Source organism: Delphinus delphis, chromosome 20 (genome assembly GCF_949987515.2).
Source record: "Delphinus delphis chromosome 20, mDelDel1.2, whole genome shotgun sequence".
NCBI lineage: Eukaryota > Metazoa > Chordata > Mammalia > Artiodactyla > Delphinidae > Delphinus > Delphinus delphis.
The window spans coordinates 23,970,000-24,114,178 of record NC_082702.1 but is presented as its reverse complement, the minus strand read 5'-3'; the positions used below and the strand labels follow the sequence as shown (position 1 = coordinate 24,114,178).

General features: G+C 46.9%; 1 protein-coding gene across 1 annotated transcript; it reads left to right on the top strand.

Annotated features, from left to right (window-relative positions):
• The first annotated feature begins 61,834 nt into the window (after window positions 1-61,834).
• On the top strand, window positions 61,835-120,709 carry LOC132415813 (ATP-binding cassette sub-family C member 12-like). Its single transcript, XM_059998920.1, is given in 31 exon segments — window positions 61,835-61,953; window positions 64,945-65,100; window positions 67,665-67,812; window positions 68,884-69,057; window positions 69,442-69,589; window positions 73,190-73,338; window positions 75,922-76,029; window positions 80,802-81,098; window positions 84,607-84,678; window positions 87,033-87,049; window positions 87,051-87,146; window positions 89,444-89,516; window positions 91,110-91,272; window positions 91,275-91,312; window positions 94,716-94,777; window positions 94,779-94,842; window positions 94,952-95,027; window positions 95,125-95,181; window positions 97,975-98,085; window positions 98,778-98,873; window positions 100,801-101,000; window positions 101,680-101,906; window positions 104,539-104,676; window positions 108,084-108,270; window positions 114,036-114,125; window positions 115,822-116,011; window positions 116,454-116,613; window positions 117,677-117,755; window positions 118,719-118,832; window positions 120,356-120,520; window positions 120,623-120,709. Coding segments are annotated over 31 exon segments (3,861 nt in total).
• Window positions 120,710-144,179: the final 23,470 nt, after the last annotated feature.

The window sequence follows — 144,179 nt, the reverse complement described above, 5'->3', positions numbered from 1 at the left end:
GCCTCTGAGCTCCTCTTGAGACTTGTTTGTCTGAGGGGCCTTGGGGGTGCATGTGGGTATTTTGTTTTCTGTCTGTCATTTTGTGTTCAGACAATAGACCCGCCCTGGGTGAGTCACCTGTCCTAATGCTGGTCTGTCCTCCTTGGCTTTGCAAGGGACCATGCTAGGGGTCTGTGGCAACACAGGCAGTGGCAAGAGCAGCCTGTTGTCAGCCATCCTGGGGGAGGTAAGTGTCTTGTGGCCCATGCGTGTCCACCCGCAGCAGGGCCAGGGGCTCCCAGGCTCCAGTTCCCCCAGTAAGTTGCACCACCACTTTCTTCCACGAAGGGGGTCTAAGCCAACAGAGTTTTTATAAATTGAAAACAGTTGAGCATGCCCCGAGGGGGAGGTGAGTTATGAATGGTGCTTCCCTTTCACCCTCCAGCTGGGGGTACTGCCTCTTAGGACACCTAGAGATCCACCCTCATCTGTTCTCCATGCTTTCCCGGCCCTGTGTTGTAATCAACCAGCTACCAAGGTGATGATACAGGGCATCTCAACATTTAATATGATAACAAAAATCATCTCACGAAGCCAGATTCGGAGTGGGACACATGTCCCTTGGGAGACAGCATGGGGAGTGAACTGTGGAGGGAGAGAGAAGGGGAAGAAGGGAGGGAGAAGGGGAAGGAGGGAGGGAGGGGATGAGGAGAGGAGGCCCGTCTCAGTCCCACTCCAGCAGCAGAATTCACATGCCTGCCGGGTGCCCTGCCATTGAGATCTGAACCGTCTAACTGCATTGCCTCTGGACATTCTGAAGGGCTGCTTCGTCTGCAGTTGTGCAGGCATGTGGTTCAGCCCACCCCAGTTTCCAAGAAAACCAACCCATTTCCCCAAAACACTTGAGGTCACGTTGCACACCTCCTAGTGAACAGCACCATAAAACGGCCACGACCCCTGGTATATGTGTATGGCTCCCTCCCCACCGGGGTCTCACCAGCACTTCCATATTCAGCCTCAGTCTCACCCCGCCCTGGGGCTTCTCTCGCTCCCCCTCCCTACTTTGCCCATCGTCCCTCCTTCCCAGTGCTTGGGAAAACTAGCTGGTGTCCTTCGTTTACTGTGCTTCTCACTCACCTCCTCCTTCTGCATGTCCATAGCCAAACTCATCACCTCCTAGGAAAGTGGCCATGTTGTCAATAGTTCTCTCCTAATACCTCATTCTGATGGGTCATTTGTTTGGCTCCACATGTGATGGCCTTTCCCCAACTTCTTTGCAGCTGGGGAGAAGAAAGACTCCACTTTTTTTTTTTTTTTTTTTTTGCGGCACACGGGCCTCTCACTGTTGTGGCCTCTCCCGTTGCGGAGCACAGGCTCCGGACGTGCAGGCTCAGTGGCCATGGCTCACGGGCCCAGCTGCTCCTTGGCATGTGGGATCTTCCCGGACCAGGGCACGAACCCATATCCCCTGCATCGGCAGGCGGACTCTCAACCACTGCACCACCAGGGAAGCCCCACTTTTTTTTTAACAGTAAAAATAGTTTGAATAGTACTTGCATGCGAGGCCCTGTGCTCAGAGCTTCCCATTGTTTTCCTTTGACCTGAAAGCAACCCCATGAGGAAGGCATGGACATTAAGGTCAGTTTATATGTGTGTAAATGAGGTTGAGAGAGGTGACTTGCCCAAGATCGTCAGCAGGTGAGAGGGGGAGCCGGGGCTGACACCCAGTCTAGCTGATGTCAGAGTTCTGCTTCTCATCATAGCTATGTTTCCTGGCAGCTTCCGTTCAGGGTCACCTTTCTACATGGCCAGGGGCATATCAGTTTCCTCTTCAAATGAACCAATTGCTTTCCTTCCAATAAAGGAAAACAAAAAGATGTCATTTTAAAGTTTTGTTCTTATTAAATTAAAGCCTGTCTTCAAATCAGAAGTAGGGAGCACAGGATAATAAAGAGAAAGAAGTACACGATGATGAGGTCCTCTGCTGGGGTCCTGGGCATGAGGGTTATGGCCTTGATTTATTTTAATGTGTGCTTTTAAATTTATTATACAGAAAAGCAGGAAGAACACTGCAGTAAAGACCCGTACGCCCACCACCGAGATTCAAGAGTTGATACAGCGTTTGCATATTTGCCACATCTATGTAGAAACATACTTTGTAGAAGTATTTTAAATTACAGAGATTATGACACTTTTCCCACTAAATACTTCATCATGATGTCCAAAAAGTAAGGGCATTTTCCCATCTAGCCAAGATGACATTATCACACCTAACAAACTAGTAATAATTCTGTGATATCCAAGGATAGACAGAGATGGCCTGGAACTTTCCATCTCACGGTGAACATCAGGGAGGCACTCCTTGCTAGGGATTGGGGCTGGGGAAATAAGAGAAAGAAAGTATGGGGTGACTTCAATGCAAACCTTGGATTCAGGCACAGCAGAAATAGGTCTGGCTTCACTCCAAATACTGCCCCACGTCCTCAGGCCTTCCCTCAGCCTCACCAGTGGGCCTGGCAGGACCATGTTAAGATCCCGTTTACGTGGGAAAGCCCCCAGGCTCCTGGAGCACAGTGGGGCCCTGGGCACTGTGGCTGCTGAGCCAGGCGGGGTCTGTGCCCTGGTTGACCCAGTCCTGAGGCTAGACTCACTCCGCCGCAGACGCACTTGCTGGAGGGCTCGGTGAGGGTGCACGGAAGCCTGGTCTATGTCCCCCCGCAGGCCTGGATCATCGGGGGAGCATTTGGGAAAGAATTCTCATAGGAAGCCAGTACGACAAGGCCCGGTAAGCTTCTCGAGGGGTAGGGCGGGACGTCGGGGTGTGTGGCTGGTTTGCGGAGGGACCCCTGGCAACTGCTAACTCTTGCTGTGTGCTCACTTATATGCATCCCTGTGTTCCCTTCTCGTCGGCAAAGAAATATTCTTACCATATCCATTTTCTAGGCAAGTCAGGTGAGCCCCCAAGAGGTGAAATAATTTGTCCAAAATCATTCAGCTGCTAGGATATGACAGAGCCAGAATTTGAACCCGGTTGCTTTCAGAAACTTCAGGCTTAACTATTATGCTATTCTGGCTCAAAATAACCCTCCCCTTCCAAAAATGTTACTTTAAAACTGCGTTAATTAATTCCTAACCCCTAAGTCAAAAGGGAAAACACATGGGGTGATGAGGTTGTGCAACATAGAGGGAAGGAGTTTGGATTCACAGCCCAGTGAGCCACCCGCCTCCCACCCACACCCCTCCTTGCCCTTTGCGACCTCTCCCTGCCAGGGTCCCGGGGTGGACCTGCTTGAGACATGCACTTGGAAATCGTGAGTGAAGTCTAGTCAGTGGAGGATCCAGGAAAAGTGCCCTGATTGCTGCAGCCGTGCTTCCAGCTCTGCTGGACTCTGGCCTCCTTCGACTGTTTGCTTGATTTTGCAATCTGCCCCTTGTAACAGTGCTGAGGGGCATAGATATGTGGGTGTATAAATCGGTCATCTCCAGCCAGTTGTTCTGTGGGCACCTCAACATCAGGTCCAATGCCGACTTGTGAGCACCCTGCTAACCCAGCCCCCACCCCGCCTGCTTCTCTTCTCAAATTCCCAGATAGGCTTAATGGCATCACTGAACTGTGCATCCCAAGGAGGCTGACGCCTCCACCTCTGATACCTTCCATATCTAATTGGTCAGCAACCCTGCATGACTCAACCTCCTAAAAAGCTCTTGTATTTCCCTTCTCTTCTCCATCTCCACTGCCAGTTCTGGGCTGTGACCTCCTGCTTAAACTGTGCCCACTGCCCCTGCCTTTGGGTCCCTGTCTCTAACTTTCGCCCTCTCTGTTCCTTTCTGTGCACTGCCGCCAGGTCAGTTGTCCTAAAAGACAGCTCTCATCTTGTCGCTGCTCGGCTTTCAGACTGACATGACTCATAGAGCAGTTTTGAAATATCTGTCAAAAATAAAAATGGGGCTTCCCTGGTGGCACATTGGTTGAGAGTCCGCCTGCCAATGCAGGGGACATGGGTTTGTGCCCCGGTCCGGGAAGATCCCACATGCCACGGAGCAGCTGGGCCCGTGAGCCATGGCCGCTGAGCCTGCGCGTCCGGAGCCTGTGCTCCGCAAAGGGAGAGGTCACAACAGTGAGAGGCCTGCTTACCGCAAATAAATAAATAAAAATAAAAATGCACCAACTTTTGACTCAGAAAATCCACAGCTAGATATTTAATGCATAGATTATGTCCCCCATGAACACCAAGACCCATGTACAAGAATGTTCACATCGAATTATTCAGGGTAGCAAAAGATTAGAAGCAACCCAAATGTCCAGCATTAGGGCACTGGTTAAACAATTTATGGCACATCCGTATAATGGAACACTGTAGTGTCATTAAAACAGTGTAAACGTATATCTGCTGCACGTGTACATGTATCAGTAGATTATTTCTGAATATGTGCATAGGAAACTCTATTAGTGACTGATTCCGAGGAAAGCAACTAAGGGTCAAAGATGCGAGGGAGACTTGCTTTTCACCTTTTCTTCCTTTTGTTCTGTTCAAATATTTACCAAGCGCATGTGCTGGATTAAAAGAAATGAAGGTTCTCAAGATTGCTTTGGCCTTAAAAAACTACAAATAGAGCTACCATACGACCCAGCAATCCCACTACTGGGCATATACCCTGAGAAAACCATAATTCAAAAAGAGTCATGTACCAAAATGTTCATTGCAGCTCTATTTACAATAGCCCGGAGATGGAAACAACCTAAGTGTCCATCATCGGATGAATGGATAAAGAAGATGTGGCACATATATACAATGGAATATTACTCAGCCATAAAAAGAAACGAAATTGAGTTATTTGTAGTGAGGTGGATGGACCTAGAGTCTGTCATACAGAGTGAAGTAAGTCAGAAAGAGAAAAACAAATACCGTATGCTAACACATATATATGGAATCTAAGAAAAAAAAGGATCATGAAGAACATAGGGGTAAGACGGGAATAAAGACACAGACCTACTAGAGAATGGACTTGAGGATATGGGGAGGGGGAAGGGTAAGCTGTGACAAAGTGAGAGAGTGGCATGGACATATATACACTACCAAACGTAAAATAGATAGCTTGTGGGAAGTAGCTGCATAGCACAGGGAGATCAGCTTGGTGCTTTGTGACCACCTAGAGGGGTGGGATAGGGAGGGTGGGAGGGAGGGAGATGCAAGAGGGAAGAGATATGGGGACATATGTATATGTATAACTGATTCACTCTGTTATAAAGCAGAAACTAACACACCATTGTAAAGCAATTATACTCCAATAAAGATGTTAAAAAATAAAAGAAATGAAGGGAGGAAGGAAATGAAAAAAGCCTTCTGTGGTTTACCATTAAATGGAGGATCGAGGCCAAATTTCTCAGCATGGAATGCAAGCCCTTCCCTTCCAAACTTGGGAAGGCTGGAGGGTGTGCGCCTGGCCACTTGTCTCTTTAGCTCCCTGTCCTTCGCAGGTACCTCCAGGTGCTCCACTGCTGCTCCCTGAACCACGACCTGGAAATTCTGCCCTTCGGAGACATGACGGAGGTGAGCTGGAGGCGAGCGTCCCCCAGCCCTGTTGTGACAGAGCCCCTGTCATGGTGTTCTGGGGTCCCCAGCCTGCCTCTCTGGGTAGGTAGAGGAAGGACCCCGGCTCTTCCTTCCCAAAGCAGCCCGAGCTGGCTCTGCAGCCTCAGAGCCTCCCACACCGAGGGAGGGAAGTTGGGGCTCATCTGACCTTGGGAGCTGACAAAGAGGCTATCTTGCCCCACAAGGGTGGGAGCTGACCTCCGACTTCTCCTTCTGAAGCAAGAGAGGAGACCCTGTGAAGATAAGAAGCTTCCGGATGTTCACCTTTGCCCCACCCACTGCCCTGCTCCTCTCTGGCAGCACTTCCTTTGACAGTGGGAATGACAACCGTGGCCCCACCACGGCAGTGTCAGTTCTGACTGCTGTGTTGTCCTGATAACTCTCCATCTTGCACATCTGTAGCCACCTTTATTCCATATAAGACCTACGTAAGATAAAAGCAACATTGTTGTCTTGATTTTGTTATCTAATAATAGATAGATTATCTTACTGCATTCAAGGTACTATTCTAGCAACTCTAATGTATTGTCTTAGTTAAGCCTCAGATAACCCTAGGAGGTCAGTTCTTTTATTATCCTTCCTTTAAGGATGGGCATGTGGAGGGCAGAGAGCTCAACTGTCTTGTTCAGGGTCATGTTTTCAGTAGGAAGAACCAGGTCTGGTCTGTAAAATGCGTCAGTAATAGTACTGAGCTCATCAGGATGATGTGAGGTTTAAGTAAGTTGATACATACATGCTTTGAATTGTGCCTGGCATAGTGTAGGTGTTACGCCCTCATTAGAGGAACACAGTAGGCATTTATTCAGTTTTGCTGAGTGAGTAGGGAAACTGAGCTTTGCCCAGGTCAAGCAGCTTATCTATGGTCACATGGTGAACTGGAGGCGGAGCAGTGACAACAGGTCACCCTGCTGTTCTTTAAACTCTACTTCTTCTCTACAGAGTCTCCAGAGTTCATGGTAGAGCAGGGATAGGACTTAGACCTTGGCTGCCTCGTCCTCAGAGCCTGGCTGAGGGATGCGCCAGCCGGTAGCTGTCTGGGGTGCCAGTCTGCTAGAGGACCCCAGGCATTCTGCCCAGTGATTCTGGTTTGCACCCTCGACTCCTGACATGATGGGTGTCATGGAAGGTGGCCCTTCCCAGGGCAGCCACAGCAGAGCCTTCCCACCACTGCAGCTATGGTGCAAACAGTCTTGGGCAATATCCCAAACCCAGGCCAGTGGTCCTCCCAGTTGGTGGTTGCAGTCAACGGAGATTTAAAACATGGATAAGATGTAAGAAGGTGCTGTTTCTTGGGAATAAATGATTTACTTTACAAACTAAATTGTCAAAAGTTTAATACACCTTCTGAGAAGCTGACTGATTTAGAAAAATTGTATCTAATTATGAATTACAAATTTTAGTTAACTGAAAATCAGTTTTTTCATCCCCTACTAAGCAGATTTTGAAAAATATTTTTTAAATGCCAGGGGTGCCAAATCATTAGGTGTCCAGGAGTGTGCATCGAGGGGGCTCAGTCTGTCCACCTGCCCACCTGGCTGGTGGGAGCACACCTGGCTGGGTCACACTCTAGACACAATGCCTTTGGCTGCCTGTCCGCAGATCAGGGAGTGGGGCCTCAACCTCTCGAGGGGGCAGAAGCAGAGGATCAGCCTGGCCTGAGCTGTCTACTCTGACCGCGAGCTTTACCTGCTGGACGACCCCCTGTCGGCCGTGGACACCCAAGTGGGGAAGCACATCTTTGAGGAGTGCATTAACAAGGCACTCTGGGGGAAGACCGTCACCCTGGTGACCCACCAGCAGCCGGTGACCACCCTCCCAGGGCTCTGGCCATGACTGGCAGATAATGTAGCTCCGCAAGCCCCTACCGTCTCAGTGTGATCAATAGCCTCCCAGAAGCTACCCCCTCATCTCAGACAGACGCCGAAGTCAGGGAGAACTTGATTTCCTCTGCTTTCCACGTGGAGAAGATAGGCTGGTAGGAATTGAAACCAAATTTTAAAGTCTCCTTCATTTTCAAAATTGTGTGGGTGGCCACTGCTTTTGAAGTTACAGAAAAAAAGAAAAAACTCCCTGAGAGAAGAATTCCCCAAGTCTCACATTCTTCCATCAAGCACAGTGGCTGTGCTGGGTGCTGCCTCTCACAGGTCCTTTTCCCTAGATATGTTCATACCTGGTTTTGGCCTTAAGACCCTATTATTATTTCTCCCTCGTCTTCTATTTTGGCTTTACTATTTTTTTAAATTAATTAATTTATTTATTTTTGACTGTGTTGCGTCTTCATTTCTGTGCGAGGGCTTTCTCCAGTTGCGGCGAGCGGGGGCCACTCTTCATCGCGGTGCACGGGCCTCTCACTATCGCGGCCTCTCTTGTTGCGGAGCACAGGCTCTAGAGCTCAGGCTCAGTAGTTGTGGCTCACAGGCCTAGTTGCTCCACGGCATGTGGGATCCTCCCAGACCAGGGCTCGAACCCGTGTCCCCTGCATCGGCAGGCAGACTCTCAACCACTGCACCACCAGGGAAGCCCTGGCTTTACTATTTTTTTGGTATAAAATATTTAAGACATAAAAACAGGTTAGAAAATAATCTAATGAAAGCCCATGTATCTACCACCCAGATGACACAGTCCGACGTTGATGGCCCTCAATTACACTCTCTTCCCTCCTTCCTGCCCCACTCACTCGGCTATTCATTGTTCCCATGTATGTCTTCACACTTTTACAACATACGTATGAATCTCCAGATGTGAGCAAGTGTCCTTTTGCATATTTAAAAACTTTACATAATTGACATTTTCCTTTCTGTGTCCTTCGGTAATTTGCTTTTCTACTCAACTTTATATTTTTAAGAACTTCCATGTGAATACATGGAATTTTATTTCATTCTCACTTGCATTGTATTCCAATATCTGAATATTCCAGAATTTATTTCTCCAGGATGGACATTTAGGTTGTTTCCCATTTTTCACGTTTACAAGAAATGCTTCAACATACGTGCTTCTACATGTGCTTTTATGCACGTGTTTGAGAGGGCTTTTTTTAGGGTTGTGTTTTAGGAGTAGAATTATTGGTTCATAATTCTTCAAAAATCTTTAACTTTACTAGATATTGTCAAATTGTTTTTCAAAGTAGATGTACCAGTCTACAGCCCTTCCCCCACCCCGAACTTTATAAGAGTTCCACTTACCCCAGCCATTACCAACACCCGGGGTTGTCCAGTGTTTAAGTTTTTGCCAAACTGGTGGCATAAAATACCTTGTCATGATTTAAATTTATATTTTCCTGTTGAATAGTGAAGTTGAATAGCTTTTTTGTATGCTTACTGAAGACCTTAGTTCTTCTGACTCTTCAGTATTTAGAGTTTTGTGACCAGACCATTTTGTTAGAAGATGGGAAAATCTGTGAAAAAGGAATTCACAGTGAGTTAATACAGAAGAAGGGGCGATATGCCCAGCTCATCCAGAAGATGCATGGGGAAGCCATACAGGTGATTTCCAACCCACCCCACGCTCACTCCTGACCCAACGGGGAGGACCACGCCCTGCATCCACAGCTTGTGTTTTCTCCCCAGGGAGTGTTTCAGGGCATAGCAAAGGCAGCAGAAGAGCTACAGGTGGAAGGTCGGGCCCAGACCACTTGTCCAGAAGAGCGTCTCAATGAAAACGCTGGTAAAAGTGCTGGGGAACAGAGTGAGAACCTCTGCCTGCCTGCATCTTCCAGAGGCCCTGGCATTTCCTCCTGGATGAGAGACCAGGCCATGTCACTCATTGAATGGGGTCCCAGACATCACACATACAGGCTACAGATCCAAGTATCTGAGAGCTGTGGGGAGTGAACTGTGCTGGTCAGGAGGCCTGAAGCGTCCAGGAAGTGAGTGTTGGTGGGGAAACAGCTGAGCGTGTGCAGAGGCAGAGGCAGGATGGGGGTAGCTTTGACCTCGAGTGGCTCAAACTTAAAACTTTGCAAGGCATCTGGGCCATTAATTCATTACACTTTTTTTTTGAGAGCAAAGGTATTGAAAGTTAGAAATGATTTGGGCTCAGTCCTAGGCATCCAGAAGCTCATGGCCTTGCTCTTTTCTGAGACAAGGTAGCAGAAGAGAAAGTCTTTCTTTTTTTTTTTTGCTGTACGCGGGCCTCTCACTGTTGTGGCCTCTCCCGTTGTGGAGCACAGGCTCCGGACGCGCAGGCTCAGTGGCCATGGCTCACGGGCCCAGCCGCCCCGGGGCATGTGGGATCTTCCCGGACCAGGGCACGAACCCGTGTCCCCTGCATTAGCAGGCGGACTCTCAACCACTGCGCCACCAGGGGAGCCCTCTTTCATTTTTAAAATAAGACAAGTTCTGGATTTGAATTCCAGCTCCGCTGCTCACAAAGCTGTGTGACCTTAGCCAAGCAAGTTAAACTCTCTGAACCCTCACTGGCAAAAGTAGAAGTAATAATGCTTACATTACAGGTCATAGTGGAGGTTAGAAGAGGACAGGTATAGGGAAGGTCTCAGGACAGTGCCTGGCACATTGTAGGTTTCTGTCACCAATAGAGTCTTCAGCTGCAAAGATCAGAAACCAATTTGGGCAGAAAAAGAATTTATTGGCAGAAAAGGGTGTAGATCACAGAATGAAAGGAAAAGTTGAAGAACCAGGCCTCAGCAACTTTGGGTTCTAAAGTAGCAGGAACACGTACAGAATCCTTTTGAAGAAAACCTTCTCCAAACGTTTTTCATCTAGTTTAATTTCCCTCAAAATTAAAATTCCACAAAGAGAGCCCTCTTCTCCAGGGAGAACTGTGGTGCTGCTATTAGAAGGGAGAGCGTTGGGCAGAAACAACAGATGTCCCCCCCACAGGGCTGTCTCCTGTTATTGTTGTAGTTGTCATTGGCAACATCTACTGATATCTCCAGGCACCTGGTCTCTCTGCCCTGCTGTAGGCCAAGAGTCTGCTTGGGCTGGTGTCACAACTGTTTTTTGAGGAGTTGTCTCAGAAGTGTATTGCTACAAAGCATCTTAGCAATCATCTATAAGCCCGCCAGTTGTCAGATGAGGAAACAGAGAGGTTAAGTGATTTGCTTGAAGTTGTACAGTATCATGATGATAATTCTGGAACCCAGGTTTTCTAGTCCTAGGTCACTGCTTTCTTCATTCTCTCCTGCTGTCTCTCTCAAGCCACCAAGCCCTTGGGAACCGCAGGCCCTCCAGGGTTTATTGAATGGCTGGCGATGGACCCCCTTTTCAGACTTTGGAGCCGGAGCAAACCTGGAAATCCTGCTGGTTAGAGTCAGACTTGGGTGGGGCACTGGGTGGCAGCCAGAGCAGAAGGCTTTGCAAGGACTCCTCTTGACCCGGGAAGGAGATGCAGGAGATTGGGAGGCATACTGTTTCCTTCTTTTCGCTGATCCAGTGCTAGAAAATCAGCTCACACAGAAGGAGAAGATGGAAAAAGAGACCCTGAAGTGGAGCATCTACCACCAGTACATCCAGGCAGCCGGAGGTACGGGCTGTCAGATGCTCCAGGCCAGGTCTATCCCTGAAGCTGGGTCAGACCGGAACGTGCAAGGTCATGTGAGGTAGAGAGACCCAAAGGGTCATGCCATTCATGAGTTTAACTTACATAATTCCAACCATACTCAACTATAATAACTCTACCACCATATTCAATGCCGGAAGTTATGTTTTCATGTGTACTCGGCATTTCAAAATCAAATATGGTAAGACATAGACATGTAAATTATTGTCGCTAAGGGAAAAGTATTACTATGGATTCCTAGAAATAGGCATGGTATGCTATGAAGGGGAAGCACCAGGGCTGGTCAGGAGGCAGAGGGGCGGTAAGAGAAAGCATGGCCCAGAGCCTTTATTAGGTTTTTTGTGGGAAGGAGAGGGTGAGGCAGCGTAGGTACACTGAGTAAGCTTAGGATTGGATGGTTCAAACAATTCTGGCAGGCTCTGGGCTATAGGGTTGGTCCTAGTTGTCTGGTACCTGGTTCTGGGGTGATTTAGGGCAGGGGGAATATTGGTTTGGTGTGTGAGAGTCTGCTAAAAGAGGTGATTGGGAGTGTGGGCTGTAGATTGGTTGGTTTGTATATCAAAGATGTGCTCACAAGGAGTCATTTGCTCTCTCTAGGAATTAGCTAACCTTGGGAGGAGCAGTCTTCAGGATTAAGACCCCAAATAACACAGCATTAGGAATATGGAAAATAAGAAAGTATTGTTAAAATATTTCCTTGAAATAAAGAGTGCTAACCATACTCTTTATTTCAGTGTTTTACAAACTGCAGGTCCTGGCCCACTAGTGGGTTGTGAAATCAATTGAGTGGATTATAAGTAGCAATGAGAATAGAAATGAGAATAGAGTAGAAAATATCTGCATGTATCACAAAAGTAACATTGGTGAAGCTTGCATTTTCGTATGTATTAAAATGCATTTCTGAAGGTGGACGGCAATAAAAAGTTTCAAAGCTACTGCTCTATTAAATGTTGTATGTTACCAAATTCACACACATAACTAAACAAATTCATGCCATTCATGGGTTTAACTTACATAATCCCAACCATACTCAACTATAGTAACTCTACCACCATAGTCAATGCCGGAAGTTATGTTTTCATGTGTACTTGGCATTTCAAAATCAAATATGGTAAGACATAGACATGTAAATTATTGTCACGAAGGGAAAAGTATTACTATGGGTCCCTAACTAAACTATACAGTGTTGTAAACACAAAACCAAGTATATGATACTGTGCTTTTTGAGTAATTTAATTTTTGACAGTATTTTGACTCCATGCCAACTTTTTATGCTTCATTGACTTTGGAACCTAACCCTGGGTAAGGTGTATCTTCTCTCTACCTGTCTAGGGGAGGAAGAGGTAGGCTGCACATAGGACATCACCATCCTCACCCCTTCCACCGTGGGCATCCCTGCAGGACGTAACACAGAGGCTGACCAAAGCAGGGGAGCAGCAAATACTTGTGAAATGCATGAATGAATCAAGAAACCAATTGATCTGTATTCAGGAAGTACCTATTATGGACTAGGCTCTGTGCTGAGCTCTGGAGGCAAGGGGGTATAAAGTCACCTAAGAAACTACCCTGTAATCTAGTTGGAGAATTAGGACGTTGCATCCACCAGTAGCAAGAGAGATCTCTGGGACCAGGAATAATCTCAGATGTCTCAGATCAAAGAGAGGTGGCCCTTGAGTGGAGCTTAAGGAAGGGTAGAATTCAGTAAAAAGAATATGGGCATGGGACACAGACTGGAGAGGTGGATAGAGTGCCAGGGCAAGAGGCAGGTGCTAAAGGATGGCATGTACCCTTTGTTTTCTCATCCTTGGCTTCAGCACTCACCAGCTCTGTGACTTTGGGCAAGTTACTTCCTCTCTTGGAGACTCAGTAAATGGGGCTAGGAATTTCCAATTCAAAAATAATGCATATATTTAGTACTCTGCCTGGTGCATGGTACATAATAGTACCTATCAAGTGAAAGGAAGCTGTTGTTTTTATTTTGAACGTTGAACCCACAGGACCTGAATAAGGGGAACTAACTTCTCTAGAACACTGCTTATGCACCAGGCACTGGGCTGGGTGCCTGACACATGTTACCTCATACCATCTTCAGAGCAACCCCTCATATGAGGCTGGCAGGACTGCCATCACCATCTTATATGTAGGGGAGTGGAATGTCACTGACATTTGGTCCCTCTCCCAGGCTCTCATAGCTTGTAAGTAGTAGAGCCAGGATTTGAACCCAGGGCTTTCTAACCTTGTAGCCCAGCTCTTTCCAGTCCTCTAAGGTGTCTGAGGGAGATCCAAGTGCCTGGGATGGCTGTGCACCTTCTTCTGGCACCTGTGTGTCACCTTTCTCTCCCTCCCCAGGTTACCTGGTCTCTGCCATGGTTTTCTTCCTCCTGGTGGTGACGGCCTTCTTCAACAATGTTCAACTTGTGGTGGCTGAGCTATTGGCTGGAGCAGGGCTCAGGGGTGAGTGCCATGGTGGGGGTGGGGTGCATTTCTGTGGGCTTGGTTGGAGTGGGGGGCTTCTTATTCCTTGGGGCCCTGTGGGCACGGGTTAGGGAAGCCCATGGCAAGCCCAGTGCCTGCCCTTGTGGTGTTGATGAAAGGAGCTCTAGAGGGAAACTCTGGGAGCCAGAACTCTGGGGCTCCCTCCCGGTCTGGCCTCCTGTGTTCACAGAACACGTGGTCACCTATGCAGTCTCATAGGGACAAAACCAAGAGGTTTCTGTCCCCAAACAGCTCCCAAGATTGCTTTACAGTCTGCCTGGGTGACTTTCCTTTGGCAGCTCTCTTGCCTTCTTGCTCTGCGTTATTTAAAATAAGCTTCTGTACTCCCCTTTGGGGGGCTGGGAGGCCACGCCCAAGATGGACATGGCCAGACATTAGTTAGAGAAGGGAAAATAGGTTTTATCTGTCACTCCTGATGGCGGGGAAAGAGCTGAGCTCCAGTCTGGTTTGCACAGAGGTGATTTGGGCATTTTAAAGGGAGAATGATGGAGAAGGGAAAGCGGGGGCTCAGTTGCGTCAGAGAAGTGAAAAAGTACAAAAGGCTGGTGAGTGTCAGTGTGATTAGGCCAGCTGTGTCTGTAGCCAGCAAGCTGTCTATCCTCCCACAGAGACTGGGAGACAGAGGCTCTGTCCTTTCTGATGATTACATTTCAAAGGAATGGTTCTCAGGTCCTTAAGAGAGATGCTTCTGAGTTGCAGGAGATACATAGTCACAGCTGTGAGCCTTTCTTAGTAAGTGCTCTGAGGAAGGGAGATCAGGGGCCTGTCATCAGGTCTGGGCTGGAAGAAACAGTAAATTTTCCTGGCAGAGGCATTTTAATGAAGGTGGGGGGAGCTGGGATCCTCTGAGCGACACGCCTTTTCCTCTAGAAGCCATGCTAGAATCTGGTCAAGTCTTTTAGTGCAGGAGTTCGCACAGAGTTGTTCCGTGTTGAGGGTTCTGCGGCTCTCAGCCATTATGTGCCACGTTAACTCATTAACCTTCCCAGCTCATTCTGAGGTCGGTGTCACTGTTCGCATTTTATATTTGCAGAAACAGTGCTTAGAGAGGCTAAGGAGGCTGCCCTGAGATGTGAAGGTGCCTTGAACTCTGTGCTTCGAATCCAGGCCATGTTTTTCAAATGCTCTATTTGGTTAACTTTTGAGTCATTTGTCAGACACAGTTTGATCAGGAAAGCAGGAGCCACTTGAAATATTTAGAGCTTCCAAAGATTTAATACACAAATTAGAGGCTACACAGCCATTGGAAGGGCTGGAGGGGAGAGGGGAAGCAGGTTCCAGTGGTCTCAGAAGCAGGCAGCACTGAGGGAGCTGATCCTTGGAAGGGTGCCTGCAAACCACTGGCCGAACTCCATGTCCCACGCACCTGTCCACAGTTGCCACTAGCATGTGATGGCTTCTCCTCTTTGAACCTTTAGATTTCCTGTGAGTGTCTCTCCTTGGCAGAATCTAACCTCAGACCTCGCTCGCACGGAGTCTGGCAAACCGAGTTCCCGAGCTCTCCCCCGAATTGCAGTGGAGGGTGTGGAAGGGGGCAGAGGCGATGCTAGATGATCCTTTAGCACAGATTTCTAACACCACAGAGTGAAGGAATTTATCAACCATTTTCTACCCTGACAGAAGAAAAGAGGCCACATTAGACAGCAGGCTGCCTTGGGACAAAGAGGCATTGAGAGAGGGATGAATAGAAGTCCTAAAGGTTGTGGGGTTGAGTTTAGAGCAGTCAGGGTGGAGTGGGAGATAGAGTGGAGGCAAGAGCTAGAGGCAGGGAGACTGCTGTTGTAGTGGTCCAGGGGACAGAAAATGAGGGCTTAGTCCAGGGCGGGGCAGTGGGGAAGGAGAAGGGAAAAGCAACAGCGCTGAGCAGGGAGGTTGTAATGTATAGTTTCATCTTCTACCAGCTACTGAGTCTTAGGTAGCCCCAGGAAGAAGGATTTTTCTCCCTGTTGAATTTCACCCTGGACTCAGATGGTCTGACCCTCTAAAAAAGAAAACTCAGTTTTCCTCTATTCACACACAATGTTTCTGATATCCACTGTGCAGGTTTTTCCCAACATCAACCAGTTCTCCAACTCTCTGGACACTAGCTGGGTGTACTACAATTCAATTCAATTCTGACTCTACTTACCTGGAGTTAGCACAGACCCCACAGGTTAAGGGCTCAGTTCCACAAGACTGCTCCCATTTCAGGTGCCAATCACAAGTCTGACTTTCTGTACTTCTGATGAATCAGCTGTAAATTGGGGATTCCCATGACTGCCTCTTTGGGTGTGCTAATTTGCTAGAATGGCTCACAGAACTTAGGGAAATATTTTAACCAGTTTTTAAACTAAGGGATATAATAAAGGATACAGATGCACAGCCAGATGGAAGTGTACATAGGGTGGGGTCCAGAAGTGTCCAAAGTGTGGGAACTTCTGCCACATGGATGTGTTCACCAACCTGGAAGCTCTCCGAGCCCCGTGCCTTAGGGATTTTTATGGTGGCTTCAACAGGTAGGCATGATCGATTATTAACTCAATTTCCAGGCTCTCCCCACTTCCCAGAGGATGGGGGCGGAGCTGAAAGTTCCAAGCTTGGAGTCATGGCTTGGTCTTTCTGGTGACCAGCCCCAATCCTGAAGCTATTTAGGGGCCCCCAGCCACTAGTCATCCGATTAGCTACAAAAGACTCTCTTATTGCTCCAGAGACCCCAAAGGTCTTAGAAGCGCTTGTGTCAGGAACCAGAGTCAAAGGCCAAATACTACCACAAATGATGCTCTGAGCACCCCCATCACTTAGGAAATTGCAAGTGTTTTAGGAGCTCTGTGACAGGAATTGGGGACAAAGCCTAAGCATATTCCTTATCATACCACACCCCCTGTCCTTTCTTGAAGACCGATAGCAGTCAAGAGAGCAATAGGACCACTGCAGACCCAGGCGACGTATTGGACAATCCTCAGCTGCCCTTTTGCCAACTGGTGTACGGCCTCAGCGCCCTGTTTGCAGTCTGCATGGGCTTCTGCACCTCGGCGGCTTTCACCAAGGTCGTGAGGAAGGCACCCACAGCGTTGCACAACAAGCTCTTCAACAAGGTATGGACCTGGGCACTGGGCGTGGCCAAAGGCTGAGCCCTGACCTTGCTCAACTTTTTTTTTTTTAATTACTAGACTTTCTTTTTTTTTGGTCTACAGAAAAATTGAGCAGAAAGTACAGAGTTCTCTTTTATCCCTCACCACATCCTCAGTTTCTCCTATTATTAATATCTTGCTTTAATGGGGGACATCTGTTACAACTGATGAGTCAATATTGATATATTATCAACTAAAGTCCAGAGTTTACATTAAGGTTCACTCTTTGTGTTGTACATTCTATGGGTTTTGACAAATGTATACTGGCATGTGTCTACCATTACGTATCATACAGAATAGTTTCACTGCCCTAAAAATCCCCTTTGCGCCACCTATTCATCCCTCCCCCTCCCTTCCCCCAGACGCCTGACAACCACTGATCTTTTCTGCTGTCTCCATGGTTTGGAGAATGTAATGTCATATAGTTGTAAGTGTATACTGGGTCACTAGCTGGGTGGGAGCAGGCCAGAGAATGAGATAGGTGCATTGAAACTCTCCTACCAGTGGAGGCATGATTGTAAAAGTTTAGTGTCCCTTGCTGGAGGGTCACCTCTCAGCTACCAATGCTGGCCTCTGTTGGCTGAGCACTGTCACATAAAGGGTTATTTATAATTTCCTTAAGTTCCCTTTGAAGTGGGTATTTTAGCCTCATCTTACATATGAGAAAACTGAAATCCCACAAGTGTTATGGTTAGAATGTGTGTTGTGGTTAGAATACCAAATTGTCTATGGTATTTCACTACCTCTTGGAAATATTCTTTTTCTCTCTCACTTATCAAATATTACTATGTGCCAGACTCTGGGGTGGGCACTGGGTTTACAATGGTAAATGAACAATGCAAGTATGGTTTGGGTCATCATGGCCTTATAGTATAAGGAGGGAGAGGGACAAGAAAATAGGCTGTTGTAATATGGTGTGCAGAGTTACCCATGGGGTGGGGCACACAGGGCCATAAAGACATGATGCACCTAACCCCAGCTTGGTGGTGGTGGAAGGAAGGTGGGAGTCCAAGAAGGCTTCTTGGAGGAAGTGACCCCTATGCTAAGGCCTGAGGATGAATGGGATTTCGCCAGTTCAAGATTAAGAGGTGAGAAGAAGCAGAGCATTTCCAGGGAGCTGCGTGGAGTTCAGGAAGGCTGGAGCTCAGAGCTGTAGAGAGGGGGCTTCTCAGAGGGATCTCGGGAGGCAAGGAGGCTACCCATCAGTCCTTGTAGATTGAATGCAAATTGTGTTTTCATTTTAGGAGGGTGAGGCCAGGGCATTTCCCCACAACTCATATAAAACAACTGTCTTGGTGGAGCCAGAAGGCAGGAGAGGGGAAATTCTACCCAAGGCCCGGCACTCTTCACCACCTGGCCTGTGGTGGTGACACCAGCTAGCTGGTCTCTAAGTTTCTGACTCTGCATTCCCAGATTCTAGAAATATCTAATGCCCAGGCCTCAAAGAGATATTCTGTATTTTAATTTTAAGAAATGTTCAAGTTTTTTTCATTAGAAAATGCATTTCATATTTAAAACATTTTCCTTTTTCTCATCCTTTTATGGCTTTATTGATTTTAAATTTGCCTTTGTAGTTTTAAATAATCACAAGTAAAGGACAAATCTCTGAAAAAATTGGCTCAACTGCAAAATCAACAAACTGCAAAAACAAAAACAGAACCAGATTATTTTGATACTTAAGGAGGCAACCAGAGCCCCTGTGGCTGTGTCCCCACCATTTTCTTCTAATCCCTCGTGAGAGTGGGCTCTCACAGACCCCTTTCATGCCACAGCTGAGCTGAGTCCTGCTCCCAAGCCCTTCTCCCTGCACCCCGCTCCCCATGAGCGCTCAGCATCCTAGAGAGGGTGATTGTTTTAGTCTTTGATTTGTCACAGTGATTGTGACAATTCTTTTTGCTTTAGTTAGCTCATGTATTTAACAAAAGATTCTGGAGATAAAATTAAAGACAATTTAGAGGCAGGAAAAGAAAACAAGGAAGCTCACAGCCGGCCCCTCTGAAGTTTGCTGCTTCCCACTTTAGACAGCAAATGAACTATACTTGGTCAGCAGGATCCAGGTGTTTGCCATGAGGGCTGCTGTAAGTAAGGGACACTTCATGACTCAAATAATTATAATTTATTAATAGGCAAAATGTATTTTCTTCCTTTCTCCCTTCACCTTTCATTGCTTCCTTTAGTTTTGGCTTTATTAGATACTAATAACTTCTATTCATTTCTTTGTTTTGTGTTATGTCTTGAGAAATACATGGGGAAATGAAAGTGGTCAGTGGTCAGCAGGTCCGTGCCTTGACCTTTTAAGAAATGCCTCCAGTGAAGAGCGTGGCTGTGCTGGGGGTGAGGGAAGCCTTGGGAGGCCTTGTCCTGTCATGGTTTTGTCGTTAACTACTTGGGTGACCTTGAGCAAGTCACTAAGCTGCTCTCCCTTCTCTGGGCTTCAGTTTCCTCATGTGTAAAATGAGGAGGGTGAACTAGATGGTTTTCTTAGAACTTTTCTAATATGAAATGCTCTTTGATCTCCAAAGGAGCTCACATCCAGTGCTTTTAGAGGTCAGGTTGGGATGCCACCTTCAACAATGGGAAGTCATAGTTAAAATCTACCCAAGATTCCATCTTATGCAATTGTGGTGGAATGACTGCTACTAATTTTTGGTGATACTGAGTGGAATGGTCCCGTCTTTTCTATTGAGAAAAAAGTAAGAGTAAGAGTTGAAAAGAAATGTAAAAGTTAGTATTAATAGCAATACCAGGAGACAGGTATTGTTCTGAGGACTTTTAATGTATTATCGTTTCCTTCCTTTTTATTTATTTATTTTTTTGAACATCTTTATTGGAGTATAATTGTTTTACAGTGGTGGGTTAGTTTCTGCTTTATAACAAAGTGAATCAGCTATACATATACATATATCCCCATATCTCTTCCCTCTTGCGTCTCCCTCCCTCCCACCCTTTCCTTCCTTTTTACTGTTTGTTTTTTGTTTGTTTTTTTGTTTTTTCTTTTGCGGCACGCGGGCCTCTCACTGCCACGGCCCCTCCCACCACGGAGCACAGGCTCCAGACGCGCAGGCCCAGCGGCCATGGCCCACGGGCCCAGCCGCTGCACGGCTCGCGGGATCCTCACAGACTGGGGCACGAACCCGTGTCCCCTGCATCGGCAGGCGGACTCCCAACCACTGCACCACCAGGGAAGCCCTCCTTTTTAAAATAATAGTTTTATCAGGATATAATTCACATACCATGAAATTTACACTTTTAACTTGTATATTTTTAATATACAATAATATAATATATAATATACAATAATATACCCTTTTATTATTTTTTAAAATTTATTTTATTTTTGGCTGAGTTGGGTCTTCATTGCTTTCCCTAGTCATGGCGAGTGGGGGCCACTCTTTGTTGCGGTGTGTGGGCTTCTCGTTGCAGTGTCTTCTCTTGTTGCAGAGCATGGGCTCTAGGCACATGGGCTTCAGTAGTTGTGGCACGCAGGCTCAGTAGTTGTGGCTCACAGGCTCTAGAGTGAAGGCTCAGTAGTTGTGGTTCACAGGCTTAGTTGCCCCTCAGCATGTGAGATCTTCCCGGACCAGGGCTCGAACCCTAGCCCCCTGCATTGGCGGGCAGATTATTAACCACTGCACCACCAGGGAAGCCTGATAATATACCCTTTTAAATTGTATATTTTCGTATATTTGCAGAGTTGTGCAACCGTCATCACAGCTCTGAAGCACTGTTATCATCCCATTTTACAGATGAGGACACGGAAACTCAGAGGGGTTAAGTAACTTGCCCACAGTCCCATAGTAGTAGGTGGAAGAGCAGGGCAGCCCTGGAGTCCAGGCAAATTGACTCTGGAGCCCCTGCTTTTAACCACTGCTCTATGTTGCCTTCCCTGAATACCCTTCAGGCTGCATCCTGTACCTCTTCAGAGCCTGAGGGTAGCTGGCGTCTTCATCAAGCCCCAAGCAAGGCCTGCAGCCAGCCTCATGACCTGGGTTGCTTTTGTCCTTGCAGGTGTCCCGCTGCCCCATGTGTTTCTTTGACACCACCCCAGCAGGCCGACTCCTGAACTGCTTTGCAGGGGACTTGCATGAGCTGGACCAATTCTTGCCCACTGTGGCTGAACAGTCCCTGCTCCTGATCTTGGTGGTGACCACCCTCCTGATGATTGTCAGTGTGGTGTCTCCCTCTGTCCTGCTGATGGGAGTCGTAACACTCATTGTTTGCCTCGTTTATTTTATGTGAGTGGGTTCTTTTCGCTCGTGAATGAGGTTTGTGACTTGGGGTATGAGTCTAGGACCAACCTAGAATTGGAGGGTCCCAGAGGCAGATGGCCCAGGTCACTCACTCCCATTCTCGATGCAGAATGTTCAAGAGGGCCATCAATGCATTCAAGAGCCTGGAGAACTACAGTTCCCCTTTATTTTCCTACATCCTCACCACTCTGCACAGCCTGAGCTCCATCCATGTCTATGGAGAAACTGAAGATTCCATCAGCAAGTGAGTCCCTCTGCTGTCTGAGGGTGATGGGCACTCTGGGGGTGGTGGGGCACAGGAAGCCAGGAAACAGAGCATCTGGAAATAGGATCATCTTCAGAAGAATCAGAGAGAGCTCTGTTTTATCCCATTTGTTTCTCCGAGCCTCCAGAACCTCATCTGGAAGATGGTGCTTATAAGAATAAAAAATGTAAGTGATATGAAAAATGCTTGTCAACCTTAAAGATCTGTGGCTATGGGTTTCCGTGGTGGCGCAGTGGTTGAGAGTCCGCCTGCCGATGCAGGGGACATGGGTTCGTGCCCCGGTCCGGGAAGATCCCACATGCCGCGGAGTGGCTGGGCCCGTGAGCCATGGCCGCTGAGCCTGCACGTCCGGAGCCTGTGCTCTGCAACGGGAGAGGCCAAAACAGTGAGAGGCCCGAAAAGATCTGTGGCTATTATATACATATATCAATATAATTAATGGTAAGATGTGTTACTGTGTTAGCACTTACTACATTGGTTTTCTTTTTTCTTTCGCTTCCAAACAGGTATCTAAATATAATAAAATAATAAAGAACAAGGGCTCTCTAAATAACACAATTTTCTTCACTATTCACAGCCACAGATTTGCCTTCTAATGTTTGTTGCAACAAACAAACAAATCCTACGATTGTTGCTGAAGTTTAATTGTGTAACATAAACTTATCTACTTGTAAAGATCAGTCAAACACGGTCTGCGCTGAACTACAAGAAGCTTACCGTCTAATGGGAGACAGGAGACACAGACGTATGTTTTTGTAATAAGACAGTGTTGAATATGATAAGACAGCATAGGAGAGGAGCAGGTAAAATGCCCTGGGGGTTCAGAGGAGAAAACGACGACCCACATCTGGGGATCAGGGAAGGCTTTGGGGAAGAGGCAGCATCTGAGGTGGCCTTGAAGCCCGGGAAAATTGGGGCACGTGAGATGGTGTGTGCTCTGTTGGCTGAAATATTGGATAAGCCATGGTGCCAGCTCTCCCAGTGGCACTGGAGAGACCCAAGGACTGCGCAGACACTAGGACTAAGGGGATCCTGGAGTGACACATTCATTCAGTCAACACTGAGAACCTACCGGGATACAGCAGTAAACAAGGTGGAAAAGTACAAGGAAGGGATCACTCCCCTTCACTCACTCACAAATCTGGGCATGTATTCACTCTCATTGGCCCAGTTGTGGTAACTTGCCCACCCTGGGCCAATCATCAAGACCAGGGGGAGAGAACTGCTGATAGGCCTAAATCGGTCAGAGACCACTCCTAGATCTGGGATCAGGTGAACTCCATGGCTGAGAAAGGGGTAGGAAGGAATCCCCCCAATTTTCTTTGTTGGCTCTTTGATGAGAGTGGGGAGCTGGATGCTGGAGGAAGCAACCAGTGCCCGCCTCGGGAAACCCTGGGTTAGACAAACACATGTGGCTTTCAGGTTGTCCTTTCCTTCTCAGGTTTAAGAGGCTGACAGATACACAGAATAACTACTTGCTGATGTTTCTGTCTTCCATGCGATGGGTGGCACTGAAGCTGGAGCTCATGACCAACATGGTGACCTTGATGGTGGCCTTGCTCATGTTTTTTGGAGTTTCCTCTGCCCCCTACTCTACAAAGCCATGGCTATCAGCCTTGTCCTGCAGGTGAGAGAGGGACTCTCAGATGGCAGGTGGTGGCCAGTGGTCTGTGGTCAGACTCAGGGGTCCATGGGACTTTGATCACACCTTGGGTTTTGGCCATTTTGTGATCTTACGAACGAGGTGCTTGGCTTTCTGAATCCGCAGCTTTGTTCTGGTTCCTTTTCACCTTTGAACTGAGAAGTCTGTATTTAAAGGTGTTTAACGGAATCATAGAATATTGAGATTGAAGGGGAGCCCACAGACAACAGAGTCCAACCTTCCTATTGTGTAGATGGGGAAATTGAGGCTCAGAGAGGGGAAGGAGTTGTCTGAACGGACATAGCGTTAGAAGCAGAGCCAGGGCAAGACCTCTGACCTTTTGGTTTCCTGTCTGGTGTGTTTTCACTTTACTATCAATACCATGATTCAGTTGTCAAACTTTTCTGAGGTATCTGGGTGAGGGAGCTGCGGAAAATGTAGGTTTCCCAGTCCTCCCCTGGAGCAGGCCTCTCAGACTTCAAAGTGTATAGGCTTGAAACTGAGCACTCGGCCCAGCCTGCCAGGCTGATTCAGCCAGGCCCGTGGGGCTGACAAGAGGGAGCATAGCTGGAGGGATTCGGAGTCAAGTCCTTGCCGGGCGGGGTCTTGGAATCTAATTTTAAAAATGGGCTCTCAGGGGGACTCTGGTGTAGCAGTTGGCAGGCCTCATGGTCTGACTTCCTCCATGCCAGGCAGTGGGGCCAAGGTTCATGTCCAGAGTCCTGGGGAAGGGCTCTCCATGAAGGCCAGATGCTGGCTCAGGGAACCCTGGCCGTCCCCTCCCCCAGGGGTACTCATTAACTATCCTCTCTGGATGCTTTCTCTCTCACTGGGCTTAGGTCTCGTGTGCCCCACGCTGAGGCATCCTTTTGGGTGCCGAGGGGCTCCCGTGTGCTCCTTGTTGAGCCCTGTGGCAGACACATGTTTGCACACACATACGGTGCTGTGCCCACATGCCCATGCCTGTGTGCACACCCTTCCGAGGGCGCACGGGCCACGCAGGAGGCTGTGCAGTGTTCATGCCCACAGACAGCTGCCCCGTGCCATAACCAGGGTACTGGGGAGCTTGCACTGAGCCCGCGCCCTGCTGGGTACTTGCTGTGCTTTTTTCCATTGAACTCTCACCACCTTCCGTGAGATGCGGCCAAGCAGTTAAGAATGTGTGGTTTGGAACGTGCAGGTTCACACCAGGCTCTGTCCATTATCAGCTGTGTGACTTTGGGGAAGTGTGTTACCCTCCTTATGCCTGGGATTCCTCTTCTATAAAAGGGAGATAATAAAAGTTCTGAAATCATGGACTTGTGAAGAATGTATGTAAACTTGAGGGTTCATGCATGTTAAAAACCTTGGCCCAGAATAAGTGCTGGATAAATGTTTGCTGTTATTGTTCCCAGCTTACAGATAGGAAACTAGAGTTTCTGGAGTTAATTTGCCCATATTCCCACAGCTGCTGAGAGACAGATTTGTCCATGGTGGGGCACACTCTTCTCTCTCTCTCTCTCTCTCCCTCTCTCTGACACACGCATACATAAGCACACACTCGGCCACGCACAAACACATGCACACATGCCCCAGTGCAGAGTTGGCCCTGAGCCTTCCAGAACTCTGGGGAGAGGCCCCACACTGGAGTCCTGGGGGACGCAGAGTCACTAAGACCAGAGATGCCCCTGCCTGCTGCACCCTGTGCCCAGGTTGTCCAGTGCTGGTGCAGGAAGCGGGTGGAGGCTTAGCTCTCCCAGGAGCACCATGCATACAGGTGTCCACTCAAGGTCGACCAGTTGTCCCACCACAGGCCACCAAGGAGGAGCTCTGCCTGGGGGTGTGATGACATCAGAATGACCCCAGGTTCATCCTTTCTTCTTAACATCTGCTGCCCTGTTTGAGTGTCTCATCTCTATCCTGGGTAACAACCTCCTAGCCTCCCTGCCTCGCCCACCCCCGAGCCCCTTCCCATCCACCTTCTACACTCTCTCCAGAGTGATCTTTAATTCTAGTTTTCCTCATGTTACTGCCTTGGTTAGAACCTCTAGAGACTCCCTGTCTCCTTATGCACCAAACCTAAGCCACAGACCTACATTCCAGGCCCTCAAATCGGGTCTCAGACCCCACGTGCACTCTCTCCTCTGGTCAAACTGGTACTTTGACTTCTGCGCGCACTCTTGAGGAAATTCGGGCTTTGGGAGGCAGGTATCACACACCATGTTGCTTTGTAGCCCTAAGAGTTTCTTAGTAAATATTAGAGATGTTTCTGGTTGCAAGCCAAAGTAAGCCAAAGAACCAGTTCAAAATGGCCTTGACAATCTGGCAACTTATTATCCCATGTGACCGGAAGGCTGGGGTAGGGCTGTTCTCTGTTGGCTAATTTACTGGCCTAGCATGAACCCATGATCATTTGATCTTTCTGCTCTGGCATTCACGCCTGATTTTTGTCCTCAGGATTGTCTACTCAAGTTCACAAAATGGTTGCTGAAGCCCCAAGCAGCACATCCTCACCCAGAAACTGCCAAAGACTGGAGAGTAGATAATTTTTCCATGTGTCCCCTTGTAAGAACAAGGAGTAGCTTCCTGGAATGCTGGCATCTGAGTCTTCCTTGTGCTTTGTTGGCCAGAGCTGTGTCATGGCTCACTCCTAAACCAGTCATTGGCAAGAGGAGAGAGATTAACATGAGTGGTTTGGAGTAACCAAGCCTTCCTGGAATTCCAAGCTGTAGACACCTGAACGTAACAGAGGATGTGTTAGCAAGGAAGGAAGAGGGGAGCAGCTGTGGATAGGCAATCAACTGTGTCTGATATCCCTTCCCAGCTCAGTGTCATTTCAGGATAGTGACCCCTTCTCTGACTTATATAGGCTTTCCCTCCCTGGCCTCCCTGGTGCGTACGTGCCCTTTGCTTTAGCCGCAGTCAAATGGCCTGCAGGGTCCTGAATGTATGCTGCCACTGTACTACTGTCAAGACTTTGTCCCTCTGTTAGGAACACCTCTCTCCACCTGTGTTTACCTGGCTAAATCCCACCTCTCCTTAAAAATGTAGCTCCAGTGCCAACTCCTCCAGGAAGCCTTCCCTGTGGCCCTTGTCTGGTGACTGTCCCCTGGCCACGACGGTGCTGTGGGCTGACTCTGTCGTGCTGCCTTCTCTGCTGACCTATCTCCCCATCCAACTGGGCACTCCTCGAGGGCAGAAACTGTGTCTGTTGCACTTTAAGCATGGAGTCTGGCCCAACACCTCCATGAGAGTTTGTTGACTGACTGTATAACGGAGTTGTTGCCCAGCACCTTCTGCATGGCCGGGGGGGTACAGAGCATAAAGACTGGGCCCCCATCCCAGCTCTGCCTTCGGCTTCCAGGTGATTCTCTGTGTACCATTTCTTCTATTTGGACCTCCATTTCCTCATCTATAGTGCCTCCAATTCCCAAGAATCCCTGAGATACCTCTTAACCTGGGTTTCCCTGAAGGCAGAGCCTGAGACAAGGACTCAGATTCAGGTAGACTATTTGTGAGAGGTTCCTTGGAAAGACGACCAAGGGAACAGGAGCACGAGACAGGGAAGGAGGAACTGCACCATGAGAGTGTGTCATTGAGGTCACTGTCTAGGTCTTCAGCACTCAACTCCCAGGATTGTCCCCCAAAGGCTGAGAGACAGGAGACTTCATCTGCTGGTTCTTTTCCCTGTTAGTTGAGGGTTGCTCCCAAGGGCCATAACTCCTGTGTTTCTGGGCTGCACATGGGCTGAGTGGGCTCCTGTGGTGTGGATGAACGTTTTGAATGGAAAGCAGAGGGTTCCTGAGGTGGAACGGGGTTGGTAGGGTTGCTCGCCTACAACTGCCCACCACAGCTTCAGTGAAACTTAGGAGTAGCCTCGGGGGGGCGCCAGAGGTACCTGCTCCATCCCTACAAGGGAAGTTGCCTTGGTTTGAAGAGTTGCTCGGGAGGAATGGCAACTCCCAGTCTTCAGGAATGGAGAGAGCCTGAGCTCACCCCCACAGCCTGCTAGCCTGATGCTTCTCCTTCGTTCCAGCTGGTGTCCAACTTCCAGGCCTGTATCCGGATTAGTTCAGAGACAGAGGCGTACTTTACAGCTGTGGAGAGGATGCTGCAGTACATGAAGGTGGGACACAGGTCTGGGCTTTATGCAGGGAGATCTAGAAGGCTCACATCCAGCCTGGGGCTCAGCTCCTGTGGCCTCTGCAAGCCCCAACACCTCAGGGGCCCTGAGATTTTCCCAGGAGGCAGCTGGGTTCCTGGTCCTTCCTCCCCATCTCCCCTGGAACTGTCCATATCATCTCTCAGAAGCTCTTCCACACCCCTTGGCTCATTTTGACCACATCCCTCATGGCATTCTTAGATGTAGAGGGAATGATCTGCCCTTTTTAGAAGTGAGGGGTTTGCACAAATATAATGATACTAATGATGACAATAATGATTGTTATTAATATTGCTTCTATTTATGTCCTAGTATTTAAGAGCCCAGATTTTGGAGCCAGATCACCTGGGCTCAGGTCTAAGCTTTGCCGCGTGAGTCAGCTGTGTACCCTTGTGAATTACTCAGCCTTTCTGCTCCCCGTCTCTGAAATGGGACAGATCACAGTATCTACTTCATTGGGTTATTACAAAGATTAAATAACATCACATGCAAATCACTTAGCATAGTGCCTGACCCATAGTAAAGGTTCACTATAATGATATGTAGATTATTTCATGGAATCACAAAACAACTTAAGGAGGTTGACTGAATTATTACCCCCAACATCCAGAGGAGGAGACTTTCCTCCCAATACACCCACCGTGCTCGATGCAGAGCTGTGGGCTTGGAGCCAGGCAGCCCTGGGTTTGAGTCTGCGGTCGTCCACTCACCAGCTGTGGGGTGTTAGCATGTCATCTGACCTGTTTGAGCCTCTATTTCCTCACCTGTGGAATCATCCAAAATTGCCTACCCCCTAGGATAGGGATCGAGAGAGATTAAGTCTGCATGAGGGCTCTGAGCTATAAGACATGCCCCACAGGGGTGAGTTAGCTCTGCTGTCCTTATCATCGTTATTCTGGATTCTGTTTCTTTAGAGTCTCATACAATAAATTAGAGAGAGTTTTCTATGTTAATAACAGGGGGACTAGCTATATGGTTTCTCACTCTTTAGGGATAAAATCATGTGCATTTCAGGTGATTGGGGGTGGGATGTTCCTCTTGGGGTGTCCTCTGATCACATGGTGGTGGCTTGACCCTGGTTCAGGGCAGGCTGGGGTGCATCACACACCCCACAGCTAGAGACCAGTGGGTCAGCAGGGGATGGGCAGAGATGGAGGATAACTACTGATTTCTTTTTCTTTCTTTAAAAATGAGATGTGTGTCTCTGAAGCTCCTTTACACATAGAAGGCACAAACTGTCCCCATGGGTGGCTGCAGCATGGGGAAATCACATTCCAGGATTATCAGATGAAATACAGAGACAACACGCCTATTGTCCTCTACAGCCTCAACCTGACGATTCATGGCCAGGAAGTGGTGGGCATCGTGGGAAGGATGGGCTCTGGTGAGCTGAGTGCCTGGGGTACCCCCGTCTTCATTGTTGGCCTTTGGGTGTCAGACCTGTTTTCGGACTTGTGCTTACTCAGTGACCCCAAAGATATTTATTGGGCCCTCACTTTGTGTTGGGAGAACAAAACCCAAAGTCTCTGCTGTCATGGGATTCCAGTGGAGGGGACAGACGTTAATGGTCATCAAATAAGGAAATGAGGGAGGTGACTGACTTGGTGGTGAAGGCCGTGGGGATGGAGAGGGGTGTGTTACGGAATAACGGGGTTGGTGGGCCCTTGAGCTACAGTGGTCTGAGCTCTGAGGCCAACGTCTGCGGGGAGACAGGAAGGGTGAACAGGGTGCAGGAACGAGCGCTTCCAGCAGGGGGCGTGCAGGGCTCCGGCTCCTCTAGTCCTCCTCCCCTCCCCCTCTAGACCTCTCTAGTCAGCCTCCTCCTTCGCCACCTGTCTCTCCCCACTTCCTTTCTTCTGGTTGACTTCTTTCCTCTCTTCCTCTCCTATCACTTTTGGGAGGTCTGACCCTAGGGTCATCCCGTCCCACATTCTGCGTTGTTCAAAGACAGCGCTCAGACCCCAACCTTGTGTTCCCGGGGCTGCCTCTCCAGGTAAGCCCCCAGGATGACTGGAGCCTTGTGGGTCTCTGCCTCCTCAGGCCCCTGCAGGCCTTGCACTACTGCAAGGTGAAGAGTTCCCAGCTATATTCTTTCGTGTGTTCTTCCCTTTCTACTTCTTGCCCACAGTTGGGCTGAGAGGACTGGATCTGACATAGAGAAGCTCTCAGTAGAGATGGTCCAATTGACTGTATTCATCCAGTAGGTATTTACTGAGCACCTACTATATGCCACGCATGGAAACACAAAGGTGAACAAGACACATGGCTGCCCCTCACACTGACCTTATCTTTGAGAGCAGAGGTTGAAAACTCAAATGCTTTTAGGGCCCAGCAAGTAACAAAGATGCATGCAGTGGGCCTGGGGTGTGATGAAAGGAGGGTGGGGAGGGCAGCGCACTGAACTTGAAGGCTGTTCTCTCTCAAGGAAGCAGCTACACTTGGCTCCAGCTGCCTATTGCCCCGGGAGATATGGGACCAGTGTTGCCAGTTCTACTGACTTTCAAGAGAAGCATGCAGTTTGAATTTTTGTATATTGGGCCTTTGGATTTTTTTTAAATGCTGGCAAGGAATTTGAAAAACAACAATAACGTTGTGTGTGTGAAACAAAACATATGTGTGGGCTGGATTTATCCAGGGGCTCCATTTGTGCCTTCTGGTTGAGGCAGTAACAAGCTGCTCGTGGTTTTGGGCACCCCTTGGAGCGGAGACTCCAGGCCTCTTCTGCCCTCTCAGCGCTTATGATGACGAGGAACAGGCCACGGTGGGGGTGGGTCAGGGCTGGATGCCAGGTCAGACCTGTGCTACCCCTCCTGCAGACTCAGGAGACGGAACCCCACAGGCTCCATCTCCTTGTTCTTGCCCCACAGGGAAGTCCTCCCTGGGGGTGGCTCTCTTCCGCCTGGGGGTGGCTCTCTTCCGCCTGGGGGTGGCTCTCTTCCACGGGCCGCATCCTCATCGATGGCGTGGACATCTGCAGCCTCAGCCTGGAGCACCTGCTGTCCAAGTTCTCGGTTATCCCTCAAGATCCTGTCCTGCTGTCGGGGACCATCAGGTGAGTGCTGGGCCGAGGCCAGCCTCTCCGGGGCTGGGCTGCCTCTGGTCAGCTGTGGCCAGAGCCTCAATTTCTGGGCCTCCGCTCTCTCCTTGCACACAGGGCCTCTCCTGCCCACCTGACCCCCCTCTCCGAGATGTTCCTGAGGATTGAATGCGGCCCAGATATACACAAGAGCACTTTGTGAATCATGATGTCCTAAACAAAAGCCAGGCATTTTTTATTTTTAAAAAATCTGATGGGATTGGTCAGATTTCAGGTCACTATTAGCATTTGCCCTGTGGCTCACCACATCCTTCCACGTATGGATGTGGTTCATCCTCTTCTCTCATCCACTGGGTAAGGCCGACCGGGGCGTTCAGGCTGGATGTTACGATGCACTTTGCAATCCAGGCAGTCCCGTCAGTGAAGCAGGCAGAACTGGGTCCCTTAGCCTCCCCTCCATACTTTCTATTTCCTTGGAAGTCAACTCGGGGAATAAGCTTCATCCAGATTAGTGCTGCTGCTTGGTGCTCGCTAACTTGTTCCAACCCAAGGCATGGAGACTGAGGAAGAATGAGGCATTAAAAATGAAGCTGAGGGCTTCCCTGGTGGCACAGTGGTTGAGAGTCCGCCTGCCGATGCAGGGGACACGGGTTCGTGCCCCGGTCCAGGAAGATCCCACATGCCGCGGAACGGCTGGGCCTGTGAGCCATGGCCGCAGAGCCTGCGCGTCCGGAGCCTGTGCCCCACAACGGGAGAGGCCACAGCAGTGAGAGGCCCGCGTACCGCAAAAAAAAAAAAAAAAAAGAGAAGCTGGACCCCACGTTCCAGGGATATTTAAGTGGCATTCTTAGAGGCAAGAGGATAACTTACCCCAGAGCTCTGATCATCTGTTTATTTATTTTCTCGTTGTTCATTGATTCCTTCATCCTTTTACCCACTTAATTTGCCTTTTCTGAGCCTCTGCCAGGTCCAGATATTGTGCTAGGGACTGGGGACACTTTGATGAATGATTACTGCCCGTGCTCCCCCCAGAAGTTCACAGTATAGTTGGGGGTGGGGACGTTGTAGAGATGTAAGACCCGTCAAATTATAATACAAGGAGGTAATTGCTAGATCAGAGATATGAACTAAGTGCTAAGGGAGCCCACAAGTAGGACAAATAACTCTGCCTGGGGGAATCCAGAAAGTCTTCTTAGAGGAGGGGGGTGGGCATTTGAGTAGGGTCCTGAAGGATAAGTAGGAGCTTGCCTGGCAGTAAAAGGGGAGAAAGTCTTTCCAGGGAGAGTGCATAATATGTGCACAGACAGAGAATTTTGTAATGATTGTGTTGTTTTAGAGGAGTGAGATAACATTTAATGATAGATTACTGTGTTAAGGTGGAACTTGGCCAAATCTATGGTGCCAACGTATAGGAGAAGTAAAAGTAGGAATTAACATTTATTGAGCATCTATTTGTGCCAGCCCCATGCTTTAATATTCTGTGTCATTTAACTGTCACAGCAATCCTATGAAGTAGGCGCTGTTATTAACCCCTGTTTATAAGGGAAGAAACTGAACTTAGAGAGGAAAAGTGAAGGAGACACACACATAAATGGTAAAGATGAGATATAACCACAGGTAGTCCAACCCCTTAACCAGCGATGGCCTCCCCCTTGCATCAGGAAGAGTGGACTGGAGTACAGGAGACCTGGGTTCTCTGCCCTTTAAGGTTCCATTTATCTCTGAGTATCTTTGATCCCAGCCTGTCTCTCAGACTGACTTGTGGTGTGACCTTGAACAAGTCACTTAACACTGATAAGCCATAATTTTCTCATCAATACAAGGGGTATATCCGTCTCATGGGGAAGAGTATGTCAATGAGCCCGTCTGTGAAAATGCTTTGGAAACTATCAAATATCACGCAAATAGGGCATTTTACCTTCTGCTTCTTTAATGCAATCTAGCTCTACACGCAAAATGTATGTGGCTGCCAGAACTGGGGAAAGATAAAGCAGAGGTTAAGAGCGGGTTTCAATCGGGACTCAGTGGTTGCGTAACAGGGAAGGGTTTGTAATGTTTCCTATGCCAAATGCCAGTGCAAACCTTAATAGGTATAAAGTCCAGTTAAATCCCAATCTGATGTCAGTCGCCTGGATGATCAGTTAGGATTCTTTCACTGCAAGAGACAGAAAAAATGACCTTATACTTACTAGAATGGCTATAATAAGAAAAGAAAAAGGAACATAACAAGTGTTGGTGTGAATGTTGAGAAATTGGAACCCTCATGAACTATTGGTGGGAATGTAAAATGGCATGGGCACTGTGGAAAACAATTTGGCAGTTCTTCAAAAAGTTAAATATAGAATTATCATATGATCCACCAACTCTTGTTCTAGGTATATACCTAACAGCGTTGAACACAGGGCTTGTACAGATATTCGTATACCCGTGTTTATGGCATTATGCACAATAGTCAAAAGGTAGAAACAACCCAAATGTCCATCAGCAGATGAATGGATAAACAAAATGTGATATATACACACAATGGAATATCATTCAGCCATAAACAGGAGTGAAAATTTCATATATGCTACAACATGGATAGACCTTGAAAACATTATGCTAGGTGAAATAAGCCGGACATAGAAGGACAAATATTGTATATTTCCATTTAAATGAGGTACCAGGAATAGGCAAATTCATAGAAACAGAAAGTAGAAAAGAGGTGACCAGGGGCTGAGGGAGCGGGGAAGAAGGAGACTGATTAATGGGCAGAGTTTTTATTGGTGATGATGGGTTTTAGTGGATTGTTCCACGACATTGTGAATGTACTGAACACCACTGAAGTGTACACTTACAAATGGTTAAAATGATAAGTATTATGTTATGTATATGCTGACACACACACACACACACACACACACACACACACACACACTCCAGGTGGCTTAAGCTAAAAGGGCCTCTTTTGGCTCACGATACTGGGAAGGCCAAGGCTGATTCAAGGGCCCAGGGTCCCGCTCACTCTGCCTTGGCTTCATTCTTGGGCTCCCATGAGGGCCCTGGGGGGGCGCCATGTGTCCCACTCCCAAGACAAGATGGTTGCAGCCTCTCTTGCTCAGTTAGTGAGAAAGAACAAGCCCCCTTCCTGGTGATTGTTGTCAAAATCCTGAGATACACTCTGATTGGTTCCCTTCCCACCCCTAGCCAATCACTGTGGCCAGGGAGTACCGTGTGCTTGTTTGCTTTTAACTGAGTCCTTGCTCCACCCTGGTGCTGGTGGTGAAGCTCCAACTGGACCACATGGGCTTGATGGCTGGGGAAGAGGTGGCCCCCAAACAAGACTTGGGGGCTGCTGTCTGAAGAAGGAAGGGGTACTGGGAAGGCACAAGAAAGACCATTCTTCGGAGTTCAATGTGCTTCTCTGGACCCGGTAATCCAGCTCTAACCATCCTTGGTCACTTGCTGTGTGGGGGGCAGACCACTCAATGGTCAAGGGTGCTTCTTGAACACTTCTCTCCCTCTCCTGAGGCAGGTTCAACCTGGACCCTTTTGACCACCGCACAGATGAGCAGATCTGGGATGCCTTGGAGAGGACGTCCTTGAGCGAGATGGTGAGTAGCGGCAAGTCTGAATTCTTGGTGTTAGCCTGATGGTCCTCTGGGCTCCGCTCATTCTGCGTGGATTAAATCATCTCACGGGAGGAGATGGTTTGGGATCCCTAGATAAAGCATAGAGGTTGATGACACCAGCAGTAAGCCAGGTATGTTCCAGCTCAGAGGGCATAGCAAGGGCAAGGTGGGTACGGCTTTGTCCTTCCGATGCTTACATTCAGGAGAGACGCTTTCAGACAGAGGCAAGTGCTGTGTAGGTTGTGTTGAGACCTGCAGACTGCAGCGAGTGGCCAGGCAGGGCCTCTGTAAAGATGCACATTTAACTGAGACCAAATACTGAGGGGGCAGCTGGGCACCAATCTTTGAGGGAACATTCCAGGCACAGGAACTAGCAGATGCAAAGACCCTGAGAGGGGAGGGAGACAGGCACAGTTGAGGAAGAGAAAGGCCAGTGGCTGGAGTGTAGAGACAGACAGACGGGGGTTTGGGGGAGTGTCAGAATGTGACAGGAAAGGTACGAGGAGATTGCTCAGGGCTCAGCCCACAGTGGTGCATGGGAATCTTCCCCAATATCACAGATCTCAAAGTTGCCGCAAGGCCTGCAGGCAGAAGTTGTGGAAAATGGCTCGAACTTCTCGGTGGGGTAGTGGCAGCTACTCTGCATCACCCGGGCCCTCCTCCGCAGCTCCAAGGTGAGAGCTGGCAAGGCGTGAGGGGTCCAGGGGATGCCTGGCATGGGAAACACACTGGCTCTTTCTCCCTCGGGCACATGGGACTCTGGGTGCCATGCTGGGTTCCGTCCACAAATCTGAGAAGGGTTTGCTGTGTCACTTTCTGCCATTCCATGCACACCTGCCTGGGGAGGGGGGAGCTTCCCCACCTGGGCCTCTGGATCCTGGCATCCCGACTGCCACAGCCAAGCCCCAACGCGCTTCTCCTACACGAAGCCACAAGGCTAGAAACGTATTCACTCAAAACTGCCCACTGTACTTTCCTTTTAAAACTTGGATGCAGGATACTCCCTCATCTTTATTAGAATTGAGAATCAGATGACAGCTGTTCTGGGGCAAAATGATATATATATTTAAAGTTTCATCTGACAGTGTTTCTTAAGGTTTCCCAAATATTTCACCTGTAATTTCAGGTACTACAGGGGCTAGTTAGGAGCCAACTTTCCCTGACAAGTGGGGTGATACGCACACACATACATACACACACTTCACACGCACACGTATGTACATACTTGCACACGTATACACATGCACATGCAACACACACATGGTCAATTAATGAGCAATGCAAAAAATGTTGTTGCGGACTCTCAGAGCTGTGGGGAAGAGCAGGCAAAGCTCAACAGGGCCAGAAGCAGGGAGAAAGTTTCAGAGGAGGGAGGACTTGCCCCCTCTTGCTAAGACAGAGGGGTGACAGGACTTGCGGTATGTATGTAGCACTTTCTTCACCTCTCGGTTCCGTATTTCACAGTTACTTAGCCACTTGGCTTGAAAACTGCTTTCTCTATATAGTTTCCCAAATTTGAGTCATCACTTAATGGTTTTTGTCATATCTGCGTACCACCTACCCTATGATTTACTCGTGATGACTTCTTTTAAAAAACGGCCTCATCTCATACGGGAGCATTTGTAAAATCACACTTTCTGTGCCAGTTAGATTTTTCTAATGCATATTGTTAACGAAAGAAATACAAAAATGTTAAAGTAAAAAGTACCTTTATCCATATACTGGCTACACCATTTCCTGTGCCACCCAGAGTGTGTGCCTGGCCGCCCCCCACTTTGGGGAACATTGCTCTACGTTAATTCAGACAGACAGGAAGCTGGTTCATAAAACAAGAAGTTGCCACTGGCACATTTTCATTTTTAAGAACTTAATTTTCTGGTCACTAAAAAATAGTTAGCTCTTGGTTGAAACAACATTCTCTTCATAATGTGATGATAACTTAGAACTCAAAGTCCGTTCTTTTTTTTTTTTTTTTTTTTTGTGGTATGCGGGCCTCTCACTGTTGTGGCCTCTCCCGTTGCGGAGCACAGGCTCCGGACGTGCAGGCCCAACCGCTCCGCGGCATGTGGGATCTTCCCGGACCAGGGCACGCACCCGTGTCCCCTGCATGGGCAGGCGGACTCTCAACCACTGCGCCACCAGGGAAGCCCTCAAAGTGGGTTTTGAACCTAGTCCAAAGATCTCATTTTCCAGCTAAGGTACTTGGTGAACTAGTGGTAGACCCAGGACTAGACCCAGGTCTCGGCCAGAGGAGGCTGCCTTCACCCCCGTTTCGTACCATCACATCATCCTTATTGATGAGGCCCCAGCCTCCACTGACTTGGAGACGGACACCCTGATCCAGCGCACAACCCGTGAAGGCATCCGGGGCTGCACAGCGCTGACTATCGCACACCGCGTCACCACCATCCTCAACTGTGACCGCATCCTCGTCATGAGCAACGGGAAGGTGAGGGGACACCCCTGGGGCCACTGGGAGGATGGCGCCCAGGCCGGTGCCACAAGAGGCCTTCAGGTCCCTCAGGACCAAGCTCAGCTGTGCCCCCGCCCCCTCCCCTCCTCTCTCCGCCTCCCAGGTGGTGGAGTTTGACAGGCCTGAGGTCCTGCAGAAGAAGCCCGGGTCCATGTCCGCAGCCCTGCTGGCAACAGCCAGTTCTTCGCTGAGCTCAGGAGAAGGGAGACCGCAGTGAAGGCTGGTAGCCGAACCCATCACGGTGCACGGGAGTTGCCTGGGAGGCTGCAGCCTGCGACCTCCTTGGCAGAGACAGCTGCTTCTCTGGAAAGCAGGGCTGGAACATGCTTGGGGTGCTGGTGATGGGAGGGAAAAGGACACTGAGGAAGCAAAGCCTAGAATAGGGTACCTTGTGGCTCCCCAAACCTGAGAACCCCTGCACCACTGAAGACCGTGGGGTCAAATGACCATGTGTCTCTTTTTAAGTGATACATTGAGGAATCTCGTAATAATGGTAAAGCTTATTAATAATAGTTTCCTGATCGGTGTTAAAAGTTTTGCAAATGATATACTGACGTTGTAAAAAAAATGAAAGAAAAAGTCACATTCTCAGTTCTGCTTTCTCTGTTAGCTGGTACTCATTCAGCTACAGGGAACAGAAACGCTCTTAAGTTTTCTGGTAAAAGGGACTTTATTAGCTCATGTAATGGAAAGTTCCAGAAAAAGTTCTGGGTTGAGTGCCAGTATCAAAATGATGTCTGCCTTGCAGACTCTGCCTTTCTTCTCTCAGCTCTACTTTTCTTTGCTTGGCTTCACTCTCTAGGCTTCTCTCCTCATGGTGACAGTATGGCTGCCAGCAGGTCTAGGCTCACGTCCCACCAGCTCAGTACTCCCGATCTTCTTTCTCCGGGGATTCCAGCAGAAGGTCCAGGGCTAAATCTCACTGGGCCAACTTGGGTCATGTACTAATCCCTGAACCAGTCACGTGCTAGGCTGCTGGAATACAGTGATGGGCCAGGTCTGAGTCACACGCTCACACCTGGGCCTGGGGATGGAGTCAGCTGCCCTGAATGAATCACATAGACAGAGAATGGAGGAGGTTGTTTCCCCAAAATAAAATTGGGGTGTTCTTACTACGGTAAGGGAGAATGGAAATGGATGCTGGACAGGCCCAAAACAGTAGCTGTCTACCATATGTTTGTTTACTAACTGGAGCATAGATGGGTGAAATAAAGAGTTAATTTATAACATGTGCCAACTGGAAATAAGATTATTTGTCGCCCCTCCTGGTTATAGATATATATAAATAGAAAAGGTAATTATTTTCAATTTACTTCTAGAGAGGCCTCATTGTTCGGGGGGAGTATATTTCAAAGCACTTTCCTTTTGTCTTCAGATTAGTGTCCGATTTCGCCATAAGAAAAATCAATTCCATAAACAAGTATTTCTGTTGCACTGGGGTGGGTGCTGGGGATCTAACGCCATGAGGTTCCTGCCCTCATATAATTTGCCCTCCAGAGAGTAAGTAGTAAACAAGTAAACAGGAGGTTCCAGAACCAAGTGACAGGAGGCAAGGACAGGGTGCAGGAGATGGTGGCAGTCAGAGCAGGCTTCCTGGTGGAAGCGAGGTTGTGGTTTACTGAGACCTGAAAAATGAACAAACATTTGCTCAGATGAACGGGTTTAGGGCAAGGAGGACTGTCCCAGGCAGAGAGGACAGCAAACAAACCCCTGTGGGAATGAACTACCACAGGGCTGATGCAATCACTGGACCTGGAGCTAGTGACACGTGTGCATCACCTCTGTGCCCTTCCTGGTTCTTAGGCAGCACCCGCTTCTCTTCCCAGGGTGTTTCCCGGCTAAATGTCTTCCTTCTCTCTTAGGAATCCTTTTGTTTGGTTGATCCCCTCCCCCTTTGTCCTCGCATTTTCCTTCTTGGGCCATGAAGAGGGGCCCCTCCTGCTCCCAGCCTGGCTCAACTCTGCAGGCTTGCAGAGCCGCTCATCGGCAAGTTGAAGGTCACGCTACACTCCCTGCCCTGCCCCCTCCCAGAGCTGCCTTAGCGGCAGATGCCTGAGTCCTGTGTGAGAAAGTGGTCTGCACGCTCGGTGACCGATCCTTGACTCCAGTGTCTTTCCTTAGGCCTAAGTTAGCTGCCTGTTTTCCTTCAGTGGACCAGCAGATGGCAGGCTCTTCCCAAAAATGTGGGGATGGCCTGCCGGCTCCAGATCTATTGGGTTGGCCAGAAAGTTCGTCCGGGGTTTTCAGTAAGTTAGTTGGCGTTTTTCCAGTAAGGTGTGATGGAACGACCGAACGAACTTTTTGGCCAACCCAGGAGATCCACTGAGAATCCCTTAGAGCAGGGGGTCCCCGCCCCCCGGGGCCGGGGACCGGTACCGGCCCATGGCCTGTAAGGCACTGGGCCGCACGGCAGGAGGTGAGCAGGGGAACCAGCAAGAAGCTTCATCTGCCGCCCCCCATCGCTGGCATTAACGCCTGAACCGTCTCCCTGCCCCCCGCACCCCCCCTGCCCCGTCCAGGGAAAAATTGTCTTCCACGAAACTGGTCCCTGGTGCCAAAAAGGTCGGAAACCACTGCCTTAGAGGACAAGAACTAGAGCCCATTTCCACTCGGGCTTCAGGGCCTCATCCCACCTTCCCCCCCAGCAGCCTCCCTTGGGGTGGGGGGAGGGAGTTCTCAGTCTTGGCAGCATGCTGGAGTCTCCCACAGTGTTTAAAACACCCTGATTGATGTCCACTCCTAGGTGCTTTGATTTCGTTGGTTTGGGGTAGAGACCATTGGGATTTTTAAAGCTGTAGGTGGATCTATTGTGCAGCAAAACTTGAGAACCATTGGCTCCAAGCAGCAATAAGGTAGAATTATTTGAAAAATCGTATATCGGGTTTTTTCAACAGTATTGGAAATATTTTATTCCTTAAGTTGAGTGATGACTATATGAGTTTGGTTTCTTTAATTCTTTTTTTTTTTTTTTTTGCGGTACGCGGGCCTCTCACTGCTGTGGCCTCTCCCGTTGCGGAGCACAGGCTCCGGATGCGCAGGCTCAGCGGCCATGGCTCACGGGACCAGCCGCTCCGCGGCATGTGGGATCCTCCCGGACCGGGGCACAAACCCGTGTCCCCTGCATCGGCAGGCGGACTCTCAACCACTGCGCCACCAGGGAAGCCCTTCTTTAATTCTTTATATATTTGTGGGCATCTGAACTATGTTATAATAAAATTTTTAAAAATTGATATTTGATATTTCAAAAATAACATAAAAATAATTGTAATGAGAGAATGTAGCTCTACTTCCGTATACTTACTTAATGATTTGCTATTACTCGTATTTTCAATTACATCCCTGTGGGGCTGGGGGAGTATTTTTAGTGTCCAGGGGTTCTAAAGGCTCCATCTGTCCTCAGGGCCTAGCCCCCCTCCTGGTTGAGTGCTGTGGGCAGACTTCAACACAAGCTATGTGATGCCGTGCAGTGACATCAGGCAGACGCAGACGTACAGATCAAAGGAGACAGTCGTCCTGCTGGCCCTGGCCCTGGCCTGCCCTCTGTCTCCAGCTCTGGACGCTGTTTTAAGAGAAACACTATTAAATGGAGGCTCTTCAAAGGATGACCACTAGGGGTCCTGAGCCATAGTGTGAGAGGGACCAGGAAGGAAGAGGCAGTCTTCACTTTCCTGCAGGGCTTCTTCTAGAAGCAGCTCCAGAGGGCAGCCCCAGGCCAAGGGGCATGAACATTGTTGCATCAGAAATGTCTGGCTAGGGAGCTCCCCCTGGTCGGAAGCCTTTTCTGACTTGGACAGCTCTCCCCGTGTAGGGCGAGGGGCACTGTTGATATCCCCAGGCTAGGAGAGGGTTTCCGCAAGACTGAGTGCCGGCAGGGATTCTTTATGCCTGGGAAATCGGACTAGATAACTTCTAGGGGGTATATGACTCTGGGATGCCATGGTGAACGTAATAATGCCAATGGCAGGGGTTCTTAAGCTTGAATGAGCATCAGAATTGCCTGCAGGGCTAAACACAGCTTGCCAGGTCCCCTACCCCCCAATACCTTCTGATTCAGGAGGTCTGGGGTGGGCCTTGAGAATTTGCCTTTCTAACAAGTTCCCAGATGTTGCTGACGCTGGACCCAGCACCACACTCTTAGAACCCAGGGTTCAGCAAGATCACTCTGTCCCATATGCTCTAGACTGCAAAGGTTCAAACCCTCATTCTAATGTGTTCCCCAGAGTTTCTGTGCATTTCCAGAGCACTTTTATTTTTATGACCTTTTTTGGTTCAGACCTCTGGAGCAACTCACTGGGCCATACAGACTCTCCTTTTCTACATCACATTGACTCAGAAGGAGAACTCAGCACTTTCCCTTATTTCCTTTGTACGTGTAGATGACTTCAATGAAGGTTGGGCCAAAGGGGAGTTTCAATCCCAGTCTCCTCCGTGCTGCTCACCAGCACCCTCGGAGTTCTTTCTGCTTCCACCTCCCAGTCCCTGGCACGTGCTACACAGAGCAGTTTAGTTCTTGCTGTTGATGCCTTTTCCTCCCAAGCAAGTCCTCAGGGTCTCATAGCTTACCTCAAGAGACAGGTCAAGGCAGTTCTCTAATCAAAAATCAGTTTCCACCTTACAACAGGTGCCAGCTGTTAGGATAGTAACATTTCACCCCCATTATCTTAAACGTCCTATTCTATCCAAGTCTGTGGAATCCAGCTATTTCAGAGTCAGAAGCAACTTCAGAGATTGTCAGTTCAGATGTTCTTCGCCTGTGGTCCATGGAGTCCTTAGCTAGATTCAGGGGAGCCATGAATTTGGATGGGAGAAAAATGATGTCTTTATTTTTAATAACTGAAATTTTACTAACAGAAATTTCCGCTGATTATGAAGGAGGCAACAAACTATAACAGTGTCAGCACTACCTGTGACTCTTCGTCCTCAACAGAAATCACCAGTATTCTCAAGTCTCATTTCCATTGTTTCAGATGCCTCAAAATATCATTCGTATGCATCACGGCTTTGAAGTTATAGTAGTTATTCGACCTACTGCTAGATCTTGTTATTTAATGCATCAGTATAGAAGCATATATGTGACAATATCTGATTTTGACTTTTTACACGTAGTTTGATGACCATGTTTCAGTATAATTGCTTTTCACTGCACTCCTATGTATTTTAGTTTATACATTAGAAACACTATCCTGAGGGCACTAGAATGCCAAAGAGATCCATGGCACAAAAAGGGTTAAGAACCCTCATCCAGCTCCATGCTTGATTTTACAGAGGGAAACTGAGTCCAAGACAGAGAAGGTTTCTTGCCCACAAGTATGCCATTGGCTTTTAGCAGGCTGGCTTGGGACTCGAATCTAAAGTGGGGAGGAAAAGAAGGGACAGGAGAGCAGCAGGGGCTGGAGAGAAGGGTCTCACCCAATACCATGGCTGGGCACAGTCTGCTCAGAGCAGAGGGTGACCCATTCACACAAACTCCTGTGCTGCTGCCTAGCTGACCCTTCTCCAGTTCCTGCCATCACTGCAGCAGCTCTGAGCGGTATCAGGGCAAAACCATTTCTCATTACAGCAAAGAGGAGTATAATTTTCTGACTTAATAACAATGTTCCCTGGCCAGTCTTTGGGTCCTGGATGCTGTGCCATCTGTGCTGTGCTCTAGCAACAACTGACTGATCCAGAAGCTTCTCTTCCAATAGGAGAGTCCCAGTCTCACTTGGCATTCACTGGGATGTTCCCCACCCCTTCTGCCTACACCCATCAACATACTTCATGGTTCTGGGCTTTTGCCTGATTCATGATTTAGAGCTTACAGAGCACGTCCACACATGCTCTGTACACACAAAATGCACACCATAAGATTGTGCACCATTGCTAGAGTGGGCTAAGAGTTTTCACTTTGAATTCCTTAACAGTTAGCACGAAGAAGGAAGTACGATGTGTTACCAGATCTTCATGACCCAACCTTTTAAAGAAAAAATGTGGTTGTTCACAATAAGCAGAGGTTTCCTGGTCTTGAGAATGGAGGGTCATCTTTTCTACATGTGGGGCAACTTGGTATTCTCAGGTTCATCTCTCTAAAGATGTGCTCAGATCTTTAAGCTCTGAGTGGTAGAGCTGAGCCAGAACACAGGTTTTCTGTCCAAGAACTTGTTTTGTGCTTTCCTAGAGGTTTGCTCTCTAATTGCTATATGCATGCATTTCTGGTTCACTCATTTATGTTTCTTCAACTTCCTGTTTTAAAAGCCCATCCAAATTCCAGAGTAGTTTCCAAAATCATTTGACATCAACTTTGTTTGCTCTTCCCCCTGTATCTCTCTCCATAGTTCACAGGCAAAAAAACAAAAATGAGAACCCCAAACCCCTTCCTTTAGCAGATACTTTGTGTCCTTCCAACAGCAGCCCAGGAGGTGGAATTCTTATTTCCTGTAAGATCCTGCTAATTAAAAAATTATTGTTCACAAATAATAGCTACTGTTTATTGAGTGTTTGCCATGTGTAAGACACTGTGTTAAGCACCTACATTATCTAATCCCCAATTAATTTACAATGTTTGGAAGTTAGTATTCTCATTTTGTAGCTGGAGAAATTGAAATTTAGAGACTTTGAGCTCAGATCTGATTCCAGAGTTCCTATTCTTAACTGCTACATGCTGTTGATTCTGTGCAACTCCACTCGCTGATCTCTGTGTGCTTCCTGGGGCATTCGAGCCAGGTCTCTCTGTCTGTCTGCCTCTGTTTCTGTGTCTCTCTCTGTCTCTATCTCTTTCTCCCTCTATTATATCTCCCCCCTCCCTTCTTTCTTTCCTTCCTTCTTTCCTTCCTCTCTCTCTCCTCAAACACACATACATGTTTTTAAAAAATTATTAAACAATTTTTTGAGGTTGATTGAGTTCATGCCTTTTATGCTTTACTGCTGAAGGGCAGGAATAGGGAGGATTTCAGAGACTGACTTTGGAATAAAGGCCTCACACAACCTCAGAACTGGAAGATCCTCCAGAGGAGTGGTCCTGAAACTTTGCACCAAGCACAGCATCACAGACTCCTAATACAGGCATGTACATTTATTTACAATGATGTACGGCATATATGTGTATTTCGCTGGACTAACATATCTGTACACACAAAAAGTAGAATTTTTTAAGGATGAGGACAAATTTAGAAAGGATTTCTAATATTTTTATTAGAAATAATAAAATTATTATTAATTTTATATAAATAATATTTATATATTATTAATCCCCCACCTTCCATGAGTGTACGCACCGCCTGGACAGGAGCTTGTCTACCCTTCTCCTAAGGTGGAGTTTCCCTTGGGTGGAGACTGCACAAGCCCTCTCCATCATCCCATGCCACAGTCTTCTGCTCAATAGGCCAAATGATCTTCTTGATGTAGTACGCAAAACTGTCTTGGTAGAAATCCACCGCTGCCAGACCTTCCGCGGACATGGAAGAAAGCTGCCCATTGATCTTCCATAAACCCGACAGCTTTTGAATCCTTTTGGAACTTGTGAACGCGAGTCTGTGCTGTGTTTCTGAGACCTCCTGGGGTTGTTGTGAAGATCAAGTGATAAAAGGATGCAGAAGTTCCTGATACACAAAGGACCCTGCAAATGTCAAGTAATATTATTAGCTGTGATTTGCATTTATGGAGGAAGGAATGGAGCAAGTAAAACGAGACCCCCTAGACTCGCATAGCGAAAGCCTCTGGGGGCCCAGCCCACCCTGAGGCCAGGGAAGCTTCCTCGCAGGAAGGTTTTCCTATACGGCACCGTCTACAGACCCTCCCCATTTCCCACCTCCCTTTCAGGCATGAAGAGTGAGGGCAGCCTCCTCTGTGAATTTTTTAAAATTTATTTTATTGAAGTGTAATTGATTTACAATGTTGTGTTAATTTCTGCTGTATAGCAAAATGATTCAGTTATACATATATACCTACATTCTTTTTCATATTCTTTTCCATTATGGTTTATGACAGGATATCAAATATAGTTCTCTGCACTCTGCAGTAGGACCTTGCTGTTTGTCCAACCTACATACAACTGTTTGCATCTGCTAATCCCACACTCCCAATCCATCCCTCCCACCCCCCACCCTCCTTGGCAACCTCAAGTCTTTTCTCTCTGTCTGTGCCTCCTCTGTGAATTACACCCCCAGGACATGGAGAAGTCAGCCAGCAGGGGGGAGAAATTGACCAGGACAAGACTAGGAAGAGGCCTTGGCAGGCTTGAAATACTACAGCGAAATTTGTCATAAAATCCATGTGAGTCAGATGAAGAAGGTCTTCTAAGGTGTGTAAATAATTCTTAAAAATGAATCAAGATTTGCTATTTATGGATTTAGAGATGTGGCTCCCTCCCAACCATTCACTGGCCACTGTGGAATCCTTGAGCCACCTGTGGGCTTGGCACGTGTTCTGAGCAAGGCACTGAGGCCAGTCATGAGGACTCAGGAAATTGGAAAAGACCTGTGTCACAGAGTTTGCAAGCATGAAGTGAGATAAACAGGAACATTTTATATGCAAGAGTGCCAGTCCCAGACTCACCTTTCATTTAATTCAGGAAGAAAAATTAAGCTCAAATTGCATTTTATTTTTGGTTAAATAAATGGGGAATGAATGAATGAAATTTTCTCTGTTTTGAAGATTGGATTCCCTCCATCCCTTGCCCTCAGAGTTGCTTCACCCTTGTAGGAACATAGAGGGAGAAATGCTTGCCTCTGAGAGTCAGGAGACTTGTCTACTGGTCTGAGCCTTGCCCAAGCCAGTCATGGAAAGCCCTCTGTGCTATGGCCTCCTCGTCTGTAGAATGGGACCTGGGGGAGGATTTTCTCATCTTATATCAAGCAGTGATGTGATGGGCTGGGGAGGGGGTGGCTGTGTAAGCACATCCCATGAGCTTGGACTGTCACCGAAGGAGTGGGACCGTGTCAAAGGCCCGTCCTGGGAGGGGGCAGTGCCCTTTAATGTGGGCAGAGGGAATGTTAGTCCCCCAGGGTTCCCTCCACAAGTGTAGTGGGAGCAGCAGTTGAATGGGGCAGTCGGAGAGGGGGGCTCCAGGCAGGAGGGACAGGAAGCCCAACCTGAGGCCCGAGGACAGAAGGAGACCCAGGCAACAGCAGGGCCACCCTCTGAGCCCCATGACTTCTGACCCCGCCTCCTCTCCTTCCTGTCCTCAGGACGACAGTGTTGCCTGCCCAGGTAAAGCTCCTCTCTAGAGCGATCAGCCGCCAGTTAGTGTTGGGAGCCCTTGTCTCCACCCTGGAGACAGGCTGTGATGGGAAACACTGCGTCAAACGTGGCTGCCCACGTGGGAGGGAGCAGAGACCTGGGGCCCCCAGAGCACAAGGGCAGCCTGGGGTAGTGCCATTTGGCAGTCCCCTGGTGTTGCTGAAAAAAAAGAGTAGAAATGCCGAGACAGGATCTCCAAATCTGATACACAAAAGCCTACAAGAATAAATGAAGCCCTTTAACACACACACACACACACACACACACACACACACACACACACACACACACACACAGAGTACTGTTCGCAATTTAGTCACAGGGTTTAGTTTTTAAAAGACCTCGAATTCATGGTACCCTTTGTGTGGTTCACACAGGTGTATGGGAGTTCTCATCTCTCTTCAATCTCATCAGAGCATCTCTGTAACTGAGCAGACGCCCTCACCTGGAGCCCCATCACAGGTGACCTTTTAGGGCCATCTGGGAATGAGAGGACGTGAGCAAAGCCCCTCCCCTTCCTGCACCCCAGGCTATGTGTTCTCTCACCTGCCCGTGCTTCCTTTTGCCCTCTCTTCCCCTCCATCCTCCCTCTCCAACACCAGCCCTAGGTCTGGCTAACCCCATGGATACTAGGGACACCTGGACTGGACAGACAGGAGAGCGGAGGGGAAGGGGCTGAGGAAAGCTTCCCAGATCTTCTCCTCTGAGCTGAAAGATAGTTAGGGGCTGGAGGAAGGGGCTGTGGGATTTGCAGGGGAGGGCATGAGACCATCAGATGTTGGTAATTTTGATGGCTTTAAGTTAAGAATGGAGTTGTTAAGAGAGGGACAGGGGCCGTAATCTCATATCTGGGAAGGATTTTATGATTAAAAGTGTATCTGCATTTGACTGATGCAGGGGAGTCCTGAGGAAGGATTTCCAATATGGGCACCAAGGGAAACTGAGAATCCAGTTCTCAATCAAGATATCGTTAATTGTTAATTTTCTGGGTTAGAGAGGCAGAAATGGATCATAATGGAGTAAAATGGGTAGGTGTGGAAAATGTTTCTTCTTGAAATGCAGGTATCTTTTGGCTTCCGTCTTTGGAGAGAGACAAGGATAGAGAAAAATGAATCCACTGTAAGGAGAATGGCAGTGCAAATGTGATGATAAATGATAAGTCACCCAGACCCCAGAGTCAGGGAGACATTAAGGAGTGGTGGAGACTATGGCAAACTAAAGCACGTGTGCCCTGCCAAAAAAGGATTGACGCTGCTCTGCGTGAGTTGACTATAGCTCATGAGTATACAGAGCTCCTCATTTTTTGACAAAAGACAGAGGTCTTTTTTCTCTTAATGAGATTATCTTTTAATTTTTAAATGTTTTCCACAAGTTCAAAAAATTAAAAAACCTGTGCAGGCCAAATAAAACAGACTTGCAAGTTGTATGCAGTCCACGATCTATGAGTTTGTGTCCTCTGCTCTAAAATGAGAACTTCCTGCTTCTGCCTTTTCTGGTCTATTGAAGTCAGGTTAGGAATACCCCACCAGCAAGCAAAGGGATACACCAGGAACACTCTTCCATCTCCTGCCATCTCGCAGATGCTCTGAGTGGAAAATGGCAAGCCAGGGACAGAGTCACGATGGCTGCAGGCGCCCCGGCTTGTGGGTGAGGCTCATCAGCGCCCCCCACCCACCCCACCCCCACCCCATGACTACCAGCAAGCAGATTTCTTGCTCCAGGCAGCTCCTCACTCCTGGCAGAGGATGGCACGACAGATGGGGATAGAGACGTTAGCCAAAGCAGGCTTCCTGATTTTAAAAGTCTCATTTTCCCCCTGGGGCTGCCAAATTTAGCAAAGTGCCATTCCAGCTGCAGTGTTTCCAAGTGGTCTTAGGTAATCATAACTCGGCCTTCCCTGTGCAGCGCTCAAGGAGGTTACCTCCCAGCCCTAATTTCCTACGCACTCTGAGTACCCAAACCCAGCCAGGGTTTGGCATCTTGGAGTCCAGACCCCTTAAGACAAGCTGATGACAGCTTGCTGCCAGGCCTCTTTGCCATTAGAGAAGTGAGGACAATAATAGAGGTGATAGGAGGGTTCTCCACAGATGGTGAGGCCCAGCCTCTCAGAAGGAAGATCAGAATTGGAGGCACTGAGGACGTTTAGCCTGCACAAGAGAGGAATCGCACATGGGTTGCTAGGGGTGAGCAGAGGGACACGGCTATTGTCTTCACGTATGTGAGGGCACAAATGTGATCTGCATGGACCCTGAGGGCAGAGCAACTGTGGCACGCAAATCGCTTTCAGTTCCACAGAAGGAAAACAATTCATCCCCTGTAGGGCTATTTCTTTAAAAAAGGTTTAACTTTTTATTTTGAAATGATTTCAAATGTATAAAAAGTAATAAGAATGATGCTAAGAAATCCTAACTACTCTTCACTCTGATTTGCAAATTAACATTTTGCCACATTTGCCTTAACGTTCTCTGTCTACGCATAATCATTATTTTTCTGAAAAATGTGAGAGTAAATTGCAGACATTTTGCTCTATTACCTCTAAATACTTCAATATGTATTTCCTCAGAATAAGAATGTTCTCTTACATAATCATAATCATCAAAATTATCTATTATAAAATTGTACAATTATCAACATCAGGAAATTTTACTCTGACAAAATAATCTTATGTAACCTACGGTCCATCTTCAAATTTCAATTGTCCCAATAACATCCTAACTTTTTTCCTGGTCCAATACAAGACTGCATATTGCTTTTAGCTGTCATGTCTCTTGAGTTGCCTTTATCCTAGAATGTCTCCTTGCCTTTCTATGTCTTTCATGTTGCTGACAGCTTCAAAAAGCACAGCCAGTGGTTTTGGTTTTGTAGAACGTCCCTTTGGATTTGTCTGATATGTCCTCGTGACCAGATTCAGGTTATCCATTGTTTGCAGAAATACTGCATGAAGGCCGTCTTGAAAAGAATGACTGGGGTCTGTTGGCAAGCTTGTTGCATCACAGTCTGCTTGGCCAGAAGGAAATTCTCACTCAGGACACTGAGTTTGTCATGTCTGATGTCTTCTTGAATTTTTAAAATTCTCGGATTCTGTGATTCTCTCTCCCCCAAATATTTTCAGAACTTGTAGTGAGCTCTTTCTTCATCAGCTGATCGGCTTTCCCACCTCTGCTCTGCTCACTCTAAACTTCTGTGCAGACCTCAGGGCACTGCAGGCAGGGAAGTGGCCCAGAGGCCGTGGGAAGCTGTGGGCAGGTGTCTGGGCGTGGCTGTTCATGACCCATGCTGTGGCAGTAACAGGGAGGATGGGGATTCTCTGCAAACAAGAGCATCCCGAGGGACTCTGCATCCAAGGCTGTGCCTGTGAGCCGATTTCCCTCCTCCAGCTTCTCTGGCCAGAGATGGATTGCAGGTATTCAGGGAGCCAATGAGCCATCCAAGGGTGAGAGGACAATTTCTTTACTTTTCTCAGTCGGAGTGTCCCTGCAGAAGCAGGTATCAGCCCCCCTGCCCCTCCCCCCACTGTCTTCCTGCAGCAAAGCCCGAGAAGCCAGGAGAGCATGGTGCTTTGGTTACGGAAGCTGTGAAGGGCTTTCTGGTAAACAGACAATCAAAGTCTTGTGGGAGAGGCTCCTGGGGGACTTTGACCCACGGTTGGGCCTGTGCAGGGGTCAGCAGGCTGCTGTCCACATAAGCAGGAGCAGATCTAAAGCCCTTCACTGCTGTTCCCAGCCTTGTCGCTCTTGACTCTTGCCCAAACCTCATGCACGTGGTTCCCTTAAGAGTCTCACTAGGCCCGCACCACGCACCCAATCTCAGCAGAACGTCCCACCTGGGCTTTCCCTCAAACTCTCCTTCTCTCCTCTCCTCCGCTTCTAACCACCCAGCTCTAGCCTCACTTCCAATTAGAAGTCCTCCCTAAACCCATCCTCTTCCCAGACCGTCCTGATCATTCCTTTCGCAGAACTTGGGTAGCACAGGGGATCTGTATTACTCTGTGATGCTGAGTACAGACAGCCCAGTCCCAGGGTTTATATTCTTAAATACATGATTAAATATCACAATGTCATGGGATAATCCCCGCATGACCTCTTGATCCCATTCCTTTACCTCCCATAGGTAATCTATAGGTAATCGGTGTGTATCGGTAATCTATAGGTAATCTATAGGTAATCGGTGTGTATCTTTCTAATTCATTTTTTAAAAAATAAACTTTATTTTTAAAAACAGTATTATATTTACAGGAAAATTGCAGAAATAGTACAGAGGGTTCCCCCTCTTATTAACGTCTTATATTAGTATGGTGTATGTGTTATGATTCCATATATGTTACTATTCAACAGTAAAAATGAATGAACTAAGTCCACACATCAACCTATGTGAATATCGTAAATCAAGAGAGAAAAAAAGCAGGTTGCAGGAAAATTTATTCACTCTGATAACCATATGTTAAAGTTCACATACTTGCAAAACAGTAATATATTCATTTACTGTTAAATATGTTTGTAGTAAAATCCCATTTCTCCAAATAGCCCTGATTCCTTTTATTGGGGAATGGTATTAGAAACCAAGATCTGGGCACCGGGTGTGTTCTGTGTTACTGGGATATATGTCTCTTGCTTTTCTCACTTATCAATAAATTGTGGAAACTCAAAAAAAAAATTAAGATCAAGAAGAGAAGCAACATGCTGGTATAAATGTGATTCATTTAACTACAAAGAATTAGTATACAGAGTTTACAAAGAATGTGCAAATAAGTCAATAACAAAAACACAATCAATTAGGAAAGTGGACAAAAGATATAGGCAAGCAATTAATTCACAGTTGAGCCAAATAAACACATACAAAAATGCTCAACCTTTGAGTATCAGGGAAGTGTGAATTAAAACCACAATCACAAAAAGAACTATTTCTCATTCTTCAGATCGGCAATATTAAAAAGCCTGGAAATTGTCTGTCTTAGCATATACGTAGAGCACCATATATAAAAATAAATTCAGAGCTCTTAAACTCTGCTGGTGGGAGTATAATTTGTCTGAAGCAATTTGGTGTTATCTGGTCGAGTTGAAGATTACCTTACTAACATTGCCAGCAATTCTCCCCCTTAGGTATATACGTGCTCTGAACAAATTCTGCCTGAGGAAGGGGTCACCTACAGAGTGGCCGCCAACTTTGCCTGCTCCCTCCCACCGTCCTCACAAGTTCTCACTACCTCTGCTAGCCTCTCTTCTCTCATATTCACTGATGTCAACAAAGTTCAATTTAGAAACAAACAATCCACAGAGGATAGACTCTCATGCACAAAATATCCCTGTGGCCCCTCTTCAGAAATATTTGTAGCAGCTCTGTTTGTAACATCTTAAAACACCCATCAGTAGGAAAATGGATGAATTGTGTAATATGGATACAGTATGTTACTCCATGACTCATTTATTTTGTAACTAGAAGTTTGTACCTCTTAATCTCCCTCACTATTTCGCTCACCCTTGCCTCCCTCTGGCAAGCATCTGTTTGTTCTCTGTATCTGTGAGTCTGTTGCTATTTTGTTACGTTTGTTCATTTGTTTTGTTTTTTAGATTCCACCTATAAGTGAAATCACATGGTATTTGTCTTTCTCTGTCAACTTATTTCACTTAGCATAATATCCTCTAGGCCCACCCATGTTGTCACAGATGGCAAGATTTCATTAAGTGAAATAGCTGGATGGTATGGTAGCTCTATGTTTAATTTCTTGAGGAAACTTCATACTGTTTTTCTCAGTGGCTGCACCAATTTATATTCTCCCCAAGGGTGCATGAGGGTTTCCTTTGCTCCACATCTTCATCAACACTTGTTATTTGTTGTCTTTCTTATGATGGTCATTCTGACAGGTGTGAAGTGATATCACATTGTGGTTTTGTTTGCATTTCCCTGATGGTTAGTGATGTTGAGCATCTTTCCATGTGCCTGTTGGCCATCTGTATGTCTTCTTTGGAAAAATGTCTATTCAGGTTCTCTGCCCATTTTTTAATTGAGTTGTTAGATTGTTTGATGTTGAGTTGTAAGAATTCTTTGTTTATTTTAGATATAAACCCCTTACCAGATATATTGTTTGCAAATATCTTCTCCCATTCAATAGGGGGCCTTTTCATTTTGTTGATAGTTTCTTTTGCTGTGCAAAAGATTTAGTTTGATGTTGTCCCACTTGTTTATTTTTTTATTTTGTTTCTCTTGCCTGAGGAGACATAACCAAAAAAAATGTTGCTAAGGCCAGTGTCAAAGAGAATACTGCCCTTGTTCTCATCTAGGAGTTTTATGGTTTCAGGTCTTATATTTATGTAAGTCTTTAATCCATTCTGAATTTATTTTTATATATGGTGTGAGAAAGTAGTCCAGTTTGATTCTTTTGCATGTTGCAGGCCAGTTTTCCCAACACTATTATTTTATTGAAGAGGCTGTCTTTCCCCCATTGTATGTTCTTGCCTCCTTTGTTGTGGATTAATTGACCATGTAAGTGTGGGTTTATTTCTAGGCTCTCTATTCTGTTCCACTGATCTATGCATCTGTTTTTGTGCCAGTATCATACTATTTTGATTCCTGTCTCTCTGTGGTATAGCGTGAAATCTGAGAGTGTGATGCTTCCAACTTTGTTCTTCTTTCTCAAGATTGTTTTGACTGTTTGGGGTCTTTTGTGTTTCCATACAAATTTTATAATTATTTATTCTAGTTCCGTGAAAAATGTCATTGGTATTTCGATAAGGATTCTGTTGAATCTGCAGATTGCCTTAGATAGTATGGTCATTTCAATGATGGTAATTCTTCCAATCCATGAGCACGTATATCTTTCCATTTGTTTGTGTCATCTTTCATTTCTTTCATTAATGTCTTGTAGTTTTGTCAGTACAGGTCTTTTAGCTCCTTGATTAGATTTATTCCTAGGTATTTTATTCTTTTTGATGTAATTGTGAATGGGATTGTTTTCTTAATTTCACTTTCCGATAGTTTGTAGTTAGTGTATAGACGTGCAACAGATTTCTGTATATTAATTTTGTATCCTGCAACTTTACTAAATTCATCGATGAGTTCTAATAGTTTCTTAGTGGCATCTTTAGGAGTCTCTGTATATAGTACCATGTCATCTGCAAAGTGAGAGTTTTACTTCTTCCTTTCCAGTTTGGATTCTTTTATTTCTTTTTCTGGTCTGATTACTGTAGCTAGGACTTCCAAGGCTATAATGAATAAAAGTGGCAAGAGTGGGCATCCTTGTCTTGCTCCTGATGTTACTGGAAATGCTTTCAGTTTTACGCCATTGAGTATGATATTAGCTGTGGGCTTTTCACATATGGCCTTTATTTTATTGAGGTATGTTTCCTCACTTTGTTGAAAGTTTTTATCATAAATGGATGTTGAATTTTGTCAGAAGCTTTTTCTGTATCCATTGAGATGATCATATGATTTTTATTTTTAAATTTGTTAACATGGTGTATCACATTGATTGATACGTGGATACTGATCCACACTTGCATCCCTGAGATTAAATCCCCCTTGATCATGGTGTATGATCCTTTTAATATATTGTTGAATTCGGTTTGCTAATATGTTGTTGAGGATTTTTGCATCTATATTCATTAGTAATATTGATCTATAATTTTCTCTTTTTTTTTGCGGTACGCGGGCCTCTCACTGTTGTGGCCTCTCCCGTTGAGGAGCAGAGGCTCTGGACATGCAGACTCAGCGGCCATGGCTCACAGGCTCAGCCGCTCCACGGCATGTGGGGTCTTCCCGGACCGAGGCATGAACCCGTGTCCCCTGCATCGGCAGGTGGACTCTCAACTACTGCGCCAACAGGGAAGCCCTATAATTTTCTTTTTTTATGGTGTTTTTCTTGTTTTGGTATCAAGGTGATCCTGGCCTCATAAAGCATTCCTCCCTCTTCAATTTTTTAGAAGAGATTGAGATTGTTGTTAACTCTTCTTCAAATGTTTGGTAGAATTCACCTGTGAAGTCATCTGGTCTTGGACTTTTGTTTGTTGGGAGTTTTTTGACTACTGATTCAATTTTATTACTGGCAACTGGTCTGTTCATATTGTCTGTTTCTTCCTGATTCAGTCTTGGGCGATTATACATTTCTAAGAATTTGTCAGTTTCTTCTAGGTTGTCCATTTTATTGGTGGAAATTTGCTCATAGTAGTCTCTTATGATTGTTTGTATTTCTGTGTTGTCAGTTGTAACTTCTCCCTTTTCATTTCTGATTTTATTTATTTGGGCCCCCTTTTTTTCTTGATGAGTTTGGCTCAAGGTTTATCAATTTGTTTCTTTTCAAAGAACCAGCTTTTAGTTTCACTGATCTTTTTTTCTATTCTGATCTTTATTATTTCTTTCCCTTTACTAACTTTGGGTTTGTTTGTTCTTCTTTTTCTAGTTCCTCTGGGTGTAAGGTTAGGTTGTTTATTTGTGATTTTTCTTGTTTCCGGAGGTAGGCTTTTATTGTTATAAACTTCCTTCTTTGAAGTGCTTTTGCTATGTACCATACATTTCAGATCATTTCATTTTCATTTGTTTCCAGGTATTTTTTATTTCCTCTCTGATTTCTTCAGTGGTCTATTTGTTGTTTAGTAGCATATTGTTTAGCCTCCAAGGGTTTGTGTTTTTTTGCAGTTTTGTTCTTGTAGTTTATATCTAGTCTCATAACTTATGGTCAGAAAAGATGCTTGATATGACTTCAATCTTCTAAATTTATTTGGACTTGTTTTGAGACCTAGCATGTGATCTATCCTAGAGAATGTTCTATATGCACTTCAGAAAAATGTGATCTGCTGCTTTTGAATGAAATGTTCTGTATGTATACCTATTAAGTCCCTCTGGTGTAATGTATTATTTAAGGCCAGTGTTTCCTTGTTGATTTTCTGTCTGTATGATCTGTCCATTATTGTAGGTGGAGCGTTAAAGTCCCCTAATGTTATTGTGTTACTGTCAATTTTCCCTTTTATGTTTGTTAATATTTGCTTTATGTATTTAGGTGCTCCTATGTTGCTTGCATATATGTCTACAATTTTTATATCTTCTTGTTGGATTGATCCCTTGATCCCATGTAATGTCTTTCTTTGTCTCTTGTTACAGTCTTTGTTTTAAAGTCTATTTTTCTGATATATGTATTTCTACTCCAGATTTCTTTTCATTTCCATTTGTGTGGAATACCTTTTGCCCCTCACCTTCAGTCACCTTGTGTGTGTGTAGATCTGAATTAGGCAGCATATATATAGGTCTTATTTAGGTATCCACACTCTATGTCTCTTGATTGGAGCATTTAGCCCATTTATATTTAAAGTAATTATGAATAGGTATGTACTTACTGCCATTTTGTTAACTGTTTAGGGGTTGTTTTTGTAGTTCATTTTTGTTCCCTTCTTCTTTTGCTCTCCTTCATTGTGATTTTCATTTTTTTTTTTTTTTTTTGTGGTACGTGGGCCTCTCACTGCTGTGGCCTCTCCCGTCACGGAGCACAGTCTCCGGATGCGCAGACCCAGTGGCCATGGCTCACCAGCCCAGCCGCTCCACAGCATGTGGGATCTTCCTGTACCAGGGCACGAACCCACATCCCCTGCATCGGCAGGTGGACTCTCAACCACTGCGCCACCAGGGAAGCCCTACTATTTCTTTTTTTATGGTGAGAACATTTAATATTTACTGTTTTAGCAACTTTCAAGTGTATAATACAGTATTATTAACTATAATCACCAAAATGTACATTAGACCCCCCAGATCTTATTCATCTTATAACTGGAAGTTTGTATCCTTTGACCAATGTTTCCCTATTTCTCCCCCCACCCCCAGCCCCATGCCCTGACAACCAGTATTCTACTCTCTGTTTCTATGAGTTAGGCATTTTTAGCTTTTCCATATAAGTGATACCAAACAGTATTTGTCTTTCTCTGACTTATTTCACTTAGCATAATGTCCTCAAGTTCTATCCATGTTGTCACATATGGCAGGATTTTCTTCTTTCTCATGGTTGAATAATATTCCATTATATACACAGTTGACCCTCGAACAAAGCAGGGGTGGGTGGCACTGACACCCCATGCACTGTAAACTCATGTACAGTTGTCCATTGGTATCCAAGGGGCATTGGTTCCAGGACCTGGCACAAATATCCAAATCTGCAGATGCTGAAGTCCCATAGTCAGCCCTCTGTATCTGTGGTTCTGCATCAGTGGATTCAACCAACCCTGGATCATGTAATACTGTAGTTAAAGAAAAGAACTGTATATAAGTGGGCCCACACAGTTCAAACTGATGTTGTTCAAGGGTAAACCATATATACACTGCATCTTCTTTATCCATTTATCCATAGACAGATACTTAGGTTGTTTCCATATCTTCATTATTGTAAAGAAAGCTGCCATGAACGTGAGGGAGGGTGCGGATATTTCTTTGAGGCCCTGATTTCATTTCCTTTGGATATATACCCAGAAGTGGGATTGCTGGATCATATGGTAGTTCTATTTTTAATTTATTGAGGAACCTCCATACTGTTTTTATAGTGGCTGTACAAATTTACATTCCCACTAACCATGCTCAAAGTTCCCTTTTTTGTATATCTTTGCCAACACTTGTTATGTCTTGTCTTTTTGATGATAGCCATTCTCACAGGTGTGAGTTCTTATGTCCTCATGATTTTGATTTGAATTTCTCTGATGATTAGTTATGTTAGCACTTTTCTTTGTATTTTATGTCCATTTGTGTGTCTTCTTTGGAAAAATGTCTATTCAGTTCCTCTGCCCATTTTAAAATTAATATTTTTTTGTTTTTGTTTTGTTACTGAGTTCCTTATATATTTTGGATATTAACCACTTAGCCATATGATTTTAAAATTTTTTCTCCTTTTCCATAGGTTACCTTTTCATTTTGTTGATTGTTTATTTTGCTGTGCAGAAGCTTTCTAGTTTGATGTAGCCCTACTTAATTATTTTTGCTTTTTATTTTGCTTGTGCTTTTGGTGTCATTAAAAAAAATAGTCGCTAAGACCAATATTAAGGAAATTTTTCCCGTTGTTTTCTTCTAGGAGTTTTATGGTTTCAGGTCTTATGTTTTAAGTCTTTAATCCATTTTGAGTTAAAATTGTGGGTGGTGTAAGATAGGAGAACAATTTTATTTGGTATGTGATTATGCGGTTTTATCAACACTATTTATTGAAGAGATTATCCTTTCCCCCTTGAGTATTCTTGACTCTCTTGTCAAATTTTAGTTGACAGTATATGTGAAGGTTTATTTCTGGGTTCTCAATTATGTTCTATTGGTCTGAGTCTATTCTTATGCCAGCACCATACTGTTTTGATTAATAAAGCTTTGCAGCATACTTTGAAATCAGGAAGTGTCATACCTCCAATTTTGTTCTTCTTTCTTAGGATTGTTTTGGCTATTTAGGGTCTTTTGTGGTTTCATACAAATTTTAGGATTGTTTTTTCTATTTCTGTGAAAAATTCCATTGGAATTTTGATAGGGTTTGCATTGAATCTATAGATGGCTTTGGGTAGTATGGACATTTTAACAACATTAATTTTTCAGATCCATGAATGCAGGATATCTTTCCATTTGTGTCTTCTTCAATTTCTTTCCTCCAAGTCTTGTAATTTTCAGTGTACAGATTTTTACCTCCTTGATTAAATTTATTCTTAAGTATTTTTATTGTTTTTGATGCTATTGTGAATAGGATTATTTTCTTTATTTCATTTTCAGATTTTTTTTATGTATAGAAACACAACTGGTTTTTATATGCTAATTTTTTTATCCTACAATGTTACTAAATTTGTTGATTAGTGCTAATGGTTCTCTTGGTGGAGTCTTTAGAATTTTCTATATATAAGGTCATACCATCTACAGAGACAATTTTACTTACCAATTTGGATGCATTTTATTTCCTTTTCTTGCCTAATTGGTATGGCTAGTACTTCCAATACTACGTTGAATAGAAGTGGTGAGAGTGGGCATCTTTGTCTTTCTGATCTTAGATGAAAAGCTTTCAAATTTTCTCCACTGAGTGTGATGTTAGGGGTGGACTTGTCATATATGGCCTTTATTATGTTCAGGTACTTTTCTCCTATAGCTAATTTGTTGAAAGTTTTTATCATGAAAGAATGCTGTATTTTGTTAAATGTTTTTTCTACATCTATTGAGATGATCATATGATTTTATCTTTTAGCCTATAAATGTGGTGTATTAATTTATTGATTTGTGTGTGTTGAACCATCCTTGCATCCCAGGGATAAATCCCACTTGATAATGACGTATAATCCTTTTACTGTGTTGTTGAATTCAGCTTGCTTATATTTTGTTGATATTATTTGCATCTATATTTATTAGGGAAATTTGCCTGTAGTTCTTTTTTTCCTTTCTTTTTTTTTTTCTTTTTTGCCGTACGCAGGCCTCTCACTGTTGTGGCCTCTCCCATTGCGGAGCACAGGTTCCAGACGTGCAGGCTCAGCAGCCATGGCTCACGGGCCCAGCCACTCCGCAGCATGTGGGATCCTCCCAGACCAGGGCACAAACCCGTGTCCCCTGCATTGGCAGGTGGACTCAACCACTGCACCACCAGGGAAGCCCTTTTTTCCTTTCTTGTAGCATCCTTATCTGGCATTTGGGAGTGTTTCCTCCTTTCTAATTTTTTGGAAGAGTTTGAGAAAAACTGTCATTAACTCTTCTTTAAATGTTTGGTAGAATTCACTAGTGAAGCCACCTGGTTCTGGGTTTTCTTTGTTGGGAGATTTGTGATTACTGGTTCAATCGCCTTACTCATAATTGGTTTGTTCAGATTTTCTATTTCTTCATGATTCAGTCTTAATAAGTTGTTTGTTTCTATGAATTTACCCATGTTCTCTGTTATACAATTTGTTGGTATATAATTGTTCATAGTCTCTTATGATCCTTTGTATTTCTGAGGTATCAGTCCTAAGGCCTACTCTTTCTTCCCTCATTTCTTCTTTTCTTAGACTAGTTAAAGGTTTTTCAATTTTATCTTAAGAAAAAAAAACTCAGCCTTTGGTTTCACTGGTCCTTTCTATTGTTTTTCAATATTGTATTTCATTTATTTCTGCTCTGATACTTATTATTTCCTTCATTCTGCTAAATTTATTAGGCTTAGTTTGTTCTTTTGTTAGTTCCTTGAGGTGTAAAGTTAGATTGTTTATTTGAGATCTTTCTTTTTTCTTAATGTAGACATTTATCACTATAAACTTTTACCTTGGAACTGTTTCTGCTGCATCCCATAGGTTTTGGTATGTTTTGTTTCCATTTTCATTTGTTTCAAGATATTTTTTATTTCCCTTTTGATTTCTTCTTTGACCCACTGGTTGTTCAGCAGTGTATTGTTTAATTTCCACATATTTGTGATTATTTTCAGCTTTCCTTCTGCTATTGATTTCTACTTTCACACCATTGTGGTCAGAAAAGATACTTGATATGATGTTAATCTTCTCAAATTTGCTAAGTCTTGTTTTGTGACCTATCATGATCTATCCTGGAGAATGATCCATGTGTACTTGAGAAGAGTGTGTGTTCTACTGCTGTTAGTTGAAATGTTCTATATATGTTTGTTAGGTCCATTTGATCTAAAAGATAGTTCAAGTCCAATGTTTCCTTATTGATGTTTTGTCTGGATGATTTATTTAATGTTGAAAGTGGGGTACTGAAGTCCCCTACTAATACTATATTATTATTCATTTCTCTCTTCACATCTGTTAGTATTAACTTAATATATTTAGGTGCTCCAATATTAAGGATATATATATCCCCAGTATAATTATTATATCTTCTTAGTAAATTGACACCTTTATCATTATGTAATAACCTTTATCTCTTCATATATTTTTTGGCCAAAAATCTATTTTTTCTGATATTAGTATAACTACCCAGCTTTTTTGGTTTCTACTCTCATGGAATATCATTTTACATTCCTTCACTTTGAGCCTACGTGTGTCCTTAAAGCTGAAATGAGTCTCTTGTAGGCAGCGTAGAGTTGGGTCTTGTTTTTTCAAGTCCATCCAGCCACTCTATGCTTTTTGATTGGAGAATTTAATCCATTTACATTTAGAGTAGCTATTAATACATAAGGACTTTCTAGTGCCATCTTATTGTCCTTTGGCTGTTTTGTAGTTCCCTTGTTCCTTTCTTCCTTTCTTGCTGCCTTCTTTTGTGAACTGATGATTTTTTGTAATGTTATGATGTGATTCCTTTCTCTTTATCTTTCGTGAATCTACCGTAGGTTTTTGCTTTGTGGTTACCATGAGCTTACATAAGACATCGTATAGATATAATAGTCTACTTTATGCTGATGACAACTTAAGTTTTTGCATACAAAAAGCATACCATTTTATTTCCCCCCTTGTGTTTTTGGTATCATAATTTACCTCTTTTATATTGTGTATTTATTAACAAATTATTTCAGCTATAGCTTTTTTTAATACTCTTGTCCTTTAGCTTTTACACTAGAATTGAATGGTTAACACATTACCATATTATATTAGTAACACATTCTGAATTTGATTATATACTTTTTACCAGTATGCTGTATATTTTCATATGTTTTCAGAATACTAATTGGTATCCTTTAATTTTAGCCTGAAGAACTCCTTTTAACATTTCTTGTAAGGTAGGTCTAGTGGTGATGAAGTCCTTCAGCTTTTGTCTGGAAAAAATGTATCTCTCCTTTATTTGTGAATAGTATCTTTGCCAGATAGAGTATTCTTGGTTGGCATTTTTTTCTTTCAGTGCTTTGAATATACCATCCTACCCTCTCCTGACCTATAAGGTTTCTGCTGAGAAATCTGCTAATACCTTTATGGGGATTTCCTTGTACATAACAAGCTTCTTTCCTCCTGCTGCTTTTTAGATTCTCTCTGTATTTGATTTTTGACAGTTTTATTAAAATGTGTCTTGGAAAGGATCTCTTTAAATTCAGTTTGTTTGGTGACCTATTAACTTCATGAAATGGGATATCAAAATCTCTAGGATTTGAGAAGTTCTCAGTCATTATTTCTTTAAATTAGTTAAATTAGTTTTCTAGCCCCTTTTCCCTCTCTTCTCCTTCTGGAACTCCAATAATTTGCAAATTGTTTCCTTTGGCGGTATTCCATATATTATGTATGTTTTCTTCACTCTTTTTCCTTTGTTCTCCTCTGTCTGGATAATTTCAAAGTTCTTGTCTTCTAACTTACAGGTTCTTCCTCCTGTTGATACTCTCTATTACAGTTTTCATTTTATTTGTTGTATTCTTCAGCATGATTTTTTGGTTCTTTTTAATGATTCCTCTTTGTTAGACTTCTCATATGCATTTGAAGTAGTAGTCACCTCCTCCAGTCTTTACTAACTGCCTTTGGGAGAGAAATACCTTCTGTCAGCCCTGCTAGGGACACCGAGGTTTTCTCAGACGTTCTGTGGATTCCCCTGCAAAATTGCTCTTGTTAGGGGCCAGGGAAGCACAAATGAGGTATGTCTTAGCCATGAATCTGATGTCACTACTACATATACTCTTGAGTAAGTCCCTTTGCCTCTCTGGGCCTTTGTTTCCTCTTCTGTTCAATGAGGAGTTTATAAAAGATTGCATTTGAGGATACTTCTAATTCTGACATGCCATAGGTTTATCAGCCATTAAAACTTCAGTGGGAATTGGTTTATTTTACGTTTATAGCCATGAAAAATTCCAGAGAGAATTCATAAGATGGGGACCCATGTATTTATAATAGTGAGGCTTCTGGTTGCAAGTGACAGAAACCAACTTGGTATATTTAGGTTAAAAAGAGAATGTATTGATAGGATATGGGGAGCAGAATGTCATAGAACTCTAGGGCAAGAATAGAGCTGTGTATCAGGGAAGAACTGGAACTAGAAATAGAAAACCTTCAGGAATCATTCTCTTTTCTTTTCATTTAGGTGATTGGTGAATAGGGTGGTTGGTTTGTGGACTGGATGGGCACTCCCAAAAGGGTCCTCTCTACCTGGATTGTTGGTTTCCCTTTGGGGTAGTGGTTACAAAAGTGGGGGGATTGTGCGCTTGTTCAGATATGCCTGGTCCTGAGAGGTGGTCTCGTTGAAGTTCTCTGATCCTTGGGTGTGAGGACATGGGAACGTGGATGCACAAGCTTGGGTATCTGAAAGAATCAGAGAGAAAAAAGGGTTTGTATGTGTGGCAGACTTCATTCTGGGTCACAATAAGGCAGAAAATCCACCATCTTGGGGTTCTTTTGCCGGGCTGGGACTCAGTCTTGGTCATGGGCTGGCTCCTGGTAGAAAACCTGTAACAGGCTTTTCTGCTCCCAGTCAACCCAAAATGGGTTGTGGGGTCTCTGGCCACGCTCTCCCATGAATGTGGAGGGTTGATTGGTGAAACCAGGTCTGAGTGGTCAGAGAAAAGGAGCTGGTCTGGGTGGAGTAGGGGCTGCCTGATCTCATTCCAGAGTATCTTCTCATCTCCTCATCTCTCTGCTGTAGAGTGAAGGTCCCAAAGCCAGGAACCCAGGGCTCTAGACTGCCATCAAGATGGTGGGTGATGGCCCCTGCCTTATCTCTGATCTGGACTGGCGAGGCCAGCAGAGATCATTTTCAGAGAGATATGACCCCAGCTTGAAGACCATGATTCCAGTGAGACTCTATGCAAGGTAAGCCAGGAGGAGGATTGGAGGGAGGTCCTGGGCAGAACTTCTAGGAATCATTTCCAGCCCATCAGGAGAGTGGACCCTGACCCCGTTCCCCATGTTGCTGCTCTATATGCTTGTCCTTTTGTCTTTCCATCCATCTATCCATCCATCCATTTTTTTCATTTATTGACCATTCACTTCATGAATCCTCCTGTCCTTTGGTGAAAGGGAGACAATAGCAAATGTTTAAGAGAGCTTTCCATGTGCCAGGACCTGTTCAGGTGCTTTACAATCATCTTCTCATTCACTCTTCACAACCACCCTGGAGGTGTTGTGATTATCTTTATCTGATGGGTGAGTAAGTGAGACACAGCAAGGTTAAATAACTTGCACAAATTTAATCAGGTAGATTTTGCTTTGTAACAAACTGCCTCTACATTTAGTAGCCTGAGACAATTCCCATTTATTTAGCTTACAATTTTATGGGTGGGTCAGCAACTTGGGCTAAGCCTAGTTGGGTGATTCATCTGGTCTTGACCAGGCTTTCTTATGCATCTGCTGGTCAACGAGATGGTTATGCTTCTGGGGGTTGACTGGCTGGGGGAAGGTGGGCCACATGGGCTATGAACCTCGAGCAAGCTAACCTGCCCTTGATCACATAGTAATGCAGTAGGTGGCCAAGAGGATGAGACGAAGCATATAGGCCTTCTTGAGACTCAGGCTCAGAACCGGTACACCATTTCTTTCACTGCATTCTATTGGCCAAAGCAAGTCACAAGTCAGCACAGATTCAAGGTGTGGAGAAATGTCTTGAAGGAAGGAGCTCCAAGGGTCTGGGATACAGGTGAGGAGAGAGAATTGGGTCAGTTTTGAACCACAGAATAAGAACCCAGGCAGGCTGATTTCCAAGCTCACATGCTTAACTATAGCGTCATATTATAATATATATGTATTCTTAACATTACATTAACTATAACATTATAGAAAGCTGCCTTTTCTACATGAGAAGTGCCCTATAGCCTGCCCTCTGAGCAGCAGAAGGCCAAGTAGCATCTTTATAATGAGGTGATACAGCACTGCTCTCTCCTAGAATCCATGGACCAAAGATACACCTGTGAGCCCTCTAAGGTGAGAGGTGAAGGTTGAAAAGTGAGGGCTTGGTGTACCATCCTTAGCCCCATGCAGAAGAGCTCTAACTACCCACCGTTTTGGCTCAATTTACAATTTCTTTGTGGAGAGGAAATGTGGGATAGTGCTTAAGAGGATGATGGGACCCTGGAGTCAGCAAGCATTGGGTTTGAATCCCTACTTCACCACTGAGCAGCTATAAGATTTTGGGCAAGTACCCTAACCTCTTTGTGCCTTAATGTTCTTGTCTATGAAATGGGATCATAATATTTCTCAACTACTTATCTCACTGAGCTGTTGTTAGGATTACACGAGGTAATGCATGACTTCATCATTAAAGTTACCCTTTAGGAAACATTTACTATGCACCAGGCACATAGTACCTTATTAATATTATCTTAGCTTGGGTTCTCCCAAAAGCAGAGGCTGAATGAAAAACTTGGATGCAGGTAGCTTCTTTGGGAGGTGATTTCAAGAAGCAGGAGGCAAGATTTAGGGAGAGTGGGGCAGGGAAGGAGAACATGGGGTGTGTCATCAGTGTCACTGCTGTAGACATGGGGACTGGATTCTACTAGGTCCCCCCAAGAAGTGTACAATTTTCCACCCATAGGATGGGTGGTGGGGGCATTTGTCCGTGGGCTCCTGTACTACATTAGTTAGGTTTTCTTCTTGGGGACATTAGCCCCTTGCAATTCTGGGCTGCACTTATGCTCTGAGAAGACCCCAAACCCAGTAGTGAAAAGAGGTACAGGATATCTGTGAGATGGGTTGCTGTCAGCATGAGCCTGAGCTGCACAGCGCTGTCCTCCACATCTGAGATCGGAGGTGGATGTGACAAAGATTCTTGACCACTGCGCCACCAGGGACTGCGACTCAGGACATCTTGACAGCATCTGCTACAAATACCAAGCTCTTTCAGGGCCTGGAATATAACAAACACTCAGCAATTAGTAGATACCACTCTTGTGTCTCTGACTCTCATTCCATCTTAGATGGCTAGTTCCTCAAGGGCAGAAACATATCTCTTCCTCCTTCTTCATTGTTTCTTCCTTTTCTTCTTCCTCCTCTACTTCCCTTTCTCCTTTCTCCCTCCCCGTCCTCCTTATTTATCTGTTAGCTAATATTTATGTAGCAGCTTACATGTATTAATCCTCACAATAAACCATGAGTTTGCCTCTAGCTCTTGCCTCCTTGGACAGCCTCACCTCTACTTTGGCACACTGTGCTCTGACCCTCCGCATTCTCCTGAGAGCAAAAGCCAGCCGTCCAACTCCTCTGATGATCAGCTACTGGGTCTCCATTTCCTCATGCCAAATGGAGCAGGTACCCTCTTTCCCATGGGGTGGTCACTGGTAAATATTCAACAACTGGCTCACTAAAAAATTCCCTGGTTCATAGCATTTGTCACTCTTTTGATGTAAATTCTCCTACCATGGCTGATTTCAACGTGATGTCACTGAGCGCAAAGTTGGGAACAGATGTATGGTGATAGAGCCCTATCCTGTGTGGTATTTCCACCACAGACGCCACAGACTTATATAATCTAAAGAACAAATACGAGTAAAATCTAGTAAAATAATCTTGGAAGCTATGAGTTTTGAGTATTGATTGCCTTTGTCTTTAAGATAATTTACTTACATTTATGTAATTTAATTTTTAATATAGGCTGTGTTTAAGAACTGACTTGCAGAATTCCTAAAAATTGAACAATCAGCTCTTGCAAGCTGGTAGGAGGTGGCCCAGCACACCGCTGCTCATGGGGCTGATGATGTGAGTCACAGGTCTGAGCGTGGCTGTGGTTATCACTGTAGTTAAGAATTCCAGCCAGGGACTCAAGGCAATGACCCCAACAACCTGGAACACCGAGTGTTTCGCTTGTTTTAGGCTGGCACCCAACCCTGTGGATGACGCAGGGCTGCTATCCTTTGCCACATTCTCTTGGCTCACGCCAGTGATGATGAGAGGCTACAAGCACACGCTGACTGTGGACACCCTGCCCCCACTGTCACCGTATGACTCATTCGACACCAATGCCAAAAGGTACCAGGATTTGTCTGGGTCACATCTAGAGAGGAGCCCGCTTTGGGAAGGGACCCGTGAGTCCTTGTGTGTGCTCCCATTTCCCTTTGCGGAAATCAGCGCCCACTGGTTTGGTGGCTGTTCTCATGGCTTATCTCTGAGATGAGGGCTGGGCTGACTGACCTTCTTGGCCTAGTCTCTGGGGAGGTGAGTACTGGGGAGGTTTGGTAGGGAGAATGAACTTCTTGAGAGCCTGAGGCTTCAGGCTTCTGGCAGGGCCATCAGCTATTTTGTAGGATCACCACATCAGGGCAAGAGTGGCCAGAATCTCACTTCGCTCTGTGTTGGCTGGACACCACCTGGGCTGCTTCCAGGCATGGTGTTGTATTTCCCTTTAAAAATTGTCATTGGACTTTTAAAGAAATTTTTTATTTTATATTGGAGTATAGTTGATTAACAATGTTGTGTTAGTTTCAGGTGTTACAGCAAAGTGAGTCAGTTACACATATACATGTATCTATTCTCTTTCAAATTCTTTTCCCATTTAGGTTATTACAGAATATTGTGAGCTTTTATATTACAAAATATGTTTAGGTTGAACCAAATGAAAACTTCCAATATTTGACAATTTTGGCTTGCAAAAACATGTATTTCATTGATTCAACCTAATTCAGATTCATTATAGAAATGTTAAAGTAACAGAAGTTCAAGCAGTGGAAGTATCCCCACCGTACTCCAGCCCCACTCCCCACAGGTCAGCACTGTTAAATGCTGGTGTGCATCTGTCCTGGATTTTTTCTACTCAGGTTAAACACACCCTGTGCTACCATCTTCTGCAGATCAATACCTCTTCTTCTTCCTCCTTACTCACAGGTCATCTTTTTTTCTTTGAACAAAAACTGAAGCATACTTTCTCATGGTTAACCATTTTGCTATTTTCAGTGAAGAGTTTATAAAGATTTTTCCACAGCCCAGAACCTCAACTTCATTCTTTCTAACAGCTGCATTGAACTTCAAGATTCATGTCTTAAACAATGGGGAAGATCTCATCGCCCTCTCTCTGCATTTCTTTCTTCTGGAATTCTCTTTCTCTTTGGCCTCATATGCTTGAAGGGCTGGGAGTTATAATCATGCTCTTGCAATTGCTCCTACAATTCTGCATCCCCTCATCTGTGTCCTGCAGAAATCTCTGTCAGTAGTAGTTTCCAAAATCTATAGTCTGGAGAAAGTTGCCAGGGAGCACGGAGAGAAAGGGGCTGGACCAGTGCCTGTGGACCAGGTTTCCCTTCTACCTCTCTGTCGGTTTTTAATGTTGCCTTCCATCTACCCAACATCAACTTAGATCCTCTTCCCTTCTGTGCTAATGTTCTCCTCCAAAGGCTGACCCACCAAACACATGTTGACAACCTTAATAACACACTGTCTTCAGTCCATGCCTCTCTTCCAGACTCTGAGTTCATACACCCAGCATCCGACTGGACTTGGATGATTCACAAGCATCCTATATCTAAAGCTGCATTCTTTTTTTTGTTGTTTTGTTTTTGTTTTGTTTTTTTGTGGTACGCGGGCCTCTCACTGTTGTGGCCTCTCCCGTTGTGGAGCACAGGCTCCGGACGTGCAGGCTCAGCGGCCATGGCTCACGGGCCCAGCCGCTCCGCGGCATGTGGGATCTTCCCGGACCGGGGCACGAACCTGTGTCCCCTGCATCGGCAGGCGGACTCTCAACCACTGAGCCACGAGGGAAGCCCTAAAGCTGCATTCTTGATCTTCAGCCCCACCTGACGATGTTCCCTCTTCCCCCTTTCCCCATCTCTGTGAACTGTATTCCCACAGTTGGTCAAGTCAGAAAACTGGGGCCCCTGATCCCCCTTCTCCTTTTCTCCCACATCTAATTCATCAGTAAGCCCTGTTGTCTCCCCTGACCACCTTTCCCTAAATCCAGTGTCAAGCCGCTGCCACCTCCCACCTGGATGCCGATAGTCTCCCACTGTGGTCTCCCTGCTTCCGTCTTTGCTCCCCACCCCCATAACCCACTACTCTCACAACAGCCAGATGTTCTTTTAGACATGTAAAATGATCTTGGCATGTTGGTTTAAAAGCCTGCAGTGGCTTCCTTGGCAATCTAATCTCCTTCGTGAGGACTGTGAGATCCCATGAGATCTGGCCCTGCCTTGCCTCCCCGTGTCCCCACACGCCTGTCACACTGGCCTCCTTTCAGATCTTTGAAATGGACAAACTCCTCCCTGCCCTGGAGAAGATTTTTTTCTTGGTTTCTCTGTTGCCTCAGTGTTTTTATCACAACCGGTATTGTGCCAGAGACAGGCAGGAGGAGGAAATCAAGGCCCGGAAAGAGCCCAAATGCCAGATACCAGCTTGTGCTGTGTCAGGGCTCTGCCCGCTGCCTCGCTCATGTCCCATCCACCCTCCAGAAAAAGAAGGGAGAACAAATGCTATTCTTCTGAAGCCATCACTGCCAGGGATGGGGGTTGTGCTAAGAATTCTTGCAAAGTTTTTTCCATCAGAGTAGCTTTGAGCAGCAAGTGGGAATGTAAATCTTTTTCCTTCTTCCTGTTCTTTCATCACAGATTTCGAATCCTTTGGGATGAAGAGGTAGAAAGGATGGGTCCCAAGAAAGCCTCTCTGGGCCGAGAGGTCTGGAAATTCCAGAGGACGCGTGTTTTGATGGATATCATGGCCAATATCCTGTGCATTATCACGGCAGCCATAGGGCCGGTGGGCGCACTGGCCCTTCTTCTGCCTTGTCTCCCAGGTTCCCAGACTGGCAAAGAATGTCATTAGTTATTTTCTCTACGATCTGGTGGGTCTAGTACGTTGTTGTTATCTTTGCGCTTGATTCCAACTGTGTAGTATTTGGGATGCCAAGTCCCAACAAAGACCATGCCTGTTGGACTTCAGAGTTGACATTTTCTTAAGCCCTTAATCCTTAGCAATAAAATCTTCGCCCTTTACACAAGAACATTTCCCTGGCCAAGGGAAACCTGGGTGGTGTGAGGTAAGGGAAAAGACTTGTTTCTTTCTTACACTTGCTCTTTCAGTTTGTTCAAAATATCCTGTATCAATTATGATTAGATTCAGTTGCATATAACCGAAAACCTCCCAAAACAGTGGATTAAACAGGATGGATTTATTTCACTCTGTGTAAAAGGAGTCTGGAAGAGGATGATCTGGGGCTGGAGTGGGGACTTCCAGGCTTTTCTATTTTTCTTCCTCACTACCTTAGCATGTGGCTCCCATAATGGTTCAGGATGGAAGCTGCAGGTCCAACCATCCCAACCATGTTTCAGAGAGCCGGTAGGAGGAAAGAGACTTCCAAGTTGAGTTGGCTCCCTCTAAGAATTCATCCCCAAAGTTCCATTCAGCACTTTGGCTTATACCTCATTGCCCTTAACATAATTACATGGTCACCATGCTTCCACAAAGGAGGCTGGGAAATGTGGTCATTTTGCTGGGCCCATGGATGCCCTGATTAAGCAGGGTTGTACTAATAAGGAAGAAGGAGATAGAGCTATCAGGTAGGCAGCTGGCAACCTCGCCGGCATGTTCCCAGGTGGTACTTAAGCCTTTCTTCATTGGGATTCTCAGTTCTAAAAGACAGGCCTCTCCAAAGTCACACTAAAATAAGACCCACGAAACTCACCCTGTTGGTCCTCTGACACTTCTCTCCCCCTATAAGTCAGTTTTTCTCTTCCTTCCTCAGACCCCCTCAGCCATTCCAAAAGCCTTCAGTTGAGGAAATGTTTAGGTGGCCCTTCCAAAGGCTGAACCCATGTGCTTTCTTTCCAGGTGCTCAATATACTATCAAGTGATAGTTATTCTTTGTTTGAAGCTGCCTTGTTTTGTCCCTTGCTAGCCACCATCCTTATCCTAATGGCTGTCTGTGTGGTGTACGCCTTTTTCATCGTGGGGCCCACAGCTCTCCTCGGGATATCCGTGTGTGTGCTATTCATCCCCATCCAGGTAATGGCAGGTCTCTGCTGTTGTACTTCACACACACTCTCACTGAAGTGGACTTTGTGTCCAGGGCCTGGCCCTGAAGCCTGGGCCCTTACTTTGAGCTCACAAACAGTACAGTTCTTTTACAACTTGAATTTGAATACCCTGGGGAAGGGGAGCATGCTTCTTCAGTTTGGCAAAGTCCCCAGCACTTTCCTTGCATCCTGGCAATTCATGCATTGGCCTCATCTGCCCTGACCCCAGTCGTGTCCCCCAGAGCACGTCAGCCACAACTCAAGGGAAGGATTCAGCTGAGAATCTCGGGCCTGACACACTCCAATCCCTGGATTTTTAGGCCAACTGCAACTCAGCAATTCTCTGAACACACTGTTTGTACCTCGATTTCAGATGTTTATGGCTAAGCTCAATTCAGCTTTTCTATGATCAGCAATTTTAGTGACAGATCAGCGAGTTCAGACGATGAATGAGTTTCTGACCTGCATCAAGCTGATTTAAATGTACACCTGGGAGAAATCTTTTACGAACGCCATCCCAGGTAGGATGAGCAGTTGCTGAAAGAACCACTTACCCTGTAGAATGTGCTCTTCTAAGGGGTTCTTAAGGGTCCTGGGGCCGGGCATTCTGGAAGTTGGCTGAAGCGATCCCCGAGCTGATCTGTAGGCTTTTCAAAAAGTTACAGAGATTTTAGAATAGACCCAAGGGCTCAGCAGGTGAGTGACATATGGTTTAGCCATACTGAGGTCAGTGAATCCTTGTACTGGCCAGTTACCTTTCACAAAAATAGTCCACTAAAACATTACGAGCAGGAGAAGAGCTGGCTCAGCCTATTTCCTTGACTGGGAAGATGTCCACACGGACACACGCACACACTAACACTTACACACATGTCCCCTCCTTGCCGGCAGCAGCCTCATCAGGATCGGATGTCTCACTGACTTGACATGCTTTGGGCAGATAAGAGAATGCATATATAGCTGTTTTGTTTTAAAGACGATATGAAGACTATTTCAATCAAATAAAAATGCAAATCTAATTGCAGGAATAGTTACATAATTGCTGACATAGACTCAGGTGGTTGACCGGTTAATGATTTGAACCACCGTTACAACTAACTCTCTGGATCCACAATTACACTTTTAGACCAGCATGTAATTGGGCCTGAAGCTGTGTATCCACATTTTAGGAAGCAGCTTTAGAGAATCTGCTTTTGAGACTGCCAAAGGAAGTGCCCCAGGTTGGGATGCTGGCAGCCCTATTGTACCCTCTTTGAAGACATAGAAATAACTTCCTCACACTCTGAACTCACTTTAATACAATTTATTTGATGTGATTAAATTTGATTCCATTTGACATCATTCAATTTAAAACTCAATTTAATTCAAGTCAGTTTAACTCAATAAATATGTACCAAGTTCCTACTATGTGCAAGGCCATGGGAGTCACACAAAATAATTAGGAAAAGGGTCCCTAGTTTTAAAATTGAGGGAGGATGAGTTAACTAAGCTCAAAAATAGCTATTAGTTTGCTGGCTCTACTTCTAGAATATATCTGGAATCTTTCTGCTTCTCTTCATTCTACTGTCACCCTAGTCCAAGCAATGTCCTCTCCCTTCCAGCCTATGGCAAGAACTTCTGGATGCAACCCCTGCTTTCCTCCTTCCCCCTAAAACCCATGATGCACTCAGCAGCCAGAGTGACCTTTTAAAAATGTCAGTCAGATCTTGTCTCTCCCCTGCTGAACAAGCTTTAGTGGCCTCTTATCACACTTAGGTTTTTTCACGTTTAGGTCTTTTGGATGAAGTCCAGATTCCTTCCTATGGGCTATTAGATCCAGCACAGTCGGGCCCCTGCTGACCTCCTGACCTCATCACATCTTATCCCAGGCCTTGATACCTCAGCTTGAGCCACAGAAACCTTCTGTTTTTAGAACAAGATCCACACCCGTTCATGCCTCAGGATCTCTGCCGTTGCTGTTCCCTCTGCCTGGAATGTCTTCTGCTAGATGTTCATGCTGACTTTGTCTTGACTTTGGGTCTCCTGAAGTCAATGTCACTGACTCAAGAGGGCTTCTTTTTTTTTTTGCGGTACGCGGGCCTCTCACTGCTGTGGCCTCTCCCGTCGCGGAGCACAGGCTCCGGACGCGCAGGCTCAGCGGCCATGGCTCACGGGCCCAGCCGCTCCGCGGCATGTGGGATCCTCCCGGACTGGGGCACGAACCCGTGTCCCGTGCATCGGCAGGCGGACTCTCAACCACTGCGCCACCCGGGAAGCCCTCAAGAGGCCTTCTTGACCACAGTCTCAAGCAGGTCCAGTCCCCATTCACCTCTTAATCACTTCATCCTGTTCATTTCTCTCATATCACCCAACACAGTTTGTAATTATCTTATTTACTTATTTGTTTCTTTATTGTCTATCGCCCCTACTGGAAAAGCTGAGACCCTGTTTGTCCCTATATTCCCCAGCACCCAGCACAGCCCCTGGCATATAGCAGACATCAGGTTAAAATGTGCTGAATGAGTGAACATGTGAATTAATTATAGGATAAAATGGGTAAAATGCCACAAAAGAAACTGAGAGGAGCTCCATGGGTGTGAGAGATGAGCCTCCTGGCAGAGGTAGCGTTTTAGACAGGCCCTGAAGGATATAGCAGGGATGTGGAAACAGATGGAGCTGGGGAAGCCCCCTGGGCAGGAGCAAAGGCCTGGAGGCTTTGCGTGGGGAGAAGGAGGTGGCTGGTGTTCTTGAGGGGAAGGGCGTGTGGACAGCATGCTTTGGATCCCAGCCTCTTAAGAGGCAAGTCACTTAACCTGCTAAGCCTTTCCTCTACTGTCAGAAGGGCATAATGATGGCTTCTGCCGTGTCACACTGTGGTGAGAGCAGCCGAGGGAGAGCGTGCCTGTGCAGGGTTCAGCCCAGCACCTGGTCTGTAGGCAGCCCTCAGCGAGAAGGGCTGTGACACCATGTTGCTAATGTGAAAGGGTTTTTGCAGAGGACGCTGGGATTGCCATTAAGGACTCTTTAAACAGCAGGGGAGGGAAGCTTGAATTTTATGTGTGAGTGGTGCGGAGTCATGGCCTCATCTGGACTTACGGAAGGGAGATGTGCTCTTGGGTTTTTGCAGCTGTTCCTGAGACAAAGGGCAGGGGCCTCAATCTGGCAGTCTTCAGGCTGGCATATGTGTTTTGTTTGGCCCCTACAGTACTTTAACTTTTTCAATTAGTTCCCAACATTTAAGAGTAGGGAGATGTCTCATAAAATTCCACATTTCAGACTTCAAAACAGTCTGGTGAGCCTGGGACATCCTCGCTCTGGTATTGCTCTCTGCCCACTCCCTTCATTTACCTTACTTGCCTGACCCCTGTAGGCATCTGAGTGTATGACTCCTGACACACAGAGAATCAGATCAGGAGGGACCTTGGAAACCATCCAGCAATGGCAGCTGACATGTACTGAACCCCCAGTACATGCTGGCATTGTGCTCCGGGCTGTCTGTGCTTCCTCCCATTTAAACTTCACAACAAGAGCCCTTAACACTCATTTGCAGGAGAACAGGGCAGGAGTAATATGTTTCTTTTTTTAAAAATTGAAGTATAGTTGGTTTACAATGTTGTATTAGTTTCAGGTGTACAGTAAGTGATTCAGTTATACATATATATATTATATATGTATGTATATAATATATATATGTTCTTTTTCAGATTCTTTTCCATTATAGGTTACAAGGTATTGAGTATAGTTCCCTGTGCTCTACAGTAAATCCTTGTTGTTTATCTATTTTATATATAGTAGTGTGTATCTGTTAATCCTAGACTCCTAATTTATCCCTCCCCCTTCCCCTTCCCCTTCGGTATCTATACTTTGTTCTCTATGTCTGTGAGTCTCTTTCTGTTTCCTAGATAAGTTCATTTGTATTACTTTTTTAGATTCCACATATAAGTGCTATCATATGATATTTGTCTTTCTCTGTCGGACTTACTTCACTTAGTATGATAATCTCTAGGTCCACCCTTGTTGCTGCAAATGGCAATATTTCACTCATTTTTATGGCTGAGGAATATTCCATTGAGTAATACGTTTCTTAATGCTGGTGCTTGACAAGCAAAATGAGACCACCGTGGACTGCTTCTATTTCACAGATATAAGGAAGAGGGAAAGGAGATTACTGGAAAAAGGTGGATTTGTCCAAAGTGAAAACTCAGTGCTGGCCCCCATTGCATCCACCATAGCCATTGTACTGACATTCACCTGCCACATCCTCCTGAGATGAAAGCTCGCTGCCCCAGTGGTAAGCACCTCTTTAGAGCTGGCCTCTTCTGTACCCAACTCTGCAAGTGCCAGGTGGGTAGCTCCTCTGGCACTGGCATCAGATCACCCAATCACGGTGAGCCAGAAGACAGCAGAATTCCACCCTGACTTCTAAGACAAGTATTTGAGCTGACTGGGAGCCGAGGAGAGCTTAGTAGCAACTCTTATTCAGTCTACAGCAGGGCAGGGGTAGTAGTTAATGCTGGAACACAATTTTTCATTTGGACATTGAAACCAAAGGAGCCCTTGGCTATTTTATTCTTATTTATCCATATATACGCCAAGAAAAGAGTTGGTGAAAGTTCTCCGGGTGGGAGGGGTGTCAGTATTGGGAGAGGCAGTGTGGTGTCCAGATCAGGGTCCCCCTTGTTTAAAGCCTGACTCCACACTTGCTAGCTATGACTTACAGCAATTCACGGAACCTCTCTTGTCTCGGTTTTATTATCTGTAAATGGGGTGATGACAGTCCCTATCGTAGTGAGGATGGAAGTTGTCTTCCACAAAGCACTCGGTCAGCACCTCGAATGCGGTAAATGCTGCGTAAGTTGTTGCTGTTCTCATTAGCCTTATGCTCACCCAGGCCAGGCATATTCGGGTTGAAAACCTCAGAAGGAGAATTGGAGTGAACGTGAGGGGCTCAGGACCTGAGCTAGAGAGGAAATGGCCCCTGACTGAAATAAAGAAACAAACATTTCAGATATTAAAGCAGCGTCTGAAGGGCAAGTTGGAAGAAAGAACGTAAAGGCAAGAAAAAGAGAGAGAGAGAATGAAATAAAAAAGGAGAGGTATGCTCACCAGAAAAGAATTGCACCAAAAATCAGGGATCTGGAGGGGAGGGACGTTTGAGAAGGCAGGATCCTCTTCTGGGGCATTCACTGTGGCGCTGTCAATCCAATTACTGCCCCGTGTTTCTTTGGGAGATACCTTAATTTTCTTAGTTTCTTCACACACATTTTTCTCTCACACACTCTGGGGGCTTGAACATAGCCATGAACCGAAAGCCAAAACGAACAGCAATGGTTGATGTACAGAATGAATGTTACTGGATTATAGTGGCTGCTGTCTACCATCCCAAACCAAAAAATTTTTTTTTCCCAGAACACACCAAGCAAATTAATTTGAAACCAAATTGAGTGCACATTGTTAATATTTTTTAAAACAATGATTTAGAAGAAATCTAGACCAAGAACAAATTCCCTGAATGCGAGGCTCGTATTTCTTTGGCCTAAGAATCCCTTTCAGTCTCCTCCTCTGCCAGAGCCACATGAGTAGGAGGTCAGCCCTGAGGAGCTGTCACATCAGGCAGCCCGGGGACTCTGCTAGCCAGGGCCTGGGCTTCCTGAACCAAGATAGTGCTCTAGGACCTGGGGGAGCTGAATTCTCTTTGGGGATGTATTTAGGACCAGATGTGATGAAGGGAGCATCTTTCATCATCCTCTTAATGAACTAACTAGGATTAGTTGAAGCCTGGGGGCCCTGTCCATGGGGCCCATTCAACAGCAGGAAGGATCACTCCAGATTTGTTGATGGAAGTTGTGTTTTTAATTTCTTAGATGGGTGGTTAGGGAGAGGCTGCTAATTACAAGGACAGATGAGAAGATGAAAGCTGAGAGATGAGATCATGCCCCCTGTGGGGCACCCACAGAGCAAGGAAACTTGTCTTCATTGAGGCTATATGATATTATCCACCCACCATGCAGGGCTCAGTGGGGAAGGCCCTAGTGAAGGGGGGTCATTGTTCATTGTTTTGGAAATGACAGTGGAACCAAGGCTCTCAAATTGGTCCCTTATGTGTGTGTGGAGGCAGGGCATGGAGGCCAGACCCTGAGGGCAGGAGAACCAGCAACCAGCCTGGGCCAGGCACATAATTCTAGGGAGCTTCCACCTTCAGCACTGGTCTCTGTGTGGTATGTAAAAGGATGCTCTATCTCTGAAGGGTCAGATGCCTCTGAAGCAACCGAGAGAAGGGGATAATTTAGGAAAAATCTGCATAGGTTTTTTTTGTTGTTTTTTTTTTCACGGTACGCGGGCCTCTCACTGTGTGGCCTCTCCCGTTGCAGAGCACAGGCTCCGGACACTCAGGCTCAGCGGCCATGGCTCCGGGCCCAGCTGCTCCGTGGCATGTGGGATCTTCCCGGACCAGGGCACGAACCCGTGTCCCCTGCATCGGCAGGCGGACTCTCAACCACTGCACCACCAGGGAAGCCCTGCATAGGTTTTTGAAAGAATGGTCTAGGCCAAATAAGGATATGGTATGGATGGAGATTTCCAAAGGTCCTCAATTAGAGGCCCTTTTCAGACCTTATCCTCTGGATTGACAGAGATAAGGGGATAAGTTTCCCACCATTTTGGTGAAAATCCAAACGCAAAATAGTTTAAGATGTTAATACCTTCAATTTGCCAACCCATGATTTCTGAGCCATGAAATGAGAAAATTTTTCCTCTGAGAATCCCAACTGTGCTACTGTTTCTCATCTCAGGAAGTTTAATCCCCATGGACTTAATGGTTCAAAGCCAAGGCAACATCCCATCCTGAATTCTATACCTCTCTTTTGTTCTTCAGGCATTTAGTGTGATTACCATGTTTAATGTAATGGAGTTTTCAATTGCAATCTTACCTTTCTCGGTCAAAGCAGCAGCTGAAGTCAATGTCTCTCTAAGGAGAATGAAGGTATAACTAACACTGGGTGAGCAGGGAAGAAAGTTCTCATTTGGGGGCAGGAAAATTCCCAGATAAGGGGAGGCTGTGTCAACCCATTGGAGGGCTGGGTCACTGGTTTGGTGGGTGTTGGGAGAAGAGCCTCCATTCAGTGTTGGATACACAAATATGCATCAAGCAGGATATAGGCAGAGTATTATAGGTGGCCTGCCCTTTTAGTAAAACTGAGATGGAGTCTCCACCCAGGGAGATGATGTTCCTGACCCTCTACTCTTTCTCCAAGCCATGACTCTTAACTTGTTCCAGGAGTGGAGCTCAGTTTGCACTGAGCCATCTCCCCTTTGCCTACCTAGTTTGTCCTAGGATGTGTGTGGTGACAGAAGTGATGAAGACGGTGGCGGGGGGAGACACCATATTTATACACTCATTTAGTCATTTTATTTATTAATTTATTCATTCATCAAAGATTTACTGTGTGAGTCCCAAACAGGATCAACACAAAGAGAACCACATAAAGACACATTGTAATTAAAATGGCAAAAATTAAAGATAAAGAGAGACTATTAAAAGCAGCAAGGGAAAGCAGCAAGTTACATACAAGGAAACTCCCATAAGGCTATCAGCTGACTTCGGCAGAAACTCTGCAGGTCAGAAGGGAGTGGCACGATATATTTAAAGCGATGAAAGGGGAAAAACTACAACCAAGAATACTCTACACCACATGACTTTCATTCAGATTTGATGGAGAGTTCAAAACTTTACAGACAAGCAAAAGCTAAAAGAGTTCAGAACCATCAAATCAGCTTTACAAGAAATGTTAAAAGGACTGTTCTAAGCTAGAAAGAAAAGAACACAACTAGAAACATGAAAATCACAAAAGGAAAAAGTTTATCAGTAAGGGCAAATATACAGTAAAGGTAGTTAATCAACTATGTATAAAATTGGTAGGAAGGTTAAAAGACAAAAGTAGTAAAATCATCTAAATCCACAATATATAGTTAAGGGATAACAAAACAAATTGATGTAAAATATGGAAAAACAGTACTTGTGGGGGAAGAGAGTAAAAACTCAGGGTTGTTAAAATGCATTTGAAATTAGGAGATCAGCAACTTAAAATAATCGTGTATATATATGTATAGATTGCTATATATAAACCTCATGGTAACCACAAACCATACATTTATAATAGATAAACACACACACAAAAAAGAAAGGAATCCAAACATAACACTAAAGATAGTCATCAAATCACAAAGGAAGAGAGCAAAAGAAGAAAAGAACAAAAAAGAACTACAAAAACAACCCCAAGACAATTAACAAAATGACAATAACTACCCATTATTACTTTAAATGTAAATAGACTAAATGCTCCAACCAAAAGACATAGAGTGGCTGAATGGATATGAAAACAAAACCGATATACATGCTGCCTGCAAGAGACTCACTTCAGATCTAAAGACACACACAGATTGAAAGTGAGGGGATGGAAAAGGCATTCCATGCAGATGGAAATCGAAAGAAAGCTGGAGTAGCAATACTTATATCAGAAAAAATAGACTTTAAAACAAAGACTGTTACAAGAAACAAAGGCATTACGTAATGATCAAAGGATTGATCCAAGAAGAAAATATAACAATTATAAATACATATGCACTCAACATAGGACCCACTTAAATATATAAAGCCAATATTAACAGATATAGAGAAATTGACAGTAGCACAGCAAAGGAAAGCATTGGCAAAACGAAAAGACAACCTACTGAATGGGAGAAAATATTTGCAAATGATATGACTGATAAGGGGTTAATATCCAACATATATAAACAGCTCATACAACTCAACATCAAAAACCCAAACAACCCAATTAGAAATGGGCAAAAGAACTGAATAGAAATTTTTCCAAAGAGGAAATGCAGATGCCAACAGGCACATGAAAAGATGCTCAACATCGCTAATCATCAGGGAAATACAAATCAAAACCACAATGAGATATCACCTCACACCTGCCAGAATGTTTATCATCAAAAAGAACACAAATTACAAATGTCGGGGAGGATGTGGAAAAAAGAGAACCCTCGTATACTGTTGGTAGAAGGTAAATTTGTGCAGTCACTATGGAAAACAACATGGTGGAGGTTCCTCAAAAAACTAAAAATAGAACTACCATATGACCCAACAATTACCCTCTGGGGTATATATATCTGAAGAAAACAGAACACTAATTTGAAAAGATACATGCACCACAATGTTCATAGCAGCATTATTTACAAAAGCCAAGATATGGAAGGAACCTAAGTGTCCATTGAGAGGTGAATGGATAAGGAAGATCGTGGTACATATACACAATAGAATATTACTCAGCCATAAAAAGAATGAAAATTTGCCATTTGTATGAACGTGGATGGACTTGGAGGGCATTATGCTAAGTGAAATAAGTCAGACAAAGAAAGACAAATACTAAATGATATCATGTAAATGTGAAGTCTAAAAAAGTAAAGCAAAATACCCTGAATATAACAAAAAGGAAACAAACTCACAGATATAAAGAACAAACTAGTGGTTACCAGTGGGAAGAGGGAAGGGGAAGGGGCACGATAGGAACAGAGGATTAAGCGGTACAAACTGTTATGTATAAAATAAATAAGCTACAAGCATATATTGTACAGCACAGGAATATAGCCAATATTTTATAATAACTTTAAATGGAGTATAATCTATAAAAACTTTGAATCACTATGTTGTGTATGTGAGACTAATATTGTAAATCAACTATATCTCAATTAAAAAAAAGATTTACTGTATGCTTCCTATATGCAAGGCACTGTGGAAAATGCAAATATAAGGAAGAGAGTCTTTACTCTTAAGAGCCTCCAGTCTAATACAGGACCAGGTATCCCAGTAATTGCTATATATAGTAAGGGTGAAAGTGATGTGTAGGAAGGGCAGATAAAGTGGTTTTGAAGTTGAGGCAAGGAAAAGAAAAGGAGAAGCACATTTCAGTCAAGAGAACAGTGCGTTCAGACCTCTGTGAATGATTGGAAGATCTTATTTACTCACGTCTGAAATGTGGATGTCATTTTAAGCATCCTAGGTGCCTGTATCCCTCTTCTCCCTTACCATCCACATTGAACCAATCAAGAATCCTGTTGGGACTTCCCTGGTGGTGCAGTAGTTAAGAATCCTCCTGCCAATGCAGGGGACACGGGTTCGAGCCCTAGTCCGGGAAGATCCCACATGCCGCAGAGCAACTAAGCCCGTGCACCACAGCTACTGAGCCTGCGCTCTAGAGCCCTTGAGCCACAACTTCTGAGCCAGTGTGCCACAACTACTGAAGCCCACGTGCCTAGAGCCTGTGCTCCGCAACAAGAGAAACCACTACAATGAGAAGCCTGCGCACTGCAACGAAGAGTGACCCCCACTCGACACAACTAGAGAAAGCCCGCACACAGCAACGAAGACCCAATGTGGCCAAAAATTTAAAAAAACAAAAAAAGAATGACACAAATAATAGTTAAAAAAAAAAAGAATCCTGTTGACTCACCTCCTGATCACTGTATTCCTTCAATTTTAAGAGGCACCATTTATGAGACTGGATTGGAAGGTGCACTGTTGAGTTATTACATTTTGAACAAAACACAGAGTTAACCTCATGACATTAATTGTGTAACAATACCCAATATCTTAGACTAGAGGAACAATGCTATTTCTTGACTCCACAACCTCCACTCTGTCCCTAGTGTCATCACCTTCATTCAAGAATTCATAGTCTCTCATCTGAACTATCACAGTGACTGAAGAACCAATTGTCTTTTTCCAATGTTGTCCTTTTCAAATACATATTGCACTGTTAATTGAGCTTTAAAATATTTGTCTGATCACTGACATTAACCTGCTTGAAATCCTTGTCCTTCACTCTCCAGGACTGAGCCTGAGTCCTCCATCAGCACATCCTCAGTTATGTCTCCACTTCATTCCTTATCCCCTTCCTACCTTGAGCTCTGGCCCTTGGTTATACTGAACTTCTCGTCTTATACCTCTCATCCCCCCAAACCATGCTATTGCCTGTTTTTGCTCATGCTGTGCCCTCTACTAGAAAGCTCTCCTCCCCTAACCCCTCCCTCATCTTTGCCTGTACAGCACTGTACAGACTCAGCTCAGGCATCAATTACATGGGCCTCCAGGATGTGGAGCCAAGTGTCCCATCCCTGGCAGTTACAGGGATTTGTCCCTGTCACATTTCACTGAAATGATCTGTGCATGTTCCCATCTCCGCCTGGACTGCAGTCTCTTCAAGGACAGGAAGCACGCCTTATTACTAATATTTGCATTTCTGTTGTTTACCCCAGAATCTGGCACAGAGTAGGCACTGGGCAGGTGTTTTGTTGAACTGAGCTGAGTGGGGACTTAGGAAGAAGACACAGCAGAGACAGAACATGTGACCTTGGTTTCATAAGCATTAGTGTCAAGCAGTGAAGCCAACCACCGAAAGACTGGCAAAAGCTGGCCATCTTGGGCATAAGGGTAAATTGTAGCTGGGATCAGCATTCTCCAATGTGGGTGACCCAGATAGGCCTTGTGCTTAAAAAGGCAACCGTTCTACATAGTATGAGCTAATAGACTATTTTTGCTGCAGCTTCTCCTGGGGGAATATCTTCAGAATACCTTTCCTGGATGTCCCAGGTAGAATTCCCAAGATTATGATTTGGGGTCATTAGAAGATATACTGGGATGATTCTTGCAAATGGATGACGTCTGCCAAGTTAATTTTGTTTCTTTACTCTTAGAAAATTCTCATAGCTAAAAGCCCCCCATCTTACATCACCCAACCAGAAGAGCCAGATATGGTCTTGCTTTTAGCAAATGCCACCTTGACATGGGAGCAAGAAACCAGGGGGAAAAGTGACCTAAAGAAAGTGCAGAATCAGAAGAAGCATCTTCTTAAGAAACAGAGGCCAGAGGCATACAGTTTGAGTCCATCGGGTCAGGGAGTCACCAGTGCCCAGGAGCAACATGGCAGCCCCAAATCGGTTCTGCACAATATAAGCTTTGTGGTGAGAAAGATGGGTATGTGTTCCAAAGGTGTGGCCTCCATCCTTCTTCCTTGTGTCACAGGACCATGGCCTTCTCAAGGCTGAATATAATTCAGTTTGAGCAGGAGGTCGTGGTGGGATGTCTCCATTTCTCCCCAAATTTTAAAGCTATGCAAATGAACCCTGGAGACATCTCTTCAAGCTGAGAGAATACTGTTGTCTTAGTGGTTGTATTAGTGCCGATCTTCAAATTCCACAGGAGTTGAGAGCCAGTTGCAGTGTTTAATGGACAATCCATTTCAGGTGGCTAGACTCAAACTGACTAGCTTCCATAAGTCTTTTCAGATTTGTTCTTAATTTCACGTTGAAGTCCAGTAATAGATTATAATAGCTGACAGTTATGAGCAATTTCTGTTTACGAGGCACATAATTAACTCATTTAGCTACCCCAATAACCTTACGAGGTGGGGGTATAGCTGCCCCACTTTATGACTGAGGAACCAGAGACACAGCAGGTTAAATAACTCGTCCAAGTCATACAGCTCGAAAGTGGCAGAAGAGGGCTTCACACCCAGGGTGCCTGGTGCCACCACCTGCTCTTAACCACCAAGCGACACTGCTCTTGTAAAAAGCAAAATGAGTGCCACAAGCAGCCTAGGAACAGAAGCCGGCCAGATTCTGCTGACTGCCTCCCTCCCCTCGGGATTCGGGGGTGGAGTCCTTAGAGCAGCTCTGCATTTGGGGAATGTTTGACCTTCTGTTGCATGTGGTTTGCTTGCCCTGGGTACTCGTCAGCCCACAGCCCGATGGCAGTGTTGATTTTGCTGCAAAGGGCTCAGCATTAATCTTGTGCCTAATATTTTAATCTCCCGTCTTGTTGACTCACCCTTTCCCCATGTGAGCACTATAGAGGGAGAGGTTCTTATGTATTATGTGATGCTAGGCTCAGTAACTGGGGTAGAGTGATACCTCGTAGCTAACAAGGCTCTCTGCACATATTCATTGGAAATGATATTTGGTTGGCTGAGTGCAATTGAGCTTGGCTCTCAGTGAAGTCTTGCTGTGTGCAGCCCACTTGCTTTCTCATCACTCTTCCCCGCCTCTGACGTGCAGCACCCAGATTACTTCAACCATGTCTTCAGTGTTGCTCCAGAGAGGACTCAGTGAACAGCTCTCGTGTTGTAAAGAAGCCTCCTCAGCCCTTCAATCGCTTTCCTCCTTTTCAGTACGTTGGTGGCTCATGACTTGTCGTCAAGGACATGGTCAAATATTTTGTGAAATAAGGTGAAGACAAAGGGTGCAACACAATATCTTGGGGATTAGGGCTATGCCTCTCTAGCCTGGTGGACCCGGGCTCCAGTCCCAGCCACTCGCCAGCTGCATGGCCTTAAGCATATTGCCTAACCTCTTCAAGCCAGTTTCTTTACCTGCTCCATGGGTATTTTAATAATAGTACCCACTTCACAAGGTGGATGGGAGGACGGAAAGACACATCACGCACAAATGCTAAGTCCCCACGGACGGGAGCTATTGCTGTTGCCTTTTTCCTCTAACAATCATGTCCAGCTTAAGTGCTGCCCTTAAATGTCCTAAACTCAAGGCATCTATGCTTTTCCAAATTTAGTTCTAAGATTCCATTAGACCATAGCCTCCTTGAGGTCAGGGTACGTATCTGTGAACTTGTTCACAGTCGTGTGGCCTTACACTGAGCCCAGAGCCTGGCACAGAGTAGGTTTCCAATAATGTTTTCCAAATAATCAGAAACTCAGGGGTGCAGGCCTCATGGATTTCCTGCTGAAGACAAGGATGAATCTAGAAGGCTTAGATCTGGCCACAAGTAGTGGACAGGACTCAACTAAGAGCCAAGTGTCTAGGGAAGCTGGATCCATCCCTGTGTCTCTTTGTCCCAAAGTCTTCATAATGCCCCGGCTGCTTGTAGTCCTTTTGGTGGAATTAAAATGGATCCGCTTCACTTACCTGCAGCGCCAGTGACAGTAAAGGCAGGGACTGCGTCTACCTTGATCACTGCTTTATTGCCAGTGCCTAGTGCAGTATCTGGTGTTCAGTAAAGACTTATCCAAGGGCTGAATGATGACAGGCAACAACCCTCTTGTGCTGGGGGTAGCAGGCAGGCGAGGGGCCCTCTGGTCTAGCTCAGGTGGGAAAGAAGCCACATTTGGCCCCGTGCTGGGCATCTTTGCTCTGAGGCATCACTGGGAGCAGGTCTCAGTGAGAATGTTCTAGATGTTCCAACTGCTGCATTGCAATATCTGCTTGAACACAAGAGTGGTCTCACCTCAGAGTCTCCACATGGACTCCTATTCCGCCAGCCGTGCCCCACCCTCCATAACTACGCAGCTCACTCCCTTGCCCCCTCCGGGCCTTACTCAGACATCACCTGTAGCAGGTACTGTCAGTGACCCATCTGTGTGGCCTGGCCATCTTCCAGCTGCCAGATCTGCATCTGTGTGCCTGAGGGCCCTCCCCACCACCCTCAGTAAGCCGAGGGAGCAGCTCTCAAACACTGACTGTTGGCTATTTAACCTGACTCCCTCAGCCATTGCGGGGACAAAGCCATGCTCAGTTTCCGCAATTCCTTGAGTTTCCCAGCAGCATTGAGCTTCATTTGCCTCCTGTGGGAGCTGACCTAACAGCACTCCCTTGATGGGCCACCTTCCTCCTCCTGTACCATCCCCCTCCCCCCAGCGGGTGTTTTCTGCACCTCCCCAGCAAGCTACCTTCACTCAATTCCTTGCTTTGGGGTCTCCTTCTGGGAGAGCTCAAGCTAAGAGGTCCACATGTCCAGTAAGGCTCCCCGCCCCCATCTCCTTGCTGCTTTATCTGCTCCCATGGCATGTATCTGACATACTCCATATTTTACTTACTTATCTTGTTTACTGTCTCCCCAACTAAAACATAAGCTCCGTGCGGGCAGACCCAGACTTTTGACTGTGATGTTCTCTGCTGTATTGTGCTATTGCTGGTTTTCAGAACAGCACCTGGCACAAAGCAGGCTTTAGCAATGATTTGTCAGCTGGATTGATAGATCTGCGGCTGTAGAAAAGTCCATGAAGCCAACACGCTGGAACAGCCTAACTGCTCAGTAATTTCAGACTGAGTTGTGATGGAGGAAGGATGCTTTAAGAGGACTTTTAAACAGCACCTGGCCTCCTGTACTTGCAGGCTGTCACTGTCCCTCTGGGCTATGCAGCCTTTGATGTCCATTAGATTTACTTTCCTGGAGTCGGCACAGGACCACCCTCCTGTTCAGGGCCTGTGTGTCCCAGAGCAGCGCAAAGCTGTTCTGCACTGGTGCTTATACATGATTTCTAGAAGCCCTCCGGGTGCTGTGCTGGGGTGTGCAGAGGAGGCTCTTAATTAAGACTGAGGCTCCTGCCTCCTATGAGGCCGTGTATCAGGGTTGGGGGGTGAGGCTGCAACTGCCACCTCACAGAGCCAGCAGTGCCCCACTGGTCCCTGCCTGGCCTGGCCAGTGCAGTTTGGTGGTGACCCTCTAAGAACTCGGAGAATGACTGTCTTTTTTCTCTTTCTCTGGTAGGGGAAGGTCTTGGGCATCTGTGGGAATGTTGGAAGTGGAAAGAGCTCCCTCCTTGCAGCTCTCCTAGGACAGGTAAGCTGTGTGCTGAGCGTTGTGACGATGGAGTGGCTCCCTGCCAGCCGCGTTTGGGGCCCTGGGCTCGGCTGTACTGGACTCTGTGCTCATAGTTAACGGTGATGCCCAGGAGGTCAATGCACTTGGCAGTTCCAGGCCCATGGCAGGCGGGGCAGGGCCTTCCACGCACTGTCCCCGGTTTGCCTCCTGAGGACATGAGTTAAGCAGCGATAGCTTCCTTGCCTGGAGCTCCATCTTGGTCAAAGGAAGCAATGGGTCATTAAATCCATGGTTTTCTCATGACATGCTTGGCCTGTGCCAAATAGAAAGGCCGGCCAGGCAGCTTGGCGGGGAAAATCCCAGGAACCTGCGACTCTCGGTGACTTTAGATCCATCTCCATTTCCCCAGCGTCTGCCCTGAGCAGCTGTTCCTCAATGGAGGAGGGGCTGAATGAATGTGTGAACCAAAGTACACATCGTGGTAGCAAGGGAGGGCGGGTGCACTCTCCTCCTTTGTCTGCTACTTCTAGCTGCTTGACCCCAGGGAAATGGCCAAGCCATTCACTGTATCCACAGTAAATGAATAGTTCACAGTTGCCAAGGCTTCTCATTCCAAATGAATGAGAAACTTTCTGGGGAAAGAAATTAAGTTCTCTTTCTCTCCACTCTGTGTTCCTAAAGGGAAGTTTGGACACCTGGGATTGCCTTTGCCTGCCATAGAGAGAGGGGGATGCTAAGCTCAGAAGAGCCCCTCCAGACCAGGGTGACTCATTCTGGCCTCAGCTGACTCATTTGTAGAAAGAGTGACAACTCCTTCCCTGCTTGAAGGCGGAGGCAGGGGCTGAGTTAGGTGAGCTGTGGCGGTCCCTCAGTCTCCGGGATTCAGCGTGAGTGCCTTTGATAACCCTAGAGTCGGTAGGGGCATTACAGGTGACCCAGCCCAATTCTCCACCTAATAACATGAGTCCTTTCCACTGAATCCTATAAGAGATGAGTCAACCTCTGCTCAGATGCCTCCAGTGATGGGGAACTCATTATCTCTTTAGAGAGATTTGAGGTATATGGGAGTGAAATTTGCCTCATTTTAACTTCTACCCTATGGTCTGCTCCTGTGGAATGTCCCAGAGAAAACAGAATCCATCTCCCATGTGACAGTGGTGGGATCAGGCCCCTCACATGGTCACTGGGTTAAGGGAGTGGGCTCTGGACGACATGGTTTCACCAGCTATCTCAGTCTCATGAGCATGGATAAGTCACTTAACCTCTCTGAGCCCTGGTTGGCTCATCTGTAAAATGGGGCTAAGGATGTTGTGATGAAGACTAAATGAGATAACTGATATAATAGTAGTTACAGGACAATTCCCAGAGCCAGCCACAGTGATTAGAATTTTATATGTACTTAACACAGTGCCTGGCATACACCCTATTCATTTTAGCTATTATTATTATAGTTGTTGTTGTTGTTGTTGTTATCATTCTCTCTTCTCCAAGTCTAATGTTCTCTATCCCTTAGACCATTCCTGAGGAGCAATGGGGTCACATCCCTCGGCCACCTTGGCTATCGTCCTTGGCTGTGCCCAACACACTGCCGCTGGCCCATGAGCACCAGTCCTGAGCACCACGGCCTGCCTCATACACCCTTTCCTGACAGCTACAAGCTGTCACCACCACTAGCCTCTCCCGTTATCTGCTGAGGCTCACCATGGAGGGCCATCTTAAATGAACGTGGGTACTCAGGGTCACAGGCCGGAGCCCATGCATGTTTCTTAATTGGATTCCTCATTGTTTTGAAAGTTCAGAAGTTCTACATGAAACTAGACTTTGCAACTCCTCTTGAAAAATTAGAAACTCGCCACAGCAGGCTTGCATCCTTGCTTGGCACCAACTGTGCAATGGAGTCAAGGTTGCTTCCTTAGGATGGGGCATGCCAGGGCCACCATCCACAGCAGTGCAGGCTGTGCCCTCTCCCTGGGGGCCTGGCTGAGGAGGGTGGGGTCTAGCCAGTGCACCTGGGGGAAGAGGGAGCCTTTGTGATGGGTCTGCTCAGAAAGCATCTCATGCTAGCTACACAAAGGTGCACATGTGCCAGCAGCAGCCTTGCAGCCTGTGCTCTCCAGAGCACAGGGCTCACCTCTGCCCCTTCTGGAACATGCCCACCTGGGCTCTCGCAGATGTTTGACTTTGAGACCCTTGGTCGGCACAGCCGGGCTTTGCAGTGTGTGGCAAGACAGCTTGTCACCCTCTTGCACCTTCCGAATTAATGCTCATACATTAAGTGGGTGGCGAGTGTGCAACAGGCCCCACCCCCACCCCCGCCGAGGAGAAGGTGGCGAGGCCTGGCTCCTGAAGGTTCTCTGGTGTTGTTGCTCCAGATGCAGTTACAACAAGGAATCTGGGACTCTGGCCTACGTTTCCCAGCAAGCATGGATCTTTCAGGGAAATGGGAGAGAAAACATATTATTTGGAGAAAAGTATGATCCCCAAAGGTAATATTAACTTTGAAAGCATGAGGCATTTTAGTATTTGGTATAATCTGCTACAGATGCTGATGCCATTGGTAATGATTGCTAACTGGGTTTCTTTAACGAGTTCTGATTAAACATTTGTCAGATCTAAATGGATGTTGCTTTTTCTCTTCCTGATCCAAGAGTTCTGGAGAGGTGCCTTCTGCAGACCTTTTTCTCTTCCTGATCCAAGAGTTCAAGAGAGGTGCCTTCTGCAGACCTGTGATCACGCTCTCAGAAACGTACGGAATCGCCACTCAATCCCAGTGCAGAATAGCATATGTTCTGAGGTTCTCTGTAACAGTGCATATGGTGTCTGACTGGAGGAAGAGGAATCTGGCAAGTTTGCTTTAGGCCAAGTAACAAGAACTTTCCTTGAAATTGAGTGCAGCAGGTATGCAATTAGTCAGCCCTGAAACTATTAATTGACACCAGTTTTCAGGATATATCACTGCTGATGTCCCCAAAATGACCTAATGGAATGAAAACAAAGTTCAAGTCATAATTTTTGAATTCACTTTGGACCATTATATTTAAGCTCTGGCAATAGCTTCCTAAGGTTCTTTGCCGAATTTGGTGTGCTGCCATGTACATTCTCTCGTTAGAGCCCCATAATCACCCATTTAAGGGAGGTCCTGGCATCGTATCCCCATTTTACAGATGAAGAGGTTGAGGCCCAGAGAGGAGAGCTGACCTGCCAAAGGTCAAAGCTATTAAATGTCAGAGGAACTGCAGGCCAGCATCATTTGTTCCCACTGGAACTGCCTGACAGCCCCCTCAAGTGCCACGATGCTGAAGGAAAGACAAATGGGGTTGGTTTTACAAATCTGGCTGTCAGCTCTTTAACTGTGGTCTGGACTTTCACATCTTATTGCCTGAACCCACAAACTCTATCCTTACTGACGCCATCGGCCAGCATGTGGGTTCTCAGCAAGAGATCTGTTACTTCCCCTCCTTTTTCCTGGCCATGACATCCTGTCATCAAGAGGCTCAGTCAGGGAGTCCTTGGCACCCGCCGAACTGTTCTGCTCAGCATCTCCTGGACTGCCTTTGCCTGTGCCTCCTCCCAGCCCCGCCTGGAATGGCTTCTCTTTTGCCAGAAGCAGACTAGAGGGAGGGATTCCTGTCTTTTATTATTAGGACACCAGAGAGCAAATATTTACCAAATACCTGCAAGACACAGGACTATGCAGGACCATGTGGGCCAGCAGGGTGGCTCAGGTGTAACTTTGCCCTTGAGGTGCTCAAGTCTGTAAAGGGTTGTAGGAGATGCATAATGGGCCAAGGAGGAACGTGCCAAGGGCAGGAGACTGTGGTGGACTGTTCAGAGGCAGCGGAGATCACAAGAGGGAAGAGAGGGTGGCGCTTGAATTGGGCTTGAAGGATGGACTGAGCACCTTCCTATGTGGCATCTCTAGCAGGGGTTCTCCTCCTGGGGTGGATATTGGGACTCTCAGGACCACAGGAAGCAGGAGGGTGGGAGGAAGTTTAAGATGGGGGTGGAGCTGGCAAGAAGATGAAGATGCGCTGAGCAGTCTGAATCTCACAGTCAAAGATTGGCAAGGTGATAACATTCATTATAACTACCGCTGATGGAAAACTTGCGCACGACAGCATGCTCTTGGCTTGATACGTGTGTTCCCACTTCTCACAACCCAGTGAGAGTTAGTAGCCTATTGTGTAGAGTAGAGAGTGAGGATCAGGGAGGTACAGTCATTTGTTCAAGGTTACCCAGATGGATTCAAGCCCAGGTTGTTCTGATTCCAAAGCTGCTGGCTTAACCACCAGGCACACCAGCCCTGAAGTTGACACATGGGCGCAATGCTCAGGGCGTCAAGAGCTGCCAGGACGTAGTGCGCCACCTGCTGGGTAGCTACCTGTGACCTGCCTGCTCATTCTAAGCTGGCACCGCCCACACGCTTCTCCTCGTCTACTAGTGGTCCTGCGGCCTCTGGGAGGCCTCCTCCAGCGACCTCAGCCCTCATTGGTGACTCCCTGCTCTGAATCCCACGAGCAATTTTCCCTTCAGGTGTTTCCTGTGCACTGATTTCATCTTTCTCGAATGGTGGGAAGCCTGTGAGCAGAGGGGCCCTCCCAAGTCAACTCTGCATCAGGTAAGCGGGGCAGAGGTCAAGGGGAAGCTGCCCTTGGACATCAAAGACCAAGCAATCAGCCACCTCCTCGCCTGCCCATGGCACCAGCGCACCTTTGGAGCAACCTAGGGCTGCATGGACGTGGGGTCTTTCTCACCATGCTGACTTCTAGCTTTCCACCCACAGGTATCAGCACACGGTTCGTGTCTGTGCCCTTCAGGTGGACCTGAGCACCCCACCTTACGGAGACTTGACTGAGGTGAGTCAAACCCAGAGCTCAGCCCCACAGCGGCTCATGGCAGATCAACCGCCAGGTCCTATGGGCTGAAGCTCTTGCAGGCAGCAGCTCCTTCATATCCGTGTGCCCCAGAGGACAGAAAGATCCCAGGAAATGTGGGGAAAGTCAGGTTCTACCATTCTGCATTCTCCACCTGGGTCCTTTCTTGGGAGATACCACAATGGATGTGACACCAGCTCCACTTGTGCTGGGCTCAGCCTGGTCACTCTTGGGGTCACTTCCAATTTGCCTGTCATCTCAGGGAAGGTTTCTGGTGAAAGGTGCTTCCTCACCTCCTGGGCCAGCTCTGTCATCCTAAGACAGAGGTCAAGGGTACAGCATTGTGGCTGGAGGCCCAAGGGCCCCTTCCTGCCTCACTGGCCCTCCCCGCCCAGGAGTATAAGGGTCATCTCCAAACATTGCCCCCCGGGGTTTTGTTTAAAGGGCTGGCTGGGTCCTGGGCTGAGCCTGCCAACTCAGGTGACCCAGGGGAGTCACTGGGCCACCTTCTGTCTTCCCATCCCAGTGTACCCTCTGCACAGTCTTCCCACTCTGCCCAGGAGCCCAAAGAATGAGGCATCCTGAAGAAAGCCCAGTTCAGAGCACATTGTCATTCTCTGCTGGTACCTCCGTGTACCTGCATCAAAGAAATGGCCGTCACAGCCACTGCATCCCTGGCCTTCCTGCCAGCGTTTGCTTCCACCCACCCCTACCTGCCTGCCTAGGTGTGTGCTCACCTTCCAGGCTCTAGACCTCTGCTTCTGCCAGTTGCCACCCTTCAAGTTCCCTCCCCAAATCCACACCCTTGAGGAAGACTTTCCCCAGACCCAGAGTCTAAAGTAATTTGCCCCAAAGTACTTAGTTTATGCTTCTCAGTTGGCACTTGTTAAATTCTTCTTTATGCCATTATTATGTGTATAACTAGCAACTGCCCCCGCCCCCCCCCCACACCGCTAAGATGCTAGTTCCCAGTAGACAGGGGAATTTTCTGGTCCCACTTCATGTGTCCAGCCCCAGTGCTCAGCACAACAGCTGGCTGAACTCCTGGAGGCTCACTTTGTGTGGTGTGGTGCCAGGCCTTAGGGATGTAATGACGCAAAAGGCTGACATGTCTGTTATCTTCATGGAGCTTAGACTTGCCTAGTGGGGGTGGGGAATTGATCCACAGGTAAACAAAGAGAGACCCCTTGTCCCTCTTCTCCCAGACAGTTTTCCTTCCTGTTCCCTTGTCCACTTGCCCAGAGCTTCCTGCTCAACAATGCCCTTTGGTGTTAGTGGTCAAGATGGAGCCCCTCCCTACAGGATTGCACTGGGATGGGGCTGTTGTGAGCCAGGTACCCCTCACTCAACACTGGAAGGAACTTTTCCCTGTTTGCCACTGCCCACCAGGCTTCCTGCAGAAGTGGAGCTTTCCAGGGTAACTGGTGTGGCCAGGGGGTTCCTGTAAAGGGGTGATGAGCAGTCTGCAGAAGAATCTAGAGAAGCTTCAGGAAGTTCCTGGTCCCCAAGGACTGCAGGGTGGGGAATGGAGTCTGGTGGTGGACAGTAAGTAAGTAGCATTGCCCTTGTCTGCAGATCGGGGAGCAGGGCCTCAACCTCTCTGGGGGGCAGAGGCAGAGGATCAGCCTGGCCTGAGCCGTCTACTTGAACCATGAGATCTACCTGCTGGATGACCTGCTGTCGGCCGTGGACGCCCACGTGGGGAAGCACATCTTTGAGGAGTGCATTGAGAAGGTGCTCAGGGGAAGACCGTCGTCCTGGTGACCCACCAGCTGCAGGTGACTGGGACCAGCAGGACCCATGAGGTCATGAAACGGGTGCGGCACTTGATGCTCACAGAGTCTCTTCTTCTGCCTAAACCTGTTGTCCTCACCTGGACCAGGTCAGGGAAGGGGAGAGGTGCACAGGAGACACCGTGACCGTCCCCGGCCATCCTGGCTCGCACCTGGCCCTGCCTGCTCCTCTCTGTGCATGGCTTCCGTTGCCCTACCTTTGGGCTCAGTGGGGCCAAGACCTTTCCTCCATCAGAGGGAGATTCTCCAGCTCTGGACCACTGACCCCTACCTATGGGGTGGACATGGGGCACCTTCTCCAGCTCTGGACCACTGATGGTGGGGAGATGGGAAGTCGGGTAGGAACATTTAGACCAACCTTTCCTCCCGCAAGGGCTGGGCAGGCCTGAGGTGGCAGGGGATGACAGATCCCTTGATGAGAGGCCCAGCTACCCCTGGCATCACTCCCCAGGGGAAAAAGGCTGGAGACGAGGACTTCAGAACTAAGGCAAGAAGCTTCTCCCTGCCCAGAGCCACGCTCTCAGGCTTAGGAACATGAATATTGCCCAGGAAAGGGACTGACTGAATACCCTGAATGACTTTGGGAATTCGGCAGGGTGGGGACAGTTCTTACAGTGTCAGCCCCATGTAAAGCGTTCTGGATGCCTGGTGGGAATCCAGGACCCCTCTCTACCCTGAGATAAGCCAGGTTACCCCTGTCCTACAGTGACTCCCCAGAGATGTGCTCTGTGTGTGTGTGTACGTGTGCGTGCACATGCGTGTGCACGCGCATGCGTGTGCGTCCCCTGCAGGAGGAGAGAGCCCACAGGACTGGCCTGTAATGAGAGGTCAATTGGAACAGAGGCAGCAGAAGTCCTGTCTTCTGACTCTCCCGCCACCTGTGGGGAAACGTTAAACTAGGGGTAAGAGGCAGGACTCTCAGCCTTTGCAAAGGTAAGTCAAGCTGGGATGGGAGCTGGCAGCAAATGAAGTTGCCATGCCTACAGGATGCTGTAGCCCGCATCTTTAGCCTCCTCTGTCAGTGGCCAGAAGGGCTGGCCAAAGAGGAAAAAGTTTCTTCAAGACCCAGGAAAACCAGGCCTTCCTATACCTGTGGCTTTGCCCCCAGCCTCTACCTCTGTTTGCTGAGAGCTAGAGACCTCAGAATAAGCTCCAAGCATCTGAATTTTGCGTGTGGGGATTGCTCAGGTTTCCTCTGAGTGGCATCTGTCACCTCCAGGAAGCATCCAGCTGGGCTGGTGCAGACAAGACCTCCTCGTTCCTCTGCTGGGCAGGGACCAGGGTGAGGAGAAGGTTGGATTTCTTCTGGGCCCCCATGAGGTGACTGGGAACGGGCTCTCGCCCATCTAGGGTGCTAAATATGGTGACCACAGCTCTGCAGTGCAAGGGTCCAGTCCCTGGAGACCATGTGTAGCAGGGAGGGCTGTCCTCCTGGAGTCCTGGGGGTGCACAGGGAGACTCCCGGCACCTGACGGATGTGGGTCAGAGCTGTCTTTGCAGGAGTCCTCAAGGGGGGAGAATGTGACCTTGGCCCTGGCCCAGTCTCTGAACCTCACTCACCAGCGGTATGAACTCAGGCAAGAACCCAGGAGGCCTCAGAGACTCTATTTTTCACCAAGGTCATTTCATCTTACTTTTTGTGTGTTGAAAAATACAGGTAGCCACCAGATGGCACTGGAGTCTCAGTCTGGCCATCAATTGTTGGGGAGGAGGCGCTCAGAGCCCGGACCTGGAGCCTGTGGGCTTTTCCAGAACATTTCTCGGGCTGCTTTTACTCTGGGGCCCGCAGGCAATCTGTATGCTTCCCAGTGCTCAGGCTGGACGATTGCCCTTCTATTACTTGAGGAAACAAATGAAATGAGGCCGCTGGCCTGCCACTGAAATCCAACCCAGGGCCAGATTTCGTGAGTCTGCAGAACAAAGCTGCTCAGATCACACCTAGTCTCACTGGAGAGAACTGGGAGCTTGCTGGCCAGAGGGGCTGCACCAGGAACTTCAGGGGCTGGAATGTGTGCCCTTACATCTGTGCCTCAGCTTCCACATCTGAGAAGTGGGCTGATGATAATGCTGCCTGCTTTCTTCACTGGGTTGTGGGAGACTGAGAGATAGGAGACGAGATCGGCCTTTGAAAGTTAGAAGATGCTGTGCAAAGGTGAGAGGTGATTTTCAGGAAAGTGGCTCTGTCGGAAAGTGTCTCAACTGGACATTAAAAGCCAGACTGTCCCTCCTTGGGCTGTCTGGGAAAGTGGACAGGGCAGTTAGTACAAAGGACGCAGAAAGGCTAGAGCTGTCCAAAGCCAAGCGAAATTGCTGTCATTTGGCCTTTGGGGCACCACCCTCTTCCCCCCAAACCCCATCAGATGCACAATGACCAAATGCAGCTACTTCTTTCAGGGTTTCAATCGAGAGCATCAAAGGTAGATTTGACCTTGGGTGAACCCCAAAGCACAGGGGAAAGACCTGTATTTCAAGGCCATGTTTTGGCCGAACCATCTTAGATCTCACAGCATCTTGTCCACCTCTAAGAGGGTCTTCCTGCCCCTAGATGGGCTGATCCTATGGGGAGAGCTTGGTCTCATTCCAAAATGAAAGGAAACTCCTCTTAGCAACTCTTTGATTTCAGGCATGATATGGAAATGAAGGGAACTCAAATTAGAAAAACAGAAGTGCTTTGGGCAAAATGTAGGATGCTCTCATGAAATGCGGCTATATTTTTATTGTACAGATAAAGCTGGTGTAAACTCCTCAGGCCAGGTAGTGTGGCCTGGAGGCTGGAGACTGCACGGTAGGCTACATCACCTGTAGCCTAGATGAGGATGATGAGGTGGGCTTGTAATGTTACAACAGAGGGAAGCCATCTCTGAGGTCATATTTCCCCTCTCCACCAAACCTTGGCTGCAGGGACTTTGTCAATTTCATACTCTCAAGTCTCCATGATGAGATTTCTCAGCACAGCAGCTCACGTAGGAAGCAATAACAAAGGAAGGCTCAGTATGCTTCACAGTGGCAACCAAAGGCCTCTTTTATACTCGTGAGACCTGTGGGCACTAAATCAGTGCTTCTCAACTGGGGGCCATTTTGCCTCCTAGCCGGCACTGGGAAATGTCTGGAAACGCTTTTGCTTGTCACACCTTGGGGAGGAGGTGCTCCTGACATCTGGTGGGTAGAAGCCAGGGAGGCTGCTAAATATCCCACAATGCACAGGTCAGTCCCCACCCCACCCCACCCCCCAACAAAGAATTATATGGCCCTCAATGTCGGTGGTGCCAAGGTTGAGAACCCCTGGACCAGATGAGCCTGGGACGCTGCTGAATGGGAGTCTGGCACGGCTCTCTTCTCTCTCTTCCAAGGCAGAAGCTCGTTGCAGATTGCTTTAATATCTCTGCAGTTCCTGGAGTGTCGTGACGAAGTCATCTTGTTGGAAGATGGAGAGATCTGTGAAAAGGGAACAGTTAATGGAGGAGAGAGGACTCTATGCAAAACTGATTCACAACCTCTGAGGGTTGAAATTCAAGGTAAAACTCTTCGGCCTTGGGTGCAAAAGATTGGGTGCCTTCCCTCATGATTTCTGGCCTGGAGAAGTTCTTTCATTTCATTTTCAGAGGAATTTCATTTTGTCTCCAGGATCCTGAGCACATTTAGGATGCAGCAGTGGTGGAAGCCCTTAAGGAGAGCCCTGCTGAGAGAGATGAAGAAACTGGTACAATCAGAGTTCCAATCACGCCTCTCTTATCACCCATGGCTCACGAGTGGACACAGATCTCTCCTTATTTCTCACCCTAGTTTTGGCTCCAGAGATGAGAAACATGATGGAAAAGAACCTGAAACAGAATCAGAGTTTGTAGACATAAAAGGTATTTACCTTTCATTCCCTCAGTTACATACTCTTAACTATTTGTTGAGCACCTACCATTTGGGACAGAGGAGTGTAGGCACACTGTATGTCCTTTGGGGCAGCTAGAATTATGTGGTTTACTATAGTGTGAGCCTTGGGGCTCAACTGCCTGAGTCCAAATTCTGGCTCAACCACTTACTAGTTTTATGACTTTGAAGCAAGGTACTTGGCCACTCGGAACCTTAGTTCCTTAATCCATAAAATGGGGGAAATAAGAGTACCAACTTCATAGGTTCTTGCAAAGATCACATTAGAAACTGTACATAGAATGAATAACACAGTGCCAGCATATAGTAACCCTCAGTGGTTGTTGTTATGATGATGATGATGATTAGTTGGAAAGATCAAAGCAATGCACAGAGATTAATTACACGCAAAAGTGCACACAGGAGATGTTTCCCAGTCTTTTTGGGGAGCATTGAGAAAGAATTGTGCAACCGTGAAGAGACTGAGGTGGGATAAGTTTATTCATTCTTTCCACAAAAGGACTCAACGTTCTACTATGTGCCAGGCACTAAGCTAGGCTGGAGAGAGGAAGAAAATATGCCCCTGTCCTCGGAATCTTTTGGTCTGGTGGGAGCCACCTGCAAGAGGATAATCATGGGAAACTGTGATAAGAGTAATGGGGAGCTGGGGTGGGAGTGAGAAGTCAGGGAGGGCTTCACAGAGGAGGTGAACTTTGGGCTGGTCCTTTAAGCATATGTAGGAGTTTGCCAGGGACACTCTGGTGACGAGGAGGGGAAAGGGGAGGACTTGGGCTCGAGGGCATCAGGCAATTCCAGGAAGGCAGAGAGGAGAGATGTGGGAGATAAACTTGGAGAGCTGTCTCTCCTCCTTAGACTCTGTTGCCTTCCATCCCTTTATCCAGTCAACATTTGTTGAGCACCTACTCTGTGCCCTGCCCCTCACTGGGCACTGAGAGGGCGGAGATCAAAATACCCCTAGCTCAAAGTGCCCACAGCAAGGTCCCTCAGAAATGTGTAGCTGAAAAAAACCCTTAGCATATTTGATCAGATTTAAGATGCCATCCATTTTGAGAGGACCATCATCTTATGTAGCACTAAGAAAAGTCTCTGCCAATTAGATGATGTGGCATACTACCGAATGGGACACATCCTGATTTCAGAGATGCTAAAATGCAGGGAAAAAATGTGAGTCTTCTTATCGATGAAAGTTGGCACCATTAATGGTGCTTGTGACAAATGCGTGCCCATTTGGAAAGACAATGTATTTTTATCACTCTGGAGGCGGCCAAGGCTGAAGTGGGGGGGCCTGTAGTCTCTTCCACGCTTTCCCAGGGAAGCTCCAGGCTGCTCAGGATTTGGGGTCCTGTGGGGAGAGTAAATCCTGCCCCTCTTCTCCTCCTCATGCCCCTTCTCTGGAGAGGAAAGGGGAAGTGTGAAATTAAATGCTCTGAGAGCTATAGGAAGGGAAGGGTTGAAGGTGACAGCCCACTGGGCTGGCACGAGGGCATTTTCCAAGGGCAGCGAAGGTGAGCAGAGCATCAGCAGCACGGCTGACTGGGCGGGGGCTGCAAGGGGATCTGACAGTTCCTTTTACGCTCTAGGGTGCCATTCGTTAGGCTCTGCCGACCCATCGAGGTGACCCCCTCATGCTGCAGCCCCAGAGGGAGACACAATGAGTGAAAGTCAGGCTGAACATTTCAAAGAAGCGCGAGGGTTCCCAGGCAGAGAGGATAATGGCAGCTCTATTCGTGGAGGCGCCTTTGAGATGGGACAGTTTTCCTTGCCAGCACAGGATGCAGAGAGCCCTGCGAAGGGGGGCCCCCTTGTCTGGCTCTATTTATCTCTGTTTACAAGAGCCAGGTATAACTACAGCATGCTGCTTTGGAGTGGACATTTTCATGCTCCTCTGTGTAGGAGAGGGAAGAGACGTGCATTCAACCCTGGCTTCTGGGAGCTCTTAGGCAGCCTCCCTGCACCTCTGAAAGCTGTTTCAAGGAGAGCTTGACAGTCCTTTGCCCTCACCCTTTGGGAAACGGAGAGGACTTGGGACAGCCACGTGGAGGGAATCAGGAATCCACCTGGGAGGATGCCCCAGGTTTCTTCTCATGGTGTGAGCTCCATGGTAGATGCCTTCTTGTTGGCCCTGTAGTAGATGGTGTGGGTGCCCTTAGCACTTCTGCGCACACAACCCAACACCCAGCTGCCATACCTGCATCCCTTTGCCTGGGGCTCTCTCGTAGCTGCCAGCTGCAGGTCAAGGTAGAAGTGCTGGGGAATTAGCCCCTGGGGAGAGCCCTCACCCAACAGCCAATGGGAGTTTGTGTAGAAACATCCCAGATCCCGCTGATCACGAGAAAGACCTCTGAGTTGTAGTTCTGTCCCAGCCTGAGATTTCTCTGTGCTGGGTTAAGCTCCCATCGCCCACGGGTGCTGCTGCCTTGATGAGACACCTTTTATTGTTGCCTTCCTTTCCCTGTACCCTTTAGCTCTGGAGTAAACTGCATGCATTCACATCCTCTTCTTAGGATCTGCTTCTGCAGAACTAGATCAAGACAACCCCTGTCTCCCCAGGGCTGAGCACGTAGTAGGTGCTTAATAAATATATTTCTCAAAACACTGAAAATCACCTGCCTCACAGGGCTGTAATGAGGACCAAATAAAACAAAATGAGCAAAAGTATGTTGGAAATTTCAAAGCATAGGGCTAGTGGAAGAAAGGATGGCAGTTGGCCCTAGTGGTGGTCGGGAGTGGGCGGGAGGGGGCCTGCCCTGCCGGGAGCGCTGCAGGACTTGTGTTTGTCCCCACCGTTCCTCTGCACCAGCTCATCCAGACTGAGTCCCCCCGGGGAGGAACCGTGACCTGGAAAACTTATGACACGTACATTAAGGCTTCTGGAGGTTCAGTAGAAAACAACGGGTTTCTTGATTTAATTTGCATTAAAAAATTCTTTCTTAAACTGTTGGGTTCATGTTTTATGGTTTCTTTAACAATGACTCTCTTTATGCTAGGGTCATTTATCAGTGCTTTTATTCTTTCCTCCTAAAAATCTAAAGTCTGATAAAACAGCCTTTTAAATGGAATCATCCTTTATCTCCATTAAAGCTGCCAGACTCTCTTTATTGAAACTGAGTGAGCAGCAGCGTGACCCAGCCGTGGTTCTTGTGTAACCTCGCTCTCTAATCGCTGAGGACAGCAGCCGCCCACTCGCTGCCTGCCTTCAGTGCAAGAGTCATCTCCATGAGCAAAACATCCCTGAGCGTTTCATTCCTTGTCTCCCCTCAGCAAGACTGGGATTTTGTTTGTTTTAAAATACTGAGTCATATCTATTAAAGTGAATAGCGGTGTGTGTTTTTTTTTTTAATATGTTGACAATTTGGACCCATGTTCCAACCAGGTGGAACAGATGTTCCCATTGGGGGTTCAGGGACCTAACACTCAGACTTGTCACATCAGCCTAGAAAGTGGTTCCCGGGGTAGAGGCCATTTTCCTACAGGCTTTGATTTTCCCACCAGGGTTGGACCCAAGGAAGAGGAGTCCCCGACAGCCCCCTGGCCTCTGTAACCCCTGGCCCTCTATCCGCCCCTGCAGGGTACTTCCTCTCTCCGTGGTCTCTCTTCCTCGTGATGATCGGCAGCTCCATCTTCAGCGACGTGTGGCTGGGTGTCTGGTTAAACAAGGGCTCACCGCTGAGTTCCCTTTTGGCTTTGGGAAATGCTGAGTCAGTTGCTAATGGAGAGTCTGAACACCATACAATGAGCCTTCCACAGCCCTCTCCACGAGGCTGAGGTCAGCTGCTTACACTACACAACTCAACTCCTGAAATCCCCTTTGATTTTTCAAGACAAGCAGGGCATCCAAATTTGTATGTGCCACGTTCAAATGTTAAAGGATTGGCTGAAAAGCTTGTGCCAGGCCAATGCAGCGTGGCTGGAGCTGTGCACATGCAGGATAGGGTCAGTTCTGCGACCTCTGTTGTAAGGCACCTCTGAGGAGTGTCTGGGAAGGGCTCGGGAAGCCTAACACAGATTTCTGTCTTCTTGCCTCTGAAGAGAAATTGGCATCTTGTCATGGACACTGTCTGGTGTTAGAGAGTTCTACCTGGCTCTGCTCCCCTACAGGAATAAGACATTCAAAAGTCAGACGGGGTCCCTGGATGTGCTGTAGGGCCATTGGGGGGCCTCTCTCTGCCACCCAAGCTCTCATCTAGGCCAAGCCCCTCCTGGGAAGGACGGATAAATCTGCTCTCCCTCAAGCTTGCTGGAAACTCTCCCAGATTTTGGCCTATGGTTTCAAAGCTTTCCTGGAGCCCCAGGAAATGCTGTGGGGTTGCCTGCCCATCCTCCAAGATTACATTTTGGTACAGTTCTGTTGCTATGACAACCAAAGGGAGGAGGTCCTGGGAAGACATGCGCAGGGGAGAGGATGCAATTGCCCTCCTGGAGTTTGGCATAGCTTCCTGAGACCAGTCCCAAGGGGAGAAGCCAAGGGGTGGCCTTCTCTGTGCAAAAAGAGAGCCATCTCTGGAATGCCCCCCAGATCCCTGCTTGCTCATGAAGAGCCCTTTCCTTGGAGAACCCAAGGGGTGAGTCAGAGCGGAGCCTCTCCCTACACGTGGTGCCTCCCCAGTAGGCCAGTGCCATTCTAATTGGGCAGCAGCAATGACGGCTGACCCACGCATTGGCGCCACCACCAGACACTGTGGGCATAGCCCACAGCGCAGCGAAACCTCCTCTTCAAGATGGTCCTTTGGTCAGTTGGCTCCCCAGGGATGCTTTTGTTTTTACGGATGTTCATCCATCAGCCTCTGGTTTACGTTTCCGCTATTGCTGTAAGAAGCAAAATGGCATTTAGAAGAAAGATGCTTGTTCGCTCCCCAAAGGCAGTCTTGACTTTTAGCACATGGCTCAGAGAAAAGCAAAACTGCCAGTTTTTCAGGAGGAGGAGATGGCCTCCCTCCAGAAATGCAGGCAAAAACACGTGTTCTCCTCGTGCAAGATGGAGCCAAGTGTGGTCTCCTTGAATCCTCCCAGAGCCCTTGGTTCATCAGGCTCCCTCCTCCCACCGCCGACTCCAGGGCATGGACCAGCACCCTCCTAGGTGCACCCTGAGAAAAGGAAAGGCAGAGGGCCCTGGGGGGGCGCTGGCCCATCACACAGAGAAGCTCCTGAGTCTCCCTGAAGGCCTGGTGGTTTCTGCCACCAGGTCTCTGATTCCCTGGCCTGTCTGGGCTGCCTGAGTGTGGCTCGGCCAGCATATGGGACCCAGATATTGTTGCTTCTGTGATTTTCCTGGCCCAGCATCACCTCTGGTCTCCTGAGGTGCAGTTGGTTTCTGAGATGACTGCCCTGTACAAGTCTGGTTTGTCTGCTCTGCTTTTCTCCCTGACTGTGCTGAGCCTCGTCAGCCAGGGGCCCTTGGGGGCCCAGCGGCCCAGCAGGAGGACCATGCGAAGCTCAGGAGTCCCCACAGGGAGCTGACTTGATTTTGCCACCTGACTCATTCTTAACCATTATGCACTCCTTTTTAGCTTCTTCTCCCTGGAAAGATTCTCTGAAAAATTCCCATTCTTTTGACAGTTGATCAATTCCTGGTGCCTCTTGTTTTCCTCCCAAGATGACGTGTGGGCCTCACGGCATCATAAGCACGTGCGAGGTGGGCCTGGTGCAGGCAGACACCGGGCCGAGGGTGTACCAGTGGGCGTACGCAGGGAGCATGGTGTCCGTGCTGGTGTTTGGTATCAGCCAAGGCTTCACTTTCACCAAGACCACGCTGATGGCATCCTTCTCACTGCACGACCGAGTGTTTGACAAGGTACAGGCTCCCCATCTTCCACCCCAGGGGCTGCATGTGCATCGGTACATCAGTCAGTGGGGTTTATTGATCACCTGCGATGTGCCAGACACTGTGCTCAGCTCTGGGGTGGACACTGCTCACGGAGCTTATAGTCGAGTCTGGGAAGAGTCTCCCAGTATCTACTTATCAACTGCAAAGGCAAACTTCAGGGAGCTGTGGGTGTGTCATGGGCCCAGGCAGGGCTGGGGGTGAAGGTGTGAGTGGTCACGAAGGTCTCCCTGGGACACTGCCCTGGAGCAGACACGTGCAGGCCCAGAGGGCATCTCCTGCTCCTGAGGACATCAGGCCCCCTCTTCATTCCGCTGTTGCCATGGAGGGCCCTGGCCGGAGCACACAGGTGTGCCCCCCATCCCACCCCGCCACACACACACAGGGGAACTTGGCCTTTTATTGCCCTGGGCAAAAAATCCCTCCCTCCTCCAAGGAGGCTGAACCCCTCCACGGTCACTCTCATCCACGGTGGTGGCGAGAAAGGGCCGCATTCTCGCTTTCCCAGGACGGCCTGGCACATTGTGTTGGCCCCCAGAAAAAACCTCAGGCCTGGCTCGCGATCCCAGCCCCAGGGAGCGCCGGACGGGGCAGGGGTGGAGGTCACCAAACAGGCACCTAGCCCCTGACCCTCCATCGTCGCCCACAGATCCTGGAGAGCCCGATGAGTCTCTTTGACAGGACTCCCTCCGGCTGGCTAATGAACCGTTTCTCCGAGGACACGAACGAGCTGGATGTGAGGCTGCTTTTTCATGCCGAGAACTTTCTGCAGCGGTTTTTCATGGTGCCGTTTATCCTCGTGATACTGGCTGCTGTGTTTCCTGCTGTCCTTTTAGTCCTGGCCGGCCTGGCTGTAGGCTTCTTCATTCTTTTACGGTAGGTCAGTGCATGATTTAAAGAGGAGCACACGAAACCTATGCATATTTGGTTAACCCTGTGCAGTGACCCGGTAGTATCCGGTGGTACTGAGTCCTTGCTGTCTTCTCTGAATGGTGGAGCACGTTGATTTTTGGTGATGTGCTAAGTGCTCGGCATACATCTGGCATTTGAGCCTCAGAGCAACGCTGAGGGGTGGATATGGCTGGGAGATTAAGTCACCGGTCCCAGGCCAGGAAATGAGCGACCGTGGTTGCTGTCTACCTGCTGTTATGTTCTTAACCGCTGGGCTTCGCCATTCCTGCTGCTGGAGGATAGAGGAGACCAGTCTCTCCGAGCTTTGAGAAACAGCCCCACCTGGCCACTGATGTGGTGAGAGAAAGGCCTTGGCTGCTTGGCACTGAGGGGTCCCCGTGCCCACCTTCCCCCACCCTGGGGGAAAGCAGGAGGGCAGCATCGGTCCCAGCTTTCCAGGAAACCCAGCTCCTCAGGCCCTGCCTCGCCCTGGGCGAGCTGGAGTTCTCAGCAGGCAGCCTGCTGGGTATTGCGTGAGGGCTAAGGATTGGAAATCAGTTGAAATTTGCAACAGGCTCCCAGCTCTGCTGCCAAACTAGCTGGAGGACCTTGGAGACGTCAGAGGAACGCTGCAGGCCTCAGTCTCCTTATCTCTAAAATGGTAATCATCGAAACATGCGCCTCGCCTGTTCTGCAAGGGTTCTCAGAGGATCAATAAGTGTCTTGTAAATTAGAAATGGGACACAATATTATACAAACTTTGAGTTTCTATAAAACTCAACGAAAGGTTTATCACGTTCCTAAATGTGCCCAGCCCTGGTCTGGACACGGAGGGTCTTGAAGAGGGTGCCCAGATTGCAAGGATTCAGCCCACAAATCGTAGACCCACGTCCACCTGTAAGCAGGAACATCACACTCAGAGCTGAGTTTTAGAAATATTCCTGTGGCCATTGCACAGTGTGGAGGGTGGATGAAGCTACAGAAGGATTGAGACAAGGCTATAGGATTGGAGACTCTTGCAGTATAGAATCTGAGTGAGAACTGAGACATAGGCAGCAGCAGTCAGGACAGAAAAGAGGTGGATTCGGGAGACATTTCGCAGATAGTCCGTTGGGGTTGGGGGATGGGAGAGGCCAAGGATGAGTCCAAGATGGGGAGTGCTGTGAAGACAGATACGAGTGATACAGGAGGAGACGCAGTTGGGGGTGATCAAGATTACCGGTTTGATTTTGGATGGTTCAAGGTTGTGGATCAAGTCCACAGATGATGCCACAGACAGTGGGGAGTGTGCGTGTAGGGATGCATGGTCAGAGAGGCTGACTCCACATTCTTGGCTGAAGCTGGCGTCGACATGGGAACTAGCACATGTGCCCTGGGAGCTGGGGGAGCCGGGCTCTCGCTTCAGTCTCCCACTGCCTCCTTCGTGACTCTGAGAAAGGACCCATGGGCCTCAGTGTCCAGATCAAGAGTTTATTGCAGCGACCAAATACAAATAATTTCTGCAAGTCCTTTACAAACCATAACAGGTCCTGGGTGCCACTTCTTAAAATGGATTCCTTGGGCTGGTGTTTGTTTTTGTAATCTGTGTGTTTGTCTGACCATTGTTCCTGTCTGTTCTCCCTTCTGTGCTGTTGACTTACTTAGTAAAAAGTTTTTCTCTGCCCTGCACCCCTACTTCTTGCTACAAGACAGGCCAGATCAGGCTGATCCAGACTGAGTTACCCAATGTTTCCAACTAACTCACTTGAGCTCTGAATGAGGTTTCCCTTCCTCTCCCCTGGGTGAGTGTCAGCTGAGTCTGGAGTCCAGATCAGATTCGCTGTCACGGGCCAGCTGCCAATGTGCGTGCCGAGGGCAGTGGTCTCGCACTCACCGGGGCCCTGGGGGAGTTACATCCCGTGGAGCATTTGGTTTTAAAATCAGCTCCTGAGGTGACAATGTTCAAATGTTGTTCAAAATTACCTTAGAAAATGTCTTTAGAAGATCGCATATTGGCAGTTGACACACCAGATCCAGATTTTCCTCCACGATTGGAACAGATCCCTTTTTCTTTGGTCGGGTACCCAGAAGTAGCTGGCTTGTATTTAGGGGCTGCACTGTGTGAAAAACACTAGTCTTCAAAGAAGAGAGTCACAGCTCGTGCAGTGAGACACATGCTGCAAGAAGCCTTCAGAACTGAGACCACAGGAAGGAGTGGCTCAAATTTCTGAGACCCCACCCTCACACACAGGGATGGGCCCCCCCAAGAGGAGAATGGCGGGCGAGCCCCTCCTCCCTGGTTAGATAGCACCGTCTGTCTTAAATTTGTCTTGAGTGCCCAGTTGGATTTGTGTGAGCTGCGGGGAGTACTGGGAGACCCCATTTGGGGCCCTCCGGGCCACTCTTGGTTTTCCCAAAACATTTTTTTTTTTTTTTTTTTTTTGTACGTGGGCCTCTCACTGTTGTGGCCTTTCCCATTGCGGAGCACAGGCTCCGGACGCGCAGGCTCAGTGGCCATGGCTCACGGGCCCAGCCGCTCCGCGGCATGTGGGATCCTCTCGGACCGCGGCATGAACCCGCGTCCCCTGCATTGGCAGGCGGACTCTCAACCACTGCACCACCAGGGAAGCCCCCGCAGCATTTTTCACAGAGGAGTCCAGGAGCTCAAGAAGGTCGAGAGCGTCAGCTGGTTCCCCTGGTTCTCCCACGTAGCCTCGTTCATGCAGGGCCTGGGAACCATCCACGCCTACAACAAGAGGGAGGACTGCGTCAGCAAGTCAGTCCTGGGCAGGTCCTGCCCCAGGGCTTCTGCTCCCTGTCAGCCCCAGCGGGAGGCCCAGAAACGCCAGCTGCTCTGGCCCTGAGGAGGGAAGTCTGGGTGGCGCGGCCTGACTGTGGACGGAGAGCCAGTAGAACGGAGGAGGTGCCCCTCACACACTAGGCCTTTCTCTCCAGTGTCCGAGGCCCCCAAAGACTCGAGCTCATCCAATGACAACCTCAGTACAGGGTTTTATGTGTTTTATTTGTTTCTCCCTAAAAGTAAAATGTGTTCAGTTCAGGAAAATAGGAGAAAACAGAAAAAAAAAAAAAAAAATCACTCATGGGCCCCCAACCCAAATCCTATTAATATTTTTGTGTATTTCCTTCCAGTCTTTTCTTTTTTTCTATTTCTGAAGCATGTATAATCATTTTTGTCTTGTTTTATTTTTAAATAGCATTTTTCATGTTATTACATATTCCTTGTAAGAGTCATTTTTAAAGACATTACATCTCACTTCGTAGATGGACCAGTTTTCTTCTTTTTAAAATGTCGGGACTAGATTAATACATTTCTCTGGAGTCCTCCAGCTCCAAACTTCTAAAACACCATATAATCACATATAATTAGTGTGTATCAATCACAGTAGGCTCACTGTGGTAACAAACAACTACAAATTTTAGGGGCTTAACACAATACGTATTTATTCTTCCTCAAGCCACACCTGAATGGGGGTCCATGGGGCAGGGGTAGGGAATTCTGCTCCACACTCAGGTACACGGCCTCTCTCCATCTGGGGCTTTTCCATCCTGAGGGCCTTGGGGACCTTTCCAGGATCCTCTGGTCTAACTGGAAGGTAAGAGGAGAGATGTGGGTGGAGGACCCCAATGAAGGCACTCATCATTTCTGCACACTCATTGGCCAGAGTTCAGTCACATGGGTACACCTAACTGCAAAGGAGGCTGGGAAATGTAGTCCAGCTGTGGCCATAGGAGGAAAAGAAGATGGAGTTTGGTGAATCTATGGCTTCTCTGCCACATAGATGGTCTTTTTCCACCCCCATCCTTTCCCTCCTTAAAATCCTAACACACACTTTAAAGTTTGTGTCTCTCTCTCCCCACCACCCACAATCTCAGTGTGTACCTGGCACCCCGGCCTGTCTTTAGTTCAGTCAGCAGCTAGCCCCGTTAACTGGCGTGACCTGAACATCATCTATCAAGAGTCCTGCATCACACATCCACCCTTCCAGTGTCCTGGTCATGGGCCATTCATCAACTCACAACCAACTGAACAGATTCAATCCTTGTCTTCCTGCAGATTCTCCCCCAAGGTTTCCAAAATGATCCTATAGGAGAGCTGAGCCCTACGCCATTGATGGGCTCTCCCCTCTTTTAATCCTTTCGTTCCTTTCATGGAGCTTCCAGAGGGCTTGGGCTTCTTACTTGTACTGCTTCTGTGAACAGACAAAAATGCTACAGCACTAAAAAAAGGTCCGAGGTCAAATTCCAATTCAATCCCCGCCAGTGATTCTGTTTCTGCACAACCTAACCAACCACACATGTAAGACCGCAGATGACTCCTAAGTCACTTAAGCTGTCAGTTGAATTTGTAGGCTTTTTAGAGACATGGTAGAAAGACCAAAGTGTTTGGAAGAATATTTTAACTAAGCTCTGGGAAAAATTAGTTGGAGTGGAAACAGAGAGGAGGGTGCTACAGGGCCCAGCCTGGGTAGTCAGAGGGGCTTCCAGCCAGAATCCTTTGAGGAGGTTTAGAACAGGATGGAGCAGCAATGCCCGAGGATGTCATGACTGCACCAATGGAGGAATCTCAACTCTTTAGGGGTTTAAGCATGGAAAGTTTTTATTTTTATTCTAATAATTTCTACCAGTTGTTCTGATGAAGCCCCTTTCCCAGTAAGTCAGGGGAACCTTCAGTGGCAATTGTGATTAATGTCCCTTCTGGTCAATGGTTAGCTCAGTCCAGTTAAAACTTCAATCTTGAAGGTACTCAGGTCACAGCCCCCCCACCCTCCATCTGCTCAGAGGTTTCGCGTGGGCATGCTGTGCTGCTCTGTGTGTCGGGCAAGGGGGCAGGGTCACTGCTGGGAAGCACCCAGTCTTTTCTTTTAAACACTCTCTCCCTTTCCCCTGAGCCTGGTTCTCTGAGGCTGGTGCAGGGGGATGGAGGTGGGGAAGGACACATCCTCAGGTGACCACCCTGTCCAGGTCATTCTCCTTTCTGCTGCTGATTTCTTCTGGTCCAGCTCCCGGTGCAGATGAGGTGTGGCAGGGGAGAGCCCCCAACGGGACCCAGGTCCCCAGCCGCTCTGCTGGGCACTGCCGATGGGCAGGCTCTGGCGGGTCCTCCCATGAGCTCCGCCTGGCAGCCTCACACTGCTTTCCTTTTATGTGGGGCCTCTTGCCTCATGCCGATCAGTGTGGCATCAAGACTGCAGCCTCACATGCCATCTTCCCTCTGCACCCCAACTCTAGGAACTGCAGGAACGGGCAGGACCCACCTTCCGTACATCTGGGGACCGAGCAGCTCCGGGGCTGGGTCTCACCTTCATCCCTCGGCGGTGTCACCTCTCTGTTGCTCTGCCCTGTGCTCCTTCTCCTCTTCGGCTCAGGGGACACGCAGCAGGTGTACAAGATGTCAGCTTTCTTTTTTTCCCTCCACCTTTATAAACAATTGCCTTGACTCTTCTTTCCCTGAACTGGGGAGGAGAACCAATCCAGCACCCTCTTTTCCTTCCTCTGCCATCACAAACATTGAGATCTCCTCACCTCCCACCCTGTATAGATCAAAGGGGTCAACGGTCATTTCCACAGGGCCTTTGGGGGGTGGCTACCTCCAAGACAGCGGTCCTTTGGAGGTAGAGTGTGAGGTTCTCAGCCCCTTTTGTTCTCAGCTGTGGGTTCCAGTTGCCAGTTCTGGGAAAGACAGAAAGAGCCCACTCAGCACCATATGCTACTGCCATGTAGGATTTCTCAAAATACGTGCAAATCAAGGATGCCCATGGCAGCAGATTTTAAAGAGTATGAATATATACTCATCTTTGTAAGAGATTCCTATATAAGAATGCATTGGGGGCTTCCCTGGTGGCGCAGTGGTTGAGAGTCCGCCTGCCGATGCAGGGGATGCGGGTTCATGCCCCGGTCTGGGAAGATCCCACATGCCGCGGAGCAGCTGGGCCCGTGAGCCATGGCCTCTGAGCCTGTGCGTCTGGAGCCTGTGCTGTGCAACGGGAGAGGCCACAACAGTGAGAAGCCCACGTACCGCAAAAAAAAAAAAAAAAAAAAAAAAAAAAGAATGCATTGGCCCTTGAGTAAAAATTCCTCTTGCCCTATTTCTCCAGTAGCCCTAACCCTAAGTCTGTGGAAGCACAGCCTGACCTCCTGTTTTGTCTGATTTCTTAATTTTAGGTTTCAGATGCTAAATGATGAAAACTGCAGCCATCTCCTGTACTTTAACTGTGCTCTCAGGTGGTTTGCTCTAAGGATGGACATCCTCATGAACATCATCACCTTCATTGTGACCTTGTTGGTGACCCTGAGTTTCTCCTCTATCAGTGCTTCATCCGAAGGCTTGTCATTGTCTTACATCATCCAGGTAACACCTAGTGTAAGGCTGGGCCTGGCCTGGAGGCTCTGGCATAGAGTGTCTCAGGGAAGATGGACATAACAGAAAACCCAACTCAATGGGTTTAAACAATAAGGAGAGCTCCGTGGTGAAGTTCACATCATTAAAAGGTCTGGTGGCTGTATGGGCTTCAGGCACAGTTGGATCATGGTCCCTGAGTTTGTCCTCCTTCTGGGATGACTTTCTTCATTGCTGTGCAATGGTGACTGGCAGCCTCTGGGGGCTATAGCAGGAAGGAAGCAGGAGAAAAGCGTTTCCTGCCCCAGCCACTGAACAAAAGCCCTGTGTTTTACTTTCACTGGATTAATTGAGGCATCCCCAAACTAATTTGTGGCTCGATGGGGTGCGGATGACTGGCTTAGGCCAAAGGATGGAGTCATACTCCATGCTGCTCTCATGTCACACACCGCTGCCCCACAATGGGGAGAGGGAAAGGAATGCTGGGGGGCAACCATGATGTCCATGACAAATAATCACCAACTTCTCTTTTTGGTTGCTTTGGTGTTTTCTTTTGAAAAATAAGAATAACAGGGAAACAATAATAATAGGGAATAATAATGATAATAGGGAAACACATGTCATTTTAGGCACTGTTGTAAGTTCTTTACATAAATTAACTCATGTATCCCCACAATAACCCATGAGGTAGGGATGCCATAATCCCGGTTTTACAGGTGAGGGGACTGAGGTCCAGAAAGACTTGTCAGAATCACACACCGGCATGTGTGAGAGCCAGGATTTGAACCCACGTCATCTGGGTCTGATACCAATCTGAGTCTGCATCTGCTCCTTGTTACATACCTCACACGTCTGTCTTTGGAAGCTGTTCCCATGCAGTCCTTATCCTCGGTGCTCTGACATTCCAGGACAGTGAGTCTGAGTGGGGGTCTGTTTCCACTTATTCTGTTCAAGACTGGGAACAGAATAAAGTCAAATCTCTCTTCAAGTGGAAAAATTTCTCCTTTTCCTCCTTTATTCCTTTTTCTCCTCTTGATAATTTCCTTGTCTCCCTTCCCTTTGTTTTCCTTTTCTGTCATTCATATTGGTTGAATATTGGTTTTCTTGCATCAGTCCTCTATGTTTCCTTTCTTTCATCTCAGTTTCCATGTTCTTGTTTTTTTATCTTTATTCTGGGAATTTTCCTTTGCTTTGTCATTCGGCCATTCTCTTGAATTTGAAGATCATATGTTCGTATACTTAATTTCCACAAACTCTTTCTTAGTCTCTGAGTTTTTAAGCAAATCATTTTAAAATGGGTGCAACATATTTTTAATCTCTCTGAGGATATTAATTGCACCTCCTCACCTTTCTTTTTTCTTTTTTTTTTTTAAAAATTTTATTTATTTATTTATTTATGGCTGTGTTGGCTCTTCGTTTCTGTGCGAGGCTTTCTCCAGTTGCAGCAAGCAGGGGCCACTCCTCATCGCGGTGCGCGGGCCTCTCACTATCGCGGCCTCTCTTGTTGCGGAGCACAGGCTCCAGACGCGCAGGCTCAGTAATTATGGCTCACGGGGCTAGTTGCTCCACGGTATGTGAGATCTTCCCAGACCAGGGTTCAAACCCGTGTCCCCTGCATTGGCAGGCAGATTCTCAACCACTGCGCCACCAGGGAAGCCCAGCTCCTCACCTTTCTTAAACTCTCCTTTCTTATTTGACTGATACCTGTTTTTTCCAGGGTCAGTTTTTTTGTTTGTTTGTTTGTTCATCTGGTTCTTGCTCTTTCATGCCATTGGTTTTGTTCATATGTCTCTTGATCCATTTGTGGTTAAGGCTGAGAAACTTGGTTGGATTTTCATGTTTTCATCTGCCTTTGTATATGCCTTGGTAGGTCTCTCCTGATGGGACGTTTTATAACTATGGATAGGTTGGTTGGACTTTTCCACAGGCTGGCTTCACTTCAGGAAAGCAGCCAGAGAGCTGGCCTTCAGACACCCAAAGGCTAGATTTAAAGAGATTTTATCTAGGATACTATTCTGGGAGCCCCATTTATCCCCAAGTCATTTATCCACTTTCTTTAGGGAAGTGTGTGTGTGTGTGTGTGTGTGTGTGTGTGTGTGTTTTGGCCTAGGGATAAATTGCCCAGCTACCTCTGGTTGGGAGGAAGAAGAGGAGGGGCAGGAAATGGGCCCAACGGGAGTAGCTGTCTATACGCCACCTCAGTCTGTCTCTTTGTGGACCCCTTCTCTTACCTGGAGCCTCTCTGACTTCTGCTGGAAGAAGGTTGTGGAAGCTCCTGCAGCACACTCTGCCTCCATCCTATCAAAAGGCTTTTATCCTCTTTCCATCTTCCAGAAATGTGTAACTCTCTCCTTCAATGATATCTCTTGATATCTCTTCCCAAGCCCCTTGCTGTTAACGGTCTATTCCTTTTTGCAATCTCTGTACTATCATTTTAATAATATTTTGGAAAGGAAGAGGAACAAATATATGCTCAGGACTCTATGTTAAGTGAGGGAAATGAGTTTTCCTTGGGTAGGCAGTTTCCCTCATTGATGGATGATTTTTTTTTTTTTTTTTTTTTTTGTGGTACGCGGGCCTCTCACTGTTGTGGCCTCTCCCGTTGCGGAGCACAGGCTCCGGACGCGCAGGCTTAGCGGCCATGGCTCACGGGCGCAGCCGCTCCGCGGCATGTGGGATCCTCCCGGACTGGGGCACGAACCCGCATCCCCTGCATCGGCAGGTGGACTCTCAACCCTGCGCCACCAGGGAAACCCTGATGGATGATTTTATTTGTTGTTACCTAGTAAAATATTAAACAGATGATGTTGAATAGATTCCCTTACTTGGTCCAAGTGAAACCGCTTTCCTCCACTGAGGTTATGCTCTTGGGATATATCACCAGCTTTCTATGAGATTGTTTTCAAACATTCCTGTGAGGCTGGAGAATTTGCACATCTCAAGATCTAGGGGGTGTTTCCCCTCCAGCTGGCTTTGGAGCTTTATTGAGCATTAGCCCCCCTTTGGAGAATACAGAAAATCCAGCTGACAGAGCTTCCCTTGAGAACAGAGGAGACTCCCTAGGTGGATGAGAAATTGGTGTGAAGTCCCACAGAGCAGAAAGTGAGTGCAAAGTAACATCACATAACATCACAGACGAGGATGAGCACTTCCTGGGGCCAGCACTGTGCTGATAAGGGATTTCTAACCCCATGGAGGGCTGCCCGGGGCCCTGAGAAGCTGATACCCTTGAACTTAACAAAATACTTATATGCCCTTCTCAAGAGCAGAGTTCATTCATTCACTCAGCAGATGTGTCCACTGAGCACCTGCCAGGAGCCGGAACCATGCCAGCTGCTGTGGGTTCAGCAGTGAACAAGCTGAACAGGTCTCTGCACTCATGGAGCTTACATGCTAGTGGGATATAAAGGGATATAAAGTGGGATGGAATAAATAAGTGCGCAAGTAAATAAATAAGGAGACTTCAGAAACTGTTGAACTGTTATGAAGATAATGAAGCAGGGTAATTGACTGTAAGTGGGGAAGCAGCATTAGACCCCCATATAGTCAGGGAAGGCCTCTGCCGGGAGGTGACTTGCAAGCTGACACCTGAATTTGATAAAGAAGGAGCCAAGGAAGTGCTTCAGTCTGAGGGCCCAGGGAAGGCTGGGGGTAGGCAGGAGACTGGTGCCTTTGGGGAACTCAGAAGCTCCTGTGGCCTGAGCAGGGTGGTGGAGAATACGATATGAGGGGTCGGTGGGGCTCCGTCAGCCGTGGGCAGGGGTGTCACCTGTCTTCTAAGAAAGGCTTTCTCGCCTGCAGCACTGTGGACATTTGGGCCAGATAATCCTTTTTGACAGGGGCTGTTCTGTGTGTTGCAGGATGTCAGCAGTCTTTCTGATCTCTAACTAGGAGATGCCAGTAGAATCTCCCGCCTCCAAGGTCGTGACAACCTAAAATGTCTCTAGACATTGCCAAATGTCCCAGGGACAGGGTTCCTAATCACCCCGGCTGAAAGCCAGTGCCCTAAGAGAAATGGGAAGCCAGTGGCATGTGTAAAGCTGGGAGGCAGCAAGGGAGGCCCACTGAGATGAGCTCTCGGAGGGTCTGGACCCACACTGCTCTCACCTCATCCACCTGCTCAGGACACACTGCCTCCTTCCTGTTAAGGCCCCTTGCTGCTACCCAGAGTTTGCTTGGCAGACTCTTATCATGAATGCTTCAGCACACACCATCTTCTTAATCACCCCAACTAAGGTAACGCCCCAGCCCAGCCCTAGCCCCTCTTTCACATCTTACCATATAACTGACATTCTTAGGGTTCCTTGACATTGACTGTGTCTCATCCCGCCGGCCCACTAGAATGCAAGCCCTGGGGCTTCAGTGGTCTTGTCTATCACGTTCACCCCTGGGAAACCAGCCCCAACTGTGCCGGCACCCAGTCACTGCTCACCTAGTGAAGGCCTGGTCCTTCCTCCAGCCCACTAGCCCACCCTGCGACTGAGGCAGGTGCTGTTGGTGGCCCCCCTTCCAGGGCAGGCCAGCTGGCCTCCCACTGCTGCGGGAAGGTGCTCAGTTCAAGGCTGAGGCAGGTTGCACCTGCGGTATGGTGAGTCCTCCCAGCGCCTCAGCAATGCCTGCAGGGAGTTAGGGGAGATGGAGCCGCATCCTCGGGACAAGTCAGGTGTGTTCCGTGCGGACTCCCAGGACCCCCAGGGGTGTCAAGCTTCAGTTGCCCTTCAGAGCCCACTGGACTCTCCTCCTCTGTGCCTCAGTTCTCCCAGCTCCTACTGGGACTTTTTGGGTCCACCTCCTGGAGGTGTTTCCTAGGGCTGCTGTAACAAATTATAAACTAGTGGTTTAAAACCAGAGAAATGTATTCTCTTATGGTCCTAGAAGTTGGAAGTCTAGAATCAAGGTGTCTGTAGGGCCATGTTCCCTTGGAAAGCTCTAGGGGAGAATCTGTTCCTTGTCCCTCCCGGCATCTGGTGGCTGTTGGCTTCCTGGTCTTGTAGCTGCATCCCTCCAATCTCTGTCCTGTCTTCATGTCTCCTCCTCCTCTGTCTCTTATATGGACACTTGTTGGATTTAGGGTCCACCCAAGTAACCCAGCTTGATCTCAAGGTCCTTAATTACACCTGCAAAGACCCTTTTCCTAATGAGGTAGCATTCAAGGGTCCCAGGGATTTGGATGTGGAATATCTTTTGGGGGGACCTCCATTCAACCTGCTTGCCCTCAAATCTCAGGGTTGGCTTCTGGGGGATCCTGGCCTAAGGTGGGTGACCTTAGCAGGCCACCGTCTAAGCCTAGAGTTTCTCATGTCCAAAGCAAGCAGATGGGCTTGATGGTTTTCTTCCACTTCTGATACCTGTGGTGATTGGGTTTCAGGTGCTTCCAGGATGCAGGTGGGATAATCGGGGAGGGCACAGAGGTGCAGGACCCTACCAGGTGGCCGCAAGCGCTGGGTTTCCAACAGTGCGGAGGCCCTGGGAGAATTCCTGCTCACAGCAGTTCCCCACCCCTCCAACCAAGAAGCTTGTGCCTGAGCAGTGCTGTGATGGGATGACTCTGCCCATCTGGAGTGCCAGGGAGAATATAATTACCATTTGTTTCTAAATACAAAAGAAGTGTTTAAAGGCAAAACACCCCAACAGGAGTGTCTTTACATCTGGACACTTGGCTGGGAACGCAGGCCTGCTTTTGGTGTGGTCCTGAGTGAGACGGAAGGGGTGACTCACAAGCCGGCCCTGCAGGCAGACAGGGCTCTGACTGTGGCTGCTTGTCGCCCCCTCCACAGCTGAGTGGGCTGCTCCAAGTGTGCCTGCGGACGGGGACGGAGACCCAGGCCAAGTTCACCTCCGTGGAGCTGCTCAGGGAGTACATTTCGGTAAGAAATCAGTGCAAGAGGAGGAGCCAGTTAACTCTGGCAGAATTTAGGTATTTGATCTTTTTACATGTGAAAGGGATCTCTTTAAAAATTGAAATCGGACCACAACCCCTTTTCTTAACACCCATATTTACAATATAGTCTAAAGTCCTTGATGATGAGGGAGAGGTTCTTTTCAAAAAAATTTCCTCAAGGGCTGTTTCTGTACACAGAAGAGAGAATTCAGTGGCTTACTTTAGTTTCTAAAAATTAATACTTATTTGACTAAAATTGTAAATTGAAAAAAACTGTCTTCTTTAAAAGCTTTTATGTTCCCCTTACAAATCCTGCTATTCTTTGAAAAGCAGTCTTGCCAATTCAAGCAATCACTTTTAAGGGCCTTTGAACAGCATTTGGCCCCTTTTAATTAAATACTTTAAAACATTTTAAGCTGCATTTTAAAATTTAATGCATTCCATTTCCTTTTTAAGTACCTCGATAATCTGATTTAACAAACAAACCTTCCTGAGGTTATATAAATCTAATAAATTAAACTTATAAATATGGTGAGCTTTAAGTTCTCATGACAATCCCAATGCTGTATATAAATAGTAAGTTTTTAAACTTAAAACCATGTTAAAATAAGTTATTCAATTTTACATTTTAAATTAGAATCACAAGCCTGAATGTTATTAACATTATGAATACTTAAAGCACCAAATATGCAGATTCCATAAACTAAAAATACTACTATTCCAATCATGCTTCTCTTAAATATTATTATTACTAATTCTAAATCTTCTAGGGATTAAAAATACTCACTGTCTAGGAATACAATTCTTTTCTCAGCTAATTGTGGTTGCCTATCGACCAGCGATGTGGGCTGGTCAGCCACCCTAATGGGGAACACGGGAGCTCTATTTCTCCCGGTTAACAGGTACTTTATAATTCAGAGGAGGGGTTAGTCTTATAATGCAGTCAAGTTGCTCTCCTCCTTAATTGGAGGAAATTTGCATTTCTTGGGCTCTTATAAAACTTTAATTCCTTTTCCATGTAACTCTGAACTTGACACCCGGTGCTACTGTCATCTTCCTGCTTCTAACACCACAGTGACTCTTGCAGATAATGAAATTGTATCTGATCGAATTCTGCAAATCTCAAGGCTTGGTCTGGATTTGTCACACAGCTTCAAGGTCACACTGCTGACACTTGCCCAGGCTCACAAGGCCCAGTATGAGCTGCCACTTACAGTCATCCATTCTTTTCACTAAGCTCTAGCCACACGACTTTTCTTTCTGTTCCTCAAAGTCCCCACACTCATTCTGGCCTCAGGGCTTTTGCACTAGCTGTCTACTCTGCCTGGAATGAATCTTTCTGTAGCTGACATCTTCTCAGCATTCCAGGTCTCAGCTCGAATGTCACATCCTCACAGATGCCTTCCTCAACACTTAAGTAACTTTTACCCCTCCTACACTTCCACCCCACACATTGTGTGTTCTGTTACAATACTCTGTTTTATTGTCTTCATTTCTCATCTCTTTTCTTGTTTATTATCTGACTTCCCCACTGCAATGTGAGTTTCTGGAGTGCAGTGGCCTTATTGGTCTAGTTCACCAGCATGAATACCAGTACCTAGAATTGTGTGAATGAATGAATGAATGAAATGAATGGAAAAGCAAATGACTATTAACCCATCATTTGTTATTCTGCTTTTCAGACCTGTGTTCCTGAATGCACTCACCCCCTCAAAGTAGGGACCTGTTCCCTCGACTGGCCCAGCCGTGGGGAGATAACATTCAGAGACTATCAGATGAGATACAGAGACAACACTCCCCTTATTCTCAACGGGCTGAACTTGAACATCCAGAGCAGGCAGACAGTTGGGATTGTTGGAAGAACAGGTTCTGGTGAGGACAAGCTCTGATTGTGTTTCTTTTAGGTTGTTTTCTTTGCATTTCCACTGGGCATGCTAGTTAAATCACACCAGAGGGTGATGTGCATGCGTGGCGGATTGGTTGTTTTTTCCCTGACATCTCTTTACTATAAATTAGGATTTCAGGTTGGATGGATGTGTGGAGTTAGAAGTAAACACACATCAGTTTTTGAATTAATTAAATGAGAATCATTCTGGTGAGATGAGGCCCAGAGGATGAGTCATGTGTTAATAGCCCCTGCAGGGATGGACCGGTTAACTGTATTAGGGTAGCTAAGTGCCCCTGCAGAGTGGGATTTCTGTCTGCACAAGGCCATTTTCATTGCATTAAAAATTCCCTTGATTAGATAGATACTCAGGTATGATGAAATACAAACTGATGTTTGATTTGCTGCTGTTGTATTTATCGTTCCCAGGCAAGTCGTCCTTAGGAATGGCCTTGTTTCGTCTGCTGGAGCCTGCCAGTGGCACAATCCTCATTGATGGCATGGATATCTGTACTGCTGGTTTGGAAGACCTCAGAACCAAGCTGACTGTGATCCCCCAGGATCCTGTCCTGTTTGTAGGTACAGTAAGGTAGCTGTTTTTGATCGTTGTGCATCCGTATTTTTGGATAGTGAAATCAGACCAGCAAGAGCTTTGTGAAGCGCCCACGCCATGGCGGGCCTGGGGCTGTCCTATCCTGAGATGCTCACAAGCCTTGGGAGGAGCTGAGGACTAGGGGCCTGAACATTACTTGTGTTTTATAAGCTACATCACAAATACGCAAGATGCTTATGTGCAGGGTGAGCAGACATCCCAGTTGGCCCTGGAGGAGCCCTGATTTATGCCTGTTTCAGCATCCTATCAGGTTTAGCAGTGGCCACTCCCTGAATTACCCCAGTTTGCACAATCAGATAAATGGTTATTCTACGTATGTAGCTATCCTTTCGGAAGTACGTCAATTCATTCCCACTAAGAAGTGAACAGAAACTGCTCAAGTCCAAGAACAGTAGGGTTGCAACTTTTGCAGAGCTCAAGATCTGTTGTCAAGGCACAGGGAGAAAACCACAGTTACTCACTTACCCCAGTGTAGTGGCTGCCCCTCTAACAAGAGGGACATTTCCCCCATTGAGTACCAAATGAAGTAGGGGGCTGTATTGAGTGTTGAATGAAAAGGACCTTCCGCGTCTTGAAATGCTAGACTCACACCCTGCATGTAAGGTGCTCACCCTCTGCAAGGCCCGGGAGCTGCAGATACAGCTCTTGCCTCTGAAGGCAGAGTGAACACACCGGGAGGTGGAATTGCTCGCTGCATCTCTCTCTGCCAAGAATTTGCATGAGGTCAGATCCGCTCTGCTGCACACGGCCATGGAGAGGACCAAATGTGTCTCCCCGGTGCCTCGCTTGGGGCTATCTCTTGGCAGGGTTGGTGGTCTGCCCGCCTTGGTGGTTTCTGCTGCATCCCAGAGTCATGGGTCCTCGGTCTCTTGGCCTGAGGTTGGTATTTCATGAACCACTGCCCTGGGCTAAGCACTGCTCTTGTTGCTGTGGCGTCATCACACACCACCTCCCGCTCTCCCCCTCATGCTGTAGAAAACATGCTCTCCCATCCTCTCGTCCTCAGAAATTCAGCTTCCTCTCCTTTCCTTCATTGCAGGTACAACTTGGATCCCTTTGCGAGTCACAGCGATGAGATGCTCTGGCAGGTTCTGGAGAGAACATTCATGAGAGACACAGTAGGTCTCTGGGGCTGGCCGGGATGAGTCCGATTCCCAGCACCAGTGCCCCAGACGCCTGGCTCAGGTTTAGATTTGGCCAGTTGTTTGTTGGCACCACATGTGTCAATCCTAATTGCTCCTTGTTAAAAGCAACAATAGACAGTATTTATTAGGCCACTGCAATGATTCAGTCAAGAGCGCTACGTGCATTGTCTCAGTTGGTCCTGACTACAACCCTCTGAGGTTGGTACTCCTACCCCTACTTTTAGAGATGCAGAAACTAAGACTCAGGGTAGTCAGGTGTGAGTAGCAGAATGGAGACTTGACCCCAAGCCCATCTGACTCTAGACCAGAGGAAGTGCCCTACTGCTCTGCCAATAGCCTCATTTGCTTATTGAAGCAGATACACTCTGGGAAGGTGAGAGGGCATGGCATGGAATGAACCATTTGTGAGATGGAACCCTGTCCTATAAGAGCTGCAGCTGGGGTCCGCGGGTGAGCGTGGCCACCTCTGCAGCCCAGAGGGAATTTTTTTTCCCAGGACTTGGTACCAAGGTGAGCATCGCCCAAAGCCACTCTGACTTGTCCTGCTAGATAAATCAGACCCTGTCTTTACCTTTCCTCGATGACCAGAAAACTCCATCCCATCTCCATTTTATGCATAGAAATAAGGATCCTGAAAGCCATTTGCACTTGTTTGTGTTTCTCTGGAGCCATATGTGCATCATTTGTCCTCTTTTGGCAAGGTGTCTACGGGGTTCGATGAATCGCACTGTGATTTTAAATTATGAATGACTGCCTACTCCTTGGTCTTTCCCTGGTGCCTGTTCGCAATATTGAAATGATTGTTGTTTTGCACTTTCTTTTCCGCAGTAAAATAAAACCAGCCGATAAATGCAAGAGAAGGGGGCAATCAATATGGAGGATACAGGACAATTTTATAGATCATCAGCACAATATGGCATTCTCTGTGTTCTATAGACAATGAAACTCCCAGAAAAATTATAGGCAGAAGTCACAGAAAATGGAGAAGACTTCTCAGTAGGGGAACGTCAGCTGCTTTGTATGGCCCGAGCGCTTCTCCATAATTCAAAAGTAAGGAAACAACGCGGAAAACGGATTGGTCCAATTTTGGATATTTCCTGCCAGGAGGTAGAGCCAGGCGTTTGTCTTTCAATAAAGAGAGAGCAATTGGGCCATTTAAAAACCGATCACTTTTTCTTAAGACAAAGTTGTGAGGGGAAAAAATTGAAAAATAACAGCCATTTACAGCAATAGCACCTGCCTCCCCTGGGCCTTTCCCCGGGACGTCTTGCTTAGGTATTATCTCTGTCCTCCTAAGTCGTTTGGGTTTGAGAAATCTGCCTCTCAACTTTTTCCCTTTGTCCCTGAATGATTCTGAGGCCTGATAAACAGTACTCAAGATACTAAAGAAGGCCTTCAGAATGCCAGGATATAAGGTCTGTAAAATTTATACTCATTTTTCTTAGTGACTTAGCCATCTTTGCTTACTGATTTCAGAGAAGGGATTGCTGTTGCTTTAGAAATCCCATTCTCTGAACCCTGATCAAAGTGTAACGCATCGTGTGTGCTCTCTGCATGTGCTAACGACAGGGAAGGGAGCAAGCATGCATTCAGTCCTGACTGTGGCACTACACAGTACTGAGTGGTTGATGTGTTGTCTTTGCATTTCGTGTTCATGATAAGGTGTAACCCCCTTTTACAGACAAAGAAATGGAGCCTTGGGAAGTCAAGTAATTTAGCCAAAGTCAAGCAGAGTTAGAGCTGAACTCAAGCCCTCTGACTGGCAAACCAGCACTGTGGCAGGCAGAATAATGGCCCCCCCAATGATGCCCATGTCCTGATACCTGGAATCTGTGAACATGTTACCTTACCTGGGAAAAAGGGGCTTTGCAGATGTGATTAAGTCAAGGATCTTGAGATGGGGAGATTATCCTGGATTACCTTGGTGGGCCCAGTGTAATTACACAAGTCTTTATAAGGGGAGGAAAGAGAGTCAGAAAGAAAGAAGAAATGCAACAATGGAAGTAAAGGTTAGACTGATGCCAGAAAGAGGCCACGAGCCAAGGAATGCAGGCAGTCTCCAGAAGCTGGAAAAGGCAAGAAAACCATTTATTCTCTTGAGCCTGCAAAAGAAATGCAGTCCTGACAGGACTTTGGCTTTAGGACTTCTGACCTCCAGAACTGTAAGATAATAAATTTGTTTTGTTTTGAGCCTCTAATTTGTGCTAATTTGTTATAGCAGCAGTAGGAAACATAACAAGTACTGTTATTATATCTCATGCTAACTCATGTAGTACAGTAGGTAAAGACCATGGGGCATTTCTTCTTACTGGTTTGTAGGGTTAGAATAAGCAATTCACAAAAAGGGGAGCAAAGAATATACAACCTTGTTTCTCTAGCAAGTCCCTCTGAGGAAGATGAAGGTGGTGTGATATGACTTTTATTCTCTTGTTCTTTTTCTAACTTTCTGAGATGGATACTTAGCTCATTACTTTTCAGCCCTTCTTTTTTAATAAATTGAACTAAGACTATAAGTTTCCCTCTAGGTATAGCTTTGGCTTGGTGTGACTTTCACAATGCTCCTTCCTCAACAGATCATTCTCCTTGATGAAGCCACTGCCTCCATGGACTCTAAGACTGGTACTCTTGTTCAGAGCACCATCAAAGATGCCTTCAAAGACTGCACTGTGTTGACCATTGCCCACCACCTCAATACGGTCCTCAACTGTGACCGCATCCTGGTCCTGGAAAACGGGAAGGTGCAGGAAGTTGGCGTCACCTCTCCAGAGGCTTCAGTGGTTTGGGCTCTGTGGTGGGTGGATATTTTCTGACAATTTCAGCTCTCCTTCTCTGACTTTCAGGTGGTCGAGTTTGATAAGCCTGAAGTCCTTGCTGAGAAGCCAGATTCTGCGTTTGCGATGTTACTAGCAGCAGAAAACAAAGTCTGACTATAAAGGTCCCCATAGGGGCCACATCAGCTGATTTTAGAGGAAGAGGAGGCTGTGTGAGATGAGTCAGATGTGCCTGCAGGGGGAGGGGCCGTTATCTCAGGGGGCAGCTCTGGTCCACCATCCCTCCCACGCCTGGAGCACAGGCAGAGCTGGGGTGGAAGTTGTTTCCTTGCCTCGCCCAGCACATACCTCCTGACCTCACTTGAAGGGCATGGGTCTGGTCCTAGATGATGAACAGAGGCAGAAGAAGCTTGTGGGTTAAAAAACTGCCCCTCACCTTCTAAAACCCTAACCATCCCTCATGTGTCCTTACCATTACCACCTCAGTGCCTGGGAATGGAACCATTGTAACTTTCAGTTAAAAACTGGTCAAACAGAATGGAAAAATGCCTAAGGATGGACTTTGTAAAGGTTTCCTGCCTTGTTATCAGAAGGGAAAAGAGCAGAGTTTTCTTCCTGCTTAACTCCTATTCACATCTATTTGGAGTGTGTGACAAGCAGTAACTACACAGATCTGTAGCATGAAAGATTGATTACAGTGTTTGGTGAAATTAAAAAAAAAAATCATATCGTATGTCCCATTTGCTCTATTAGAATAAACAGGGAAACAAAATGTTGGAGTTTTTCTGTAAATTACATTTTTATATCTTCTATATTGGTCATTAAAATGCAGTAGGAAATTAAACTACCCTGAAAGGTTGCCTTGCAATTATTTTGCTGAAGATATTCCAGTTTCTGTACTATTTACTCTCACAGACCCTCTTTGCTTTCTCCATTGACTCAGTAACAAACCTCCACAGCGTTTCCCAAATAAAACCTTTCTTTCCAGCCTCAAAGTTTGCTATGACGGAGGCAGTAAAGACATAGTCCCAGCAGCCCAGGAGTGAGTGGCATGGGGCAGCCGTGGCCAGTGAAGCCCCCACCCCACCCCTTCTTAGTCTTGGTCCCATCCTTCACCCTATCCATCCAAACATGGAGGAAGGCAAGCCTGGCACATAGTACTCAAGAATGAGTGACATGAGTGCATGACACCATGATGAACTCATCCTGGCAGGTACCTGCCATCTCCCTACTCCCAGGGTATATTTATATGTTAAGGGTTTAATCTGGAGAGGCTGAGATTTAGGGCACACAAGCCATCCACTAGCATCTCAAAGGCTGGGTTTGTGGCATGTGCTTCCAACAAATCAGTCTCCAGCTCTCCTCTGGCCAGGCCTGGGCAGGTGTCTGCAGGACCAGAGGTGAAGCAGGCACAGCTGGCTGCAAGTAGAGCTCCCCGTCTGGTGACCGTTAGGGCCCTGGCTAAGGTAGCTGGGCAGCAATTCTGCCATCAGCAGAGGGCACAGAGCAAGAAGGATGTGGTTGAAAGGCCACGAGTGAGGGGGCTCTGTTCACGGCAGCTCCATGCCAAGTTCAGATCTCCCTGTGAAGGGACACAGTGCATCTTAGGACGGTTCACTGTCCTGACCTGATTCTTGCCTTATCACAGTATGTGAGGCTGATCTGAGGTCTTCAAATCCGCATGCACTGGGCTCTGGAGCAGCTACTCCAGGCTGAGTGTGGCCTTCACTTTGATGGATGGATGTCCAGTGACTCCTCCGTGTGGCAAGCAGACCAGGCAGTCTGTGCTGCTCGTGGAAATCCATGCCAGCTGTGTGATGGAGGAGGATGCTCTGTTTTCTACCAACTCAGCACCAGCCAGACAATCAGTCTATGATTTCAGGAAGGTGTTTCCAGGAGGGCAGGAGTGCGCCAAGGCTACGAAGATCCCTGTGGCTCATTCAGACGCACTAAAGTATGAATCATCTCCTGCTGCTTGTTTTTGCCCATGCTCCCCTTGGCTTGTACTGTCCAGATGAGAATACCAATCCTGACTCACCCCTGTGATGTGCCAGGCACCGTGATAAGCATTTTTACATGAGTAATTTCATTGACTCTTCACCTCACAGCAGGAGATGGACGCTTTTATTATTCCCATCTTCCAGAGGTAGAAACTGAGGCTCACTGAGGTTAGTAGCTTAGCTATAGATGTACAAAAGGAAAAAACAGAGGCAGGATGTGAACCCTAACCAGTCTGACTCTAGCACCCTGCTCCTAACCCCTCCACAAGAGCCCCTCACGCCCATCCCGCTCATCCTGTAGCAGGGACAGTGATGGTTGTCAGGATGGCACCCAGCAAATAGCGATTTCCGGAGGGATGACTGTTGCTTGCATGTGCAATGGCATGGATTGGTCTCAGGGAGCCCTCCCCTCCCACCCCTATTGTCACTGAAATGTTGGCCAGGGCGAAAGTATGTTGAATAATAATAACCAATGTTTAGCCAGTACAGGCAGACTTCGGAGATTCTGCAGGTTTGGTTCCAGACCATGGCAATAAAGCAAATATTGCAATAAAGTGAGTCACACATTTTTTTTGGTTTCCCAGCGCACATTAAATTTATATTTGCACTACACTGTAGTCCACCAAATGTGCAAGAGCATTATGTCTAAAACAAAGTACATGTCTTAATGAAAAAATATTTTATTACTAAAAAATGCTAACCATCATACAAGCCTTCAGTGAATCATAGTAACATTAAAGGTCACTGATCACAGATCACTATAACAAATACAGTAATAATGAAAAATTTGAAATATGGTGAGAATTACCAAAGTGTGACAGAGAGACAAGAAGTGAGCAAATGCCATTGGACAAATGGCACTGAGAGACTTGCTCGAGGCAGGGCTGCCACAGACCTCGGATTTGTAAAAAACGCAGTATCTGTCAAGTGCAATAAGGCAAAGAGCAGTCAAGTGCGGTGTGCCTGTAGTCCTCAAAACACAGACTGAGTTCATCGAATCCTCACCATATTGCTGTGGGGAAGGTACCGGTGTTACCTTCATATTACGGTTGATGACACTGAGGCACTGAGAGCCCCTGGACCAACGTCACACAGAGAGTGAAATCTGAATCCAGGCAGGCTGGTGCTGGAATGTGTGCTCTGCTGGAAACCTGACACTCTCCAGGTGAGAAAGAGCCCAGTGTTCAGAGCTGTAAAACCTGTGTCAGAATCAGGCTCAGTTATGCCGTGGTAACAAACAGCCTCACAGCTCAGTGGTTTATTTCCCGTTCACATGACATGTCCACCATGGGTCGTCTGTGCCTGTGCTGTTTATCTTCTTCATCCTGCAGCCCAGGCTGGCAGAGCAATCAGAAGTGCCACGTGCCACTTCACCACATTTCATGGGCAACAAGTCACATGGCCATTCCTGAGTTCAACAGGGAGGTGAGGCATGTACTCCACCTGCGGGGGTTGGGGGACATGACAAGGCACATGGTCAAGCTTGTCCTTGCAGGGAGTTGTATAATCCACCTCTTGGTAGGGACAGCAGATATTTTGAACAACATTACAACCTACCACAGCCTGGGTTTGGGTGTTAATTTTGGCACTGAGTGGCTGTGTGATCTGGGGAAAGTAGCTTGCTCTCTCTGAGCCTCCATTCCCTCATCTGTAAAATTTGGGGGTTTGAACTGAGTTCTTTTCAGTCTTGACTTTCAACAGGAGGAATAAAAAGGAGATATGGGGGCTTCCCTGGTGGCGCAGTGGTTGAGTGTCCGCCTGCCGATGCAGGGAACACGGGTTCGTGCCCCGGTCCGGGAGGATCCCACATGCCGCGGAGCGGCTGGGCCCGTGAGCCATGGCCGCTGAGCCTGCACGTCCGGAGCCTGTGCTCCGCAATGGGAGAGGCCACAACAGTGAGAGACCCGCGTACCGTAAAACTGGAATTTGGACTTCCAAGGGGATTATAGTGAACCCTAAATGTAATTAAACATTTTTGTAAATGTTAACTTTGTAAAGTAACTTGAACAAGGTTTAACTGAGTTCCGACTCTTCCTTTAATGTCTACTTTGATGCTCATTAGGACATTAGAAGGACTTTGAAATTTTTATTCTCACTTTATTTGGTGCCCCAGTTTTGCTGTCTTCTCTTAATCTGCCTGTCTATTAGGTGATCATACGTTCAATCTTATGACTTAGAACTTCTCAAATATCCTTTATTAGGTGCCAGCAAAGAATAGAATAAGCCACCAATAAGCATTGTTATTATAAATTAATAACAAATTGCCCGTGACATGCTTCAGAACGGCTGATCTAGAGTGGGGATGGCAAACTACAGCCCATATGCCAAATCCAGCCTGCCTGTTTTTATAAATAAAGTTTTATTGGAATGCAGCCATCCTCCTTTGTTAATGTATTACCTCTGGCTACTTTTTGGCAGAGCTGAGTAGTTGCAACCAAATGCATGTCCTCAAAGCTAGAAATATTTACTCTCCTGGCCCTTTACAGAAAAAGTTTAGGCATTGCTGTGTAATGCAATTCAGGTCAATGAGACGTAAGAGGGAAGTCAGCTGAGGGTTGGAGGGTGGCTTCTGGAAAGCGTTCTCTCCCATGGCCTGGTGTGTGTGCATGGTGTCTGAAGCTGCAGCAGCCACCTTGTGCCCACGGAGGAAGTAGAGAGATGGACAGAGTGTAAGTTCTTGCTTACGACATTGAGCTGCTGTTTTGCTGACCCTGAAGTCACCCCACCTCTTGTCACGTGAGAGCCTGCATTTTCTTTATGGTTTAGACCAGCTGGAGTTGACTTACTGTTACTTGTGGCCAAAAACATCATGAACGATGCAGAAGACAGTGACATCCTCCTTCCTGGGAAGATGCTGAGCCTGACCCGAGGAAAAGCAAACCTGGGTCCCTGCCCTGGAGTCACACCCATTTTCTCTACCTTAGAAGTGGCCCAAATGGGCACTAGTTCACATCCAAGCAAGAAGGACTTTCTAATTCTCATCTCCTGCCAAAGCTTCATGCCACATATGAATATTTCCCTCACCCTCCCTCCCTGCTGCTTGAGATCAGAAGGACCCAGAAAGAACTCACAGATTTTATTCTTGCTATTCAAGTGAACAGATCTGAAATCAGCCAAGAATTGTTGGTCAAAATGTGAAATATTCTTTGCTAGGAGTTGGAGTCACTTTGGCCAGAAAGCATGATTTAAAATGAATTAAAAAGCACAGGAGGTCAGTTTGGGGTCAGATGGACGATCAAAGAAACCACTTTTCTTTTGGCCCTTTGTAGAAGGTCACCTCCGAGTGAGGCTAAATCGGGCACTAAAACCTTCAAATACATGCTGATTTCCATGGAGAGGGTCTGCCTGCCTGACTTCCCAATGTGCATGTTCATGGCTTCTGCTGAAAGCCTTTCCCTCTGGTGGGACTGGCATTAAAGGGCCAGACCCAGGCTGTTTCTACAGTTTCAGCAAGAAACACGGAGACAGCCAGGCTGATCTTTACCCTCAGCTCCAGGAGTCTCTGGCAAAACTCACACCCAAAGGAACCTCAATTTGGTTTGTGGCAATTGTTTATATTTCTTTAAACATTTTTTATTATGTTAAAAGATATAGAACATAAAATTTACCACTTTAACCACTTTCAAGTGTACAATTCAGTGGCATTAAGTACATTTACATTGTTGTGCAACCATCCCCATCACCCATCTCCAGATCCTTTTCATCATTCCAAACTGAAACTCCATACCCAGTGAAAAATAGCTCCCAGTTCCACCCTCCCCCCAGCCCCTGGTAATCACCATTCCGCTTTCTGTCTCTGTGAATATGACTACTCTTGGCAACTCATATAAGTAGATTTATACAGTGCTTTTCTTTTCGTGACTGGATAATTTCTCTTAGCATAATGTCTTCAAGGCATGTGTCAGAATTTCATTCCTTTTTAAGGCCATCCTAATAAGCGTGAAGTGGTATCTCACTGCGGTTTTGATTTGTCCCTGATGTTTAGTGACATAGAGCATCTTTTCATGTGCTTATTGGCCTTGCATTTCTTTTAAAGAGAAATTTGCACAGCATGTGAGAATCTTAACAGAAGAAACAGTCTTCCACCACCTTGCAAATTCCTTCTCTGATATGGTATCTTGAATGAATATTCTCATTGTTTCAGAATAGGGACAGGAATTTAGAGACTGTAATTATCAGCTGTGGGCTAAACACCTAACATGTGGCATATCATTAAGTATTTAAAGCAACTCATTAAGTCTTCCTGTTTGTTCAAGGAGGTTACAGGATCTGCCCAAATGGTAGACAGAGGAAACAGGATTTGTACTCAAGAGCCCACTCAGTTCAATCCCTCCGCTCTAAAGACTAGGGAGCTAAAGCCCAGAAAGTCTAAAACTGGTCTGAGTTCATCTGAAGAGTGTGGCGGGGTGGGGGGACTAGGATCCTGAATTCCAACTTGGTGCTGCGTCCATGACGCCACACTGATTGATTCACAGACTGTGCTCAAAAAGATCGACGGTGGCCCAGTTCTGTGACCTGAACCATAAAAGAAATAAAAAATAATAGTTCTTTCCTCCAGGAAGCTTATAATATTACTGGGGAAGTGACTTAAAAGTGCGCGCTTGCCGATGCAGGGGATGCGGGTTCGTGCCCTGGTCCAGGAAGATCCTACATGCCACAGAGCGGCTGTACCCGTGAGCCATGGCCGCTGAGCCTGCACGTCCGGAGCCTGCTCCGCAACAGGAGAGGCCACAGCAGTGAGAGGCCCGCGTACCGGAAAAAAAAAAAAAAGTGCCAAAGAGCGTACAGTAAAATCCTGGAGGATGGAGTGTAACATTAGACGTGAGCTCATTCATCCATTCTTTCATTTATTTATTTATTCATTCTTTAAGTATTTTATGTGATCATTCACTCTTTTGATCCTTCCTTCCATTTAAAAAAGGGGAGAGTGAATGAAGTTTGGAAGCGGTGAGAACGATTCTGAAAACAACCGACAGTCCCTGCAGGACAAGTAGGGGCCGCTAAGGCGGGAGACTGGGAAGGGTGTTCCTGGTTGGGGAAATCATCCAAAGACCTCAGGTGAGGATGAGGCCTGGTTGAGGGAGACGGCAGGTGACTGCCTAACTAGCACTGAGAACTGTTTGGAAAATTGTCAGGTGCTTCAATGTCTGCATCTACAAACACAGGTGGAGACCACCAATGGCTTGGATGTAACTGGATATAGTTTGCTGTGGAACCAATTAGGGCAGGTGCTGGGAAGAGCCCATTAGCAATCCAGGGAGTCTGGCCAAGGAAAGCAGGGTCTCGGACAATCCCACTGCCACAGAGCCAGTGGAGCCAACAAACGATGGGAGGACAGAGATGGGTTGGTTCCGCCACATCACCCCCCATCCCCAGGGCAGGATGCATGTCCTGAGGACAAACTGCCAGAGACATGCAAGGGTCACATTCACCAGCCTGTATCGTGCATGCTGCCCGCCAGCGGGAAGCTCTCTCCCGGGCGCACCGTGGAAGGGAAACCAAGTTCCCTCTGGCGCATCCATTTCCTCGGCATGTCTCTTTGTTTCTGGAATAGCTAAGTCTGAGATGATCTGCACAGCAGGACCATTTAGGAAATGATGAGGCCACCCTGTGCAGAAAGCACATTTGGCTTGGCAACCAAAGGGCTTCTTCGGTAAGTAGTGATAACGGTGCTACAGCACTAATCTAATTCCTCAGTTTTCTCTGACGTGGGGATTTTAGAGCCAGGTATCCTCACTCTAAGTGGAGGCAACCTGTTAATGTCAGGATAGACAAACTGAAGGACAGGGCATGTGCAGGAGAGAAGCAAGCCTGGGCCGCGGTCTTCTAGGAAACACTGTTGGTGCTCTGCCCGGATCCCTCTGGGCAGTGGGACGTGTCAGCCTGCTCTCGCTTCCAGAGGGCTCTACCGTTACCTCTTCTTCCCAGAACCACCTTGGGCTACTGGAGCCACTCAGCTCACACAAGGAAAGGCAGAAGAGCCTAGAAGTTTACGTTCTTCTAGGGCAGCTCTGAGCTGATAGGCCAGCTCCCTAGTCTCAGGGTGGGACTCTTCAGAAGTGTAACACACACTTGCAAGTTCCCCTGCGGGATTAGGTTGAAGGGAGTCTGTACAGGACTTGGTCAGAATCTGGACCTCTCCCCTTCCTTGTCCTGCTTTCCCTCAGCCTTTACAGATTTTCCCTGGGAGCACTTCCTTGATAAATTACTAGCATATAAATCCTTATCTCTGGGTCTATTTCTCAGAAAGCCTACCTAAGACAGAAGGTCAAAGAAATCTCAGCTCAAACCCAAACCCATCATTTTCAAGATCTCAGCACCTCTTGGGGGACCATTACCCACTCTATTCTTAGCCCAGGACCTAGGCAGTTCAGATGATGCTGACTCACCAGCTATCTCCTGGGGTGGGCCTGGGATAAGAAGAGGCCAATCAGAGAGTCACACCTCTGTGGTGCTGTGAGAGGTGTGTGGTGGGCACGTGACCCAGGCTGGGTCAGTCAGAGTCAAGCCCAAGACTTTAGCTGGAGCTAAGGGGGAAATGGGGAATTCTCCTGCCTGGATGGGGGGAGGGAACCACAGACCTCTTTAGCTTCCAGCTTCCAGATGCCATTTTTGATATCTCAAGGAGAGCATCTGCCTGAGAAAGAAGCCAACACAGAAGAGAACAGAACTGAGAGATGGGGAAGATGTTACCGTGTGCCCTGGGCATTCCTCATCTCTTTTGGGTAGCTTGGTCTCTGTTGGGGATTTGTTGCTGATGGGGTACTGACTCCTGGTGCCCCCAGAGCTTCCCAGCCCCCAAACTACCTGCCATGCCAGAGCTATACTGTGTTGTGTCCTGAATGGGGAGAAGGCCCCTCACCAGAAGGCTAGGCTAGGAGCCAGATGCTCTTTCAGGCCCAGGCCTCCCCTGCACGAAGCCTCCTCCTACAAGTCAGTCCCAGGGGGTCTCCTGCTCTGTTACACTCTCCTACCAGAATCTTGAAGCACACAAATAAGAACACATTTATTTAGTGCTTGCCACGTGCCAGACATTGTTTTATGAGTTTTGCAGAATGACCTCACTCACTTCGCACAAGAGCACAGCTGGGATCCACGTTTCACTGAGGCCCAGGCAAGTAAAGTTACTTGCTCAAGGACCCTGCATTTTAAAAGTATCACTGAGTTTTTTTCAATGATTTTACATCTTTAATCTCCTTTTATTGTCACAACAGTTTCCTGAATTTAAAAAAAAAAACCAAAGCATAAAAAGTTGAAGTAAATTGCCTATGGTCAGACAAGGACTCTCAAGTCAGAGTTCACTCACAAAAACATGGAAGTTCAGGGGCTTCCCTGGTGGCGCAGTGGTTGAGAGTCCGCCTGCCAATGCAGGGGACACGGGATCGTGCCCCGGTCTGGGAGGATCCCACATGCCGCAGAGCGGCTGGGCCTGTGAGCCATGGCCGCTGGGCCTGCATGTCCGGAGCCTGTGCTCCGCAACGGGAGAGGCCACAACAGTGAGGGGCCCGTGTACCGCAAAAAACAAAAAAACCAAAAACCAAAAAAAAAACATGGAAGCTCAGAGTTGGAGGGAATTTCGGAAACCATGCAATTCCAGCTGCTCATCTAACTGTGGGGGAGACGGAGAGTCAAAGGAGAGAGAGGTCTGCCTGAAAGCAGGTTGGGGTCTGGAGTCTTAATCTTCTCAGCTCTTTTATTCTACCGTGCTCCTCAGAGGGGTGTGCCCCCCTCTCTCTCTCTCTCTCTCTCTCTCTCTCTGTCTTTGTCTCTCTGCAACTCTCTCTCCCTTTCTCTCTCTCTCTCTCACACACACACACACACACTGCGCCTGCCCACTGTCTCAGAAACTGCTCATCTCCACCCTCACCCTCCAACCCCCTAACCTGGACGACCTCCCTCTAAGTTCAGAAAGAGCAGGTGGTCTGTGCTAGCCACGGTCCCTCTGATAAGCTAGGTAGAGTTTCAGCTCAAACCCGGATGGCTTTATTTCCCCCCAGAAAGTGTCCTCAGTGTCCAAGGGAGTTTAAGGTTTAATGTTTTGTGAGCTGAGGTGGGAGGCAAGTATATTATGGAGGGACCACCATCCCGGGGGATGGTCAGAGCTCCTGTGTGCGACAGGGCTGCTGTGAGGACTCTGGTCTTCCTCTGCCCCAGACCATGAGCGTCTGGGAGAGCGAATGGGAGGAAGATGGGAGTGGAGTGCTTGAGCAGCCAGCCAGCCAGGCCCATGGGCTGCCACTAATGCAGAAAAACATGGAAGGAGGCCACAGCCGAGGGGAGTTCATAGTCAGAAAGAGAAACCCATGCAAATGAAAAGTATCACCTGAACTTGGGAGGTAATGAAGAAAGCGAGTCAGCAGAGGCAATGCAAACTCCGACCACTAAGCCAAGCCTCTCCCCTCTCTCTTCTGAAAAGCTACCACGTGTGCATTGATGTATATCTCCTGAGTCGAAGTCGGCAGCACAAATAAGATTAATGAGGGCAATAGCATGGAAATGCATTATATTAATAGACTCAAGCAGAAAACAAACGAAAATGACTTTCATGAATGAGTCCAAGCTAGGAACAAAAAGAAGATGCAGAGGACAATAGGAGGTGTTGGGGGGCAGGGGTGTAGGGGAGGGGAGGAAAGACATGGAAAATGATTGCCAAAAGTTATTTCTTTGAAGCCATTGGTGACAGCAGCCCCAGAGATGAGCTATCTGATTAAACTGAAACATTAAAACATAGTAGGATTCAAGGGATTGGCACCAGAAAGGAGAATGAGGGTGAGAGAAGAGGAAAAGTTGAAAATCGAGAAAGTGAAGAGCATGATGCTACAAAATTGGGTTTTGCACCTGTGTGCACAGTAGAGTACCTGGGGGCAGAGTTCCTGGAGGAAGGCGGGGATGTTGGTAGATGCAGTGGAGAAGCACTGCTCCGTGGACTCCAGGCACCTGCCTGAAGATGGAGATCTCCTGTATGTTGGTAACCACACTGCAGAAGAAGGCCAGGGACCAGTGAGATCTGGGCAGTGAGTAGCATTTCCGAGGAAAGATGGACATAACAAGAGTGTTTGGAAGGCTTCATGCTTAACAATTTCCTGTGTGTTACTGGGAGCCAGGGCATGGGATCTCAGGCTGGGCAGTGTGAGTTGGTGACTTCCCCCCCAGTTGTGCCCATCTTCCTCATCTGGTGAAGAAAAGCCAGTGGCAACTTTAGCTCCTACCTGTAGCAGAGTCAGTGGTCTCACCAAACATTCTATTGGCTCCTTCCCCACCCCCACCATTCCCTTGCTATTACAAGGGGAGTTTTGCAATTCTCTTGCAATGTTGGTTAATAGGCTTAAATGGAAAGGATACAAGTCAACATGGACTCATCATGGAAAAACCAGTGCAAAGCCCTCCAGTTGTCTCTTCCACTGTTTTGGCCACATTCGAGATGCCATTCCATATGGTGGAGGCTCCAACATCCTGGGTTCCTAAGTAACTATGTGAAGAAGAATCCTCCTTCTCTCCCTACTCCTATCACCAGCTGACCTGAATGGAACACGTGGTATGAGCAGTATGAGAAAGAAATAAGTTTCTGGGATGTTAAATAAGAAGATGCAGTAGAAGAAGTCTTATTGCATTGGGTTCAAAAGAACCATGAGAAAAGCAAACAGCTGAAGTCCAGAAGCTGAGGTGTGTGTGTATGTCAGGGGGCGGTGATCAGGAAGACCCTACAAAGGTGGTAGCCCTTTGAACGGGGCTTTGGAGGAAGTGTACAGATGTATCAGGTAAAAAAGGCCTCAAGAGAATGCAAGTCAAAGACTTGAAGAAGATTAGAATACCTTCTGTTGGCTTCTCTATTGGACTAACTTATCTGCTACAAATCTTTTAAAGTTTTCTCAGGCATTGCTCTTTCCTGAAAGCCTTTCTCACCTCTACTCCCCTTCGTCATCACCCGGCACCACACACAGAGGCACACAGAGAGGAGAGGCAGGCCCTCCTCTCTGCCTCTGCAACATGCCAGCCCCATCACAACAGCGTTTTTTAATTTCTTGCCTGTATTCCCCATTGTGTTGGAACCTCTTTATGTTGGGACTGCACTGTATTCCCAGAGCTCTGCAGAGGGCTTGACCCATAGCAGATACTCAAAATATTTTGAAAAAAGTAAACAAAAACAGGAAAAATAAACAATCATCTAATCAGAAAAAACTCAAGACTCCAACACAGACCTACAGAAATCTGGGTTCTATCTGGTTCCAGATTCTAGAACCAGAGGAGGAGGAGGGAGGGGAGGGCTACACAAGGCAGGAGTCTAGGGGCCTAGGAAAAGTGCAGTCCAGCCGGGAAAAATCAGTTGTACCAGGAGAGGACTGATCTTTAAAAGCAAAAGGAAGGCAATGATTCAATGTGGGAAAGTCATGGAGGAGCCGTGAGCTACTGACTTTGTTAAATCATTAATGATTGGTATTGGCCAGAAAATAGCATATCTCTTTCCTGTGATTTCTAATTTATCCAGGAGCCTCTCTGGCATTCTAAAATTTCTGTTAACTCATGTGTCTTCATGGTAAATTCCAAGTGTCACCATTCTTATTGATGTTTCTCCCAGTCTAAGACCTAATGCTGATTCCGTGACTGGGAATCAGTAAATACTTGCTGAGTCCTTGCTCTGGACAAGATGCAGGGTTAGGAGTGGGAAGGACACCATGTAAACACGACATAACTGGGCTCTGGAGTAGTTACAGTCTAGGGGAAACAAACATGTTCTCCACCATCAAATGACCCTCAAGGTGACAGTGGGCTGCAGAGCAAGCCCAGCTAACATGAGGCATCAAGGTGGTCCAGGGACTGGAGGCAGGCTGGGCTGGTGCTCATGCTAGGGGGTTAGGACAGGAGAGAACCAGAATGAGAAAAAAGCTGTTTCCTAAGGAAAACAAGGATCAATACCAGGGACATCAACTTCTACACTCAAGTTCAAGGAGGATGCACAGAGCCAAAATGGGAGAACTATTGAAAAGTCAGAAGTCAAGAAGAGACTGGAGTAAACAGTGAGGAACAAGATGGGAAGAGAGGGAAGATCCCAATCACATTGCTGTGACTGGGCTGGAGGTGCCAATGCTTATTTTCATTGGTCATTAGCCATACCTTTTGTAGGTGGGTGGATTTGTTTAAAAGCTCAGGAACTGGATATTCATCTATGTAGTGCTTTAAGCCATGACCCACAAAGCCCAGTCCCAAGGTCGTTTTGAGGTCAAGACTCAACAATCAAGATTAATTTCAAAACAGGCACTCCTATGCTTGGCTTATATTTTTCAGACGCCAAGGAGGGCACGTATAGACCTCAGCCATTCTTATCACATTCCTGTTTTCTCTCTCATCCTCTTTGCTCATGTACTACAGCAGCTCTGATTTCCCAAAACACACTGAAGAACTTTTTCCTCTAAGACCCACCTCCCAGACCTCTTGTATTTCTCTCCCCCTTCCTTTCTCCAGGTTCTCTGCTACCAAGTCAGAAGAGCTGCTCTGCTGAGCAGTGCCCTTCTCAGAGGGTAGAGAACAGGCCCAGCCAGAATGTTCACGAGTGGGGAGGGGATCAAGAATGACTGGGACCATTCACCTTCTAAAATTATATCCCATCACATGTATAACAGATCACGAAATGCTGAACTGTGCAGCACGTGCCAAGCGGAGGCCTAAGGATCTGTGAGCAGGCTCAGACAGAATTTCCTGTCTGTCGTGGAACATCACAGAGATTTCCTGGGCCAGTGCTGTGGGGTGTCCCAGAGAGAACATTCCATGTCCTTTCAGGGCAAATAAAGTTTCCCAGTCCATGTCGAAACTTGGAGGATGTCTCCCTGTACCTTTGTGATGCTCTGGACTCCAAACATAGGTTTGACCCAGCATTTCATGGTTGATTTCCCCCCTCACTCCTTCTGCATCTTCAACCAACATCATTAAAGGCCTGTGCTTTGATGGCAGGGCACACCTTAGATTTCCCAACTATAAAATGATCCTGTTTTATAACACTGCAGGCTCTGTGTCACTTGAATGCCTCTCAGTCCCGGAATCAATCCTGCTCAAGCCAAGTTGTTGGAAAAAAATCCTCCCCAGCCATTTTCCGTTCATTTCAAATGTTGAGTTTCCTGACATAATTGCCTGGTCCTGGGGTGTCGCTGACGCTCCATCTCACAGCTGGAGGAGATTGGTAGCATTTCCTTATAGGTAGGAGCAGGGCAGGATGCTTTGTTCCCTCACAGGCAGCAAAATATTCTTTGTTTGTGAAGTGTGAATCCTCTAGGACTTAGCTTAATCCACACACTGCCCTTGAAATGGGAGAACAGGAATTCAAAGTAGGCCCCGTGACAGCCAATTAACCAGTTTAATGTCCACTTCAGCCCACAGCCTGGGCCTTTGGGAGGGCTGTCCCTGAGGAGTCCTAACCACGGATATTTCTAGGTGGCCGAATATTCCCTCGCCAACATCCCTCCTGCCTAACATCCTGGTCATCCATCCCATCCCCGACTTCTTCCCTGGACACAACTCTGTGACAGGTGTGTATCCTGCCCAGGAGTTAGAACAGTACTTCCCAAAGAGTGTTCTCTGGAACCCTAGCCCTTCAAGATGAACTGTGAGAAAAGTGTTCCTCGGTCAAATATATTTGGGAAGGCCTCAGACTATGGCCCTTGGCTGGAGATTTACGGTGTAAGTTGGCTGTGTCTTCATTTGGGTTTTCCGAGAGCATTGACTGAGATAAAGTTTCCTGATTCCTGAAAGATGGAGAATGAAGGTGGGGAAGTGAGACAGGGAAGGATGAGTAATAGGGCCAGTGACCCCTGTGAACTGAAACTTGATTCCACTGGGGAATTTTGCAGCAGTGAGAATACTGGCCTGCTGTCTGCCCAAAAGGGCAGGGTGGGAGAGCTGGGTGGACACACACCACCTCTGTGGATCTTTGTCTGAAGGCTGCTCCTAAGGAGTGCTCATGCCTTGGTACTTCCTGCTGGTCCTGTGTTGTCAGGGTGGGCTCCAAGGGTCCAACAAAGACTTCAAGAACAGAAATGCAGGATCTGACCGTGGAACTAGGGTCAGTCGCCTGAGCTGAAGAGGCAAGGGTGTCGCTGACAGCGACTGCCGAAGTTTATTAACCCAGAATTTTTAAAACTTATTTGACCACAGAACTTTTTTTTTCCTCCAAGGAGTATCAATTCTTACACTGTGACACATTTTGGATAAACCTAGCTCAGATAGTTAGCAGGCAGATGTATAAAACCAAAAGCTGAATGAGTCACTTCTGTTATAAGAATAACAGGCTCTCCATCCAGGACAGAGGATACCTGAGAGACGGGGGAGGCCTGAGGGGTTGTCAAGCGGGGCAGACTGAGCCCTCTTCCCTTGGGCGCAAGGAAGAAGTGGAGATCTCGGGTCAGCGGCCAAGGGGATGGAGGGACAGCGAGCTTCCCGGCGCCATGCGCATCCTAACAGCATCGGGGTTCTGTGTGCGTGTGTTGTGGGGTGGGGGGTATTGAGGGAGGAGACATTTGTCAGAAGGCTGAAGTTCTAGCTCTGAGACTGTGTCACTTTCACATCTTCACCATGATGCTAGCTCCAGGATTGGAGGGCAGGAAGAGGAGAAAGCCGGGGTACTCCTTCCCAATCTCTCTGCTTATTTGGTATCTCTGGGTCTCTCGGCACCCCTTGGGCAGCCTCTGCCGTGATTTAGTTTCTGCCAGAAGCCCCAGCTTGTGAACTTCTGATCAAAGATGGAAGACTCATTTCTGCTCACAGCAGAACCCTCTCCCCCATTATGCATTTACTCACGGGCTGAGGGGAAACCTGCCCTTTTCACACAACTGGGGTGGAAGGAGGATAAGGGAGAGCAGTGCCCAGGGTCCTAAAGTCTTTGCCTGGTGTGGCAAAAGCCATCCTCTTTCTTCCTTCCTTTCCCACTATGTTAAAAATCCCACAAGAAACTCAGCCTGTGCTGAGATTGTCAACCAAGTCTCAAGCCTCCAGATTGCCAAGGAGGCAGGGAACTTCTTGGGCTTTTAACTCAAAGAGCTATGCTTTTCTGTTGATAAGAAATAATAATTGTCCTTTGTTCAAAGAGTCAGAAAAATGGATTAGCCCTACAGATTTGGTTTAAATTGATCTTCCAAAGGTATATGGAGAACATGAAAGAAAAATCCCAGATTAATAATAAAAAGAACTAAGGCACTTGCCAGAAAAAATTTAAAGAAAACAAGCAAATGTAACTCCCCCAATCCCAGCAGCATTTCCCTTCCTGCTATTTATAGTATTCCTTATCCTAACAGAGCAGCCCTGGGTATGTAGTGTGGTTCCAGGACCCTTCTAACCAGTTTACCCAGCACCTTCTGATACTTCCCAGATGAGATATGCTCTTTTGCATTTTAATTCCCTCAAGAGACAAAATTCTGTGCCGGCTTCAGGGGAGACAAGTGCCTTAGGAACTGGGAAAGGAGGCTATGCTTGTCAACTACCCGTCTCTCTCAGATTCATTGCCTGCATTCTCTATCTCACTTGGTGTCGTAGGAAACTATATTTCCCAGACTCCCTTGCTCACTGGATGGGATGAGAGGAAGAGAAAAGCCAGGGTGTTTCTTCCCATCTCCCTCTGCTTACTGTGCTGTCTCTGGCAGTGGCTCTGTCTCCTCCATGGCTTTAGCTTCCACCAAACAGTCCCTCCCTCCAATGTCCCAGGTACTTCCTATCAGCCCGATATGGCCTTAGCTCCTACCTGGAAGCATGGCTTTTGGACCCTGCAAACCCATATTTTCCCATTGTCCTTCCAGCCCTCAGATGGTAATGACTTTTTGCCATTGCCAATTTCTGGCTCACCTCACTGTCCTTTGCTTGGCTTCTTGGCTCTTGCCTTACCTGTGTCACCAATTCCCCATAGTAAACTGCTTCTGTTTGGAAGACCTGGAGTGATTTCTGTGCTTTTGACTGGATCCTGGTTAAAATATTGGTCTGTCCTATGGGTTGGAGACCAGAAAGACCTCTATTGGCCTATGCTTTGAGAAGCTGATTCCCTTAACTGAGGACTGTGCTAAACAGAAGCCAGGCTGCAAGGAGCAAGGATTTGGGTCAACGTCACTATCGCACAGCAGCCACAGGGGCCCCTCAATGCCATAGTTCCCACAATTTCCCTCTACCCTCACCCAGAACATTCCAGGATTGTTACCATTACTTACTATTATTATCCTATTTTACAAATATGTAAATTAAAGCCTAGAGCGGTGAAGTCAATTGCCTAAGGGCAGTGTGGGGTTTGAACACAGGTAGGCTGACTCCAGAGCTTGTGTTCCTGACCGCTATACTACTCTGATCCCCTGACCTATTCTCCATATGGTCCCCCAAGTAAGCATTGCCCAAGGCCCCCTGTTTCTGATCCGCTCAGACCTGCCTTGGTTTCTTTTGACTTTAAATGGAAGTTGGACTAAAGAGAAAGAAAACATATGCCTGGTTTTTGCACCTTAGATGTCATTTGAATTCTAACCAAGATAAGTCCTTAATCAATTATTCTATGAAACAGCAGAAACAGCCCCCAGGTCCTGAATGCTTAGCTATAACTGTGAGGTCTGCCTCGTGGATAAAGATGGCCCCTCCAATCCAGCAGTAATGAGCCATCCTCCACGCCCTCTCACCATCTATATGAATGCTCTGAAGACATTTGCAAGATGCTGGGTGACATTAGGCGTGGACTCCACTCACAGAACAAGCAAACCTTGTTATTCCATGTGGGGATGGAGCCCTGACACTAGCCTCATTAGCAAATAATCTCTAAACAGCTGGTGACAACCATTGATGCAAACTCCTTTTCTTTCAAGAAGATTTTAGGTCATAGACAAAAGTCTGTGTCCCTGTCCATTCCCTGGGAACCAGGCTTTATTAAGAAAAGAGATAGTTGTGCCCAAAATTTCCTAAGATGACAAATTAACTAAGCTTTTAATAAACTGTGGCCTTGGGGATGAGGAGGAACTGGGTTATTCCCAGTGAGTCTGCTCCACTAATATTGTCTTGCAAAGAGTCCTGTGTGGAGTGACCAGGAAGGCACAAGGCACCTATGAGAGAAGAAAAGAATTTTCAGAGCTCAAACTGGGGCTGACCTGATTTCTTCCTGGGAGCTGTTGCCTGGTGCTGAGACTAGAAACACAAGAGTGAATATGTTTCAGGTTTTTATCACCGCCACCACCATCATCATCATCATCATCATCAATGACATTATCATCCTCAGCCCCAGACAACATTTATTAAGTCTGCTGGGTTAGGTACCTTGTGATAGTAGCCAAAAAACCTGGAACAATTAATTATGAAATTTGGTCCCACATCTGAACTCTTCAATCAATCAAATATCTATTGACCATTTTCTGAGTACCTGTGAGGTGCTGAACCACTAGTTCTCAAGCCTGGCTGTGCAGTAGAATCACCTGGAAAGCTTTATAATAGAACCTGGGCCTGGGCCTCACATCAGACCAGTTAAATCCAAATCTCTGGTCGTGGGACCTGGCATTTATTTATATTTTTTGCAAAGTTCTAGTGGAGACTTTAAAGTATAACCAAGGTTGAGAAGAGGTGTAAAAAGGAATGTGCTAGAAACTGTGGCAAGGTTAAAAAAAAAACCCTGACCTCTAAGTACTTACTGCCTAGTTAGAGAAATAAGATGCAGTTAAAAAATAATGAACGCGGGGACTTTCCTGGTGGTGCAGTGGTTAAGAATCAGCCTGCAAATGCAGGGGACACAGGTTCGATCCCTGGTCCAGGAAGATCCCACGTGCTGCAGAGCAACTAAGCCTGTGCACCACAACTACTGAGCCTGCACTCTGGAGCCTGCAAGCCACAACTACTGAAGCCCACATGCCACAACTACTGAAGCCCGTGTGCCTGGAGTCCATGCTCTGCAACAAGAGAAGCCACTGCAATGAGAAGCCCATGCACTTCAACGAAGAGTAGCCCCCGCTCACCACAACTAGAGAAAGCCCACATGCAGCAATGAAGATCCAATGCAGCCATAAATTAATTAATTTTATTTATTTATTAAAAAATAATGAATGTGTTAACTAATGAACCAAGACAAGACTCAAAAGAAAAGATGTTTCAAACTAGCACAAAACTGAGAGAGAGAGAACTTTCCAGATGAGTGGAAAGAAAAAAAAATTTCAGGAGGTGTGGAGATGAGAGTAATTTCAAGTATTCAGGAGTGCTTTGTGGGAGAATTGGAGCCTGAGAAGGGATTTAAGGAGAGTTAGCTAGCAGATGGATCATTACAAGCTGAAGTGGTCTCAACAGTTCTAGAAAAGCAGGTTAAACTTGCTATTTTCTGGAAGTAGTCTCTAGATCAAGAATATATTAAATGGTGGGCCAGAGAGAAGATTAAAAAGGTAGGTCATGGGTTGGATTGAAATGGTCTTGATTATGTTACACAGAAGATTTCTAGAACTTATTTGTTGTGTATAACTGAAACTTTTTACCAATTGAACATAGTGGCTGTAGTTAACAGTACTGTATTGTGCACTTAAATTTTTTAAATTTGTTAATAGGGTAGATCTCATGTTAAATGTTTTTACTCACACATACGAAAGGACACAAGGAAAATTTTGGAGGTGATGGAGATGTCTGTTACCTTAATCGTGGTGATGGTTTCATGTGTATATGCATATACCCAAACTCATTAAATTGTGTATATTAAATGTGTATGTTTTTTGTATACAAGTTATATCTCAATAAAACTGCTTAAAAAAAATGAAAAGAAAGAAAATGGCCTTGACTGCAAGCTAAGGTGCTTGGCTTTTATCCCATAGATAATGGAGTAATTGTTGATTTCTGAGCAGAGTATCAAGATGCAGAGATTTTTAAATTTTTGTTCTTTGAGGTTTGGCTTTATATTTTATGTAATGTAATATAGTCTGGACTGGAGTGGAAGGGAAAGAGAGGGCATTTAGAAGACTGTGTTTCCTCAGGAATGAGAACTTGGACCAAGACAAAGGCTGTTTAGAGAGAGGAAGATAGAAGAGATGCGTAGAAGAAGACTCAGTGGGCCCTAGTGACTGAAAGGATATTGGAGTTGCTGACTTGCATGACTCATTGGACAGTGGTGCTCTTAACCAAACAGGAGGGCAGCCAGCCTGGCATAGTGGAGTCAAAGGCAGCCAGCAAGGATTGGGAACAGTTGGCCTGAAGTTAAACTGTGGCTCAGTTACTTACAAATCAAATGAGCTTAGACTCTTTGAGCTTTAGTTTCCTCATCTGTATAGTTGGACTTATACTATCTGCCTTGCATGTTAGTTGGGAAGATTACAAATAATGCATATATATACTGCCTACTATAGGGCTTTGCACAGAGTAATAACTTATTTGTTGTTATTATTTTCAGTAGTATTATGAGACATAGAAGAAGATATCTGGAGGGTTGAGGCTGCATAATAAGTTGAGTTTTATTTTTTTTATTTTTTGTAATTTTATTCTTTTTTTTTTTAACATCTTTATTGGGGTATAATTGCTTTACAATGGTGTGTTAGTTTCTGCTTTATAACAAAGTGGATCAGTTATACATATACGTATGTTCCCATATCTCTTCCCTCTTGCGTTGAGTTTTAGATGTTATACTTGCAGGATCTCTCGGTAGAAACGTTTCAGTAGTCAGTAGATAATATGAGCCCAGTGTTAAAGTTAGGGCCTGAAATAAAGATAGGAAGGTCATCTACATACAGATAACAGCAGAATCTCATGGAGGTAGATGAGATTGCCCAGAGAAATATATAGAATAAAGAGAAAGGGTATTCAAGAATGGGTTTGGGTTTTGTATCAGTCAGGACTCTGGTTACAAATGACAGAACCCCAACTCAACTGGATTAGGGAAAAAAATGGAGACAGGAGGAATGTTTATTGACTCCAGTAACCAAAGGCACAAGGAGAGGTACATATGGCTTCACACGTGGTTGCATGGTTGATTCTGGGTGCTCAAAGATGTCAGGAGGATCCTTCCTTCTACCTTCCTTCTGGATAGCTTCATTCTCAGGCATGTTGTCCCTGTGTTGTGGCAAAGGTGACCCTGAGGACTTACTCTGTTTGCTTAGTAATCCCAACAGAAAGGGAGTATGTCTTTCTCAACACTTACAGAAAAAGGAGCAAGGCTGCTTCTCATCAGTTCACTGGCCTTGTGCCCATCCCTGAGGCAATCACTATGACTTTGTCTGAGCCTGGGTCACACGACCACCCTTAGGTCTGAGGAGTGGGCTCAGACATGAACTGAAAGTCGAGAAGGGTGTTTGCCCAAAGAAAAATTGGGGGTGTTGTTAATCCACTAAAACTGAGGTCCACGGGCCAAATCCCTCCCCTTACAAGCCATTTTGTAAATAAAGTTTTATTGGAACCCAGCCATGTGTGTTTATGCATTGCCTATGGCTGCTTTTGAGCTACAGCAACAGAGCTGAGTCATCCAGAGACCTCCAGAGACCATCTGGCCTGCAAAACCTGAAATATTTACTGTCTTGTCCTTTACAGAAAAAGTTAGCCAACCCCTGCACGAAAATCTAAGCCCCAGGGACTTTTGTCTGTTATATCCACCTGTTGCGTCCCCTGGGTTGGAGGAGTGCCTGACAGATGGTAGGCACTTAATGAATATGGTGGAATGAATGGATAAAGGGGAAGCGAGGACTGGATTGGTATAAAGACTGGATGCCCACTACCAAACCACAGAGAGCATCACCAAGGTCGGCTTGAGGGGCAAGAGGAAGAACAGAGAAGGAGAGGAGACCTCCTTGTGTGCCTGTCTCAGGAGCTCCATGAGGAGAACGGCTCAGAGAGGCAGGTCACCTGCAGGAAGGCCTGGGAAGAGGTCTGTGGATCTGGATGGGAAGAGGGAGCTCAACATGGTGCCCTTCCCCAAAGTTGTTTTAGTGATGCAGCCAATTAAATGTGGATGGACAGGTGGAAACTGTTCATGTGTAACACATTTTGAGATTTGGGAGGAGAAAATAAATGCTCAGCAGCCCCAAGTCACCCACAGAAGGGTGAGGGCAGGTCTTGACAGGGAGGAGGCTCAGGTTCTTAAACAGCCTTCGGCCCTTGGGAAGGTCTCTTTCTCTCCTGGTCTCGGCTTAAGTTAACCCCTGAGTGCCCAGCCTGCCTGCTCTGACGTCCATCTTTCAAACTGCTGAGAAGCAGGCCACACCAGGTCCAAGATCACACATGGCTGGAAGGATCTGCTGTCCCCTTACAGACTAACTCACATTCCTCTCCAAGATCCAGAGCTCCAGGCTTTTCCTCATGGGTTAAACATCTTCTGAGACTTTGATATAAGCCCTGAGGGAATTGCCCTGTATGCGGTTTTAATTTCAAGCAGAAAGTATAAGAGCTGTTTATTCTTGTCTTTTTTTTCTTGAGCTTAATTCAAAGACCCCTTCTACTAACTTTATTGGTGTATATTAACTGATGTCCAAATCACCCAACTCAGTTTCAGTTGTATTTGAATCCATTTTAACATGTACAGGGTCCATTAAAGGCAGGAACAAGAGTTCCATTCCCCCAAGTGTCAGTTCCCTCCCAGAGGAATTCTTCCCATGCTGGTTTCTCTGTGCAGAGTCTGAAGTGAGCTAAGGTTAGTGAAGGAAGCATCCCGTCAGTAGGCGTTCACAAATCCAATTCCCCTCCTTTCCCAGCCCTTCCAGAATGGGCCTGGGAGGACCCTGATGCTTCCACTGGCCTTTGATTCCAGGAAGGGGGGCTGTGAAGGGGCCCCCTATTTAGATTCCCTTAAGGGAAAGTAGTCTTTGCATCAATTCCTCACCCGGGTTAGGGATCCAAGGACACCCTTGGGACGCTGTTTGAAATAAGCTTTTGCATTTAGACTTTCTTTAAGAAGAGTTGTTTAGGCTGTCATCCAAGGTAGGAAGGAGTTTGAGGTTTTATGAAGTCATTCCCTGGGAAGAGAGAAGACATTCTGCTGCTTAATGAAGGGCTCTCTCTCAAGGGTGCCATTATGCTTTTCTCACCTTGGCTGCTGGCAGCCGCTCGTGGGGCTGTGAGGATAAAAGCAGGGATTGTCAGTCCCTGTGTGAGGCCTGGCTTGTCCACCCCTCACTCTTTGACAAATGACTCTTCTGGACAAAAATCAAGTCAGAGCCAGGCCCCAGTTTCCCAGGCCACACTGGACCAGTAAACATGGGAATCTGTTGAGACACCCTCCCTCTCCTCAGCAGTCTGCAGCCCTGCACTCCCTTCCACCTGAAAGGCTCCTTGACCCGGCTGGTCCCACCCCACACAGAGTCAGAGTGAACATTCATTCATCTGTGAACATTCATTTGTGTGCATTTGTGCGTATTGAAAAATCAAAAGGTTAACATGAGCCCCCAAGAAATAAAAAGTAGCTCAGGGAAGGTGAGCACGAAGGGTGGGGTCTGGAGACCTGTCTGGAGCAGTCTCAACTCCGAGGATCCTTCCGCAGGCCTGCGTGCCTAGCTTGCTGCCACTAGGGGCTGCTGTGGGCAAGGAGTAGATGGAGAACAGAGCGCTATTTAAAAACAGGGAGAAAGAAAGACAAAGCCGGGATTATTTCAGCTTGTGAATATTCTTGCAATTTCCGAGGATATGGGTAGTATGCTTCCCCCCCCTGCCCCCATTTAGCAAGTACGTGACTCCTT